General features: G+C 46.9%; 1 protein-coding gene across 1 annotated transcript; it reads right to left on the reverse strand.

Annotated features, from left to right (window-relative positions):
* Positions 1–14,120: 14,120 nt before the first annotated feature.
* On the reverse strand, positions 14,121–104,142 carry IL17RC (interleukin 17 receptor C). The gene is made up of 19 exons (XM_040359012.1): positions 103,386–104,142; positions 65,158–65,179; positions 61,418–61,570; positions 54,880–55,032; positions 53,992–54,110; positions 50,723–50,834; positions 48,293–48,337; positions 45,973–46,109; positions 43,728–43,787; positions 42,955–43,012; positions 38,863–39,047; positions 34,331–34,384; positions 31,117–31,165; positions 27,199–27,281; positions 25,588–25,656; positions 24,110–24,158; positions 21,540–21,635; positions 18,548–18,583; positions 14,121–15,067 (listed from the first exon to the last, which is right to left on the reverse strand). The coding sequence occupies exons 1-19, from the start codon at positions 103,515–103,517 to the stop codon at positions 14,391–14,393; spliced, it is 2,289 nt and encodes a 762-aa protein (XP_040214946.1). The 5' UTR covers positions 103,518–104,142; the 3' UTR covers positions 14,121–14,390.
* Between the last annotated feature and the right edge of the window lie 1,197 nt (positions 104,143–105,339).

Below are 105,339 nucleotides of genomic sequence, written 5' to 3' on the forward strand. Positions count from 1 at the left end.
AGTATATATTAATGAATGAATATCGGCATTGACCGATTTTTGAACATACTGTATATACTATAGTTTGTAGATACTATAACTTTCACACAAACCAATTAGCCACTTGCAGACCACCCTGCGGCAGGGCGGCCACTCTGTGCCAGATCACCTACCTCAGGGGTGTCCAAACTTCTTTCAAAGAGGGCCAGATTTGATGAAGTGAACATGCCTGAGGGCCGACCATTTTTCCTGACATTCCTAAACCATTAAAATTCGGTCTGAGCTTAAAGAGTCAAGTACAGGTACGTGATTGTGCCCAGCCGTGCCATTCTGCCAACGTATATCGGCGTGACGGGGTCCTTCACGCCGATTCAGTGATTAAGAAATTCGATTATTTGACAAAAAAAAATATTGTATATGTTTTTTTTAGCAGAAAGTAAAAAATAATGTTTTTTTTCGTTCCAAACTGTTGGTCCTTCTTTTTTGCTTATAGCGCAAAAAAAAACTGCAGAGGTGATCAAATACCACAAAAAAAAGACACAAATTGTATTTTGCGTACAGCCTTGCACGACCACGCCATTGTCAGTTAAAGCGACGTATTGCAAAAAATGGACTGGTCGGGAAGGGGGCAAATTCTTCCGGGGCTGAAGTGGTTAAAGTAACGCAGTGCCATATCACAAAAACAGGCCTGGTCATATAGGGGGGTACATCTTCCAGAGCTCAAGTGGTTAATATACACTTATTTGGATTTTTTATTTTATTTATTTTTTTATCAAAGACATGTAGCAGAATATATTTTGGCTTAAATTTATGAAGACATTTGATTTTATTGGACATGTTTTCTAACAAAAAGTAGAAAATATTTTATTCAAAATGTTTTGTTAATAGCGGAAAAAATTAAAAACCCAGTGGTGATCAAATACCACCAAAAGAAAGCTTAATTTGTGGTAAAAAAAAAGAAATAAAATGGTATTAAATTTGGGCACAGCTTTGCATGACCGCGCAATTACCAACTTTTTTGTTAAGTTGGCTTCACTTGACTATGTTAAAAAATATACTTTGGTGTCTTAAATTTACTTTTAACATCTCATTATGGCCTGAAGTCATTAAAGCCCAGAATTCAGCCCAGTTTGGCTGTAATGCACCAGCAGCCCACTAAGGGGCGCTACCAGATAAGGAATACATTTGTTCTTTGATCTAAACCCAAGGCTTGATCTGCTTGATTGGCTTTCTCTCAGTGTACTATTACACAGTCATTTTCTTACTGCTGTTTATTATCCAAAACATATTCCAAGCCTTGCAGAGGTCCCAGATATAACCTGGTGCATTTTCATCCATAACCATTTTTTGAGATTTGGTGTTTGCAAGTTAAAAACTGTTTTTTGTTGTTTTTTTTGCTAGAAAATGACGTAGAATCCCCAAACATTATATATCTTTTTTTCTAACACCTTAATGAATAAAATTGCAATACTTTCTGTCACACTGTATTTGCGCAGTGGTCTTACAAGCGCACCTTTTTTGGAAAAAATACACTTTTTTTGAATGAAAAAATAAGACAACAGTAAAGTTAGCCCAATTTTTTTTATATTGTGAAAGATAATGTTACGCCGAGTAAATTGATACCCAACATGTCACGCTTCAAAATTTCGCCCGCTTGTAGAATGGTGACAAACTTTTACCCTTAAATCTTCATAGGCGATGTTTATAATAATTCTACAGATTGCATGTTTTGAGTTACAGAGGAGGTCTGGTGCTAGAATTATTGCTTCCACTCTAACGATCGCGGCGATGCCTCACATGTGTGGCTCACGTATGCGCTCGCTTCTGCACGCAAGCTCGGCGGGACAGGGCGCGTTTACATTTTTTTTATTTTTTTTTGTATTTTTACACAAAAATTGTGTCGCTTTTATTTCTATTACAAGGAATATAAACATCCCTTGTAATAGAAAAAAAATAATGACAGTGATTTCCTCTTACCTCCTGTTTGGCTATGGGACAGGAAGTGAAATCTCAATCAGGACACAGAAGACGAAAAAAAAAAAACATCTGTTATGTATTATAATCCCCCCTTCCTCCATCCAAAATGAATTTTTTTTTTAGGGGGCGTGGCCTGGACATGGCGGTGTGAAGACATGTCTTCTGTGAGCTCCGGGCTTCCCCTGCCTATCCCGACACATTGCCAACATCAATCATCTGCTACACCGGCATGCCAATGTCGAGAAAAAGTACAGGACCAGATCATGAGCCCGAGCAGCCCGTTCCCGCACCTCCCAGAGGGAAACACCGCATTATTTCCCGTGTGCACACCGCACCTCTCCAGGCACCATAGTGGCGGCACCTCGTGGCTCTGGCCTGTGCACCCAGAACATGCCAGATCCGTCTGCATCTTGTACCACCTCCTCCTCCATCTCGGACTGAGACCTCTGCACTCTTCCGTCCAGACTTATCGGAGATGGCCAACTCCTCACTAAAGGGGGACACGATCCGCCTGGATGAGGATGAAGCCTCGATCCTCCCAGCGGAGGAGACACACTGCCTGGACATCCAGGCGGTAAGAGCGGACATCCACTTGCTCTGAGAGGGTGGATACAGGGGAGACATCGTTATCCTCCCTAGAACATCATGTAGCGACCCTGGAGTACTCCCACATTTCTCAGGCAGACACAGACTCAACTCCACCTGGATGACCTTGAAGATGGAAGCTGCAGAAATAACTTGCGGTTGCGGGGGTCTACCACATACTAGAGGCACGAGGATCTTCCAGCCACGGTGAGTGCCATCTTTCAAATGGTCCTCAAACACCCTCAGCTCACAGTGAAGTTGGATAGAGTCCATAGGGCCCCCAGGCCCCAGATCTAATGACCCGAGAGGCCTCGGGATGTGGTGTGCCACCTCCATCACTACCCACAGAAAGAACTGATCCTCTGTTCCATTTTAACCAGATGGTATAGAACAAGGATCCTCAAACTATGGCCCTCCAGCTGTTGCGGAACTGCACATCCCATGAGGCATTGTAAAAGTCAGACATGACTAGGCATGATGGGAATTGTAGTTCCTGAACAAATGGAGGGCCACAGTTTGAAGACCCCTGGTATAGAACACCGGTGAGGTTACAAAAAAAAATTCCTGTAACTTCTGATTATTTCTGGAGATGACAGAAAGAACGGGGCACCATTCTCAATATTTTTTGGACCTGTCCCAAACTAAAACACTATTGGGAGGAGTTCAAACGCAATGCCCAAAAATTCACGGAGCGCCCAATACCGGACGATCCAGCCTTTTTCCTTCTCCATACCTCTAGTGCCCCTGGGGGACTCTACACAAAAGCAATCATTCGCCATCTCCTTGATGCCGTCAAGGCATGCATTCCTCTTAAATGGAAATCACCACAGCCTCTGACCATCGGGATGTGGTTTAAGTAAAGGAAATAAATAACCTAGAAGACCTCATTCTCTCGGCACGCCACCAACAAGAACGCTCCTCCAAGACTTGGTCGCTCTGAAACATGCTTGTCTTCTCTGATGAAGGAAGAACCCTCCTTGACTGTGACCCTGCCGACTAAATCTACCTTACTAGGACCCTGACTACACTTAGTATTTTAGAAATACCAAACCTGAATCCCGTCTGCCGTCTATGTGGCTCACAACCTCACATTTCATATCTCTCCATCCCTTCTCCAATCCCTCCGCCGCTCTTCTCCTTCCCCCACTTCCTACTCTTCTTTCTGCTACGCTCTATTTTTTTCTCTTTTTATATTTCAATATTTCTTCTTCATGGCTCCATGTTACCTTTTTTCTATACAAAATTGAAAACAATGATTTGGGCTGGTTCCGTGGCCCCAACCTATTAGAACACTTTAGCGTTTTGGCTATGACTTTCCTTAACCATGCCCGGCCCCGAGGTTCTATCTTCCTTACATCTAGCCTGGCATATACAAGATACCTTGGGTAGTCAGCAGACATCATTTCATCCTGGGTTTACAACTTTTGTAATGAAAAACTGTTATGCTGTATTATATACCAAGGCCCAGATTCTCGTCCAGCGGCGTAATTTTGTGTGGGCGTAACGTATCCGCTTTACGTTACACCTCCGCAACTTAGACGGGCAAGTGCTGTATTCTCAAAGCACTTGCTCCGTAAGTTGCGGCGGCGTAGCGTGAATCGGCCGGCGTAAGCCCGCCTAATTCAAATTTGGATCAGGGTGGCGTGTTTTGTGTAAAACTACTGTGACCCGACATGATTGACATTTTTGCAGAACATCGAATGCGCTGTCCGTGGAATTTCCCAGTGTGCATTGCTCCAAAGTACGCCACAAGGACGTCATTGGTTTTTGACGTGAACGTAAATGACGTCCAGCCCCATTCACGGATGACTTACGCAAACGACGTAACTTTTTCAATTTCGACGTGGGAACGACGGCTATACTTAAAGTGGAGGTTCACCCGGAAATGACAATTTTTAAGATTAGATTCATGCTCATTTTGTCAAGGGGAATCGGGTAGTTTTTTTTAAATCAAAGCCGTACTTACCGTTTTAGAGATACATCTTCTCCGCCGCTTCCGGGTATGGGCTGCGGGACTGGGCGTTCCTTCTTGATTGACAGTCTTCCGACAGGCTTCCGATGGTCGCATCGATCGCATCACGATTTTCCGAAAGTAGCCGAACGTCGGTGCGCAGGCGCCGTATAGAGCCGCACCGACGTTCGGCTTCTTTCGGCTACTCGTGACGCGATAGATGCGACCGTCGGAAGCCTGTCGGAAGACTGTTAATCAAGAAGGAACGCCCAGTCCCAAAGACCATACCCAAAAGCGGCGGAGAAGATCGCTCTCTAAAACGGTAAGTACTGCTTTGTTTTTAAAAAAAACTACCCGATTCCCCTTGACAAAATGAGCATGAATCTAATCTTAAATTATTTTTTTAGGGTGAACTCCCGCTTTAACATTGGTACGCCGCACTTATGCCTCATATAGCAGGGGCAACTATACGCCGGGAAAAGCCTAACGTAAACGTTGTAACTTTACTGCATCGGCCGCGCGTACGTTCGAGAATTCGCGTATCTAGCTAATTTGCATACTCAACGCGGAATTCGACGGAAGCGCCACCTAGCGGTCAACAAAAATATGCAGTTAAGATCCGACGAGACTTACGCCTGTCGGATCTAATGGATATCTATGCGTAACTGATTCTAAGAATCAGGCGCATAGATACGACGGGTCGGATTAGGGCTTACGACGGTGTACATGGCGCTGCGCCGTCGTAAGTCCTTTCAGAATCTGGGCCCAAAACTTCATATTATGTTATATGCCTTTGACTAAATAAAATATTTGAGATTTATTTTATTTTTTTTGCCTATAGTTCCACTTTAATCCCACATAAAAACCGTAATTATTTTGGCCTTACCCCATTTTGGAACTCAATACCAATTTAGTTCACCGTGGGTAATTTTGGATACCAGGAAAATATACACTTCCATTGACAGCAGTAGGAAAAGCAGATTAAGTTGAGTCACACTAGCGACCTGGCTCCCGGCCCTGCTAAAGCCTCCGTGGGTCATGTACTTCAGTGGTATGGTTTTTGATGCCAGAGCTGCTTTTAGTTCCAACTTGCCACTGTACGTGACAAGGGGACCATAAACAACCATTGCGTCATTTTTCTCCGTGCTGATAACAGAACTGTCCTATCTAATCTTGTGTAAATGATATGGGTTGGGTTTATTCGCTTAGTTTGGCTGGAACTAAAAAATGTCTTTCAATATTTGTCATGCATGTCACTGTACGAAACCGGGTAGATTTCCACAGGCTTCATTGAGCACATATCAAATGTTTGCACATCTTATCACAAACCACAGCTATAAATACACAGAACTTCTACAACACTTTTAAGTTTAAATATCTACACCAAACAGCTGCAAGCCGAAGGTCCTCCAGGTTTGGGCAAAGCCCCAGCTTGCCTCTACAGTAAACTTGGCCAGACATACTGTAGCTGAGTCTTGTAGGAAGGACTGTCTGGATCTCTATAATGTCCAATTGGATTGAAACAGAAATGAAGAATCGGATTGGTTGTATTGGGCAGTGCAGATCTTTTTTAAGGCGCTATTAAAATTTTGGTTGGTCAGCTTAGCTTATGACTGGCTGGACATTTGGGGCCAGATTCACATACATTTGCGGCGGCGTAACGTATGTCATTTACGTTACACTGCCGCAAGTTTTACGGGCAAGTGCTTGATTCACAAAGCACTTGCCTGTAAACTTGCGGCGGCGTAGCGTAAATCCGTCCAGCGCAAGCCCGCCTAATTCAAATGGGGCGTGTGTCATTTAAATTAGGCGCGTTCACGCACCGAACCGACTGCGCATGCTCCGTTTTGAAAGTTCCCGCCGTGCTTTGCGCGAAATTACGGCGCCCCGACGTGTTTTTGTGAACGGCGACGTGCGTTACGTCCTTTCGGACGACTTACGCAAAAAAAAAAAAAAAAATTGAAATTCGACGTGGGAACGACGGCCATACTTTAACATGGATGGTATAATTTTACACCACTTAAATAGCACTCGTAACTTTACGACGGGAAAAGCCGACTAGCGACGACGTAAGAGAATAAGACGAACGCGCGTACCTTCGTGGATCGCCGTAAACAGCTAATTAGCATACCCAACGCGGAAAACGACGAGAACTCCACCCAGAGGGCGCCGAATAATTACACCTACGATCCGAAGCCGTACGCCTGTCGGATCGAAGCCAGAAGCCGTCGTATCTTGGTTTGAGAATTTCAAATTAAGATATGACGTGGCAAATTTGAAAGTACGCTGGAGTATCAGTAGATATTCCGGCGTACTTTTTCTGTGAATCTGGCCCTTACAGCCCAAGATATTCAAGGAACTTTTTTGGAATTGGGGTTATGTTTCAATGGTTTTTATTTGAAGTTTTCAAATTTTCATAATAGAAAAGAATACAAAACATATAAACAATTTTGTGGCAGTAATTACCGCTCCTCTCATTGAAGTGGATGTAAACCCAAAACATTTATTTTTTTATGTCACAATGTAGAGTATAAGATTTCCTATCATCTGTGCCCAGTCTTGCCACACAGAGTTAATCCATCTCTGAGCAATCCTCTTTTATTGTTCAGTGAAAATTAACAGACTTCCAGATAAAAACCTGTCTAAATAAAAAGTCCATTCCTCTCTCCTTGCGTTGAGTGACAGGTTATTTACATATCTAGCTTGGATATGTTTATCATATGTTATGTTTATCATAATATGAGGTTATCCACAGTATAAAAAGTGAGAAATCCACCCCTCCCCCACATAACACATCCTGGTAATATACAATGAACTGTGGATCACCTCATATTGTGAGAGATTGGTCAGGCCCAGGCATCATCTGTGAAGGAATGGTTAGACCTGGGTGTCAAATATGAGGGATTGATGGTCATAAGTAGGGTTGTCCCGATACCACTTTTTTAGGACCGAGTACAAGTACCGATACTTTTTTTCAAGTAGTCGCCGATACCGAATACCGATACTTTTTTTAAATGTGTCCCCAAATGCAGCCATGTCCCCCACATATGCAGCCATGTCCCCCACATATGCAGCCATGTCCCTCTAGCCATGTCCCTCACATATGCAGCCATGTCCCTCTAGCCATGTCCCTCACATATGCAGCCATGTCCCTCTAGCCATGTCCCTCACATATGCAGCCATGTCCCTCTAGCCATGTCCCTCACATATGCAGCCATGTCCCTCCAGCCATTTCCCCCATACCTTTGCCGCCGAAAGCCGCCGCATGGAGAAAATCACAGCATTCATTTGAATAGCTGTTTTGCCCGCACGTATAGACACTCCCCCTTGCTCGGCATTGGACAGATCACGATCACCCATCCAATCCCGAGCAAGGGGGAGTGTCTATACGCGCGGGAACACTACAGCTATTCAAATGAAAGTTGTGATGTTCCCGCACGCCGTTTAACCAATGCGGCGGTGCGATGCGGCGGCAGCGGCGGGGAGGGGGGGGAAGAATTCTATTTAGGTATCGGGGGTATTTGCGCGAGTACGAGTACTCCCGCAAATACTCGGTATCGGTCCCGATACCGATACTGGTATCGGTATCTGGACAACCCTAGTCATAAGTATGTTAGGCCTAGTTGAAAAACGGTTTATCATACCTGAAGTCAGGGACGGCCTTAGGTGTTCAGGCTCCCTGTGCGAGCTAATCCTCCATCTTCACCCCTCGCCCCCTGGTCACCTAAACATACACAAAGAGGAAAAAAATGCCACGCGGGTGTAATACAATCGCGGAGGGGGGTGCCGGTCTGACACCCCCCCAGTGTGTGGTACCCGGGGGTGGCTTGCCCCCCCTTAGTACGCCTCTGGGTGGCCGCACAGCGCCCCTGTTGCCCATGGCGCCCTGTGCGGCCGCACAGCTCGCACACCCCAAAGGCCGGCCCTGCCTGAAGTCTACTATATCAGCTTACATAACACATCCAACAGGTTAGATTCAAAGACAGTAGACAGTATTAGTGGATTTCCTTCATTTGTTTTAGAGCAACGATAAAAAATTTAAATAATCCGTTAATTTTCAACAACAGTTACAAGACGGTTGATTCAAGTCAATCAGCAAATCAATAATTTGACGGTAATACTAACATTCATAGTTTTTTACATGTCCAGAAAATAAAGGTCAGTTTTATCAATAAAAATTATATTTTGGATGTAGTTGCCCTTTATTTTCTGGGTATTCAGTTTTTCATGGTTGTTGGCAAGGTCGCGCTTTTCCTGGCTTCTTATACCTCAGAGGGACTAGGATGGTGAGACCAATTTATCAGATTTTCCAGTTCTGTACAACTGTCAAGGCCACATGATGATGTCATAATGTTCTCCACCATGTGTAATGAAAGTCTAGTTCAGTGGTCTCCAAACTCCGGCCTTTGCTTGCTTCTCCCAGTGAAGGGCATAATTCTTCCCAATGACACCAACAATGGGGCAAATTCCTACCAATGACGCAGATGATGGGGAATTGTTTACTCCCACTGATGCTGGGACATTTTGTACTCCTGATGGCCACAGTCCTGCCCCCCCTAAAGTAATCTAATCTGGCCCTTTGTTTAGAACAGTGGTACTCAACCTTTCTAGTGCCATGACCCCTTGATAAAATTTCCCAAGTTGTGGGGACCCTCAACAGTAAAATTAATTTTGTAGCGTGGGTTGTCAGCACCCAAGGCAAGACAAGTAATTTGCGCTCCCTGAGTCCCTTCCACTCGTACAGTATTAAACCCCCTTGTGACACATTTTAGGGTGTACGGCTTTCTCTTTGTTCTCCTTTCTTTCCCCTTTATCTCTCTCTATCCTAATTTCTTATTTTTTCCCCCTAATCCCTCTCTCTAGCCGTCTTTCTTGTTCTTTCTCATATTCTTTCTCCCCCTTTTACTTAGTTTCTCCCCCTTTTTACTCTCCCTTCCATATATTCTCTATTTTTATTCCTTCTCTTACGCCTTGGTGGGGGGAATGGGATGAGCCGCAGTGATGGCGAGGAGTTGGGATGAGTGGAAATGCTGGGGGGAGTTCTGATCGGCCAACTTAGGTGCTCTTGATGAAGGTCATCTACTGATCTGAGAACTGTAGTGGGGACTTTTAATGGCAACTATAATCACAAGTAGTGTTACTCACTATGGCCCGGATTCACAAAGCACTTACGCCGACGTATCTCGAGATACGCCGCGTAAGTGTAACTATGCGCCGTCGTATCTATGCGCCGTGCCCATAAACAGAGAAAGTCCTAAAAATAGGCTTCATCCGACCGACTTAACTTTCCTACGCCTGCGAATCGTGGGCGCATAGTTACGCTGGTCGCAAGTGGCGCTCCCATTGATTTCCTATTCAAATATGGAAATGAGGGAGATACGTCAATTCACCAACGTACTTGCGCCCGGCGCATAATATACGCGGTTTGCGTAAGTCGTACATCCGGCGTAAAGTTATTCCCCATATATGAGGCGCAACTCATGCTAAGGTATGGACCAGGGAACACAGCCGTCGTATTTTACGTTGTTTACGTAGTACGTGAATAGGGCTGGGCGTAGGTTACGTTCACGTTGTAGGCAGTGATCCGTCGTATCTTAGAGAGTAGTTCCGACGTGATTCTGAGCATGCGCACTGGGATATGTCCACGGGACGGCGCATGCGCCGTTCGTTTTAAGTACTTGTATGGCACTCGGCCCATCATTTGCATGGGGCCACGCCTCATTAGCATGGCTCACGCCCACTTCCACCTACGCTGGCTTACGTTGAGGGAACCCAGCGCAGTTTGGGAGGCAAGTGCTTTGTGAATTCGGTGCTTGCCTCTCTGCGCTACGTCGGCGTAGCGTATATTAGATACGCTACGCCGGCATAAATATCCGCCAATGTATGTGAATCAGGGCCTATGTCTCCAGCTTCACTGTGTCTCCGACTTTATGGTGTCTCGTAGCAGTGACACCTATGTGGAAGTCAGGAGATAGGGTCTCCTCCAGCCCCTCCCACTTCACATTTCTCACCAGTCAGCTGACCTCTCGTCTCTGCCCCCCAGCCATGCTGTGAACTGAATGGGCAACTGTGAAGAGGTGAGGGGGCAGCCGCGGGCTCCAGGGACAGCCCTGCTGGGCATCCGCAAAGATGCTGGAAGAGCCAGGAACAGCCCAGCATTCGGTGACCCCTGGCAATCATCATTTGACCCCCAGGTTGAGAACCACTGGTTTAGAAAGTTTGGAGACCCCTGGTCTAGTTCCACCATTGTTGTGGAGACAATGTTGTCAAGGTTGCCAAAGCAGTTTACACATAAACATGCCCCCTTGGTTTTTCAGGAATGCTGGCAACTATAAAAAAAAGGTATAAGAAGCCAACGGCACCCACCCTAAACTGAAATTTCAAACCATTGTCTAGTTTCACAGAAACTGATATAACAAAACTGTACATAACATTTGCACTGAATATCAGTGTAACAAAACAGGCCTTAAAGGCATTTACTGCCTTCAGGAGAAAATTTGTAAGAATGCAACCAATGCCAAGACAAGGCATAAATGCCCAACTGTAGATTATGGAGGGTGAGCAGCTCTTCCAGTGTAATCAGAGGAGCTCTACTGTCACTTTATCAGCTATGTGCCATGCTCTGAGAATGGGGTTGCTCCTGATACAGAACAGGTGTTTGTTACACTGGGGTAGATTCACATACCTTTTGCGGCGGCGTATCTCCAGATACGCCGCCGTAATTTGAATTCCGCGCCCGCGTAGCTTTACGCCGATTCACAAAGGCAGTTACGCCGAAAAAATAGGCTTCCTCCGCCGACGTAACTTGATTGCGGCGGCGTAGAATTGTGATAGGCTTCCTCCACCGACGTAACTTGATTGCGGCGGCGTAGAATTGTGTGCAATATAACTTTGGCCGCTAGGGGCGATTCCGTTGTTGTCGGCATAGAATATGCTAATTTCCTAGATACGCCGATTCACAAACGTACGTGCGCCCGGCGTTCATTTTTCGTTAAGGCTTTTTCGGCGTAAGGCTGCTCCTGCTATTAGGAGGCGCAGCCAATGTTAAGTATGGACGTCGTTCCTGCTTTGAAATTTGAATTATTTACGTTGTTTGCGTAAGTCGTTCGCGAATAGGGCTGGACGTAATTTACGTTCACGTCGAAACCAATACATTGTTACGCCGTACTTGGAAGCAATGCACACTGGGATATGTACACGGACGGCGCATGCGCCGTTCGTAAATCACGTCAGGTCATCACATATTACCATAAAACACGCCCCCCTTCCCCATTTGAATTACGCGCGCTTACGCCGGCCCCATTTACGCTACGCCACCGCGACTTACGGAGCAAGTGCTTTGTGAATACTGCACTTGCTCCTGTAAGTTGCGAAGGCGTAGCGTAAATACACTACGCTGCGCCGCCGTAACTTATAGCGTAGCTATCTGAATCTACCCCACTGACAACAGAGCTTTGCTAATTACACAGGGGGAGCTGCTAGTGCAATCTTGCTCCAAGTGCAATCTTCAGGACTGGGCTATCAGTTTGACAGTTCGGTCCTGATCAGTGCAGGGCACAGGAGGGCAATGCCGAGGAACGAAGGCGGTTGGTTGCCTATCTGGCATCTGTCTCAGCCCGGCCCGGCATGCAGCCACTTACATATTATCATCGATTGATACATTTGTATTGTAAAAATAATTCTAAAAGTAAACAGTCCCTTTTTCCCAGCCCAACCAATCAGTCCCCAGTTGTCGTTGGTCTAACTCCGGTTGCAAAATGAAAGAACAAACTTGACAATCCCATTTCTGAAAGCAGCTACTCCGATTTTCTCCTTGTGTTTCCCAATATTCATAAGGCAGATTAAACCTGGAAGGTGATTGGTTGCCGAAGATTAGACTACAGTCTAATCAGGCAAAATGTAGGTGGGTGAAGAAAGTGTCTCTTGCTTAATTTTGGAAGGAAATGGAAAGTCAATCAAAACACTAACTTTGGGTAGCTTGGGGAAGGTTTAGTACATGTGCTGGGTTTTTAATAATGTTGGTGTCCCCCATGTTTAGCCTTGTCCTCACTTCCTGTCCTGGTGACACCTGGGACATTCATATAAGCTTTTTTTTATTTTTATTCCCTTTTCACAGTGTATTCTTTATTTATTCCTATAGAAACCCACCAAGAGCAGTGTACCAGAAACTCTGATTCTTTAGTGCAATGGTCTCTGTGGCCCTCCCGCTTATATGAAGCAGAATTCCTGCCACTGATATTATTCCTTCCATTGACACCAACAATGGGGCAAAATATCTCCTACTGTCACCAACGACCAGGCACTATTCCTTCCACTACCAACAATAGGACACTATTTCTTCCACTGAAACCAACAATAGGACACTATTCCTTCCACTGACACCAACAATAGGACACTATTCATCCCACTGACACCAACAATGGGGCAAAATATCTCCTACTGTCACCAACGACCATGCACTATTCCTTCCACTGACACCAACAATAGGACACTATTCTTCCACTGACACCAACAATAGGACACTATTCATCCCACTGACACCAACAATAGGACACTATTCATCCCACTGACACCAACAATAGGACACTATTCCTTCCACTGACACCAACAATAGGACACTATTCCTTCCGCTGACACCAACAATAGGACACTATTCCTTCCACTGACACCAACAATAGGACACTATTCCTTCCACTGACACCAACAATAGGACACTATTCTTCCACTGACACCAACAATAGGACACTATTCCTCCAACTCACACCAACAATGGGGCAAAATATCTCCTACTGTCACCAACGACCATGCACTATTTCTTTCACTGACACCAACAATAGGACACTATTCATCCCACTGACACCAACAATGGGGCAAAATATCTCCTACTGTCACCAACGACCATGCACTATTTCTTCCACTGACACCAACAATAGGACACTATTCCTCCAACTCACACCAACAATGGGGCACAATTTCTCCCACTGATACAGGGAACTATTCCTTCCACTGACACCAACAAAGGATACACTACTCATCCCACTGATGGGGCATTATTCTTCTCACTGACACCAACAATGGGGAACTATTCCTCCCTCCCACTGACATCAATGACGAGGCATTATTCCTCCCACTGACACCAATAATGGAGCACTATTCCTTCCACTGACACCGACAACAGGGCACTATTCTTTCTACTGACACCAACAATGGGGCACTATCCCACTGAAACCAATGATGTGGCATTATTACTCCCACTGACGCCAACAAAGGGACAACATTGCTCCCACATTCACATCAGTACCTACCCTCATGGAGCTTTCAATCTAAGGTCCCTAACTAACATTCATACATACACATATTGGGGGCAATTCAGACAGGGTCCAATTAAACGACCTACATGTCTTTGGAGTGTTGGAGGAAACCCACGCAGGCACAGTGAGAATGTGCAAACTCCAGGAAGGCCCTAGTGCTTCTTGGCAGAAGTGCTAACCACTTAGCCACAGTGCTGCCCATATGGTTTTGGCCAATCTAAAGGTACAGTAAATTGTACATGAAAATTGTATAATTATAGACACAACAGTTCATCTCAGATCAGGTGATATAAGATAAGAGCTCACAGACTTTCCTATTGAAGGTATTGAGATGAGGACATAGTATATTAAAAAATGTTAGTTCTTTCTTCTGAAATTACTTTTTTTTAAAGTCACAGGGATGCTGAAAACCCCTTTAAAAATTCTTCACTTTACCCTTGAAAATAAATTACAAAATGCCCATTAATGCGCTTTGTCCATCTCTACAATCCTTCTGTTGCATTTGGAAATAGGTCCTTTGGTCTGGCCAATAGTCCTGCAGAGTGTCCTCCACATAGTGCGCTACCATTCCAAATTGTGTCCAAGTCTTACACGAGCGGCTCTAATTCCATAGCAACTTTTTCATCGAACCTTGGTGATTCGGATAACTCACTGCCATCCTGGCTAATGACTGTTTGCCTGTTCATCGTTTTCTGGCAGGCCTTCAAAGGTTCTTGTAGACTGTTGCTGATTTTTACAGACAGGCGCTTGGCATGTTTCCTCCGCAGTATTTTTCTGTTATCTCCTGCCAGCTCCGGTAATAATTTTATCAAATTCAAGGGTAGCGTGTAGATCGGGAGTAAACCAAACGGATCTGGCACAACATCATTATTGGAGCCGAAGCTGGCGACCAGATATCGCCCTTTGGCCCGCCCTTTTAGGAAGTCCGGGTAAACACAGTTTAGTATGGCCCCAAACGATCCATAAGGGTCAGATTCCACAACCTGCTCAGCTCTTTGTCCTTTCCACGCTGTATACCTATCCCGGGCTCCCTCTGAGAACAGCAGGATGATGAGCCCTCCTTTTTCAAAAACATCCGATTTTTGTTTCTGGTACCAAGGCAGAGGGCCCACTCTAGCCATTTCCGTCCGGTCCCACTGATCCAGAATCACATCAAGCTTAAGTTCAACTTTCAGTGAGAAAGAAAAAACCCTCACTAGTTCCTCATAGGCTGGGTCATCCGGAGAGTAGAGGATCAGCACTCTTCTATTTTTGAAAATCTCATCTGGAGAAAAAAAAAAAACATTGTAACATGCAGAAAACATTAAAGCGGAGGTTCACCCTCAAAATTAACTTTTTGGCTAACCTATCTCTAGCCTTAAGAGCCCTTTCACACTGGTGCGTTTTTGCCGCGTTTTTGCGGTAAAAATAGCGCTATTAAAACGCTCATAAAATGCTCCAAAAACGCCCCTCCATTGAAATGAATTGAAGACACTGTAAAAACGTGGTAAAAACGCTGTAAAATCGCGGTAAAATAGCGATGTTTTACCGCTATTTTAACGCTCCGCTATAGGCGTTTTCAGTGTGAAAGGGCTCCAATAAAGGCTTGTAGCCTTGTCATTTTTTTTAATGTGTACACTTACCTGTCTTCAGCCGCACTTCCGGGTCTTCTTCCTTGCGGGGAGTGGGCGTGTCGCTCCTTTTCCCCGACAGGGAGCTCTGCATAGATGATTGACGTGCGCGTCATCGCCTTCCGAAAATATCCGATGGGGACTCGGCTCTTTACGGCACTATACGGCACCTGCGCATGCCGTGTAGAGCTGACTGCGCAGTCGCCGTAAAGTGCGGACGAGTCCCCCTCGGATATTTTCGGAAGGCGATGACGCGCACGTCAATCACTATGCGTCGTCTCAGGCCTCGTACACACCAGCGGATCTGTCCGCTAAAAACGGTCCGCCGGACCGTTTCCAGCGGACATGTTCGCTGCGTCCGCTGCCGGATTTTTGTCTGATGGTTGTACACACCATCAGACAGAAATCCGCGCGGACACGATACGCGGTGACGTGGCCGCGCCGTCGCGGCGACGATGACGCGGCGACGTGCGCGGCCCAGGAAGGTCAATGCTTCCACGCATGCGTCGAATCACTTCGACGCATGCGAGGGCTTTCGGCCGATCGGACATGTCCGGTGATTCTGTACAGACGACCGAACATGTCCGACGGACAGGCTCCCAGCGGACATGTTTCTTAGCATGCTAAGAAACATTTGTCCGCTGGAAACTGTCCGATCCGCCAGACAGTTGTCCGGTCGGCCGTACACACGACCGAACGTGTCTGCTGAAACTGGTCCGTCGGACCAGTTTCAGCGGACATGTTCGGTCGTGTGTACGGGGCCTTAGGAACGCCTACTCCCCGGGGGAGCGAGAACCCGGAAGCTGAGTGAAAACGACGGAAAAACGTAAGTACAGACCAAAAAAAAATAATCCAGCATACTGTTGATGTCAGCAGTATACTGGATATAACAGTCTATAGATATTTTAGGGTGAACCCCCCGCTTTAACCACAATTACAGCGCCGGTTCCCGCATCGCTCCTCTCCCGCAGGCAGTTCACACTACCTTCCGCGAACCGCTGCGGTTGTCATTACATCGTTAATGACACCCACAGATCGGTTCACAGATCGCAGTGCGAACTCGCACAGGAATCGGATCGCATAGGTGAGAACACCCATGCAATCCGATTCTAGTGCAGGGGGAAAAAACAAGTCCCTGCACTTTTTTTCCATTGATTGGTGAGCTTTTTTTTATTCTCAAAATGCGAGTTGCCCCTTGCCTTCTATTTATTATAAAATGTTATAGTTGTCTCTACTCAGAAGCACTTTTTCTTTTTTCCCCCTGCTTCTGCTCCTAGGGCTCTTTCACACGGAGCGGATCCGTATTGATCCGCCCCGTGTGTGTCCGTCGGCTCAGCGGGGATCATCCGTAAATCCCCACTGAGTTGTCGGCGGATAGGGCGGTCCCCGCACACTGCAGAGACCACCCTGTCTTTCCTCCGCTCTCCCCTATGGGGAATCGGATGAATACGGACCGTGTGTCCGTATTCATCCGATCCGTTCCGCCAGACGGAAGAAAAATAGGGTTTTCTTCCGTCTGAAAAAGCGGATCTTTGCGGAGGCGGATGTTTGCGGACGTTAGCGGATGCTCAATCCGCCAACGTCTGCAATCCCATAGGGAAGCATTACAAGTCCGTAAACGGACTTGTAATAAAGGGACAGTTTGTCCGCCCGTGTGAAAGGGCCCTTAGTTACATAGTAGGCAAGGTTGAAAAAAGACACTAGTCCATCAAGTCCAACCTCTGTGTGTGATTATATGTCAGTATTACATTGTATATCCTTGAACAGGGGGTCCCCGACTTACGAACGCCCGAGTTATGAACTTCTCCTACTTACGTACCGGGCGCTGCGGGGACCCTCTGCCATTTTCCGCGGACCGTCTGCTGTTCTGCAAATGCGCGGCCAGAAGGAGCCCCGGGAAATGACGGAAATGTTCGTAATTGGGTGCACATGCACAGAACGGCATTCGACGGAACATCGGAAAACATCGGAAATGTCGCATGCGCGACCGACTTACGAACATTTCCGGTCTACAAACAGGAGGAAAGTCCCTAATGGGTTCGTAACCCGGGGGGCCCCTGTATGTTGTTATTGTTCAGGTGCTTATCTTATAGTTTTTTCATCAATGCTCCCCCGCTGAGACCACCGCCTGTGGAAGGGAATACCACATCCTAACCGCTCTTACAGTAAAGAACCCTCTAAGCAGTTTAAGGTTAAACCTCTTTTCTTCAAATTTTTGTGAGTGGTCACGTGTCTTTAAGTTAAACTCCCTTCCGCGAAAATGTTTTATCCCTATTGTGGGGTCACCAGTACGGTATTTGTAAATTGAAATCATGTCCCCTCTCAAGCGTCTCTTCTCCAGAGAGAATAAGTTCAGTGCTCGCAACATTTCCTCATAACTAATATCCTCCAGATCCTTTATTCGTTTTGTGGCCCTTTTTTGTACCCGCTCCATTTCCAGTACATCCTTCTTGAGGACTGGTGCCCAGAACTGGACAGCATACTCCAGGTACGGCCGGACCAGAGTCTTGTAGAGCGGAACAATTATTGTTTTATCTCTGGAGTTAATCCCCTTTTTAATGCTAATATTCGATTTGCTTTGCTTTCAGCAGCTTGCCATTGCTGAGCCTGTCATCTACTAGGACCCCCAGGTGCTTCTCCATCCTAGATTCCCTCATAGGTTCACCCCCCAGTGAGCAGCTTGCCCTAGTGCTTGGGCCCCCACCCCTTTTTAGGATCTTCTTATAGGCTGATGGAACCACACATCATTTTGTATGGATAATAATTCCCATGGACTTTTAATTAACTTTAGAGACTGCCTATATATGTAGGGTCTTAGTCACGTTGAGGCACATATTTCCTTTTGCTCTATTCATAAGCATTAAGGAATCTTACTTTTATCTCCATTTCACATCTTTCTAGATATCTTGTGGCAACAACTACTTTTGCGCATACAGACGCGAACATCCTAAGCTGTGATTCATGATGATGACAAGATAAGACCTGTGTGGTGTGAGGTGTGACCCCCCAAGCAGAAGAGAACTGGCCCTCTATAATCATTATGTAAAATGCCATGGCTGTTTGGGTTGTCATTGGAATTTGGCTGTTTTAGCCAAGTCAATTTATTTTACAAGATATTTCCTGTTGGTACTTACCCAGAGGTTTTTCTGCCGTCACCGACTTCAACCACTCTGTATACAGAAAAGGTGTACAGGTTACGTGCGTGAATTTTTATGGTTCACTATTTTCTACATTTTCCAAAGTATATTTATAGTTTGTTTACCCTTTTCCATATTTCTTCACTTTGTTGCCAATATTATCAATTTTATTTTGGTCGTAAGATTTTACACTTATAGATAGATTCACAAAGAGTTAGGCCGGCTTATCAGTAGATAAGCCGACCTAACTCCGAATCTACGCCGCCGTATGTTTAAGCGTATGCTCAAACAGAGATACGCTTAAACAAAGCTAAGATAGGACGGCTTGCGCCGTTCTATCTTAGCTTGCAATTTTTCGGACGGCCGCTAGGTGGCGCTTCCATTGCGGCCGGCGTAGATTATGTAAATGAGCTTTTACGCCGATTCCCGAACGTACGCCAGCCCGCTGCAGTCGAATTACGTTGTTTCCGTAATGCCTTAGGCGGCCTAAAGTTATTCCACCTATGAGGTGGAATAACAATGTTAAAGTATGGCCGCCGTTCCCGCCGCGAGGTTCGAATTTTTTACGTCGTTTGCGTAAGTCGTCCGCAAATCGGGAGTTACGTCGTTTACGTCCACGTCGAAATCAATAGGCCCGTACGGCGTACTTAGCCGCAATGCGCCCTGGGAAATGTAGGCGCCCGGTGCATGCGCAGTGTAAAAAAACGTCAAAAAACGTGAGGTTAAGCCTCATTTCCATACAACACGCCCCCCTCCAAGTCATTTGAATTAGGCGCCCTTACGCCCGCTTGTTTGAGGCTACGCCGCCGTAGATTAGCAGGTAAGAAGATTGAAAATCATTACTAGCCTAGCTAATTTACGGCGGCGTAGCCTAAACAGGCTAGGCTACGCCGCCCTAAAGATATTCCTGTGTACCTGAATCTACCTATCTAAGTCTAATGCCCTGTACACACGATCGGTTCGTCTGATGAAAACGGTCTGTTGGACCATTTTTATCGGACGAAACGATCGTGTGTGGGCCCCATCGCTTTTTTTCCCATCGGTGACAAGTCGACACATGCTCGGAAGCATTGAACTTCATTTTTCTCTGCACGTCGTTGTGTTTTACGTCACTACGTTGGACGCGATCGTATTTTTAACTGATGGTGTGTAGGCAAGACTGATGAAAGTCAGCTTCATCGGATATCTTCCTATGGGAAAAACTGCGATGGAGCATACACACGGCCGGTTTTCCCGGCCAAAAGCTCTAATGGCAGTTTTCCTGTCTGGAAAACCGGTCGTGTGTAGGGGGAAATAGTTACCGAGCAGGTTCTCGGTTTTCCCGGCAGACTTTTTACCGCCGGGAATCCCATACGTATGTATGAGGCTTAACTCTTTATACCTCCCCACAGAACTCTCCCAGGAATGCCCTTCCTTAGCACTATTCCCAGACTGGCTTAAATCCATTCCTAAACCAGCCATCGACGGTTCAAATCTCAGCCAGTTCAGCAGGGACCAGCTGAGATTCGATCCATGTATGGGCAGGCTGAATGTACAAAAGTTGATCAATTGATCAACGTGGGTACAACCAGCCTGTTGTATTTTACTTGCGATTATTGCTAGTGCCTATTCTAGCTGCTAGCAGTAATCACACAAGGGATTCCCCCATCGTTGACTGTATCGATTGGAGGTTGCAGGGCAACCTTGGGCAACCTTGAACCCTTATAAGGCTACACTTTCTCAACGCTTCTCCTGTTGACTGCCAACACAAACTGCTAATAATCTTGGGTCTTTTGTAGTCCCACCTGGGAGCTCTATTTGAAGTTTATGCAAATGCTGTTTTATAATCACACCTCTGCAAACTACTAAATTATTCAGGAAAACAGCCTTGTGCAGGTTTGACATCCACAATTCCACAGACTAGTTCCAAGGCAAATGACACACCTGAGAAAGTGTCAATGCCAAAAGAATAATGCCGCGTACACACGATCGGAATCTCCGTCAAGAAATGTTCGATGTGAGCCTTTAGTCGGAAATTTCGACCATGTGTAGGCCCCATCGGACATTTTCTGTCGGAATACAACAGCGAAGGAACTGGCACAGGCAACAATATATCAAAAATGATGGTGCTCCAATTCAAAGATCCTTCAGATAGGCCTCACATACATACAGTATGTGAGCATATATGAGGCGTAGCCAATGTTAAGTATGGACGTCGGGCCAGCGTCGAATTTTACGTTATGTACGTTGTTTGCGTAAAACGTTCGCGAATAGGGCTTTGCGTAGAATTACGTTCACGTCGAAAGCATTGGCTTGTTGCGGGTTAATTTGGAGCATGCGCACTGGGATACCCCCACGGACGGCGCATGCGCCGTTCACAAAAAACATCATTTACGTTGGGTCAAGACGTATTCACATAAAACACGCCCACAACTTAGTGATTTGAATTGCGCACCATTACGCAGACACATTTACACTACGCCCCTCTAACTTACGGCGCAACTTGTTTGTGGATACGGAAAATACGCTGTAAGTTACGGCGGGGTAGTGTATCTGAGATACGCTATGCCTGACGTAAAAATGTGCGGCGCAACGTGGATCTGGCCCATAGTAGTATTTGGCCCTGTTGTCCACTAAACACACCTTTTAATGATGGCTAGAGCTCCACCCTCTTCTGAAGCCCAAATTATGGGCGTTCTTGTGGAGGGAGGTACAGCCAACACAGAGCCATGCCTCCACTCCCTTCTCCTTGATTCCCTTGGGAAGTAAATAACATATGATAGTTCTTCTTTAAGCACCACTGAGATTTTAAATTCTCTCAAAGTTCAAATGTGTTCATGAATACAATAATTATTTCACCATTGATACCATAAAAATATATGGAGAACATGGCCCAGTAGTGGCCACACTATCTGGTGTGGGTAACTCCTATATAATCTATAAGTTATGTAACATTTGTTGTATGTCCAGTGCCCACATGTCCTCTCTTGGCAACACCCAAGAAACTTACTTTTAAGATCTTCTACCTTCAGTAATATAATCAGTAAGACGCAGGCGACTACGAGCAGACACAAAACCCGGGACCAAGTCCACCTGGACCTCATAACTACAAAGAGAGAAAGAAGAGGCATTTAGACATCCCTGTGTACACCGAGCCAACAATTTATCCTAAGAAAAAAACTTTTAGCTACAGACAAGGGTGGTTACCGATTGATTACTATCCCACAGCCAGCCATATCTTCAGACAATGAACATTCATGTTTATAAGGAATAGAATCTAAACTCAAGAACAAATATCTTCTGAATTGCAGCTTGCCAGTATTTAGATAGGATGATTGTATTTATTTTCTCTTTTTTCAAGCTAAGTACATTTTCTGAGATGTGTACAATAGAAAAATGTGTTTCATTTTGGATTTGTTCGTTAAGTTAATAATTTAATTTGGTCATATTCGTTATGTAAGAATAATTTGTTTTCGGAATTAATTTGATATATATGCCCCAGAAGACGTCCTTCCTGTGACGAAACCGGTTGGGTGGAGGTACAGATCCATGTCACCGCATCTATCTGGATTAACCAAAAATCGTTTTTTACACATTGGAAATGGATTGAAGCTGTTTTTTTTATTCTGGATTGAGTAAGTGCATTAGTTTTAATAAGGTTGAATTTTAAATGGTTTTACATTATTAGCGTTTATCTCTACTTTGGTATATATCATCGGCTCTGATGGTTTGAGACAAGAGGGATGTCGGTACGTCTGTGGGCTGATATGAAGTGTCTCCCATCGGCTTTTCTTTGCCGGAACAGCAGAAGGGTTTATGAGAGACATGAGTCTTCTTTGACCTCCTGTAATAGGAGGTCTGATACGAGCACATCTATATGTAGTGGTGGTGAATTCACAAAGTGGTGTGTGGAATTTTGGAATTTAAGACTCAGCTCACCCGTTACACTGAATTTGAGGACTTTTTTTTACTAGCATCAGGAAACTGATTCTTGGACTCGCCTAATTGTATTTTTGATTTAGCGCAACACAGTTTATTTGTTTTTTTTAATGATTTTTTTTGTGATAATATCTCACATTGGTGGTGCAGCTTAATTTTTTATTGTATTTAATTTTTCACAAGCGTGGTTTATTTGTGTTATTATATGTATGGATTTGTTTTGTATATTTATTATTTTAAAATCAATTCAAAATTAGAATATATTTGTATTCTTTTCAAATTGATTTAAAATTAGAATTTCAGAAGACAGCTATATTAGTTTATTCTGTTCTATTCTATTGTAATATATTTAAAAAAAAAAATCAATTCTTAACTGTTTTCTTATTTTCTATTCTGTTCTCTTCTATTTTATTCTATTATTTTCTGTTTTATTCTATTTAATATTATATTCTGTTTTTATTCTATTGTATTCATTTTCTATTCTAGTCTGGACTATTATATTCTTTCCTGTTCTATTTTATTATATTCTATTTCTTTATTTTCTATTATATTCTGTTTTATTCTATTCCTTTCTATTCTATTGTATTTTATTCTGCTCTTTTCTATTCTAATATATTCCGTTTTTTATTTCTATTCTATTATGTGATATGATTTAATATTATATTCTGTTTTTATTCTATTGTATTCATTTTCTATTCTAGTCTGTTCTATTATATTCTTTCCTGTTCTTTTTTATGATATTCTATTGCTTTATTTTCTATTATATTCAGTTTTATTCTACTCCTTTCTATTCTATTGTATTTTATTCTGCTCTTTTCTATTCTAATATATTCCGTTTTTTATTTCTATTCTATTATATGATTTGATTTAATATTATATTCTGTTTTTATTCTATTGTATTTATTTTCTATTCTAGTCTGTTCTATTATATTATTTCCTGTTCTTTTTTATGATATTCTATTGCTTTATTTTCTATTATATTCAGTTTTATTCTACTCCTTTCTATTCTATTGTATTTTATTCTGCTCTTTTCTGTTCTAATATATTCAGGTTTTTTTTTCTATTCTATTCAGCCGCCTAAGTAGGAATCATCATCTTGTTTCACTTGTATACCTTACTCTACTTATTGCAATATGAATTTTTTTTTGGAATTGGGTTTGTATATTCTAATTCCTATTCATTTTAAAATTAGAATTTCAAAATCGTTTTTAAAAATGTAAAACAATTGGTGAAAATCAAATAAAGTGCACGTGAAGAAGTTCAACACAGTTTGTGAAATTGCTGTTTCTGCTATTATGGTTTTGATGGAAAACTCCAGGCATATTGAAAAGCTGAACTTTTTTTTTGCAGAAAGCAGTATTTCTAGCCATAGCATAGTGGTGCCAGTGACCTGTAGCACGCTAATACTTTAAATGCGTTATATACAATTAAAAATTACCTTAAAAATTTCACAATTTAAAATGACCGTATTTGTTTCTTAAAAGGTTATATTTTATCAGTTTAAACATTTGATATGTTTTCTATTATAAATAAAATACAGACTTATGAGATTTTCAAATTATTGCATTCTGTTTTTATGTAGATTTTACACAGCGTCACAATTTTTTGGGAATTGGGGTTGTATATTATAAATGCACTTACATTTATCAATAGAGCAGACAGAGATGTTTTGTTTTGCACTAGATAAGACCTGAACAGAAAAAAAAACAAAAAAAACATTTGTTAAATACCCCTTGAAATTTTCCACATTTTGTCACGTTACAACCAAAAACGTAAATGTATTTTATTGAGATTTTATGTGATAGACCAACACAAAGTGGCCCATAATTGTGAAGTGGAAGGAAAATGATAAATGGTTTTCATTTTTTTTTTACAAATAAATATGTGAAAAGTGTACTTTGTAGAACCTCCTTTCTCTTCAATTAAAGCTTTTTTGGGGATGTCTCTACCAGCTTTGTACATCTAGAGCAGGGGTCTCCAACGGGTGGCCCTCCAGCTTGTTTACACAGGCATCCCCCTGTCCTGCAGCTCCGTGATATGATCTCGAGATACGCCGCCGTAAGTACAAATGTGCGCCGTCGTATCTATGCGCCGAACCAGAAACCAAGATACGCCTGAAAATAGGCTGCATCCGACCGACGTAACTTTCCTACGCCGGCGTATCGTGGGCGCATATTTACGCTGGTGCTCCCATTGATTTTCGATTCAAATATGCAAATGAGTGAAATATACGGCGTAGTTGCGCCCGGCGCATAATATACGCAGTTTGCGTAAGACTTACGTCCGGCGTAAATTTATTCCCCATATAGGAGGCGCAACTCATGCAAAGGTATGGACCAGGGAACACAAGCCGTCATATTTTACGTTGTTTACGTAGTTCGTGAATATGGCTAGGCGTAGGTTACGTTCACGTCGTAGGCAGTGATTCGACGTATCTTAGGCAGTTGTTTCGACGTAATTCTGAGCATGCGCACTGGGATGCGTCCACGGGACGGCGCATGCGCCGTACATTATTCGTATCTTTATGACGCTTAATCCATCATTTACATGGGGTCACGCCTCATTTGCATGGCTCACGCCCACTTCCACTTATGACCAGTTACGACTAAGAAACCCAGCGTAGATTTGGAGGCAAGTGCTTTGTGAATCCAGTGCTTGCCTCTGTGCGCTGCGTCGGCGTAGCGTATATTAGATACGCTATGCCCGCATAAATATGCGCCGATGTATGTGAATCCGGGCCTGAGTTTGCAGGTCCCACGCCCGCACGGCAGGAATTCCTAATACCTGTACATTGCTTTACCCAGAGGAGCCATTCTGCCGACGTATATCTACTGGCGGTGGTCGGCAAGTGGTTAAAGAAGTTGTATGCAAGCCGTGCTGAAGTCATGCTGGAGGGCCGACTTCAAAGTCACATGCGGAAGTTGCGCGACTTTGAAGGCACTGTGAACCTGGCCTAACAGTACCCTGGGAACACCTGAACTCAATAATTTGGAAGAGTTTCCACATACTTTGTCAACATAAATTGTGGCAGCTAATCAGATTCAGGCAGGGTACACAAAGTAATACATCTGATTGGTTGCAATAGCTTACAGCAACTCTCTTTATTGCCTCAGGCTCACCTTTATACAATGATCTGACAACGCGTCTCCCACCAACTTTTCTTCTAAAAATGCGAGGTCTATTTTTGGCTGCACAAAAACAAAAATATACAAGATTTTCACATTCTAAAACTTTATGCAAGTATATAGTTTTACAATACAGTACTTTTATAACTTTTATAAATTTCATTCCTTACATATTTCTGTACAGATACTCCTCGTTTAACGACTTACCTGTTTAACGACCATTAAGACCAGCTCTCCCCACCCGAACGACGCGCTATACATCATTGTATTGTGCAGTACAGAATTTTTGTTGTTTATATTTTTGTGTTCTGTACTTATGCAAATTAAAACAGTATTGAGCTGGAGTTTTGTGTTTAGACCTTTTTTTCACTATACAGTACAGTACAGTAGTCAAGAATGCTTAAAAAATTTGATAACTTGTGACTCCTCGTTAAACGACCAATTCGTTTAACGACCTGGGGCCAGATTCATAAAAGAGATACAACGGTGTATCTCCTGATACGCCGTCGTATCTCTGAGATACGATTGTCGTATCTATGCGCCTGATTCATAGAATCAGGTTACGCATAGATAGCCCTAAGATCCGACAGGTGTAAGTGACTTACACCGTCGGATCTTAGGCTGCAATTCTAGGCCGGCCGCTAGGTGGCGATTCCATTGTGGTCGGCGTAGAATATGCAAATGACTAGTTACGACGATTCACGAACGTACGCTTTGCCCGTCGCTGTAAATTTACGTCGTTTCCGTAGAGATACGCAGCGTAAAACTAAACCTGCCCTCTAGGTGGTCTAGCCAATGTAAAGTATGGCCGTCGTTCCCGCGTCGAAATTAGAAATTTCACGTCGTTTGCGTAAGTCGTCCGTGAATGGCGCTGGACGCCATTTACGTTAACGTCGAAACCAATGACGTCCTTGCGACATCATTTAGCGCAATGCACATCGGGAAATTTTAGGGACGGAGCATGCGCAGTACGTTCGGCGTGGGAACGCGCCTAATTTAAATGTCCCCGTCCCATTTGAATTAGGCGGGCTTGCGCCGTGCGGATTTACGCTACGCCGCCGCAAGTTTACAGGCAAATGCTTTGTGAATCAAGCACTTACGCTGAAAACTTGCGGCGGTGTAACGTAAATGGGATATGTTACGCCGCCGCAGCGTAGGCCAATTCTATGTGAATCTGGCCCCTGGTCGCTGGAACGGAACATGGTCGTTAAATGAGCAGTACCTGTGTTTTCTTTTAATCCAGTGAAAACGGAAATACAGTAAAAATACAGTAAACACGGCCCGTAAAGGGATGATTGGCCATGGCTTTAGTTGGAAAGATCCCACCAATCAGCGTAGGGCAAATGGATACGTTTTCTATGTTGAGTCTAAAACAGAAAAACCTCTTGAAATATAGAGAAAAGCAATGGAAAATGTAAAGCAGATATGTAACAGGTAGAAAATTCACAAGGTGTGGAAAAAAAAGGGGCGTGCTTCTTTTCATTCAGGCTTCTTTTAGCCTACAGCCATCACTGTTTTAATTTGAGGAGGAAAAGCTCTTCCCCCAGAACCACCCCCAAGGATCTCAGAAAACAGTTCCACAGAGAGCTGGTATTCATGCAGTACCTGGTGTGTCATGTTGAATAGTGTTTTGCATCTTCCACGTTCTATGAGGCATAGTAAAGCTTCATTCTGAAACTCACGTCTCACTGAAAGAGAAGACAGAGAAAAGGTCATAATGGAAATATTTTTATTTACAATAGTTCATGATCTAACATGAGCTGTTGCTGATTTATCTCCTTTTTGATATTGTCTGCATAATTTTGGGGCTAACACGTCTTGGCAGAATCAGCAGCATGACACCAATGATCTTTTAAGATGTCTGTATAGGTGGTATTCTGACCATCAATGTAATGGGACATTTTTCAAACTAACGTTGAATTTGGTTTTAACAGGGGGTTCCTTGAGACCTGTAACAGGAGTCACTTTTGGGCACAGATTGAGCCAGGAAATGGGGTACACATGTTGGATTGTTTTGGCGTGGACAGTGATTTACAGTATATTCCTTAATGCCTGCAAAGAATATTCTATGACTCATTTCTATGCTTAGCCCTGACTAATGACATGCTAATTGAGTCAGGGCCCGGAAGACATTCCATTGTCATTGTGTAAAGGTGTTAACCAAGGTCTGCTCCCAGAACTCTAATTATGCATGCTAAATACTGTTTATGTGTGATAACACTGTCTAAAGCCTAGTGATGCTCAGAGGTGTGAATAGGTGTCAAGCTGTATGCGGAGACGAAACGTCTGCCTAGGGAACTCAGTGTGTGAAGGTGTTTTGTTTGTTATGCTGTTAATTAAGGAATGTGCAATGATTAGACATGATAATTATAGGCCGGCGCCGACCTGTCTAGAATGTTTAAGTAATTAGCCTTAGTGTGTGATTAGGGGGGTGGAGATCTCATTGTCCCTTTGAATACTGTCACATGGTTGTACTGTATATAAGATTGAGAAGAAACCATTAAAATTATATTACATTTGGAACAAGTACAGAGCTGTGTCTCGTGTTGATTCTGGGAAAATGGGATGCCTGCTGATTTGTCTGTGTGTCAGATGAGCTGTCGTGGATGGGATGGAAGGTCGTAAACGGTGTTGACCGTTACAAGACCTAAAAATTATTTGATGCCGCGTACACACGATCGGAAATTCCGACAAGAAAAGTCCGATGTGAGCTTTTGGTTGGAAATTCCGACCATGTGTATGCTCCATCGGACTTTTGCTGTCGGAATTTCCGCCAACAAAAGATTGAAAGCAGGTTCTCTATTTTCCCGGCGGAAAAAGTTCCTATCGGAAAATCCGCTCGTCATGTATGCATTTCCGACGCGCAAAAAAACACGCATGCTCAGAATCAAGCAGAAGAGTCGAACTGCCTATTGAACTTCATTGATCTCGGCTCGTCGTACGTCTTGTACGTCACCGCGTTCTTGACGGTCGGAATTTCCGACAAGATTTGTGTGACTGTGTGTATGCAACACGAATTTGAGCCAACATTCCATCAGAAAAAAATCCACGGTTTTCTTGTTGGAATTTCTGATCATGTGTACGCGGCATTAGGGTTCCTCTGGGGTAGAAAGGTTGAGAAAGGCTGCGCTAATACTTAGTTTATCTATTTTACTTATAGATACAGTATACTGTATTGCACATTCAAAGCACTGGCACCGGTCTAATCAAAAGCGTGGAAGGTGGAACTTGGTTCTTGTGGAACCAAACATGTGTAAGGGGTTAGCTCGGTAGCGGGGTGTATGATGGATGGGTTCACTACACACTGAATTTATACAGACAGGCAGTCGAAAACAAAGATTTTGGTTTATTCTTCCATCTGGCTGGAAACAAGTGCAAGCATCCAAACAGCATAAACAAAATCAAACATAAAATAAACCCTGGCCACTTGGGGCGTCTACCTTCACCACACAGAAACCTATCTATGGAGTCTGGCACAGCCTAGTGCTGGGCAGACACTGCTGGTCATACAGCAGAAAAACAATAGTCTTTTGATTTTTATCACACAGAAAAATCAATCACCTTCTCACCTCCTCAGAAGACTTTCAGTACACTGCTCTCCTTACTCACAAAGCCTCAGGATGCAGCAAATCAGTGGTAATCCTCTGGATTACTTATAGAGGCCTTAATTGCCTCATTCTGAACAGCTGAAGTTTTTTAACGCCCTTAGACCTTTTCTGGCTACTTTTGCAGCCGACGCCTAATAACAATTGGTGTATTGTCTAAACAAGGCAGAAATGTATGTCCCGTCTGTGACAACACCCACAGATTTACCTGACTTCCTGTCACACATGATACAAACACCATAGGTAGCCTAGACCCCACTTCAGCCTTGCTGCCAACTTCAGAAAAAAGCCAAACTGAAACAAAAGCAAAAAGAAGGCAGCACACCTACCTAGTGCATTACCGCAAGACCTGTAATTAGTAAAACTAATTCCAATGTACTCAGGTCTCAGCGCTTTAAATGTTTAAGCTGTGCCCCTGTGGATGGGACTGGACTGGATAATGATACATGCACTTTATCTTGTACTTTTGTGATTACACTTGAACTTATTTTACTAATTAAAGGTCTTATGGTAATCTACTAGGCCGGTGCGCCTTCTTCTTTTTGCTTTCCTTATCGTTAGTCACCAAATCTTCCAAGCCTTAGGCCTCGTACACACGACAGAGAAACTCGTCGTAAAAGAAACATCGTTTTTCTCGACAAGTTCCTTATCAGGCTTGTCGAGAATCTTGACAAGCTTTCTTTGCGTACACACTGTCAAGACAAAATCTCGTCGTTCTCAAACGCGGTTACGTACAACACGTACAATGGCACTATAAAGGGGAAGTTTTATTCCAATGGCGCCACTCTTGGGGCTGCTTTTGCTAATCTCATGTTACTGCGTGTTAAGTAAAAGTTTGATGAGAGACGATTCGCGCTTTTCAGTCTGTTACAGCGTGACGAATGTGCTATCTCCATTACGAACGATACTTTTACCGAAGGTGCGCTCCCGTCTCATACTTTATTCTGAGCATGCGCGCATTTCTAAGCATACACGCGAACGTGTTTCTTGTCGTAAACCAGCCCGACGAGAAACACGACGAGGAAATTGAGACTCCCGACGAGAAAAAAGAGAACTTGTTCTCTTTTTTTCTCGTCGAGATCCACAACAGTTTTCTCGACAAAAAACATATACACGGCCGTTTTCCTCGGCAAAAAAGCTCTGCCACCAAGTTTCTTGATGGATTTTGTCGAGGAAACTGATCGTGTGTACGAGGCTTCACTCAATACCTGGCCATCAGCAGAAGCATTGTTTGTCTGATGAGTTCCTAGGGTGCAGGAATCTCCAGAACCAATGGCAGGGAACTAGGCCCCCGTCAGGCTTTCTCTGCATGGCAGGTGACTTTGCATGGTACCACTTGATAGCATTACCATGGTGTGCTCTATGGAGGTGTTGTGCAGGGTCAGATATGATAAGTATAACTACTCAATAACACCAGCCTATAGCCAATATGCTTGACAATCTGGTGTCTCATGCAGTGCCAAATTCAGCCAACAGATATGGGGAAAAAAATAACTATTGTGGGTGCTGGAAGGATTTGTTACTATTTCCCTTGATATAGGTCAGCACAGGAGTTGCTAGAGCAGTTGCTTCCCCTATACCAGTGATGGCGAACCTTGGCACTCCAGATGTTTTTGAACTACATTTCCCATGATGCTACACTACACTGCAGAGTACATGAGCATCATGGGAAATGTAGTTCCAAAACATCTGGGGTGCCAAGGTTCGCCCTCACTGCCCTATACCTTCATTCTATAACATACACATTCAGAAAATTACAATCCATAAACAATGGGCATTCAAGACAATGCTTGTTAGGCAAAGCAAGAACAGCCTATGACAACATACTGAAACCCAACCTTTCCAACGAGTTAAATAAAATAAAGGAAATAGAATAGTCATTTGGCAGACGCAATACAAGGCTAGAAAAACAACTTACCGCTGGCATTTAAGCATTCTGTGTGCAAGACTTTCCCTTTTACTGACACCTGTGAATTAATAAATATGAAGAGGTTAAAATATACAGCAGAATTATAAAAAAAGTGGGGGTAGAAAAGAACCAGTTGGTCCAAGTCTGTCTCCTTTTTTTAATTTATTTCTTCTTATCTATTGAACTATACACAGGATATTTTTTATAACCACACAGGGGTTAAGACAGGCATGACATCTCTTAGCAGATCAGATGTAACCTCTTTAGCTGGCCATACCTAGACTCTTCCTAAATATATTTACACAGCTTTGTCCAACCAGTAAAGAACCATACCATTTAAAACACTCACTGGAACCAAGGAAGCCAGTTGGAAGAGTGGTGGATCATCTTCAATATTACAGAACAAGTCCAGTTGGATGTGACACTACTACCTGATATTTGTTAATCAAAGATTCTCCTAATTTACCTATCACTTATATTTCTAAATTATAATAACCTAACTTAAAATAAAAACCGTTATCCTTGTGTAAAGCTCAATGAATTAAGCCTAACTCCTCATGAAACATAGCAAACTCCCCAAATTAATCAAACACATTACTCCTATGGATAAGCTTGGGTTCTTTCTGAACCAGGGTTGGTCCAAACCTAGACAATAACTGTCGTTGTAAGGCCAATGAGGTATAGATAAGCGTGGGTTCTATCTGAACCAGGTTTGGTCCAAATCAGGGCATTAGCTGTCATCCCAGGGACAATGAGGTATGGATAAGCTTGGGTTCTATCTGAACCAGGTTTGGTCCAAACCTGAACATTAGCTGTCAACTTAGGGCCAATGAGGTATGGATAAGCTTGGGTTCTACCTGAACCAGGTTTGGTCCAAACCTGGACATTAGCTGTCATCTTAGGGCCAAGGAGGTATGGATAAGCTTTGGTTCTTTCCGAACCAGGGTTGGTCCAAACCTGGACAATAACTGTCGTTGTAAGGCCAATGAGGTATAGATAAACTTGGGTTCTATCTGAACCAGTTTTGGTCCAAATCAGGGCATTAGCTGTCATCCTAGGGACAATGAGGTATGGATAAGCTTGGGTTCTATCCCAACCAGGTTTGATCCAAACCTAAACATTAGCTGTCATTGTAGGGCTAATGAGGTATGGATAAGCTTGGGTTCTATCTGAACCAGTTTTGGTCCAAATCTGGACTTTAGCTGTCATCTTAGGTCCAAGGAGGTATGGATAAGCTTGGGTTCTATCTGAACCAGGTTTGGTCCAAACCTAAACATTAGCTGTCATCTTAGGGCCAAGGAGGTATGGATAAGCTTGGGTTCTATCTGAACCAGGTTTGATCCAATCCTGGGCATTAGCTGTCATCGTAAGGCCAATGAGGTATTGATAAGCTTGGGTTATATCTGAACCAGGTTTGGTCCAAATCTGGACATTAGCTGTCATCTTAGAGCCAAGGGGGTATGTAGAATCTTGGGTTCTATCTGAACCAGGTTTGGTCAAAACCTGAACATTAGCTGTCATCGTAGGGCCAATGAGGTATGGAAAAGTTTGGGTTCTATCCCAATCAGGTTTGGTCCAAACCTGAACATTAGCTGTCATCGTAAGGCCATATACGGTCAATGATATCGCGCAAATCATTTGTGTATATCAGCTGCAAGGCCAGAAATCACCAGCCCACTGCTCATTGGCCCAGCATTGACTGCTAACTTCTAGGTTTGGACCAGTCTGAACCCAAACTCATCACTCGTTACCATCTGAAACAGTGATGGTAATACGTCTATTTATGCAATGAAGGGACAAGACATAAACATTCTTGGGGACCCATTCTTGGGAACCATGGGTCAATAGCTGCGTCTACATCTGAGAATCATTTTGCTATACCACTTCTTTACTTGAACTCATAACTATCCTATTCATCATGTGCATTCAATCGGAGCCACCAAGTTATTACAAGCTGCGGCACATCTGCCAACATGTTCACAAAGTACAATGCATGCTTGCAATGCCATACACTGGTCACAGATGAGTAAGTTTGCAATGCAGGTGCTGAACACACAGTACAAAGATCACATTGGGTATGTTTTATGATATGATTTTATCATTGTAGTCCCCGTACTTAACAGCAGATATCGTTCCTCTGAAAGGAAAACCAGAAACACAGTGGGCCCGGGCCCCCTATCAAGATAGTGTAGTCAAAATAGAAAAACATTCAGATTTCAAAGGCTTTATCCTTACTTATCCTTACAGATGATGGGCTCTGAGCCCATCATCTGAGCCCTTCTGGCTGGGGGTTAGTCAGTGTGCTCGCCCCCTCCCTTGGGACTACATCCCTGCGGGGAGACGCTGTGAACATGCAGACAGTGTGGCTCAGGAGCCAGCCCACAATGGTGCCCCCATGGAAAGTGGCTTTCATTTGTGGGCATTTGCTAAAGAGGAGGAACCAAGAGCGCCAGTGGGGGACCCTAGAAGAAGAGGATTGGAGCTGCTCTGTGCAAAACCATTGCACAGAGCAGGTAAGTATAACATGTTTTTTTATTTTAATAATAATAATAATAATAATAATAAAAAAAAGAAGCATTAATATCACTTTAATATCAGCCTCTTGCAGTCCCTGTACAGAAGAACTCTGTTGGTAGAAGCAGCATAAGGAGTGCTGTAGTTGGGCTGCAGTGGATTTATAATTCTGTCCTGGAGCACATAATGCAATAAATACAGTGGAACCTTGGATTACAAGCATAATCAGTTCCAGGAGAATGCTTGCAATCGAAAGCACTCACATATCAAAGCGAGTTTCCCCATAGAAGTCAATGGAAACAAAGATCATTTTTTTCCCGCATTGACGTCTATGGCATGTAATACCGTATGTGACCAGAGGTGGGGGGGGGGGGCACCGGAGAGCCTCGGAAATCCTCAGGGACAGCTCGGCTGATCTCGTAAATCCTCGGAAAGGTTTCGGAAACACTCGGGAACTGAGTATTTGAGTGATTCTGAGTATTTCGGAATGGCTCCGAACCGTTCCGAGTGTCACCGGCGCGCCCGCACCTCTGGTCAAATGCGGTACTGCACACCCCATTAGCTTGCAAGCCAACACTCACAAACCAAGTTTTGTTTTTAAAAAAAGTTGCTTGTTATTCAAAAAACGCTTGTTAACCACGTTACTCGTAAACCAAGGTTCCACTGTACAATCAATACATACAGATAATATAACAAGGATGGTTCATACCTGGACACAGAGCGATGGGTGCGGCACCTCCAGATCCTTAATCCTATATGGTATCTGTTATATAAAACAAGTAGAGACATTTTAAGGATACTTTCTGGAAAATAAACCTTACTACAATTACTGTACTTATTATATGTGGTGATCTTATTATAATACATATCTAAAGCTAAATCTTTTTGTTTCCTTTATTTCTATTCTGGTGACAACGGTGCAATTTTAGATTTCCCATCACTTCCTACCTGATGCAATGAATTTCAAGACAAACATTTTCTCCTGTAAAATCATCACATCAAAATTTCTTGTGATTGAGCCATACAGTAATAGATCAGATTTAATGAGCGTTCTTTATTGTTTTCCTTCACAGACTCAACCCTCCCAAAGCATGAATTTCATTTTTGGTAGATGCTGGTGTCATGGATATGCAATAAAGTCTGGCATCTTACCTGATCTCCATGTGTTCATTAGAGGCCTGACCCTCCTTCTGACTGTCTTTTATCACCTTCCTCCCTGTATTGCTCCACCCAAGGCCATCCCAGGAAGCTTATATTAACCACTGCACTGCTAGTCTGCTTTGCTGTTCAACAGTGTTGTTTGCTCAAGTTCCTGTCTGCAGTGTGCTACGATTACCTTCCTGTGTACCGTTTTTGGCTCGTCCCTGACTTCTCCGGTTTGCCTGTGCCCTTGACCTTTTACCTGTCCCTCGGTTACCCTAGTCTTCCTGTTGCCCTGACCTTGGCTTACCCATCACTACCGTTTGTCCTGCTTGCTGCTTCCCCTCTCTCTCTGCGGAGCGTGACCTAGGGGATCCCAGGGGTCGCGACCTGGATCCAGCTGCGGCGAAGGCCATCCTCACCACTAGAGGCTCTGGTGAACACAAAGCTGGGTCTTAGACTCCGCGCCCTGGGCGATCTTGGGTTCGCTTCCTCTCTGATCGCAGCAGTCGGCTATAGGGTTCACTACCCTGTGGTGCATCCCTGACCCCCACGGGGTGCACTTGTCACCTGGCTACAGGTGACCTGACAGCTGGACAGCTTGAGAGAAAGAGGGATTACTGCTCCAGGTGGGTCAACTATGTAGTAATAGACTAACTCAGGATACCGTGGGTGCTGGCAGTGCACTAGACATGCATAGGATATGAAGAGAAGAATGGATAGCCGCACTCCGATGACCATTAAGGTTGTCTTTTATTCCAACGAAAAGAAGGTAGATCACATCACAGGGTTACAGCAATGGAACAGGGGAACAGCCGACACGTTTCGCACTGAACTAGTGCTTATTCATGAAGCCATGAATAAGCACTAGTTCAGTGCGAAACGTGTCGGCTGTTCCCCTGTTTCATTGCTGTAACCCTGTGATGTGATCTACCTTCTTTTCGTTTGAATAAAAGACAACCTTAATGATCATCGGAGTGCGGCTATCCATTCTTCTCTTCATATCCTAAGCTGGACAGCTTGGTTCTTGTAGTGGCAAGACTTCCACTGGCCATGGCTCTACTCATCCACACTATGACAGGAGTCTCATTCCTCCTGCAGCAAAGGGAGCTCTCACTACTTCTGCTGCGTTTTCCAAGGTATATAAGAAAGTCCAACAGGAAGTGACAAATAACATTGTACATCAGTCATTCTCCACCAGGGTTCCTCCGGAGTTTTCTAGGAGTTCCTTGAAATTTTATTGATTCACTCCTTTTATTGGTGCCATGGCCAACGCCACTTGAAAGAACCAGCAGAGTGGCATGAATCTTTTTTAACACAATGGACATCAGTGATCTGTTAGCAGTTTGGAAGGGTGGCATTCTGTATGTTAAGCCTCATACAAACGATCGGACTTCCATCTGACATTTCGTGGATTTTGCTCTGAATAGGTGTTGGCCGTGAACTTGTTCTGCATACACACGGCAGGACTTTTTCAGCCAACTTTCACCAAATCACTTAGTTTTTCAGCTTTGTACCGCCACCCTTTGGCAACTTCTGCTATTGTTGTCTGATCTTTAGCATTGGTTCTGAGCATGCGTATTTGTACTTTGAACTTTAGTCCAATGGAGTTGTGTAAACGTGATCGGATTAGCCGACGTAGGACATTTGTTGCTGGAAAATTTGCCTGTTTGCACAGCGAACATTTGTCCGATGAAAAACACATAGGCCCGGATTCAGAAAGGAGATACGACGGCGTATCTCCGGATACCCCGTTGTATCTCTGAGTGTGCGGCGTCGTATCTATGCGACTGTTTCATAGAATCAATTACACATAGATTTCCCTAAGATCCGACCGGCGTAAGTGTCTTACACCGTCGTATCTTAGGCTGCATATTTACGCTGGCCGCTAGGTGGCGCTTCCGTATATTTACGTGAAGGAATATGCTAATTAGGTAGATACGGCGATTCAGAAATGTACGTCCGGCCAGCGCATTTTTTTACGTCGTTTACATTAGGCTTTTTCCAGCGTAAAGTTACCCCTGCTATATGAGGCGTAGCCAATGTTAAGTATGGACGTCGTTCCCGCGTCAAGTTTTGAAAATTTTACGTCGTTTGTGTAAGTCGTTCGCGAATAGGGCTGTACGTAAGTTACGTTCACGTCTAAAGCATTGACGATTTGCAGCGTAATTTCGAGCATGCGCACTGGGATTCTTTCACGAACGACGCATGCCGCTGTCATCTTAGCCTTCAAGGCTGCATCTCATACAGCTCAGATCGGCAAATCAGAATGCAATGTATCCGCCTATTCATCAAAGCAGATTAATAAAGACGACACATGTTCATCATGCCCAATGCGATAAGGTTATGGGCGAGCAGAATTACGTTACAACTCCCATCTTCCCATCTTATTTTGGAAACTTCTAAAAATACTATGCAAATGGAGCGCGCCAACACTTCCTGGAATGGAGCTTCCCTGTTGTGTAACGCCATTTAACATTTTCCTATCTTGCAGCAGTGGCAAACCTCCAGTGTAATTACCACAGAAAGGCAGAGAATTTTTTTTTATTAATGTAGATGTAAACCTTGAAGAGACCCTGTCCGAGGCCATTCATTTGAACAACCATCTTCCTACAAGATTATATGTGTATTTATCATATTTTATGCATGATATTAACCTGTAAAATCCTCCATCCAAATACCCAGGGACTGCTGCTGGATGACACCATCTTGGATGTGATGTCTGCAACCCCAGCAGGTTCAAAGATGTCCCTCAGATCAAATTCTTTACCAGCCTTTCTTAACAATTTTACCCCAGAGGTCTCAGGGAACCCTTACTAAAACCAATTCATATGGGGTCATTGGGAAGAATGCTGCCCTTACATTGGTGGCCATTGGAAAGAATGCTCCCCTTACATTGGTGGCCATTGGAAAGAATGCTGCCCTTACATTGGTGGCCATTGGGAAGAATGTTCCCCTTATATTGGTGGCCATTGGGAAGAATGCTCCCCTTACATTGATGGCCATTGGGAAGAATGCTCCCCTTGCATTGATGGCCATTGGGTAGAATGCTCCCCTTGCATTGGTGGCCATTGGGAAGAATGCTCCCCTTGCATTGGTGGCCATTGGGAAGAATGCTCCCCTTACATTGGTTGCCATTGGAAAGAATGCTGCCCTTACATTGGTGGCCATTGGGAAGAATGTTCCCCTTATATTGGTGGCCATTGGGAAGAATGCTGCCCTTACATTGGTGGCCATTGGGAAGAATGCTCCCCTTATATTGGTGGCCATTGGAAAGAATGCTCCCCTTATATTGGTGGCCATTGGGAAGAATGCTCCCCTTATATTGGTGGCCATTGGGAAGAATGCTCCCCTTACATTGGTGGCCATTGGGAAGAATGCTCCCCTTACATTGATGGCCGTTGGGAAGAATGCTCCCCTTACATTGATGGCCGTTGGGAAGAATGCTCCCCTTACATTGGTGGCCATTGGGAAGAATGCTCCCCTTACATTGATGGCTGTTGGGAAGAATTCTCCCCTTACATTGGTGGCCATTGGGAAGAATGCTCCCCTTACATTGTCGGCCGTTGGGAAGAATGCTCCCCTTACATTGGTGGCCATTGGGAAGAATGCTCCCCTTACATTGGTGGCCATTGGGAAGAATGCTGCCCTTACATTGGTGGCCATTGGGAAGAATGCTCCACTTACATTGGTGGCCATTGGAAAGAATGCTCCCCTTACATTGGTGGTGATTGGGAAGAATGCTCCCCTTACATTGGTGGCCATTGGGAAGAATGCTCCCCTTACATTTGTGGCCATTGGGAAGAATTCTCCCCTTACACTGGCAACCATTGGGAAGAATGCTCCCCTTATATTGATAGCCATTGGGAAGAATGCTCCCCTTATATTGATAGCCATTGGGAAGAATGCTCCCCTTACATTGGTGGCCGTTGGGAAGAATGCTCTTCCTACATTGGTGGCCGTTGGGAAGAATGCTCCTCTTACATTAGTGCCTTTACATTGACATGTGCACAAGTGTGGAGGAGCCTCATAGTAAATGGACAGATAGCAGAAAATGGACATTCTTTCATCTTGCACAGTAAATCTTGCTGATCATTTTACCTGGCTGACCACTTTACTCCTCGTATTGGGGATCTCTCTACATCTCGGAGGGTTCCCAGATTTCCAACACAAGGAAGCTTCCGCCGTAACTTCGCAAGGTGCATTTAATGTGTAATGAGTGTAAGAAGTCAATTTATCGATCTTCACCTCCAGTTTACTTTTATCCAGAATTAAATCTTTAGGGTCTGAAAGAAAAAGAAACAGAAGTGACATTTATTTTTTACCAAGGAGGACATTTCTGAAAGAACGAGCCAGCTCTATGAAAATAAAAGATAAATTTTGATTTTGCTCCTCATACCTGGCTGATTCATGATGTCATGAGTTTTTGTATACAGCACATGTAGGGTTGCCACCTGTCCGGGATTCACCTGGCCAGTCCGGGTTTTGAATCATGTGTTCGGGTTTCAGGTGGACTGAAACCCGGACACATTATTCAGACTGGGCTGTGGCTCCCCAAGTAACCAAGATAAAAACACACAAATCTGTTGCCATCGAGGAGCTGCGGGTGGCAGGTTCGGCACCACTAGCGATTATGTCAGTAAGAGTGATTTGGCCACACCCACTGTTCTCTGCGGAACGCTATGCGCACCGCATCACCACTCTCCCGAGGTGTCTCAGGATGCTAAAGTGTTTGGGTTTGGCTTGAATAAAAGGTGGCAACCCTAAGCACATGCCTTAGGCAGTGGCGTACTAAGGGGGGGGGGGGCGGGCCGCACCTGGGTGCCACACACTGGGGGGTGTCAGGCTGGCACCCCCCCCCCCCTCTGTGACTGAAGCGGTGATATCGCCGCGGAGTGACTTTAGGTAGCTGCAGGGAGACTCGAGGCAGCTATTGTGATACCGCTATACAAAGGAGGGGGGTGCATGGTGACATCCCCTCCTCTCACGGTCGCCGGCTGTCTTAGTGTCCCGGATAGCGGTGTTCGGCACTTCTCATAGAACAGTTGATGTGAGTGTGACACAGTCACAGGCACATCCGAGTGAAGCCCCTCCCCTCCTGACTTTTTATGTGTACAGAGGGGGACCTTCTGTGCATGTGCCATCACCGCGCTGATCTGCAGCATCTGAGCCTGATGTACTGAATTGGGGAGGGGGGTCTCTGCACTGGGGGAGTCTCTGCACTGGGGGTGTCTGTCTCTGCACTGGGGGGGTCTCTGCACTTGGGGGGTCTCTGCACTGAGGGGGGTCTCTGCACTGAGGGGGGTCTCTGGGGGGGTTTTCACTGGGGGGGGTCTCTGCACTGGGGGGTGTCTCTGCACTGGGGGGGCTGTGCACTGAGGGGGGTTTGCACTGAAGGGGGTCTCTGCACTGGGGGGGTTTGCACTGAAGGGGGTCTTTGCACTGAGGGGGGGGGGTCTCTGCACTGGGGGGGTTTGCACTGAAGGGGGTCTTTGCACTGAGGGGGGGGTCTCTGCACTGGGGGGGGTTGCACCGAGGGGGGTCTCTGCACTGGGGGGGTTAGCACTGAAGGGGGGTCTGCACTGAAAATAGTCTGTTTAACATGCAGAGGGTCCAGAGCTATGGGGGGCTGTGTAATGTAAATGGGTCCAGAGGTACAGGGTGCTGTGTAATGTAAAAGGGCCCAGAGGTGCAGGGTGCTGTGTAATGTAAAGGGGTCCAGAAGTGCTGGGTGCTGTGTAATGTAAAGGGGTCCAGTGATGCAGGGTGCTGTGTAATGTAAAGGGATCCAGAAGTGCTGGGTGCTGTGTAATGTAAAGGGGTCCAGAAGTGCAGTTGTGGAGAGAGGGTACACAGTAGTAACAAAGAGATATTGAAGGATGCAGGGGGCACAGTGGGGTGTTTTTACATTTTAACGTGGGGGGGGGGGATGCCAGATATTGGATCCACCCCGGGTGCCACCCCCTCATCCATGCGACCGCCCCCTTAATCTGCATGCAGGATGCCAGAAACATGGTTTCTCGTGTTTTTTATTTTTTTTGAAGCACATGATAAGAGCATGATGGACCTGTCATGGCTCTATACATGTATATAGAGGACCTGTCATGACTCTTTACATGTAAAGGAATATAAAGAGGACCTGTCATGGCTCTATACATGTATATAGAGGACCTGTCATGACTCTTTACATGTAAAGGAATATAAAGAGGACCTGTCATGGCTCTATAGATGTATAAAGAGGACCTGTCATGGCTCTATACATGCATATAGGCGTATAAAAGGACCTGCCATGGGTTCTATACATGTATCCAGGAGTATAAAGGGACCTGTGAATTGCCTGCGGCCACAATGTCTTTTGCGCAAACTAATCAATGTACGTTAATTGTGTTTTTTTTTGGTACCACAAATATGTAGAAGAACACATATCGGCCTAAACTGAAGAAAATAGTCTATTTTTCAAAATTTTGGGGATATTTATTATAGCAAAAAGTAAAAAATATATATATATTTTTTTTTTCAATTGTCTTTTTTTTGTTGTTTATAGCACAAAAAATAAAAACCGCAGAGGTGATCAAATATCACCAAAAGAAAGCTCTATTTGTAGGGGGAAAAAGGACATCAATTTTATTTGGGTACAATGTCGCACGACCGCGCAATAGTCAGTTTAGGCGGCACAGTGCCGTATCGCAAAAAATGGCCTGGTCATTAAGAGGGCAAATCTTTCCAGTCCTGAAGGGGTTAATTGGGGCTGGGCAAGGCAAGTCCCTCTCAGGCTCTCATGTTTTATACAACTTGTGATGTGTGTTTGTACTTACAGTTTTGCTTCAGACTCCACCACACGTTGCGGATTGTCACCTGCCACACAGTGCGGATTGTCACTTACGTCACCTGTCGATCACTCGCTGACTGCTAAAGAACCCCCCCTTTCAGTGTCCCCCCCCCCCGCTCTTGTCACTAGTAACAGCAGTGGCGCCGGGCTCGCTCCTCAAGGCAGTGGTGCCGCTCACTGGCTGACTGCTAAAGAACCCCCCCCTTCTTTCATTATCCTGCCCGCCCGCTTCTCTCACCAGTTATAGCAGCGGCGCCGGGCTCCTCAAGGCAGCGGCGCTCACTGGCTGACTGCTCCCCAACCCCCCCCCCCCCGCTTTCAGTGTCCTGATCGCCCGCCCGCTCCTGTCACCAGTAACAGCGCGGCTCCTCACAGGCAGTGGAGCAGGCGGAATAGGCTGGCGAGCGTCAGTATGCCGCCCCCCAAAAAGTACCACCCGGGCCCATCATAGGGCTGGCCCTGGCTGGATGGCAGTCTTGGCAGGACCAGGCAACAGCGGCTATGACAGGTCCCTATTAAGAACAAGGGGCCAGATCCTCAAAAGGGATACGCCGGCGTAACTGCTGTTACGCCGTCGTATCCCTGTTTCTATCTTTGGAACTGATCCACAGAATCAGTTTCCCATAGATAGGTAGAAGATCCGACATGTGTAAGGGACTTACACTGCCGGATCTTAGGATGCAGTACCGCATCCGCCACTGGGGGCATTTCGTGTCAAAATGCCGCCTCGGGTATGCAAATTAGCACTTACGGAGATCCACAAAGCTTTTCAGCTTCGTTTTTTCTCCGTAAGTTTTAGTTTGCAAACGCAAAATTAGGGCTGCTTTTACAAAGTTTAAACTGTTTACCCCATGTAAAAGCAGACCCTTCTGTCCAGCGACGCGATCTTTTTTTTGTTTTGAATTTTTTTTTTCGCGCCGTATCTTTTTTTTTTCCTGACGCAACTTTATTGACCCGTCGCAATCCACAAAGCTCGGCGTAACGTAATTTCGCGCTATGCACGTCGGGAAAATGACGTCACGAGCATGCGCAGTACGGCCGGCGCGGGAGCGCGCCTAATTTAAATGGGAATCGCCCCCATGAAAAGAGGAACGCCTTGCGCCGGCGGAATTTAAGTTACACAGCCAAAAATTTCTAGGTAAGTGCTTTGTGGATCGGGCACTTAGGTAGAAATTTTAAGGCAGTGTAACTTAAATGGGAAAAATTAAGTTACGCCGGGTCTTTGTGGATTACCCCCAAGCATCTTCCAAAAATATAAAGGACGTCTGTATGCTGTATACACCTATAACACAGATATCTTATGCAATGACTTATGTATGGACAGTGTAGCATGTACACTCGGAGGAAGGGATAACACAACTTACAATTCCTAAATGGACACAGCATGTATCTCATGGCGTCCACCAGATCAATGTACCAGGCCTGCCAAAGACGGGAAAAAATAAAACCCGTCAGAAACATTTGTCAGATAAGTGCATTGTACAAAGTGCAAAAGCTCCATAGTGGCATCAGCAGTGCCGGACATGGTCATCTAAGGCCCAGGGCAAACATGCCAAATTGCATCCCACCCCCAAGATTAATAAGGATTATGTGTCAGTAAAAATCCCCCCCCCCAAAAAAAATCTGCATGCTTACCCCTAAGCATAAATTCCCCCTCCTCCCAATACAAATTTTCCCCTCAAAATCCCCTTCCCAGCACAAATTTTTGCCTTCACCACTCTATCCTCTCATTCTCCATATGCCCCCAGCACAAATTCCCCCCCCCCCCAAAAAAAATTCCCCCTCTCCTAGTACAAATCATCTACCCCTCAAATTTCCCTTCTAAACACAAATCCTCCCCCCACTCCAAATCCCCCCTTCCAACATAAATTCTCCCCAATCCCCCATCTTGGCACAAATCGCCCAAATGTCCCCTTCTAACACAAACCCCCCCCCCCAAAAAAAAAAAACCCTAGCACATATCCCCTTCCCCCTACCAAATTACCTTTTCTAGCACAAGTTCCCCCTCCCAACACAAATCCCCTCCCCCCCAACTTCCTCGTACTCCCCCCCCCCACTTCACATGATACCACAGCACTTCACCTCCTGCCCACCCCTTGTCCCGGCCGTGGGCATCAGGTTTAGGTCAGCGACTTACCTGAATACACATGCAGGGGACAATATCCGACTGTGGAATATAGTATCGCTTCTCTCCAATCTGGACAAAAGAGAAATAATAAATTGTCTACTGGCGGGATCAACAGGTCACATAACATTATGTTATAGGGAGAACCAGGAATAAAACAGACTGCTGTGTTAAATGTCTTGTACACTTTTAAACATTTATATTGTTTTAAATAGGATAGGGTGACCAGACATCCCCAGTTTCAGGGGACAGTCCCCAGATTGAGGACATTGTCCCTGGGCCAAGTCTGTCCCCAGTTTTGTCCCCAGATTGGATTTGAACAGGGGCTGGGGCAATATCAAAGACAATCAGTGCAGAATAAAAAAATAAATATCTGAATTACACACCCCCACTCCGCCGCTCCTAGTAGCCTGGGGGGAGGGGGTGGTATTTTTTCCATTATCTGTGCCCCTTTCTGATGATCATGTGCTGGTCGGAGCGGAGGGAATGTCTTCAGTTTCGGGGACATGCCCATTCAGCTCCGCTCGTGTGTTCTGCCTTGGCTCAAGTCCCGGCCAGCCACCTGCCTATCTCCTTGCCTTCCCTGGCAGAGTGATCTTCTTCCGCTCCCCACCCAGTAGTAGCCCAGGGCCTGGAGAGTGAGACTTGACAGGCTGTGAGGCGGGCAGCGGTGGCGACGGGCAGAGAGTCGCTGATTGCCACCATTACTAGTGAAAAAAAATCTGTCCCCGGGATTTCATTTTAAAAATCTGGTCACCTTAAAATAAGAGTCAGTGGAGTTACATTCCTTGTAATAATGGCTCACAGTTTGTAGTGTCATGGCTGATCGATTTCCCTATACCCATGTATTCATTCACCTAGCTTGTCTCTATTCACCAAAAGGACAGACAGCTGCTTGTTGAGAATCACACATCATCCAGTCTATGCCTCACCCTTACCTCTGTGTTGCATCCCAAACATGGGAGTGCCAATGTGCTGAAAACACATCTATTCCCTTTATTGCTCTGCCTGCTTGCGTCTGCGTCAGATCCAATTACTGTTTAGCTCTCACCTGCAGAGCATTAGACAGAGAGACCCAGGGGAAATCCAAAATGTTAGCGTTATCCTCAGAACATGAAGAAAGGGATTTTTCTCCAATGGGGGACACCTATTAAGGTGTATGTCTAGGAGAGGAATTCCCATTACTTTAGGAGGTTTCCTCTAGCTTCCTGGTGCTTCTATGGGGGGTGAAGTGAAGGGATATTGGTGGTATACAGACAACAAACAATAATCTGGCAGGTGTTTTAATGTAAGGAGCTTTCTTCCCACTGGCCACCAATGTAAGGAGCATTCTTCTCACTGACACCCAATGTGAGGGGCATTCCTCCCACTGACCACCAATGTAAGGGGCATTCTGACCACTGACCACCAATGTAAGGAGCATTCTTCCCAATGACCACCAATGTAAGGGGCATTCTTCTCACTGACCACCGATGTAAGGGGCTATCTTCCCACTGGCCACCAATGTAGGGGCTAACTTCCCACTGATCACCAATGTAAGGGGCATTCTTCTCACTGACCACCGATGTAAGGGGCATCCTTCCCAATGACCACCAATGTAGGGGCTAACTTCCCACTGATCACTTCCTATGGACCACCAATGTAAGGGGCATTCTTTCCACTGACCACTGATGTAAGGGTCTATCTTCCCACTAAATCACTTCCTATGGACCACCAATGTAAGGAGCATTCTTCCCACTGACACCCAATGTAAGGGGCATTCTTCCCACTGACCACCAATGTAAGGGGCATTCTTCCCACTGACCACCAATGTAAGGAACATTCTTTCGATGGACCACCAATGTAAATAGCATTTTTCCCATTGACCAGCAATGTAAGGAATGTCCTACTCACTCAATTAATTTGTTTACCAGAGGTTCCCCTAGACCTGAATATTATTTCAAGGGTTCCTTGTGAGTAAAACGGCTGTTTTAAAGCCAACCTATAAGCCTGACTACGGTGCCAATGTAAGCCAACTCATTGCCCAATTATTCCATGAGATTGGCTCAGTAGCCACTTTGCTCTTGTTGGATACCACAAAGTGGATGGGCGGGGCTTGGTGCAGGAGGTGGCTCTAGATAGAATATGGCTGCATTGACAGCGATATATACATGGGATTGTAATGCTGTGAACGGTTCCTTGTACTGTGCCATAGGACAAAATGAAATACATGCAGGAACTTTAAACAAGCAATACGTAATATTGGAGCAGTACTTACTAAAGTGTTGTTGCTGTGGGTAATGTTCTTCTTGTAATTGTAGTAGAAAACCCTAACGAATGCTTTCCGTCTGTTTGACCCATTAACTATTCCCACCGAGGTCTCGTTGGATTCATTGACAAAGTCCAGGACTGGGGCTGAAAATGAAGATAAGGAGTAAAGGAAAACACATAAAGGGGTTGTAAATGTCAGATCTGATCTTTGAACAAAGCATATCCCTCTATAGTGTGTACTTGTCTCAGTCCAGAGCAATAAGTGTCATTTCTCTCTATAGCTTCCTTCCTCTGCTATCAGCCTGAGTCAATGACACAGGGACAGGTTGTCCTGACACTAAGGCCTTGTACACACGACCAGACATGTCTGCTGAAACTGGTCCGCGGACCAGTTTCCGCAGACATGTCCGACCGTGTGTAGGGCCTACCGGACAGTTTTCCGGCCTAGCGGACAGGTTTCCAGCGGACAAAAGCTTCTTAGCATGCTAAGAAACTCGTCCGGTGGAAACCTGTCCGTCGGACATGTCCGATGGTTAGTACACCTAACCATCGGACCGAAATCCCCTGCATGCGTCAAAGTGATTCGACGCATGCGTGGAAGCATTGAACTTCCTGGTTCGCGCATTTCGCCGCCACGTCGCCGCCACGTCACCGCGTTTTCTGTCCGCAGGGATTTTGGTCTGATGGTGTGTACACACATCAGACCAAAATCTCCCAGCAGACATGTCCGATGAAAACGGTCCGCGGACCATTTTCATCGGACATGTCTGGTCGTGTGTACAAGGCCTAAGGACCAGTTCACACCATAGAAATGCAGCCTGGATGTGTTCCAGATGCTTTTCTGCATGCACGTTTTTGGTGTGTTTTCGATGCAGTCAAAGTGCATTCCCCCCCCTCTTTTTTCTTAACCTTAACCCCTTTAGCCCCGGAAGAATTTACCCCCTTCCTGACCAGAGCACTTTTTGCGATTCGGCACTGCGTCGCTTTAACTGACAATTGCGCGGTTTGAGCGACGTGGCTCCCAAACAAAATTGGCGTCCTTTTTTCCCCACAAATAGAGCTTTATTTTGGTGGTATTTGATCACCTCTGCGCTTTTTATTTTTTGCGCTATAAATGAAAAAAGAGCGACAACTTTGAAAAAAAAAAAAAAAGCAATATTTTTTACTTTTTTCTATAATAAATATCCCCCAAAAATATTTTTTTTCCTCGGTTTAGGCCGATACATATTCTTCTACATATTTTTGATTAAAAAAAAACGCAATAAGCGTTTGTGCAAAAGTTATAGCTTCTACAAAATAGGGAATAGTTTTATGGCATTCTAATTAATAATTATTTTTTTTACTAGTAATGGCGGCGATCTGTGATTTTTATCGTAACTGCGACATTATGGCGGACACATCGGACACTTTTGACGCTATTTTGGGACCATTGTCATTTATACAGCGATCAGTGCTATAAAAATGCACTGGTTACTGTGTAAATGACACTGGCAGGGAAGGGGTTAACCAGTAGGGGGCGAGGAAGGGGTTAAGTGTGTCCTAGGGAGTGATTCTAACTGTGAGGGGACTGAGCTACCAGTGATCACTGCTCCCGATGAAAGGGGGCAGTAGATCAGTGTCCTGTCACTAGGCAGAACAGGGAAATGCTTTGTTTACAAAGGCATCTCCCTGTTCTGCCATTCCGTGACACGATCGCGGGACACCGGCGAACATCAAGTCCAAGGGTCATGCGGGCACGGTCACGGAGCTCACGGCACGGCAGGCTTTTTAAAGCAATGTTGTGCTGACGTATAAGTGCGTGAAGCGGTCGGCAAGTGGTTAAATAAGGACATGTGTGTTCCAGTGCGTTCCGGTACGTTCTGGTGCATTTTATATGCCTTTTACCGCATTCCAGTACAGTCCAATGCAGAAAAAGAGCAGCATTTGGCTTTTGGCATGAGGCTTTTGGAAGGTTTTTTACCTTAATGCAGAGACTATATTAAGTTAAAAAAACATTTTACTATTACTACCAGTTTAAAGCTCCATTCACATCTCCGCGACAAGCAACGCCGCGTACGCGGCGTATTTTGCCGCGGATAGTGTATCTTTTTTTTTTTTTTTTTTTCAAATTCTTCCCATTGCTGTCAATGGGCGAACGCCAATGTCGCCTGAAAAAAAGGGTCCGGGACTTTTTTTCAGGCAACAGGCGTACGGCGTCTATGAGATGTGAACCATCTCCATAGACAGCAATGGGAATTTCCCCCTCTAGCGGCACAAGCGTCCGGCGTCGGGCGTTTTGTCGCCTAGATGTGAATGGAAACTAACACTGTAAAGAAGCGCAGACTTACCATCACACACCCATATATTGTCCAGCGGGTCCAGCTTAGTACAGCCTGTTGAAATAAGTATTTCAAATAGTTAGTGCAATGCCAAAAAAAAAGAGATGAAAGGAAAGGAAACAAGGGCCAGATTCACAGAGCAGATACGACGGCGTTTCTCCTGATACGCCGTCGTATCTCTGTTTCTATCTATGCGACTGATTCATAGAATCAGTTACGCATAGATAGCCAGAAGATCCGACAGGTGTAATTGTTTTACACTGTTGGATCTTAGGATGCAGTACCGCGGCCGCCACTGGGGGGAGTTTGCGTCGTAATACAGCGTCGGGTATGCAAATTAGGAGTTACGGCGATCCACGAAGATTTTTCCCGTCGTTACGTCGTTGCGAGTGTTAGATTTCCGTCGCAAAGATAGGGCACATTTAACATGGTGGAAAAGTACTCCACCATGTTAAAGTATGCCGTCTTTCTCGCGTCGCTTTTGAATTTTTTTTTTTTTTCTTTTTCCCGCGCAAGTCTTTTTTTCACGTCGGCGCGTCGCAATTTCGCGCAAAGCACGTCGGGAAATTTGTGACGGGAGCATGCGCAGTACGTCCGGCGTGGGAGCGCGCCTAATTTAAATGGTACCCGTCCCATTTGAATTGGGCCACCTTGCGCCGGACCTGTTTACGATACACCGCCGCAAATTTCCAGGTAAGTGCTTTGTGGATCGGGCACTAAATTGGAAAGTTTGCGGCGGTGTAACGTAAAGGGGTTACGTTACGCTGCGCCGCCTGACTGTGAATCTAGCCCCAAAATCTTAATGATCTATAGGCCCCATTTACACAGTCTCCTTGGTGGATCACTTTTCAGAGGACAGTAGAGCACAACCTTCCAGACATACACCTGTTTTTTTTACTTTTTCATCATAGGATTTTGCATTTAAATGCGGCACCATAAGTGGGAGCCAAGTGTTTGACTACATGTGCTCCTCAGTCCCTTTGATTTCTATGGATGAGTTTGGTAGACGCCGCCATCCAACTCCACATGCTGAGTTCAATTTCACACAACAGCGAGGCAAAACTTCACATCCATAGCATGTGTAAGAACCCCTCTGGGTCCCATGATAGAGCTTAGGTAGGTGGGTGGCTGGGGCAGGGGAGGGGGTTAAAAAAAAAATCAACTGCTTCTTTTTTTACACATTTGCCACTCATGTAAATTAAACGCATCGATATCTCTTCATCTCCATTACATGGTGGGGCAGGGCAATTGGTATTTTACAGAAGGTAGCTAGGAAGGAAGGCATTCTTCTCTGCCGTTCACAGTAAGTGACAAGGGCACAACCATAGGGGTGCGCATTGTACAGAGTGCAGGGTTCAAGGGTGCGCTATGTACAGAGTGAAGGGTTCAGGGGTGCGCTATGTACAGAGTGAAGGGTTCAGGGGTGCTCTATGTACAAAGTGCAGGGTTCAGAGGTGCGCTATGTACAGAGTGCATGGTTCAGGTGTGCGCTATGTACAAAGTGCAGGGTTCAGGGGCGCGCTATGTACAAAGTGCAGGGTTCAGGGGTGCGCTATGTACAGAGTGCATGGTTCAGGGGTGCGCTATGTACAGAGTGAATGGTTCAGGGGTGCGCTATGTACAAAGTGCAGTGTTCAGGTGTGCGCTATGTACAGAGTGCAGAGTTCAAGTGTGTGCTATGTACAGAGTAAAGGGTTCAGGGGTACGCTATGTACAGAGTGCAGGGTTCAGGAGTGCACTATGTACAGAGTGCAGGGTTCAGGGGTGCGCTATGTACAGTGTGCATGGTTTAAGGGTGCGCTTTGTACAAAGTGCAGGGTTCAGGGGTGCACTATGTACAGAGTGCAGGGTTCAGGAGTGCACTATGTACAGAGTGCAGGATTCAGGGGTGCACTATGTACAGAGTGCAGGGTTCAGGAGTGCGCTATGTACAGAGTGCAGTTCCAGGGGTGCCCTTTGCACAGACTGCAGAGTTCAGAGGTGTGCCATGTACAGAGTGCAGGGTTTTGGTGTACGTTACGTTATGTACAGACCTGCTCCCGCAGTGCCCCGATGTGAGTGTGCACAGGGATCTGTTAGTTCCGGGAGCCACTCAGAGCAAAGCTGTCCCTTGTAAACTCAGTACGCTTCTGTGTTTAAAAGTGACAGCGGGAGTGAAGGGTGAGAGCCGGAGGGGGAAGAACGGGAGATCCTCCACATTCCGGCTAAAAAACTGAGTGTGAGGGCCACATGACAAGACCTGGCATGCCGGATTCAGCACCTGGGCCTTGTGTTTGATATATATGTGTTCTAGAAGATCCCATGAAATTGACTGTACTCCGGGATTCGACATTAGTGATGTCCCTGGATCCGAGTGGGACGGACTAAGAGCGCCCTTCTATTTTAAACCCCGCCCTTGCCTAAGATCCATACATATATTCATACAAAAGATTCACCTACCTGGCACTTCATGACTTATGCTGAGGATTTTGGTGTACCTCGGATAAGAATACGATGTGATATTCATCTCAGCGCCTGGTGATACTTTAATACAGTTATACGCAACAGAACCCTAAAAAGAAATAATGAAATAACTATATACATATTATAACAAATGAAAATAAAAAAAATTGAATAGAAATACTAAATAGAAAGAGGAATTTCAAGCATAGTCTAGACCACAGGTGTCAAACACAAGGCCCGCGGGCCGAATCCGGCCCTCCAGGCCATTTAAAGTGGGCCTCACAACTCTGCAGCAGCTGCAGGAGAGTTCCAGTCCTCCTCTGGTCCTCCACCAGACCGTTACTTTCTGCTTTCAAGCAATGCATCCAGCTTCTTCCCATCAGCAGCATAAGGTAAGGTGGGTGCACTGCAGTGGCGGCTGGTGCTCAACATTTTTAGGGGGGCGCAAACAAACGGAAAAAACATCAATTGCAGCCTCACTGTTCCCATCAATTGCCGCCACTGTGCCCATCAATTGTCACCACTGTGCCATGTCATCAAACGCAACTACTGTGCCATCAATTGTCGCCACCGTGTCCATCAATTTTCACCACTGTGCCATGCCATTCTCGCCACTTTGCCCATCAATTGCCACCACTGTGCCATGTCATCAAACGCAACTACTGTGCCATCAATTGTCGCCACTGTGTCCATCAATTTTCACCACTGTGCCATGCCATTATCGCCACAGTGCCCATCAATTGTCGCCACTGTGCCATGTCATCAAACGCAACTACTGTGTCATCAATTGTCGCCACTGTGCCCATCAATTGCCGCCACTGTGCCCATCAATTGCCGCCACTGTGCCCATCAATTGCCGCCACTGTGCCCATCAATTTCCGCCACTGTGCCCATCAAACGCAGCCAGTGTGCCATAAAATTGTCAACACTGTGCCATAAAATTGTCGCCACTATGCCATCAAACGCAGCCACTGTGCCCATCAATTGTCGCCACTGTGCCATGCCATTCTCGCCACTTTGCCCATCATTTGCCACCACTGTGCCATGTCATCAAACGCAACTACTGTGCCATCAATTGTCGCCACTGTGTCCATCAATTTTCACCACTGTGCCATGCCACTGTCGCCACTGTGCCCATCAATTGTCGCCACTGTGCCATGCCAAACGCAGCCACTGTGTCCATCAATTTTCACCACTGTGCCATGCCATTGTCGCCACTGTGCCCATCAATTGTCGCCAGTTTGCCCCTAAAATGCGGCCAGATTGCCCCTCCCCGCCTGGCACTTACCTTTCTCGGTCAGCCATCCTCGGACCCTCCTCCACGATCCCTCGATGTAGTCCCGCCCTCGATGTCACTTCAGCCAATCAGGTTACCGGTAACCAGATCCGGTGAACCTGATTGGCTGAGATGCGTGTCAGTGTGAACCAGGGAACGCCCCCCCCCCCCCCCGTGCTTCCCCTGGTTAACTATTTGGAAGCCGGTTACAGCCCTCAGGCCGCTGGCTCTGATAGACACTTCCACAGCCAACCAGCTGCTGTTATTCAGATGGCCGGCCCTTTTGAGGCTGATGCGGCCCGCGAGGAAATTGAGTTTGACACCCCTGGTCTAGACTAAGCATTGGAAACAATCAGATTCAAGTATTCGCTGGAAAATGACAGTTGGGTGTGGCTTACGAGGGGGGGGAGGGGTCTAGAGCCCGGAGTTGGGGAATAAATTATTATAATTATGTAAGGTAATCTATAAAATATTTGTATTGCCCTCTCCTAAACCTTGTGGACGGCCTTCCCAGAAGAGTTGAAGCTGTTATAGCTGCAAAGGGCGGGGCCAACTCAATATTGGACCCTACAGACTAATAGGTAGATTCAGGTAGAGTTAGGCCGGCTTATCAGTAGATAAGCCGACCTAACTCTGAATCTACGCCGACTTATGTTTAAAGCGGGGGTTCACCCTTAGAGGGCACTTTTCCCCCTTAGATTCCTGCTCGTTATTACTAGGGGAAACGGCTATTTATTTTAAAATAGGTGCAGTACTTACCCGTTTACGAGACGCATCCTCTCCGTCGCTTCCGGGTATGGGCTTCGGGAATGGGCGTTCCTTCTTGATTGACAGGTTTCCGAGAGGCTTCCGACGGTCGCATCCATCGCGTCACGATTTTCCGAAAGAAGCCGAACGTCGGTGCGCAGGCGCAGTATAGAGCCGCACCGACGTTCGGCTTCTTTCGGCTACGAGTGACGCGATGGATGCGACCGTCGGAAGCCTCTCGGAAGACTGTCAATCAAGAAGGAACGCCCGCTCCCGAAGACCCATACCCGGAAGCGACGGAAGAAGATGCAGCTCGAAAACGGGTAAGTACTGCACCTATTTTAATACAAATAGCCGATTCCCCTAGACCGAACGAGCAGGAATCTAGGGGAAGAAAAAAAAAAATTTTAGAAATGGGTGAACTCCCGCTTTAAGTGTATGCTCAAACAGAGATACGCTTAAACATATCTAAGATACGACGGCTTGCACCGTCCTATCTTAGATTGCAATATTTTGGATGGCCGCTATGTGGCGCTTCCATTGCGGTCGGCGTAGAATATGTAAATGAGGGGATACGCCGATTCACGTACGTACGCCCGTCCGCCGCAGTCGATTTACGCCGTTTCCGTAAGGCATTAGCAGGCCTAAAGATATTCCACCTATTAGGTGGAATAACAATGTTAAAGTATGGCCGCCGTTCCCGCCGCGAGATTTAAATTTTTTACGTTGTTTGCGTAAGTCGTCCGCGAATCGGGATTTACGTAGTTTACGTCCACGTCGATATCAATAGGCCCGTGCGGCGTACGTAGCCGCAATGCACACTGGGAAATGTAGGCGCCCGGCACATGCGCAGTTATAAAAAACGTAAAAAACGTGAGGTCAAGCCTCATTACCATCAAACACGCCCCCCTCCAACACATTTGAATTCGGCGCCCTTACGCCCGCCCGATTTAGGCTACGCCGCCGTATATTAGCAGGCAAGTACATTGAGAATCATTACTAGCCTAGCTAATTTACGGCGGCGTAGCCTAAACAGGCTAAGCTACGCCGCCGCAAGTTTAAGCACTCGTACCTGAATCTACCTACAAGACTGGGATGCCATTAAAGTTCATGTGTGTGTAAAGGCAGGCGTCCCAATACTTTTGGTAATATCGTGTATATTCAATACTCAAACACAAAGATTGGCTGCCATGCACAATAGCACAGGTGTCCCCTGGCAGGATACAGAGAAGGTGATACTTACCACCACCGTACTGCTGGAGCTGTTGGTCGGCGGCACGGCAGACAAGGGCAGAGACACCTTCATTGCGTAACAGCTAAGAGTGGGAGGAGCGATGATCAGGTTGGCGCAGAGAAGGGAACCTGCAGATAAATAAGGTGATCAAAGCCCAGGAACCAGTATGGCAGACAGAGCAGGCATGATAATCAACCCCAGAGCTGAAGGGAAGCCAAAGGGATAGTAAAACACGTGACATCTAATTGATTTATGATTATTATGTACAATGGATTCGCCGCAATCTAATAACTGAAACTATTTAAGGAGCGCCAGCAAACAAATAATTAAAATCTATTTTTACATTGAAATATACGGAATACGCCGCGTGCCGCAACATGTCTGCAAATCAGCGTTCCCGTGCAGCTGGACCCAGATATAGAACATCGATGGCGGCTTTCCACCTACAGGTCGCAGAAACGCCCGTACTGCAGAGCAATGCATTATGGGGCCATTCATTTTAAAAGGCTCCCCGCTATAGCAGTGCGCTCAACTGATGCGTTTCAGAAAATACAACACGCAGAAACGCACAGCCATGCATTGCATTGAAAATGGTGCACAGGGGCGGACTGAAAACTCATGGGGCCCCCGGGCAATAGGAGATTATGGGGCCCCCAGGCAATAGGAGATTATGGGGCCCCCAGGCAATAGATTATGGGGCCACACGGTATACATACAGTATACATACACAGTATACACACACAGACACACAATATACACACACAGTATTTGTTTGTGTACAACGTCGCAAGACCGCGCAATTGTCAGTTAAAACAACGCAGTGCCGTATCACGAAAAATTGCCTGGCCATTAAGGGGGTAAAGTGGTTAAATAACTTACAAAACGGCGCCCCCCTACCGTTGTTGGAGTTATTGAGTTTTAAATACACATTGACAGCTGTTATTTCTGCGTTTTCCTCGTCTTCATCATGTTCACGGTCGTAATCATCGAAATCATCGTATTCAGGACCATAGTCATCACAGTCACCGGACCCCAGCTCTTCATTATGTTCTGGAAGAGAAAAAGTACAATTCAATGCAGTGGAATTTTTAACTGGAATTAAAGCACACTATTCATTAAAATAATGGCCCAGATTCAGGTAGCAATTGCGCCTGCGTAACCATAGTTACGCAGCGCAATCGCTGACTTGCGCAACGAGTTCTCCTGATTCAGAGAACTCGTTACGCCGACTGCAGCCTAAAATCTGCGTGGCATAAGGCTCTTATGCCACGCAGATTTTAGGCTGCATTCTTGCGTTGACCGCTAGGGGGCGTTCCCATTGTGGTCAACGTATAGTATGCAAATTGCATACTTACGCCGATTCACAATGTTGCGCTCCCCCTGCGTACGCAAGTTACGTCGGTTGCGTACGGCATCTTTAGCGTAAGGCTGCCCATGCTAAAAGCAGGGGCAGCCAATGCTAAAGGATACCCGGCGTTCCCGCGTCGCGACGTTCGAATTTTACGTTGTTTGCGTAAGTGAATCGTGAATGGCGCTGGACGCCATTCACGTTCACTTTGAAGCAAATGACGTCCTTGCAACGTCATTTGCCGCAATGCACGTCGGGAAAGTTTCCCGACGGAGCATGCGATGTACGCTCGGCGCGGGAGCACGCCTAATTTAAATGATTCCCGCCCCCTGGCGGGATCATTTACATTGCGCGCGCTTATGCCGGGCAATTTTGCCGGCGCGCCCTCTCAATTTACGGAGCTACTGCTCCGTGAATCGAGGGCAGCGCAAATTATTTGCGGGGGCGCAGGGCAAAATCGTTGCCCTGTGCCTCCGCAAATAATGCGCAAGTGGTACCTGAATCTGGGCCAATGTCATTTCAAAAGTCATTTTCATCATTGTTGCCCTCTGAAAATTGAATAGAACTCATCCACCAGATCCTGGGCTTTCCTGTACAACTACGGAGAGGTTCATCGCTACAACTCCCCCCTATCTCAGCAGTCAACAGCAGAGAAGAGGACAGAACTCCTCCACCAGATCCTGGGCTTTTCTGTACAAGCGTGGAGAGGTTTGTCAATGCCACCCCCTAACCCCACCCCCCCCCCCCCCCCCAATCTCAGAATTCACATGTACAGTGTAGATCGGTTGATTTAGCTCACCTCTCCATGGCCTCCATGATCATCCTTTGGAGCACCACTCCCCCTCCACCATCCTCACACACAGGCCGCCCGCACCAGAGGGATCATGTGGGACAGGCTGGACCACAGGAGTCCATGGGTGGGGGGAAGGTGCTGCACAGGGGAGGGCTGGCAGGGGGGGCAGGGTGGAAATCTCCCCCCGGGCTGGTGACCCGGGGGGAGCCTGCCTGCGCCTCAGCCTCCATCCTGGTAAGCTCTCTAGTCTCTCCTGCCTCCCAGTGTATAAAAAGGGGTGCTCTGCAGACTTTGTTAAAGGGGAGGGGGGCAGGCTTTGGTGAGCAGAGACCCTCTTTACACAATAGTCCACAGCATGCACCCTTAAATCAAGTTTCCCAGAACACCCCTTACATTAGACCTGATGTATATGGGCTCTGTGCGGACTCTGATGTAAGGGGAGGCCCCTGTGCGGACTCTGATGTAAGGGGAGGCCCCTGTGCGGACTCTGATGTAAGGGGAGGCCCCTGTGCGGACTCTGATTTAAGGGGAGGCCTCTGTGCGGACTCTGATGTAAAGGGAGGCCTCTGTGCGGACTCTGATGTAAGGGGAGGCCTCTGTGCGGACTCTGATGTAAGGGGAGGCCCCTGTGCGGACTCTGATGTAAGGGGAGGCCCCTGTGCGGACTCTGATTTAAGGGGAGGCCTCTGTGCGGACTCTGATGTAAAGGGAGGCCTCTGTGCGGACTCTGATGTAAGGGGAGGCCTCTGTGCGGACTCTGATGTAAGGCGAGGCCTCTGTGCGGACTCTGATGTAAGGGGACGCCTCTGTGCGGACTCTGATGTAAGGCGAGGCCTCTGTGCGGACTCTGATGTAAGGGGAGCCTCTGTGCGGACTCTGATGTAAGGCGAGGCCTCTGTGCGGACTCTGATGTAAGGCGAGGCCTCTGTGCGGACTCTGATATAAGGCGAGGCCTCTGTGCGGACTCTGATGTAAGCGGAGGCCTCTGTGCGGACTCTGATGTAAGCGGAGGCCTCTGTGCGGACTCTGATGTAAGGGGGGCCTCTGTGCGGACTCTGATGTAAGGCGAGGCCTCTGTGCGGACTCTGATGTAAGGGGACGCCTCTGTGCGGACTCTGATGTAAGGCGAGGCCTCTGTGCGGACTCTGATGTAAGGGGAGCCTCTGTGCGGACTCTGATGTAAGGCGAGGCCTCTGTGCGGACTCTGATGTAAGGGGAGCCTCTGTGCGGACTCTGATGTAAGGGGAGGCCCCTGTGCGGACTCTGATTTAAGAGTCCGCACAGGGCCCAGTTGTGCCCAGGGCAAGAGTACTGGCTACCCCCCCTCATACTACACCACTGCAATCCAGGGACAAAACCGGGGACAGACTTGGTCCAGGGACAGTGTCTTTGTTCCGGGGACTGTCCCCGGAACAGGGGACATCTGATCAACCTATCCTACATATATTGCCCCTCTCTGTGTAAACTCTAGCGGTCGACTCCTGCCCTCCTCTGATCCTCCTTCAGACCCTGCACTTTCTGCTTCCCAGCTTCACCCCCAGCTTCTTTCCGGGAGCAGCACAAGGTAAGGGAGATGCACCGCGATGTTAGGGAGGGTGGGGGGCTCTTGACTCCTGGTGGTGGACTCTTGACATATGATGTAAGGGGGGGTGCTCAGGACATCTAGTCTTACAGATACCACCTTTGAGGGCAACCATAATGCTAATGAGGCCCAACAATGAACTTGGGTTTGACATAGGGTTACCACATTTCCAAACTGCCATTCAGGGACACCCCCCCCCCTTTCTTATTTTTGACCCCATAGATTTCACTGGTTCATCCTGGGACCTGTAGTTCTTCACTGGTTGGGGGTCCACATCTTCAGCTCTGAGGGGTTCATGGTGGCACCTGTAGTCCTTCACTTTTGGGGGTCACACACCCCCAAAAGTGAAGGACTAAAAGTCCCAGCATGAACTCCTAATATCGAAAGATGTGAAACCCCCCCCCCCACCCCACTACAACACCCAGCATGAACCCTTGAGATCTAATTGTGTGACCCCATAGATTTCACAGGTTCATGCTGGGACCTGTAGTTCTTCACTAGTTGGGGTGGTGTCTAGGGTGACCACATTTCCAAACTGCCATTCAGGGACACCCCCCCCCCCCCCCCCAAAAAAAATACGTTTTTTTACATATTTTTTTGCCAGTTTTGGGGGCAGGGGCGTATCATGAAATCAGCGGGCCCGTGACAGGGGACTGGGTGACAGGGGACTGGGTGACAGAGGGCTGGGTGACAGAGGGCTGGGTGACAGAGGGACAGGGTGACAGAGGGACTGGGTGACAGAGGGACTGGGTGACAGAGGGACTGGGTGACGGAGAGCTGGGTGACGGAGAGCTGGGTGACGGAGAGCTGGGTGACAGAGGGACAGGGTGACAGAGGGACTGGGTGACAGAGTGACTGGGTGACAGAGTGACAGAGTGACTGGGTGACAGAGTGACTGGGTGACAGAGTGACAGGGTGACAGAGTGACTGGGTGACAGAGTGACTGGGTGACAGAGTGACTGGGTGACTGGGTGACAGAGTGACTGGGTGACAGAGTGACTGGGTGACAGAGTGACAGAGGGACTGGGTGACAGAGGGACTGGGTGACAGAGTGACTGGGTGACAGAGTGACTGGGTGACAGAGGGACTGGGTGACAGAGGGGCTGGGTGACAGAGGAGCTGGGTGACAGAGGAGCTGGGTGACGGAGAGCTGGGTGACGGAGAGCTGGGTGACGGAGAGCTGGGTGACAGAGGGATTGGGTGACAGAGGGACTGGGTGACAGAGGAGCTGGGTGACGGAGAGCTGGGTGACGGAGAGCTGGGTGACGGAGAGCTGGGTGACGGAGGACAGGGTGACAGAGGGACTGGGTGACAGAGTGACTGGGTGACAGAGTGACTGGGTGACAGAGTGACAGAGTGACTGGGTGACAGAGTGACTGGGTGACAGAGGGACTGGGTGACAGAGAGCTGGGTGACAGAGTGACTGGGTGACAGAGGGACTGGGTGACAGAGGAGCTGGGTGACAGAGGACTGGGTGACGGAGAGCTGGGTGACAGAGGGACAGGGTGACAGAGGGACTGGGTGACGGAGAGCTGGGTGACAGAGGAGCTGGGTGACAGAGGGACTGGGTGACAGAGGAGCTGGGTGACAGAGGAGCTGGGTGACGGAGAGCTGGGTGACAGAGGGACTGGGTGACGGAGAGCTGGGTGACAGAGGGACAGGGTGACAGAGGGACTGGGTGACAGAGGGACTGGGTGACAGAGTGACAGAGGGACTGGGTGACAGAGGGACTGGGTGACAGAGTGACTGGGTGACAGAGGGACTGGGTGACAGAGGGGCTGGGTGACGGAGAGCTGGGTGACGGAGAGCTGGGTGACGGAGAGCTGGGTGACGGAGAGCTGGGTGACGGAGAGCTGGGTGACGGAGAGCTGGGTGACGGAGAGCTGGGTGACAGAGGGACTGGGTGACAGAGTGACAGAGGGACTGGGTGACAGAGGGACTGGGTGACGGAGAGCTGGGTGACAGAGGGACAGGGTGACAGAGGGACTGGGTGACAGAGGGACTGGGTGACAGAGGGACTGGGTGACAGAGGAGCTGGGTGACGGAGAGCTGGGTGACGGAGAGCTGGGTGACGGAGAGCTGGGTGACGGAGAGCTGGGTGACAGAGGGACTGGGTGACAGAGGGACAGGGTGACAGAGTGACTGGGTGACAGAGTGACAGAGTGACTGGGTGACAGAGGGACTGGGTGACAGAGGGACAGGGTGACAGAGTGACTGGGTGACAGAGGGACAGGGTGACAGAGTGACTGGGTGACAGAGTGACTGGGTGACAGAGTGACTGGGTGACAGAGGGACTGGGTGACAGAGGGACAGGGTGACAGAGTGACTGGGTGACAGAGGGACTGGGTGACAGAGGGACAGGGTGACAGAGTGACTGGGTGACAGAGGGACAGGGTGACAGAGTGACTGGGTGACAGAGTGACTGGGTGACAGAGTGACTGGGTGACAGAGGGACTGGGTGACAGAGGGACTGGGTGACAGAGGGACAGGGTGACAGAGTGACTGGGTGACAGAGTGACTGGGTGACAGAGGGCTGGGTGACAGAGGGACAGGGTGACAGAGTGACTGGGTGACAGAGTGACTGGGTGACAGAGGGCTGGGTGACAGAGGGACAGGGTGACAGAGTGACTGGGTGACACTGACAGAGTGACTGGGTGACAGAGTGACTGGGTGACAGAGTGACTGGGTGACAGAGGGACTGGGTGACAGAGGGACTGGGTAGAGAGAGATTATACAGTCCAGATTACAATTTGCAGGGGCAGCAAAGGTGACAGAGAAAGGGGGGTGCACCATGCAACCAACCCCCCCCCCCCCTCTCTCACTGTCACCTCTGCTGCCCCTGCAAATTGTAATCTGGACTGTATAATATCTCCCCCCATTGCATGGTCAACCCCCCCCCCCTCCCCTGCACCTACCTTTTCTGCCCCTGCTCCAAGGATGGCCGGCGCCGCGGCGCAGCGGAAGTCGGGACTCGCGGGAGGTCGGGACTCAGGACGGGCGGCGGATCGAGTCCAGCTGTGCAACCGATGCCTGGAGGGGAGGAGGAGGAGGTCTTGGTCTGTGCCGCTAACGGTGAGTGACTCACTGCCTGTTACGCTGCTGCTCTCTCTGCAGCAAGAACCGCGGCTGGCCGCTGGAGGAGGAGGAGGTGGGGGTGGAGTCGGAGCCGCAGAGAGAGCGGGACACTGCGGTGACGTCACTGGTTGCTACAAGCCAAGCGGGGCTTCCCTAGCAACCAGTGATTTAGAATCATTTAATTACAGCTGCAGCAGCGGCAGTGAGTGTGGCAGGCAGTTGATTCCGGGACTCTCCATTGTCCCGGTTTGAAGGCTCCCGGGACACGGGACAAAAGTGTATATTACGGGACGATCCCGGGCAAACCGGGACACGTGGTCACCCTAGTGGTGTCACATCTTAATCTCTGAGGGGTTCATGCTGGGACCTGTAGTTCTTCACTAGTTGGGGTGGTGTCACATCTTAATCTCTGAGGGGTTCATGCTGGGACCTGTGTCAGTTTCATTCCGGGACACTGTATTGTCCCAGAGTGAAGGTGCCCGGGACAGACCTGCAGAATGCGGGACTGTCCCGGGACACGTAGTCACCCTAGTTTGACACCCCTGATCCAAAGGCAGGAAACTTCTGCTCCTCACAAAGCCCTGGAGGAACCTGGAAGCAAAGTTACTCAAATACCGAACCATCGGAGAATGTTCACCTGTTAGGAAAGCTGCCGAAATCTCCACCGTCACCCGGACACAGAGAGAGCAGTTATCATTGTGACATTTCTTCACCGTTTCCGCTCTGAGGTCACTCGGCACCAGGACCGGGGTCATCGCCGTCTCCATGTTTCCGGGAAGGCACAACATTTCTGTATTGGAGAAGAAAGAAACGCAGATAAGTCCCCCTGCCAAGGACAATGGGCCGCGCATGAAAGTCCTTTTGTCCCTTATATTGTTCTGATGATTAGACCTCTATAAAAATGTAGGGCCAGATTCACAGTTGTAATACGCCGGCGTATCTACTGATACTCCGGCGTATTTTCAAATTTGCCGCGTCGTATCTTTAGTTTGAATCCTCAAAACAAGTTACGACGGCTTTAGGCTTCGATCCGACAGGCGTACGGCTTCGTACGCCTTCGGATCGTAGGTGTAACACTCCGGCGCCCGCTGGGTGGAGTTTGCGTCGTTTTCCAGCGTCGGGTATGCAAATTAGCTGTTTACGGCGATCCACGAAGGTACGCACGTTTGTCGCATTCTCTTACGTCGTCGCTAGTCGGCTTTTCCCGTCGCAAACTTACGCCTGCTATTTCATGGCTTAGATTTAGACCAGCCATGTTAAAGTATGGCCGTCGTTCCCGCGTCGAATTTGTAATTTTTTTCTTTTTTTGCGTAAGACGTCCGGGAATACGAAAGGACGTAACGCACGTCGTCGTTCAAAAAACACGTCGGGGGGCGCCGTCATTTCGTGCAAAGCAAGGCGGGAAAAAACGGAGCATGCGCAGAACGACGAAATTTTTGAAAAAAAAAAAGTTTTCATTTTTTTCTGTTAATTTTTTTTGTAAATAAGTAAGTTTTCTTCTTCAATTATGGGCACTGATATGGCGGCGCTGATGGGCACCGATGAGGTGGCGCTGATGGGCACCGATGAGGCGGCACTGATGGGCACTGATAGGCGGCGCTGGTATGCTGCACTGATGGGCATTCATAGGCGGCACTGATGGGCACTCATAGGCGGCACTGATGGGCACTCATAGGTGGCACTGGGCACTCTTTATGGGTGGCACTGGTGGGTACTTATGGGTGGCACAGATGGGCACTGGGCATAGATGGGCACTAAGAGGTGGCACTGATGGACACTGGGCGGCACTGATGGACACTGAGGGGTGGCACTGATGGCATTGCTGGGCATCATTTCAGCCAGCGCCCATGTTGCCAGTCAGTGCCCATTTGTGGGCACTGATTGGCATCGATTGTGTTAATTTTTTTTTATTGGTATTTTTTTTTTTTTTTGCTCTATTGAGCACCGGGGGGCACTCCCTGGTGGTCCAGTGTTGGCATCCGAGGGGGGGCTGCGCTGATAAACAATCAGCGCGAACCCCCCCTGTCAGGAGAGCCGCCTATCGTCTCTCCTCTATTCGCGTCTGTCAGACGCGAGTGAGGAAGAGCCGATCAACGGCTCTTCCTGTTTACATCGTGATCAGCCGTGATTGGACATGGCTGATCACGTGGTAAAGAGCCTCCGCCGGAGGCTCTTTACCGAGATCCGAGATGCGGGAAGTCAGACTGACACCCCACATCACCGATCGGCGCGCGCCAGCATGAAATCCTGCAGGACGTCAATAGACGTCCAGTCAGGATTTCACAACCACTTCCCGGACGTCAATTGACTATTTACCGGGCGGAAGTGGTTAATCATCAACCATGTGAGTTGCTAAATGTTGTACCTTCATTAAATGTAACCAAATTGCTACACTTAGAGGCGCCTCTCTTCTCTTTTATACTCTGGAGCTCCTGCTGGATTTTGCTTCCAATCCCCTTGTGGAGGCTTCCATTTGTGGATGGACATTTTATGATTACACAACTTATCACATTGCTATAATCTTTTTATATGGACTATAGACTGAAGGACCTAGGAATAAATGGTTGTTGAACGAATTATCTGAGTTTGCATTATTTCTTATGGGGAAATTTTCTTTGATTTAAGAGTGCTTTGGATTACAAGCATGTTTCCGGAACGAATTATGCTCGCAATCCAAGGTTTTACTGTATTTCCGGTCTTGAATGTGTCTCGTGAATAGGGTTGCCACCTGTACGGGATTCACCCGGACAGTCCGGGTTCTGAATCAGCTGTCCAGTTTTCAGACTGCCTGAAACCCGGACAGACCAATCTGGCAAAGGGGGGAGCTTTGTTAGCATATACTTGCCACTGTGGAGACAGTCACAGCAGCAGTGTCATTTCTTCTTACTAAATGCACACACTGTGCTGGTGTGTGTGTTATCAATCTGAAGCTCCTGCCCCCATCATACTCTTCGCACTCAATACATACTGCCCCATCATACTCTCCGCACTCCTCTCCCGTCCATACTGCCCCCATCATACCCCCCACACTCCTCTCCCATACATACTACCCCATCATACCCTCCGCACTCCTCTCCCGTCCATACTCCCCCCCCATCATACCCTCCACACTCCTCTCCCATACATACTACCCCCATCATACCCTCCTCACTCCTCTCCCATCCATACTGCCCCCATCATACCATCCACACTCCTCTCCCATACATACTACCCCCATCATACCCTCCGCACTCCTCTCCTGTACATACTGCCCCCATTATACCCTCAGCACTCCTCTCCTGTACATACTGACCCGATCATGCCCTCCGCACTTCTCTCCTGTACATACTGCGCCCAACATACCCTCCACACTCCTGTCCTGTACATACTACGCCCATCATACCTGCCGTACCCCTCTCCCGTACATACTGCCCCCATCATACCCTCCGCATCTGTATATACAGCCCCCATCATACCCTCCGCACTCCTCTCCTGTACATACTATGCCCATCATACCCTCGGCACTCCTCTCCTGTACATACTGCCCCCATCATGCCCTCCACACTCCTCTGCCATATATACTGCCCCCATCATACTCTCCGCATCTGTACATACAACCCCCATTATACCCTCCCCACTCCTCTCCTGTACATACTATGCCCATCATACCCTCGGCACTCCTCTCCTGTACATACTGCCCCCATCATGCCCTCCACACTCCTCTGCCATACATACTGCCCCCATCATGCCCTCCACACTCCTCTCCCATACATACTGCCCCCATCATACTCTCCGCATCTGTATATACAGCCCCCATCATACCCTCCGCACTCCTCTCCTGTACATACTATGCCCATCATACCCTCGGCACTCCTCTCCTGTACATACTGCCCCCATCATGCCCTCCACACTCCTCTGCCATACATACTGCCCCCATCATACCCTCTGCACCTGTACATACAACCCCCATCATACCCTCCCCACTCCTCTCCTGTACATACTGCCCCATCATACACTCCTCTCCCGCACATATTGCCCCCATTATACCCTCCACACTCTTCTCCCGCACATATTGCCCCCATCATACCCTCCGCACTCCTCTCCTGTACATACTGCCCCATCATACCCTCCACACTCCTCTACTGTACATAATAGATTTAATGTACTACAAAAAATATATATATTTGCCGTGCACTGCTAAAGTGTTCGGGTTTGGCTTGAAGAAAAGGTGGCAACCCTACTCGTGAAATCCCCTTTTTAACTTCTAATAACAAGAAAAGATAAGGGCGCCAGAAAGCTAATCCCTGAGAATGGAGACGTTACCTTCCCTTCCCGCATGCTTGTCTCACCAACAGAAACAACAACAGAAGTGTAGGAGGAGCTCCAAGCAGTACATACCTGATTGTTCACATACCAGATCCTGCAACAGAAAGCAAACATTATATGAGTAAACATGGTCAGTTTCTGTATGGAGAAATCTTCACTCACTTAACCGCCCCTTATTTCCAGGAATTGTCCCTCTTTTGAACCCAAATCAAAAAAGTCTTCTTAGTTTTCCCTGTTTTTTTATCTAATATATACAGTAGTAAACCACTATAACAATGGTGCTATATATCAACTGAAAGTATTATCCACTTCCTGACTAAGCCTTATCTGGCACTTTTTGTTTACAAGTTTAACCAATTCAGCCCCGGACCAATATGCAGGTAAAGGACCTGGCCCCTTTTTGCGATTCGGCACTGCGTCGCTTTAACTGACAATTGCGCGGTCGTGCGACGCGGCTCCCAAACAAAATTGGCGTCCTTTTTTCCCTGCGAATAAAGCTTTCTTTTGTTGGTATTTGATCACCTCTGCGGTTTTTATTTTTTGCGCTATAAACAAAAATAGAGCGACAATTTAAAAAAAAATTCAATATTTTTTACTTTTTGCTGTAATAAATATCCCCAAAAATATATATATATATTAAAAAAAAATTTCCTCAGTTTAGGCCGATACGTATTCTTCTACCTATTTTTGGTAAAAAAAAAACGCAATAAGCGTTTATTAATTGGTTTGGGCAAAATGTATAGCGTTTACAAAATAGGGGATAGTTTATTGCATTTTTATTAATTTTTTTTTTTACCACTAATGGCGGCGATCAGCGATTTTTTTCGTGACTGCGACATTATGGCGGACACATCGGACACTTTTGACACAGTTTTTGGGACGATTGTCATTTTCACAGCGAAAAGTGCTATAAAAATGCACTGATTACTGTGAAAATGACAATGGCAGTGTCGGGGTTAACCAGGAGGGGGCGCTGTAGGGGTTAAGTGTGTCCTAAGGGAGTGTTCCTACTGTGGGGGCGTGGCTGTGCATTAGGGTGACCACGTGTCCTGGATTGCCCGTCTGTCCCGCATTTTGCAGGTCTGTCTCGGGCACCTTCTTACCAGGACAATACGGTGTCCCGGAATGAAACTGGCACAGCCACCCCCCCGGGGCCAATCTGATGCCCCCAAAAAAGGCCGCCACATCACCGCTTTACTCACCGACAGTACTTGTCCTGGCCGGGTAATGCCTGGAGGAGCACAATCCCCGCCCCCTGCTTGTGATTGGAGAAATCATAAATCCCGCCTCTTGTGTCCAATCACTGTGCTGTGATTCGTTACAACACAAGCTGATTTTTGGGAAAGGAGGTGTCCCTGAATGGTAGTTTGGAAATGTGGTCACCCTACTGTGCATGTGAAGTCACTGATCATCGTTCCCTAACACAGGGAACAGACGATCAGTGACAGCCACACTAGGAAGAACGGGGAAGGTTTGTTTACACTCACCTCTCCTCGTTCTTCCTCTCTGTGACCCGATCGCTGGACACCCGCGGCGATCGGGTTTCTGGCCTAGGCAACTAATATCATGCATCCCAGGAGTCTTCTGGAGGGGAGGGGATTTCTCAGCTAAGCACGCCCTCTTGTGTGCATGCCTGAGCTAAGGGCAGATGGATTCCAGGAAGTAAATGCTACATGAATCATCTGCCCTTACTCAAGATGGCCACGGTCAGAAATGCTAGGAGGAGTGTTTTTCAAAGTGATTTCTCAGCGAAATAAAGCATGGAGACAGAGATGGATGGGGGAGTCTGAATATTAAAAAATGAATTAAATAGTATTTTTGGTTTGTGGTGATTAGATGCAGTGTAGTTCCGTTTTAATTTTGCTTCTTCTTTATGACCACAGACTTTGTTGTTGTTTTTGCACGTAGACGGCATGATGTATGGCGCTCTATTGCAGATTAGTCCATGTGGTGTAATTTTTCCAAACCATCAAATGGATTCAGTGGCGGTTCGTCTATAGAGGGCGCTGGAGCGCCGCCCCCTCTGGCTCTCACACAACAAATAACATAGATTCATGCATTGTACAAATCTATGTTATTCTTGCCGGCCGCTGGTCTAATCAGATGGACGGACCTTGAGCGTCAGCCACCTGAATAACGGCAGCTGGTTGGCTGTGCGGAAGTGCCTATCAGAGCCAGCAGCTCCGATAGGCTTTCCGAGTACAGCCCCCAGCCTTCCGGATGCTTATCCAGGAGACGTACGGGGGGTGCGTTCCTTGGATAAGACTGACAGGCGTCTCAGCCAATCAGGTTCACCGGTTCTGGTTATCGGTAACCTGATTGGCTGAAGCCTCATCGTGGGCGGGAGAAGACATCGAGGGACGTGGAAGGACTAGGAGGATGGCTGACTTCCAGAAAGGTAAGTGCCGGGCGGGGGAGGGGCATTTTACAGGGCACAGCGGCGACAATGGCACAGTGGGGACAATGAGCACAGTGGTGACAATGGGCACAGTGGGACAATGGGCACAGTGGCGGCAATTAAAGGGCACAGTGACATCAATGGGCACAGTGGCGACAATGAGCACAGTGTCAACAATTAAAGGGCACAGTGGTGACAATTGGCACAGTGGCGACAATTGATGGGAACAGTGGCTGCGTTTGATGGCATGGCACAGTGGTGACAATTGATGGCACAGTGGCTGCGTTTGATGGCATGGCACAGTGGTGACAATTGATGGCACAGTGGCTGCGTTTGATGGCATGGCATAGTGACTGCATTTGATGGCATGGAACAGTGGTGACAATTGATGCCACAGTGGCTGCATTTGATGGCGTGGCACAGTGGCTGCGTTTGATGGCATGGCACAGTGGTGCGAATTGATGGCACAGTGGCTGCGTTTGATGGCATGGCATAGTGACTGCATTTGATGGCATGGAACAGTGGTGACAATTGATGGCACAGTGGCTGCATTTGATGGCATGGAACAGTGGTGACAATTGATGGCACAGTGGCTGCGTTTGATGGCATGGCACAGTGGCTGCGTTTGATGGCATGGCACAGTGGTGCGAATTGATGGCACAGTGGCTGCGTTTGATGGCATGGCACAGTGGTGCGAATTGATGGTACAGTGGCTGCGTTTGATGGCATGGCACAGTGGTGCGAATTGATGGTACAGTGGCTGCGTTTGATGGCATGAAACAGTGGCTGCGTTTGATGGCATGGCACAGTGGTGCGAATTGATGGCACAGTGGCTGCGTTTGATGGCATGGCACAGTGGTGCGAATTGATGGCACAGTGGCTGCGTTTGATGGCATGGCACAGTGGTGCGAATTGATGGTACAGTGGCTGCGTTTGATGGAATGGCACATTGGTGTCAATTGATGGCACAGTGGCTGCATTTGATGGGCACAGTGAGGCTGCAATTTTTTTTTTTTTTCCGTTTGCGCCCCCCCCCCAAAAAAACTTTGAGCACCAGCCGCCACTGAATGGATTTATGAATAAGTGACATCTGGTGTTTATTATAAGTGCAATGGGAAGGATCTTGTTAGCGTCTGTGTTTGCTTCGGTCTGGGCGCTCACCCCCTATTAAGCTTTACAGCTATGATGATTTGCGGTGACAGTTGCAGGGAGGATGAATAGGTGAAGCAATGGAGCAGATGATGGAGAAATAAATGACACGTTTCCTAATTTCTCAGCCTGCGGTCAATGAGTTCTGCAATACCGGACCAGAGCTGTGAATAATAAAATGACTCCTCTCTGGCATCTCAGTTTTTTTTTTCATATGGTCTGGATTTTTTATCATTCTCAGATTTATTATTTTTATTTTTTAGGCCAGCTACCTTGTACCCTGTGTTCATATTGGCAGCAAATTTCGATTTAGTTTTAGTCTTATGCCGCGTATACACGATCGTTTTACAACGTTTTTAAAAAATGTCATTTAAAACGATCGCGTGTGGGCTTCACAGCATTTTTCGGGTTCTGAAAAACGACCAAAAAAAAAATCCAACATGCGCCATTTTTTAACAACGTTTTTAACGTTGTAGTTTTTCGGTCGTGTGTGGGCTTTAACGACGTAAAAACCTGCGCATGCTCAGAAGCAAGTTATGAGACGGGAGCGCTCGTTCTGGTAAAACTACCGTTCGTAATGGAGTAAGCACATTCATCACGCTGTAACAGACAGAAAAGCGCAAATTGTCTTTTACTAACACTAAATCAGCTAAAGCAGCCCCAAGGGTGGCGTCATCCGCATGGAACTTCCCCTTTATAGTGCCGTCGTACATGTTGTACGTCACCGCGCTTTGCTAGAGCATTTTTTTTTTTGCACGATCGTGTGTAGGCAAGGCCGTTTTAAAGATCAAGTTGAAAAAAACTTTGTTTTTTCTAGAGCCTGAAAATTTTTATTTTTTTAGAACCCGAAAAATTATCGGCATTAGTCTTAGGACAACATTTTAAAAACAAATCTATGGGCCAGATTCACAGAGCAGATACGACGGCATATCTCCTGATACGCCGTCGTATCTGTTGTTCTAACTATGCGGCTGATTCATAGAATCAGTTACGCATAGATAGCCATAAGATCCGACAGGTGTAATTGTTTTACACTGTCGGATCTTAGGATGCAGTACCGCGGCCGCCGCTGGGGTGAGTTTGCGTCGTAAACCACCGTCGGGTATGCAAATTAGGAGTTACGGCGATCCACGATGGTTTTTCACATTCGATACGTCGCCGCTAGTCTAGTTTCCCGTCGCAAAGTTAGTCGTTTTTTTTGGTGCCTTAACTTTACACAGCAATCGTATTGCTGTATAAAGTATGGCCGTCGTTCCCGCGTCGAAATTTAAAAAATAACGTCGTTTGCGTAAACCCGCCCGGGAATACGGAATTACGCTACGCGCGTCGCCGTTCTAAAAAAGGACGTCACTTTGCGCAAAGCACGGCGGGAGTTCGGAAACGGAGCATGCGCGGTAGGTCCGGCGCAGGAGCGCGCCTAATTTAAATGGCACGCGCCCATTTGAATTGGCCCGCCGGCGTAGGTTTTCATCACAAGTGCTTGGTGAATCAGGCACTTGCGATGAAAAATTGCGGCGGTGTAACGTATCTACGATACGTTACGCCGCCGCTCATCTACGTGAATCTGGCCCTATATTTTTAACTTTTTGCTATAATTGATATCCCCCAAAAATATATATATATATAAAAAAATGTTTTTCCTCAGTTTAGACCGATAGATATTCTTCTTCTACATATTTTTGGTAAAAAAGAAAATCGCAATAAGCGTTTATTGATCGGTTTGCGCAAAAGTTATAGCGTCTACAAATTTTTTTTACTAGTAATGGCGGCGATCAGCAATTTTTATCGTGACTGCGACATTATGGCGGACACATCAGACACTTTTGACACCATTGTCATTTTTACAGCGATCGGTGCTATAAAAAAATGCACTGATTACTATAAAAATGACACTGGCAGTGAATGGGGTTAACCCGTAGGGGTCGCTGAAGGGGTTAAGTGTGACCTAAGGAGTGATTCTAACTGTTAGGGGGCGTGGCTTGCCGTGACACATCACTGATCGCTGTTCCCAATGACAGGGAACAGACGATCAGTGACAGTGTCAGCTAGGCAGAACGGGGAGATGTTGTGTTTACACTGACATCTCCCCGTTCTTCAGCTCTGTGACCCGATCGCGGGACACCGGCGGCGATCGAGTCCCGCGGGCGTGGTCACGGACATTGTGACGGGTTCGCGAGCGCGCCGGCGGTGGTGCGCGCGTGACCACATGGCTCGCATTTTAAAGGGGATGTATATATACACCCATATGCGCTGCCATGCCATTCTGTCAACGTAAATAGTCGCGCGCCGGTCGGGAACCGGTTAAATAACTGTTTCATGTGAAGATATAAATACTGCGCACCTAAGCAACACTTGTGTATGTGAATGGAACATTTGGAAGCGATAGTTATGTAATAAATCGCAGAGCATAGATAAAATTACTCGCCCGACGCCCAGCAATGAATTGACTCTGTTGTCTTGGTATAGATAATTATGGTAAGTTATGTGCCGTACATTGGAATTCTCCATGGTGCCACCCTTGATCCTACAGATAATTAACAGGCACGGGGAGTGTGAACAACTATTTTCTATCTCTACATTATCTATATGATGGGTCAGGGTCAATTTTTAAACCTGATTTATGACTTTGCTTTCATCACCTGCCACCACACCTACAAACTGTCAGCAACTAAAACCGAGAGTCCGGATATCTAATGCCGCGTACACACGATCGGAAATTCCGACAAGAAATCTGTGGATTTTTTTCCCGACAGAATTTTGGCTCAAACTTGTCTTGGATACACACGGTCACACAAAATTCCGACCGTCAAGAACTCGGTGACGTTCACCACGAGGAGCCTAGAAAAACGAATTACAATGATTCCGAGCATGCGTCGACGTGTTTTTTTGTGCGTCGGAAATTGCATACAGACGATCGGAATTTCCAAAAATAACTTTTCCCGGTCGGAAAATATGAGAACCAGCTCTCAATTTTTTGCTGAAAACGTCCTACACACAGTCGGAATTTCCGACCAAAAGTTCACATCGGACTTTTCTTGTCGGAAATTGCGATCGTGTGTACGCAGCATAATTCCAACTTAGGGCTCTTTCAGACAGGCAGTAATGCTTACCACCCTCTGGAAAGCAATTTGCAGTGAATTTCTTTTCAGCGGCCAGTATAGCAGTGGCCATAGGTGTGCGCAGCCTATTGCATTAGGGTGTGCGCCCCAAAGTTAAAACACACATGTACGCCACCCGCTGTCCCAGGAAGGGGGCTCTGGTGGTGGCAGACTGTTAATTGCGGTACACCCTAAATACAGGTGTAATGTGTTCCTAAAGTTGAACCTATACTTTAATATATTGGGGGCATTTACAATGGCCACTGGCACCCCCGACCGCCCACCAGGTGCTGCTCCTGGATAATGCTAATGCACATGGGGTGACACCCTGTGCGCAGTGGCTGGCAGGCATTTAGGAGATGCTACTGCCTCCACCTTTTTTCTTTTTTTTTTACTTTCCTTTTTGTTAATTGCTGAACAGCAAGATTAAATTGCATGACTGTGAGGCAACCGCCACAACAGGTGCTGTCTGTCAACTCTGCAGCCTGCGGTAAAATTGACACGGCATGTGTGTAATGTTAGAAATCCGGTGGATGGCCAGAGGGTGGTAAAACCATGGCTGAGCCGAGTGTTTCTACTGCCTCCTGGTGGTCATTGTAAAAGAGCCCCAGGGGCCTCATGTTCTGGGATAGCAGTCTTTACTGATAGATGAACACATTGGGGTTGATTTACTAAAACTGGAGAGTGCAAAATCTGGTGCAGCTCTGCATAGAAACCAATCAGCTTCCAGTATTTTTTTATTTTATTTTAATTTTTAAAGCTTAATTGAACACGCTGAAGTTAGAAGCTGATTGGCTACCATGCACAGCTGCACCAGATTTTGCACTCTCCAGTTTTAGTAACTCAACCCCAAGGTTAGGATGAATTCTTCAAGGACAAATGGAAGGTTCACTGCCTTAACAACTTGCCGCCCGCCAGGGTGACCACGTGTCCCGGATTGCCCGGGACAGTCCCGCATTTTGCAATTCTGTCCCGGGCAACTTCATTCCAGGACAATACAGTGTCCCGCAATGAAACTGACACAGCCACCCGATGAGAGAGCGGGGCTGGGAAGCCGTTGTCTCTAACAACTGATGAGCCTTCAGCTGTCAATGGGCTTTTCCGCTCACAGTTAAATAAAAAATAAAGCTGCCAGTAAAAAAAAGTAGAAAAAAAAAAACACGGAGTGGGGTCCCCCTCCCCTAGTCCATTCCAGACCCTTTGGGGGCTTCCAGATTCTGATAACCCCCCTGCCTGCATGCCACCACAACCACCAGCCAGGGTAAGATGGGGACGTGATGCTTTGGGGTGGGGGGTAGAGCCCGTGGGTGCTGGTATGGACACTAGGTTTTTTTTTTTTTCGGTTTTTTTTTAATAGCCGGGTACCAGTGAGTCAATTTATATGTGATATTACACTTTTTTTTTTCTTTAGAAATTTCATTTTTGCTGCAGCATGTTCAATACATGGTACACATTCCCCACTTTACAGGCAGACTAAGGGGACCCCCCCTAGGCACTATATTTAGAGGAATTGTTCATTTTTATTGTTGCACTTTAAGCATAATTAGAATCACTGCTCCTGAAAAACTTTAAAATTGGCAAATTTTGGTGAAGGAGGGGGGTGTCCCTGAATGGCAGTTTGGAAATGTGGTCACCCTACCGCCATATAGCAGAATGACGGTGGCAAAGTGGTTGTGATATCCTAACTGGACGTTCTGTGACATGATCAGGATATCCCTGCCGGTGCTGCGATCGGTGGTGCAACTCCGATCATGGTATGAAGCCCCTGAGGCTTCTTATCATGTGATGAGCTGTGACCAATCACAGCTGATCATCGCGTGAACCAGAAAGTGCCGGTAAACGGCTCTGCCAGCAGTTTTCTTGCTGGTTCTTGACGAGAAAACCGAGCGTGTGTACGAGGCTTGAAGGGAAGGAGAAATAAAATGTTTGCCACGCAGTAGACATAGAAAAGTATTTATTTTACACCTCTTTTTCCTGGAAGAAGTGCCATTAACAACCCCCTGTACAGCCAATGGTGGTCACACCCAATTGTGAAGGATCTAAGGGTCAGGTTATATGGAAAGCGCCCAGCTACACCATAATGTCACTTACACTGGAAATGGAGCGTAAAGCAAAGTCCATTTTCTGTGTTTGCTTTGGCCTAGAAGATATTATTGCAACATGCTTCTTAACAGAGCCATTGTAGTCTCTTCCAAGCCAGTCTCCATGTTCTGCTGGATCATACAATGAACTCACGAATGGGCTTTCCCCGGATTTACCTAAATGGCATTTATTTGACTTATTGCCAAGGGCTCCTCATTGTGCGTCTTCCTACCCCTTCCTACCTGGAGTCTATTTCCAAGGTCAGGTTTCAATTCAGACTTTCGCTACCTTTGTGTCTACCTTATTGATCATGGAACAACTAATACTATACAGAAAAACAATGAGGTAATTTGATCAAGTCAGAAACTCAACTTTATTTACCAGTAATTTGAGTTCGACATAATACAGTTAAAGCCAGGGCCGCCATCAGGGGGGCATTACACCTGTATGGGACCCGATGGTCCCCAGGGACTTGGCTGCCCCCCCCCCCCCCTCCCGTTTTTTTTTTTTTGCATTACACCTGTAAAGCCCTGCACACACGATCGGTCTATCCGATGAAAACGGTCTGATGGACCGTTTTCATCGGTTAACCGATGAAGCTGACTGATGGTCAGTCGCGCCTACACACCATCGGTTAAAAAAACGATCGTGTCAGAACGCGGTGACGTAAAACACGACGTGCTGAAAAAAACGAAGTTCAATGCTTCCAAGCATGCGTCGACTTGATTCTGAGCATGCACAGGTTTTTAACCGATGGACGTGCCTACAAACGATATTTTTTTTTCTATCGGTTAAATTTAAAACAAGATTGTTTTTTTTTTAACCTATGGATAAATAACCGATGGGGCCTACACACGATCGGTTTGGTCCAATGAAAACGGTCCATCAGACCGTTCTCATTGGTTTGACCGATCGTGTGTACGCGGCATAAGGGGCCCGAAGGTTTCCAGGGCCCCTTACAGCAGGCCCAGCTGGCCCCCCTCCCTTTTTGCATTGTTTACTGTGAAAATGACAATTGCAGTTTGGGAGTTAACCACAAGGGGGCGCTGAAGGGGTTATGTATGACCTCATCTGTGTTTCTAACTGTAGGGGGGTGTGGCTGTAGGTGTGACATCATCGATTGTGGTTCCCTATAAAAGGGAACACACGATCGATGACAGCGCCACAGTGAAGAACGGGGAAGCTGTGTTTACACACAGCTCTCCCCGTTCTTCAGCTCCGGGGACCGGTCGCGGGACTCCAGCGGCGATCGGGGCCGCGAGTCCCACGGCCACGGAGCTTCGGACCGGGTCGCGTGCACGTATATCGGCGTGAATGGGTCCTTAAGCGGTTAAAACACAATAAATCTCTTTGCATTCAAGAAGTGTCTGGTGCCCATGAATCTACCTTGCATTACACCCACCATGCCTTGTAACCCACTCTACAAAGAAGGATGTCAGCTGTCCCTAACTCTGGAGGTTCTCATTAGACCAAAGGGGACACGGGACTTGGCTACAAACATATCAATGAAAACGAAGGGCCAGATTCTGGTACATCGTGCGTATCTCTGCGGCGGCGTAACGTATGTCATTTACGTTACACCGCCGAAAGTTTTTCAGGCAAGCGCTTTATTCACAAAGCACTTATCTGTAAAGTTGCGGCGGCGTAGCGTAAAACACCCGGCGGAATTCAAATCAGGCGGGTAGGGGGCGTGTTTCATTTAAATGAAGCGCATCCCCGCGCCGAACGAACTGCGCATGCGCCGTCCCTAAAATATCCCAGTGTGCATTGCTCCAAATGATCTCGCAATGACGTCATTGGTTTCGACCTGAACGTAAATGACGTAGAGCCCCATTCACGGATGACTTACGCAAACGACGTAAGTTTTTACATTTTCGACGGGAACGTCGGCCATACTTAACATTGGCTGCGCCTCATATAGCAGGGGCAACTTTACGCCGGGAAAAGCGGGGGAACAAAATATTGCAGTTACGATCCGACGGCGTAAGAATCAGTCGCATAGATACGACGGCCCAGATTAGGACTTACGACGGCGTACATGGCGCTGCGCCGTCGTAAGTCCTTTGAGAATCTGGGCCAAAGAAAACAAAGCTGTCAGTTGCCATATTTGTAAACTGACTTATGTCAACTTCTTTGTTAGCCGGGAGTTTCCCAGGTAACGATTACCGCATTCCCCAAGTTCTGTTTGCACTTTGTATTAGCAGTTCAGACCAGTTTGTGCTTTGTGAGCATTTGGTGATTAAACGGCACAACGGTTATTGTTTACTCGCAGAACGATTTGGGGAACTCCGCCTTTTAGCAAGAAATCAGGATGGTCCAGTAGAAAACACGCACTGAGGTATTGTGAATGTGAGATGATAGCTGGGGAAATCTTGGGCTAGATATCAGCAACAACATACGGCGGCGTATCTCCAGATACGCCGCCGTAATTTCAAATCTGCGCCGTCGTATCTTTACGCCGATTCTCAAAGGCAGATACGTTGAAAAAATAGGCTTCCTCCGCCGATGTAACTTGAACACGGCGGCGTATAATTGTGTGCAATTTTACGCTGGCCGCTAGGGGCGCTTCCGTAGATTTCAGCGTAGAATATGCAAATGCGCTGGATACGCCGATTTTTGAAACGTACGTGCGCCCGTTGGAATTTTTTACGTCGTTTGCGTAAGGCTTTTTCCGGCGTAACATAAAACACGCCCACCTCTTCTCAATTTGAATTCGGCGGCTGATTTACGCTACGCCGCCGCAACTTACGGAGCAAGTGCTTTGTGAATACTGCACTTGCCCGTCTAAGTTGCCGAGGCATAGCGTAAATGGGATACGCTACGCCCGCACTAAAATACGCCAGGATACGTGAATCTAGCCCCTTCTGTTTACAGGTGTATCTCCCAAACCCACCATCAGTATGTTATATACGAGGGCCCAGATTCACAGAGAACGGGCGCACATTACGCCGCTGTAGCGCATATCAATGTACGCTACGCCGACGCAGCGCAAAGAGACAAGCATGGAATTCAGGAAGCCAGTGCTCCCAAAGCTGCGTCGGCATGGCGTAGGTTTCGAAGGCGCAGGCCGGCGTAGGTGGAAGTGGGCTTGCCCCATGCAAACCCATGCAAATGAGGCGTGACCTCATGAAAATGATGGTTTGAGAGCCAGACAAAGTACGTTTAACGAACTGCGCATGCGTCGTGACGTGGACGCATCCCCGTGCGCATGCTCATAACCACGTGAGAAAAACTGCCTAAGATTCGCCGGATCACTGCCTACGCCATGAACGTAACCTACGCCCATCCAGACACACGTCCAACGTAAAATACGCCGGCTTGTGTTCCCTGATGCAGACCTTTACATGTCTGCTGCTGCGTTACACCTCCTTTATGGGGCTTAACTTTGCGCCGGACGTACAACTTACGCGCACCTCTCGTAGCCTGCGTCTGGGGCGCGCAGGTTCGTGAATCGCCGTATTTTCCTCATTTGCATATTTGAATGGCTAATAAATGGCAGCGCCACCATGCGTCCAGCGTAAATGTGCGCCCACCCTACCCCGGCGTAGGCAAGTTACGTCGGCGGGATGAAGCCTGTTTTTAGGCGTATCTTAGGCCCCGTACACACGAGAGGATCGATCCGCTGAAATTGATCCGCGGATCGGTTTCAGCGGATAGATCCGCTGGTGTGTACGATACAGCGGATATTTATCCGCGGATATTTTTCGGGCCGACCGATTTCCAGCGGATAAAAATTTCTTAGCATGCTAAGAAATCTATCCGCTGGAATCGGCTCCAACGGATCGATCCGGTGGTCTGTACAGACTCACCGGATCGATCCGTCCGAACCCATCCCTCGCATGCGTCGTAATGATTCGACGCATGCGTGGAATTGCTGATATGACAGCGTCGCGCACGTCGCCGCGTCATCATCGCGGCGACGGGCGACACGTCACCACGGTGTAAATTTGGCGTGGATTTCGATCCGATGTTGAGTACAATCCAGCGGATCGAAATCCTCAGAGGATTTATCCGCGGAAACGGTCCGGAGGACCGTATCCGCGGATAAATCCTCTCGTGTGTACCCGGCATTAGTTTGTGGGTCCGGCGCACAGATACGACGGCGCACATTTGCACTTACGTCGGCGTAACTTGATATGCGTAAGTGCTTTGTGAATCCGGGCCAAGGTCTCCAACCAGTGCTCAGTGCATGGCCACTGATAAGGCAGTACAGACAGCCCTCCTGCACTGGGCTCGGGGCCCCATCAGTTCAAAAGGGGGGCCCAGGGCACCTGCTGAGCAGGAGGGCCGACTGTACTGCCTTACTGCAGACACCGATCCTCTTCTGCATCCTTTTTTTATATGATTCCCCTACACATGATCTGTGTTTTAGATGAAAGATTTACGGCACATGAAGAGTAAATGAGAAGGTCAGAGAGTTGTCGGGAAGCTTCTTCAGAATGTTGTCTTTGACTCAGACGACGCTTCACGGAAAACAAAACAATTTGGATCCCAAGCAGTCTGAGAAGTGTGGGAATTGCCTGAAATCTGAGCTCATCCTCTGCCTGGTGAAGTTCTGCGAAAGTCATCAAATTCCAATAAAAAGATGCTGGTAATGGAAAATCTGCGCAACAAACCAATTTCCACTTAAATTCTACTCCGTACAGCCCACAGCGATGTCAAGTATAACGTTCAAAGCGTTTGTTACACTTCATATTCCTGATATGTTCCTGCTGTACCATGTACTTGTATGAGAGAGTATCCTATTCTCGTACGAATAGCTGTGAAAAATGCTCCAAGAAACTCTACAAAAAAACATAGGCCCGGATTCACAAAGCACTTGCGCCGACGTATCTCCAGATACGCTGCGTAAGTGCAAATATGCGCCGTCGTATCTGTGCGCCGGACCCACATACTAAGATACGCCTAAAAACAGGCTTCATCCCACCGACGTAACTTGCCTACGCCGGCGCAGAGCGGGCGCATATTTACGCTGGACGCATTTGGCGCTCCCATTGATTTTCCATTCAAATATGCAAATGAGGGAGATACGGCGATTCACGAACGTACGTGCGCCCGACGCAAGTGCGCGTAAGTTATACGTACGTCGTAAAGTTATGCCCCATAAAGGAGGTGTAACTCAGCAGCATCCATGCAAAGGGCTGCACCAGGGAACACAAGCCCGCGTATTTTACGTAGTTTACGTAGGACGTGAATATGGCTGAGCGTAGGTTACGTGCAGTCATCTGACGTATCTTAGGGAGTAGTTCCGACGTGATTCTGAGCATGCGCACTGGGATGCATCCACGGGACGGCGCATGCGCCATTCGTTATACGTATCTGTCTGGCGCTCAGCCCATCATTTGCATGGGGTCACGCCTCATTTGCATGGCTCACGCCCACTTCCACCTGCGCCGGCTTACGCCTAGGAAACCCAGCGCAGTTTTGGGAGCACTGGCTTTGTGAATTCAGTGCTTGCCTCTCTGCGCTGCGTCGGCGTAGCGTATATGAGATACGCTACGGCGGCATAAATGTGCGCCGCTGTCTGTGAATCCGGGCCATATTTTTTTTCTGCTCCTAGATACTAATGCCGCATACACACATCGGAAATTCCGACAACAAAACTGTGGATTTTTTTCCGATGGAATGTTGGCTCAAACTTGTGTTGCATACACACGGTCACACAGATTTTGTCGGAACGCGGTGACGTACAACAGTTCAATGATTCCGAGCATGCGTCAAGTTGATTCCGAGCATGCGTAGGATTTTGTGCTTTGGAATTGCATACAGATGATCAGAATTTCCGACAAGAACTTTTGTTGTTGGAAAAATTGAGAACCAGCTCTCAAACATTTGTTGTCGGAAATTGCGACAGCAAATGTCCGATGGGGCCTACACACGGTTGAAATATCCGACCAAAAGCTCACATCGAACATTTGTTGTTGGAAATTCCGATAGCGTGCATAAAGCTCAAAAAACCCTGATAGCCTAAAGCAGTGTGCGGATCTTAACTGCATATTTATGCTGGCCGCTAGGGGCGTGTACGCTGATTTACGCGTAGAATATGTAAATCAGCTAGATACGCACATTTAACAAACGTACGCCCGGCCGACGCAGTACATTTACGCCGTTTACGTTAGGCTTTTCCCGGCGTAAAGTTACCCCTGCTATATGAGGCGTATATGCGGCGCACCAATGTTAAGTATGGCCGCCGTTCCCGCAACGAAATTTGAAAATTTTGCGTCGTTTGCGTAAGTCGTTCGCGACTTACGCACGTCGAAACCAATGACGTCCTTGCGGCGTACTTTGGAGCAATGCACACTGGGAAATTCCACGGACGCCGCATGCGCCGTTCGGGAAAAACGTCAATCATGTCGGGTCAAGCCTGATTTCCATAACACACGCCCACCTCTTCACATTTTGAATTAGGCAAGCTTACGCCGGCCTATTTACGCTACGCCGCCGCAACTTTTTTTTGAGAATACGGCACTTGCCTGTAAAAGTTGCGGAGGCGTAACGTAAATAGGATACGTTACGCCCGCACAAAGTTGTGCCATTCTACGTGGATCTACCCCTTTGTTTTTTTTCCTGCCAAGAAAAATGGTCGTGTGTACGAGGCACTAAAAACACTAGTGTGCATGGAGCTTTACCAGCATTTTTCAGCCAGCGTTTTTTTTTCTAGCATTCTTTGAACTTATAAAAACCGCCTAGTGTGCATGGAGCCTTACTGACCAAGAAGACGTCCCAAGTCATGTCTATTTATGAACGTCCCTCCACGCTAGGACCGCGTCCTTGGTTACACCGCGCTAGTCTGACAACTTGTTTTGAAACATACCAGCAGGTCCGACAAGTTTTCAGGCTTTCCTCAAACAGTGAAACTGCTGCCAGTGCACCTTGCTATTTATGGTCAGTAAATCAAACTTGTCAGGTGTTTATTTTGCCTTTTATATGTTTTTACGTTTTATGATAGTGCTGCAGCATTATCGCACCTGCCATCAAAATTCAAGTTAAAGCCAGCTGGGGCCGTGTATCTTCAAATGCACTTATATGAACCAGCTGATTTTAAAGACGCCACCCTATTTAACTTTAGGGTGGTGGTAAAAATAGGCGGTTGAGACAGGGTTTTTTTTTTTAGCTATCCCCTGACAGCTGCTCTCCCCTTCAAGCTACAACAGCGGCCAGATGCCAGAGGGACAGCGCCACCAAATGAGGAATAGTTGGGAGCTATGAGACAATAAAGAACATAGCGCTCTCTGACACTCCCAGAGAAGAGTGTCAAAGTCTGCTGCCTCCTGAAACCTCTGTTAGATAAGTAAGGAGACAAAGACAAACAAGACATAAAACAACATGTTTCTGCTTTTTCCATCTTCTAGGTCAGAGGTGCCCAACTGCTCCTCTTCCATGCCAAGGCACTTTAAGCTGGGGGGGGGGGGGGGGGGCTGACAGTGATTTGTCCTGTTAAAGATTAAAGTTGAGAAGTAGGGGGAGTGGGTGTTCTGCTGTCGGACATCTTACATTAAAGTGAGAAGCGGGGGGTGCTGACTTCTTACCTCTTCTCCCATGCAGCCAGCGAGTTGAGAAGCGGGGTGAGGGGTCGAAAATTACTTCTCACCAGGCAGGGCCTCTAGTAATTTGGGGGGCCCTAAGCGGCTTGCATAGTGAGCCTATAGGGCGAATCGGCCCTGGCTAGGGTGACAACATTTCCAAACTACCATTCAGGGACACCTTTCCTTCCCAAAAATCAGCTTGTGCTGTAACGAATCACAGCACAGTGATTGGACACAAGAGGCGGGATTTATGATTTCTCCAATCACAAGCAGAGGGCAGGATTGTGCTCCTCCAGGCATTCCCGGCCAGGACAAGTACTGTCAGTGAGTAAAGCGGTGATGTGGCGGCCTTTTTTGAGGCATAAGAATGGCCTGGGGGGTGGCTGTGTGAGTTTCATTCCGGGACACTGTATTGTCCTGGAATGAATGTGCCCGGGACAGACCTGCAAAATGCGGGACTGTCCCGGGCAATCCAGGACACGTGGTCACCCTATTCTCAGCCAGGGCCGGCCTTAGGTGTTCAGGCGCCCTGTGCGAGCTAATCCTGTGGCGCCCCCCCATCTTCACCCCTCGCCCCCTGGTCACCTAAACATACACATAGAGGAAAAAAATGCCACCGCTGGTGTAAAACAATCGCGGTGCCGGTCATACACCCCCCCATTGTGTGTGGTACCCGGGGGTGGCTCGCCCCCCCTTAGCACGCCTCTGGGTGGCCGCACGGCGCCCCTGTTGCCCATGGTGCCATGTGCGGCCGCACAGCTCGCACCCCCCAAAGGCCGGCCCTGTTCTCAGCCAAGGTTCCAAAGAACTGGCGATAGTGGGAGCCAACTATGCATCTTTGGTATCAGTGGGAGGAATAGTGTCCCATCATTGGTGTCAGCGGGAGGAATAGTGTCCCATCCTTGGTGTCAGTGAGAGGAATAGTGTCCCATCCTTGGTGTCAGTGGGGGGAATAGTGTCCCGTCACTGGTGTCAGTGGGAGGAATAGTGTCCCATCCTTGGTGTCAGTGAGAGGAATAGTGTCCCATCCTTGGTGTCAGTGGGGGGAATAGTGTCCCGTCACTGGTGTCAGTGGGAGGAATAGTGTCCCATCCTTGGTGTCAGTGGGAGGAATAGTGTCCCATCCTTGGTGTCAGTGGGGGGAATAGTGTCCCATTCTTGGTGTCAGTGGGGGGAATAGTGTCCCATCACTGGTGTCAGTGAGAGGAAAAGTGTCCCATCATTGGTGTCAGTGGTAGAGATAGTGTCCCATCCTTGGTGTCAGTGGAGGGAACAGTGCCCCATCATTGTTATTAGCTTTTTTTATTCTCCTTGCATGTCCCCCTCGGATCTACAGCGACTGCACTACCAAGTGCACTTTCAGTGCAATTTCAAGTGCACTTTGCACTTGTAGCTTGCACTTGTAGTGCAAAGTGGATTTTCCTTTCATAAATAACCCCCATTGTATATTAGTGTTCCACAAAAACAGCTAAAAAAGTAAGAAATATTTATTTAAAAAATATTTTTAGGCGTGTTGTGTGATTGGGAAAACATAACAAACATATAGGGCCAGATTCTTAAACGAGATACAACGGCGTATCTCCAGATACGCCGTCGTATCTCTAAGTTGCGCGGTCGTATCTATGCGCCTGATTCTTAGAATCAGTTACGCGTAGATTTCCCGTAGATCCGACTGGGGTAACTGTGTTACACCATCGGATCGTAACTGCATATTTATGCTGGCTGCTAGGTGGCGCTTCCGTCGAATTCCGCGTTGAGTATGCAAATTAGCTAGATCCGCGAATTCCCGAACGTACCTCCGGCCGACGCAGTAAAGTTACGCCGTTTACGTTAGGCTTTTCCCGGCGTATAGTTACCCCTGCTATATGGTGGCGTAAGTGCAGCGTACCAATGTTAAGTATGGCCATCGTTCCCGCGTCGAAATTTGAAAAAGTTACGTCGTTTGCGTAAGTCGTCCGTGAATGGGGCTGGACGTCATTTACGTTCACGTCGAAACCAATGACGTCCTTGCGGCGTACTTTGGAGCAATGCACACTGGGAAATTCCACGGACGGCGCATGCGCCGTTCGGGAAAAACGTCAATCACGTCGGGTCACAGTACATTCACATAAAACACGCCCCCCTGATCCAAATTTGAATTAGGCGGGATTACGCCAGCCGATTTACGCTACGCCGCCGCAACTTACGGAGCAAGTGCTTTGAGAATACTGCACTTGCCCGTCTAAGTTGCGGAGGCGTAACGTAAATTGGATACGTTACGCCGCCGCAAAGATACGCGGTTCTATGTGAATCTAGCCCATAGAGGGGACTGCAAAGGTGAAAATACACTTTAAGACACATCATTGACCTTTTCCCCTATAATAAACATATTATTTACGGAACTAAAAGTTGAAATCTTCTTGTGTGTGCTTTTCTTTTCTCTAATACAATTATCACAATCTCATTATCACAGTTGCTAATAACAGCCCATTATACAGCCGAGACTCTTTGCTGTTTAATTAAAAGCATATTTATTTAGCGCAGGGTCAGATAAGGCGGCACGCGGCAGCAGAGATGGGGCTAAGAGACAGGAAATCAGCCAGGGCTCTGGTGAAATTGATTGCAAGGAAACAGATTGCATCTAATCCTGAATAACGGGGATCATGCCGGCTTGGCACCTTTGCCTGGAGATATCGGAGTGAGGTACAGTGCAGGAAAAGTAAAGTAAAGAAAGAACCATAAATGTGCTGGCCCAGATTATTATACCATGTGACCAGCATCTGGATGGTCACCTATGGCAAGCAGACCATGAATGAGGGTAGTGTGCTAAATCCTGACCCTTCTCTCCTAGTTCACCTGGCATGGTGTGCCCACTGGGATACCAGCCAGATGCCAACATCACAGAGGGCACACTCCTTGCCTAGGACTAGGACTATCTAAACCTAATCAGCGAAATCTCAGATAAGCTTTACCATGCTTAACATTTTTCTGTCTTCTCAAATCTGCATTTTTATTAAAAGAATGGCGCAGGGCCAGGCCCAGGGGGAAGCAGTACAGGCATTTGCCTTGAGCGCTTCAGCCAGAGGAGGGCACAAAAAGGGCAGAACTTTCAACCTATGCTTATAAGGATTGAACAAGTCAATAATTGGTGGACTTTGTGGGCACATAATGAGAGGGAGAATCAATAAAAAAGTATACATGATATTACAGTATGTTATTACAGCATACTTAAGAAAACCTATAAACAACATACAAACAACACTAATGGGTAGATTCACGTAGGGGCGCCTAACTGTAGGACGGCCTAGCCTAGTCTTTTTAGGCTACACCGCCGTAAATTAGTTAGGCTAGTAGTGATTCTCAAACCACTTACCTGCTAATTTTCGGCGGCGTACCCTAAAACGAGCGGGCGTAAGCGCGCCTAATTCAAATGACTTGGAGGGGGCGTGTTGTATGGAAATGAGGCTTGACCTCACGTTTTTGACGTTTTTTGACACTGCGCATGCGCCGGGCGACTACATTTCCCAGTGCGCATTGCGGCTAAGTAGGCCGTACGGGCCTATTGATTTTGACGCGTACGTAAACGACGTAAATCCCGATTCGCGGACGACTTGCGCAAACTACGTAAAAAATTCGAACCTCGCGGCGGGAACGGCGGCCATACTTTACATTGTTATTCCACCTCATATGTGGAATAACTTTAGGCGGCCTATCGCGTACGGAAACTACGTTAATCGACTGCGGCGGGCTCGCGTTCGTTCGGGAATCGTCGTAAATGCTCATTTACATAATCTACGCTGGCCGCAATGGAAGCGCCACCTAGCGGTAAGCCAAAACATTGCAATCTAAGATAGGACGGCGCCAGCCGTCCTATCTTAGATATGTTTAAGTGTATCTCTGTTAGAGAATACACTTAAACATAGGTCGGCTTAGATTCAGAGTTAGCTCGGCTTATCTGTAGATAAGCCGGCCTAACTCTTTGTGAATCTACCTATAAATACTTACACATGTACTTCTTCGTTTTTAAATATACCAGAACCTACCCAGTATCTGTCCTGAGGAAGCTAATATTTTAGCGCAACGTGTCGACGAGCAAGTTCTTGGAGGCATTACTGGATCAAAAACCTTTTTCTCGCCTTTATATATTACCAAACCAATCCTTGTACCTAAGATCCAGCCCTCTGTAACTGCATTATTGGGTAACTGGTAACTGTATCCATACAGGGTGTTGCTTGTATGTTGTTTATATGTTTTTTAATTATGCTGTAATAAAATGTATACCTTTTTAATGATTCTCTTCAATTTATTTGACTTGTTCAATCCTTACATACATATTTTGGATGTTGGCATGGTGAGGGTTTTCCCTTTCTTCAACCTATGCTGCTAAGGAAGATCAAAGCTCCTTGAGGGGGTGCACTTTGGCATTTTCGCTTGTCCCAGCACTGACATGGAGATCCTGCCATGAAGATTCTTTTTTCAAGTACTTCCTGTTAGAGGGTGACAACTGTCTACCAGTTGCGCTCTTGCATTGTCACCCTGTCACATGAGCTATTGGTGAACACTACAGGCAGCCATGCTGAAACACGTTGAGCAGGCATGCTTCATTGCTATCAGGAATCCAGGCAAAAGCAATGAGGTGCAACCAATGCTGTCTGGAGAAGATCAGCAGCAACACCAAGATGCAAAAAAAGCAAGAAAACTCACATTTTTATAAAAAAAAACAAAAAAACTTGGAAATCGTTTATTTACCTTGGGCTAGATTCAGATAGCCCTGCGTAATTTAGTGCGGGCGTAACGTATCTCCGTAAATTAGGGCACAACTTATGTGGGCCGGTGTAAGCCCGCCTAATTCAAATGGGGATGATGTGGTCGTGTTTTATTTAAATTATTGTTGACCCCGCGTTTTTTTACGCTTTTTACGAACGGCGCATGCGCCGTTCGTGAAAAGAATCACAGTGCTCATGTAAGAAATTCCGCCGCAAATCGTCATTGCTTTCGATGTGAACGTAAATTACGTCCAGCCCTATTCGCGAACGACTTACGCAAACAACGTAAAAAATTCAAAATTCGACGCGGGAACGACGTCCATACTTAACATTGGTTGCTCCTCATATAGCAGGAGCAACATTACGCCGGAAAAAGCCTTACGCAAACGACGTAAAAAATTCCACCGGGCGCACGAACGTTTGTGAATCTAGGTAATTTGCATATTCTACACCGAAAATGACGGAAGCGCCACCTAGCGGCCAGCGTAAATATGCACCCTAAGATACGACGGCGTAAGAAGATACGGGGAAGTTGGGCTGCTTTTGCTGATTTCGTGTTACCGCGTGTTAGTAAAAGTTTTTTGAGAGACGATTCACACTTTTCAATCTTTGTGCTTTTCAGTCTGTTACAGTGTGATGAATGTGCCATCTCCATTACGGACGCTAGTTTTACCAGAACGAGTGCTCCCGTCTCATAACTTGCTTCTGAGCATGAGCCTTTTTTCCCCCCCTCGTTAAAGCGTACACGCAATCGTTTTTCACGATGTGAAATAGAACGACGTGAAAAACGACGAGAAAAAATCGAGCAGGTTCTAAATTTTTAACGCCCATTTTTCTCGTCGAGAAAAATGTTCTGGAGCCTACACCAGGGGCAAACTGACCATTGGGACTTTCGGGTACTGCCCAAGGGCCCCATGCCACTAGAGGGCCCCATCAGGGTTGCCAGGCTCAATAAAACCAGGGACAGTATATAAAAATCTGTGTTTTTTTTACATCTGTCCCTGCTATGTCTTAAACCGACATGCTTTTGATGTGAAAATCCTGAGATTTTAGCTGCCCTGCCTCTGCACTGCCTCCTGGCGTGGTGGCCATCTGTAAGCCCGGGGGCCCCATAATCTTCTATTGCCCGGGGGCCCCATGGGTTGTCAGTCCACCCCTGGCCTACACACAACTATTTTTCACAACCAATTAAAAAAATTGCATTTTTTTCATCATGTGTACGCGGCATTAGACAAATCTGTTGAAAGGGGCTTTAGCAGGCTGTTTGGTATTTTAACTCCCTGAGACTACCAAAAAGTGAAATATCGGCTTTGGGTAGACAAATTTTCTTTAATGATAAATTTCAGGTAAGGTATTCTGTGAAATTTTGAGAAATTGATTTAGCTATAAATTTATTGTTCTCCTATTTATCCTTCCTTTTTCCAATCCAAGGACTCGGACGCACCCGTAATAGATCCAGGTCTGTGACGGGGTCAAGCGATATTAAACGCCAACTGCATTGAAGAACTTCCCCTTTTATGAAAGCAGAGAGTGAATTATTAATGTATGTAAAGACAGGACTTTCCAGCTTTATTGTATACGTTATCAGTGGATGTTGACATGGAAACACCTGGACATTTAAATGGAAGTGCCACAGTGACAGATATGCTAAGGGAGATGAAGGATTTATTGGTACCAAGTTCCTAAAAGCTGCACCTGCTTGGAAACTGTCAACTGGACAGTATACTCAACAGCAGGCCAGAGATAAACAACATACATACTCAGGGTGTGACTGTAGACATTGTAGACCATGTCACTGTAATAGGGACCTGGAAACACAGGGGGCCTAGATCTTTCTGGTCTGACAATGATTTATGCAGGGAGAAAAAACATTTGGCAAATTTATTTAGATAAAAGATTGTATATGAAATTTAGCAACCTCAATATGAGCCAATCTCAACCAAGGTTCTGTGGAATCCTAAGGTTCCTCCAGAGGTTGCTGGGGTTTCCTTGGCCTAAAGTTTCTTCAGAGGTTGCTAGGAGTTCCTTGACCTAAAGTTCCTCCAGAGGTCACTAGGAGTTCCTTTACTTAAGGTTCCTCCAGAGGTTGTTAGTGGTCCATTGACCTAAGGTTCCTCCAGAGGTCACTAGGAGTTCCTTTACTTAAGGTTCCTCCAGAGGTCACTAGGAGTTCCTTTACTTAAGGTTCCTCCAGAGGTTGCTAGTGGTCCCTTGACCTAAGGTTCCTCCAGAGGTTGGAAGTGGTTCATTGGCCTTAGGTTCCTCCAGAGGTTGCCAGGGGTTCCTTGACCTAAGTGTCCTCCAGTGGTTGCTAGTGGTCCCTTGACCTAAGGTTCCTCCAGAGGTTGAAAGTGGTTCATTGGCCTTAGGTTCCTCCAGAGGTTGCCAGGGGTTCCTTGACCTAAGGTTCCTCCAGATTTTGCAAGGAGTTACTTGACCTAAGGTTATTCCAGAGGTTTCTCGTGGTCCCTTGACCTAAGGTTCCTTCAGAGGTTGAAAGTGGTTTATTGGCCTTAGGTTCCTCCAGAGGTTGCCAGGGGTTCCTTGACCTAAGGTTCCTCCAGAGGTTGAAAGGGGTCCCTTGGCTTAAAGTTCCTCCAGAGGTTGCCAGGGGTTCCTTGGCCTAAGATTCCTTCAGAGGTTGCTAGGAGTTCCTAGACCATAGGTTCCTCAAGAGGTTGCCAGGGGTTCCTTGACCTAAGGTTCCTCCAGACGTTAAAAGGGGTCCTTTGGCTTAAAGTTCCTAATTAAATGGTTGCCAGGGGTTCCTTGGCCTAAGGTTCCTTCAGAGGTTGCTAGGGGTTCCTTGACCTAAGGTTCCTCCAGAGGTTGATAGGGGTTCCTTTGAGCTGTGGCTGTCTGACCTCTCAAGTACACGCACAAAATACACTTAAAAAAAAATAAAAAATCCGCGCATGCTCAGAATCAAGTCGACGCATGCTTGGAAGCACTGAAATTAGTTTTTTTCAGCACGTCGTGTGTTTTACGTCACTGCGTTCTGACACAATAGTTTTTTTAACCGATGGAGTGTAGGGGCGACGGACCATCAGTCAGCTTCATCGGTTAACCGATGAAAACGGTCCATCGGTCCGTTCTCATCGGATGGACTGATCGTGTGTACGCGGCATGACCCGTTGCTACCACAATCACCCTTTTACATGCGTCATGCAGGTTAGATAAGGCAAACCAAACACTTTAAATTTCTGCAACCAAACCCATTGTTATTGAAGGTAGGCTAGTCATTCAAAAGGCGCGTTCGATATAAAAAGTGTACACACAGCTGAGTATTTCCTGGTATGGACGTTTTATACACTTGGCCACCGTTGCTTCATTACACCTGACAAGTGATATTTGTAAAGTCACCATTGACTCATGTTACAAAAATATATTCTTACACATAGAGAATGATTCATCATTGTGCAATCAACGTTGAAGGTGGTACAAGGAGAGACAACATTCTAAAGTCCAATTGTACTGTGTATATTCAATGAAAAAACAGATAATAAAAAATAAAAAAAATACATATATATATATATTTATTAATTTACATTATATATATATTAGATACATTATATTGCCAAAAGTATTGGGACACCTGCCTTTACACACACATGAGCTTTAATGGCATCCCAGTCTTAGTCCGTAGGGTTTAATATTGAGTTGGCTCCGCCCTTTGCAGCTATAACAGCTTCAACTCTTCTGGGAAGGCCGTCCACAAGGTTTAGGAGTGTGTCTATGGGAATGTTTGACCATTCTTCCAGAAGCGCATTTGTCAGGTCAGGCACTGATGTGAACGAGATGCTTTGATGAAAGCTTCTTAGCCGAAACGTGTAGCGTATAGCCTGTACCCATGTAACCAATAAAGGACTTCAAGAGCATCCTAGTTGCCAGCCCTTTTTTGATTCAAAAACGTATGTGGACGAGAAGGCCTGGCTTGCAGTCTCCACTCTAATTCATTCCAAAGGCGTTCTATAGGGTTGAGGTCAGGACTCAGTGCAGGCCAGTTAAGTTCCTCCACCCCAAACTCTCTCATCTATGTCTTTATGGACCTTGTTTTGTGCACTGGTGCGCAGTCATGTTGGAACAGGAAGGGGCGATCCACAAACTCTTCCCGCAAAGTTGGGAGTATGAAATTGTCCAAAATGTCTTGGTATGCTGATGTCTTAAAGGAGTTGTAAAGGAAACATTTTTTTTGCCTAAAAGTAATGTCTGCAAGGTAGACAGACAGAAAAGATTAATGATTCTGTTAAAAAACGAGTAAATACCTATTAAATTCCTTCATCTATATCACCTCCGGCGTTCTAGCTTCTGTTCTCTCATTCACTTCCTGGTTTGCATCGCTCGTTCATGTAAGAACTACATTTCCCAGTATGCATTGCGGCACGCTTAGGAATTCACACCTCCTTGAAGTCTCTAACATGTAGAGAGCGTCCTGCCGCACAGATGTAGTTCCCAGGAGGGGGTGAGCACGTTACTGACCACCGCAGTAAAGCCTCCCATCACGGTGGTCAGTAACAATCAGACAAGCAGGAAGTGAACAGAACAGAGAAGAAATAGAGCAACTTCTGAGCAAAAACAAACAATGAGGAAGTGAAAAGAGGAATGTCTGCAGGTAAAGGATGCTTATTATGAAAAAAAAAAATCCTTTACAACCCCTTTATGAGCTCCCTTCACTGTAACTAAGGGGCCAAGCCCAACCCCTGAAAAACAACCCCACACCATAATCCCCCCTCCACCAAATGATTTAGACCAGTGCACAAAGCAAGGTCCATAAAGACATGGATGAGCAATTCTGAGGTGGAGGAACTTGACTGGCCTGCACAAAGCCCTGACCTCAACCAGATAGAACACCTTTGGGATGAATTAGAGCGGAGAATACGAGCCAGGCCTTCTCATCCAACATCAGTGCCTGACCTCACAAATGCACTTCTGGAAGAATGGTCAAACATTCCCATAGACACCCTCCTAAACCTTGTGGACAGCCTTCCCAGAAGAATTGAAGCTTTTATAGCTGCAAAGGGTGGACCAACTCAATATTGAACCCTACGGACTAAGACTGGGATGCCATTAAAGATCATGTGTGTGTAAAGGCAGGTGTCCCAATACTTTTGACAATATAGTGTATTTTTTGTTTGTCCCCATTGTCGGTGTCAGTGGGAGGAATAGATCCAGGAGGTGGTGTTGTTTTTTTCGTGATGATAGTAGAAAACAGTAATGTTTGGGGCCCACTTACATCTGTGCATTGCGGGAATGTACGTGTTAACTATGTTGATGCGTTGGAGTGCCATTCATTTGGAAGAAATAGTGTCCCATTATTAACATCAGTTGGAGAAATAGTGTCCCATCATTGGTATAAGTGGAAGGAATAGTGCCTCATTGTTGGTGTCAGTGAGAGGAATAGTACCCCGTTGTTGGTATCGGGGAAGGAAATAGTGCCCTCATTGCTGGTATCAGTGGAAGGAATAATGCCCCTTTGTTGGTATCAGTGGACGGAATAGTGCTCCTTTGTTGGTGTCGGTGAGAGGAATAGTACCCTATTGTTGGTATTAGTAGGAGGAATAGTACCACAATGTTGGTATCACTGGGAGGAATAGTGCCCCATTGTTGGAGCCAGTGAGCAATAGTGCCCCGTTGTTGGAGCCAGTGAGGAATAGTGCCCCGTTGTTGGAGTTGGTAGGAGGAATAGTGCCAGGTTGCGCGCTCGGATAAAGGTCTGGTATGGATTTTTGAGGGAACTCCATGCCATTTAAAAAAAAAATTGGGGCGCAGGATTCCCCTTAAAATACATACCAGATCTGAAGGGTCTGGTATGGATTTTGAGTGGGACCCTATGCCATTGGCATCAGTGGGAGGAATAGTAACCCATTGTTGGTGTCAGTGGAAGGAATACAGTCTCATATCAGAGAGAAGAAGTCCCTAAGGAATACGAGCGTACACACGGTCGTTCCAAACCGATGAGAATGGTCCGACGGGCCATTTCCATCGGTTCACCGCCGAAGTAGCCTGATGGTCTGATGTGCGTACACACCATCGTTCAAAAAAATGATCGGGTCTGAACGCGGTGACGTCAAACACACGACGTGCTGAATAAAACGAAGTTCAATGCTTCCAATCATGCGTCGACTTGATTCTGAGCATGCGCGGGTTTTGAACCGATGCTTTCTGTACTAACCATTGGTTTGGACCGATCGGGCAGCGGGCCATCGGTTCGATTTTAAAGCATGTTTTAAAATTTTGGACCGAAGGACAACAGACCGATGGGCTATAAACACGGTCGGTTTGGACCGATGAAACTGAACCTCGGTCCATTCTCAACGGGTTTTGTCCGACCGTGTGTACGCGGGCCTAAGTGTCACATTTGACCCATGGCTGATATGATATTATCCCACTTTGGCAGCACAGTTAACATTTTTGCACCCGTGCCTTTCAGCACTCCTTTCATCAGTTCAAATCCCGACTCTGACATCACCTGCATGGAGTTTGTAAGTCCTGTGCTTGCGTGGGTTTCCTCCCAAGAAGTTTGGGTTCAGTCTTGACGTCTGTCTAAATTGGCCCTATTATGTGAATGTATGTATGCGAGGTAGAGGGACCTTAGACTGTAAACCTCTTGAGGGAGTGACATACACATACAATATATTTAAAGCACCATATACATTGTTGGTGCTATAAAAATACCTGTAATAAATACATTTTGAGGTATAAATGACTGTGGTCAGATGGCTGTCTGAACTGAATCTATATAGCATCTTCCAACACTAAGTCATCCAGTGGGTAATAAAATTATATAACTTTGGAACATTCAAATCCCCATAATGCCATAAAAATCCAGTGTGAGCTCGCTATTACATATAGGGTGGACAAAGGTCTCCCTCGTTTCTTGGTGCCAATGATATTTGTCACTGTCGGCGGGCTTTTATCAACAATCCAAAGATCAATACTGCGCCAAAAGCCCGCACTCGGATATTCAATTCTCACCTCCGGTCCAGTACAGCTATGGAGCCCGTCTCTGCCCACAGTCCACCGACAAAATATGGAGCAAACACTGCACACCGGGTTCAGCAAAAACCCCTTTAGTTCACGCGGATAGGTCCAATGATAACCCTACCTGGGATACTCACTCTCTGACATATTTGGTAGGATAGGTGAAACCCATCGAAGAGTGCGGATCCTAGGTGGGGTGATCACCAGTAAAGATGTCAAAGAGTGAGGATCAGGGGCGGACTGGCCATTAAGGCTCTCGGGCACTGCCCGAGGGCCCCATGCCACTAGGGGGCCCCATCAGGGTTGCTAGGCTCAATAAAACCAGGGACAGTATGTAAAATTCTGTGTTTTTTTTTACATCTGTCCCTGATATGTCCGAAACCGACATGCTTTTGATGTGAAAATCCTGAGATTTTAGCTGCCCTGCCTCTGCACTGCCTCCTGGCATGGTGGCCATCTGTAAGCCCGGGGGGCCCCCATAATCTTCTATTGCCCGGGGGCACCATGAGTTGTCAGTCCGCCCCTGGTGAGGATCCTAGGTGGGGTGATCACATTAAAGATGTTAAAGATTGAGGATCCTAGGTGGGGTGATCAGCAGTAAAGATGTCAAAGAGTGAGGATCCTAGGTGGGGTGATCAGCAGTAAAGATGTCAAAGAGTGAGGATCCTAGGTGGGGTGATCAGCAGTAAAGATGTCAAAGAGTGAGGATCCCAAGTGGGGTGATCATCAGTAAAGATGTTGAAGAGTGAGGATCCTAGGTGGGGTGATCACCAGTAAAGATGTCAAAGAGTGAGGATCCTAGGTGGGGTGATCACCAGTAAAGATGTCAAAGAGTGAGGATCCTAGGTGGGGTGATCACCAGTAAAGATGTCAAAGAGTGAGGATCCCAGGTGGGGTGATCACCAGTAAAGATGCCAAAGAGTGTGGATCCTAGGTGGGGTGATCACCAGTAAAGATGTCAAAGAGTGTGGATCCTAGGTGGGGTGATCACCAGTAAAGATGTCAAAGAGTGAGGATCCTAGGTGGGGAGATCACATTAAAGATGTTGAAGATTGAGGATCCTAGGTGGGGTGATCACCAGTAAAGATGTCAAAGAGTGTGGATCCTAGGTGGGGTGATCAGCAGTAAAGATGTCAAAGAGTGAGGATCCCAAGTGGGGTGATTGCCAGTAAAGATGTCAAAGAGTGAGGATCCCAAGTGGGGTGATCATCAGTAAAGATGTTGAAGAGTGAGGATCCTAGGTGGGGTGATCACCAGTAAAGATGTCAAAGAGTGAGGATCCTAGGTGGGGTGATCACCAGTAAATATGTTGAAGACTGAGGATCCTAGGTGGGGTGATCACCAGTAAAGATGTCAAAGAGTGAAGATCCCAGGTGGGGTGATCACCAGTAAAGATGTCAGAGTGAGGATCCCAAGTGGGGTGATCACCAGTAAAGATGTCAAAGAGTGAGGATCCTAGGTGGGGTGATCACATTAAAGATGTTGAAGACTGAGGATCCTAGGTGGGGTGATTACCAGTAAAGATGCCAAAGAGTGAGGATCCCATGTGGGGTGATCACCAGTAAAGATGTCAGAGTGAGGATCCCAAGTGGGGTGATCATCAGTAAAGATGTTGAAGAGTGAGGATCCCAGGTGGGGTGATCACCAGTAAAGATGTCAAAGAGTGAGGATCCTAAGTGGGATGATCACCAGGAAAGATGCCAAAGAGTGAGGATCCCAGGTGGGGTGATCACCAGTAAAGATGTTGAAGAGTGAGGATCCTAAGTGGGGTGATCACATTAAAGATGTTGAAGACTGAGGATCCTAGGTGGGGTGATCAGCAGTAAAGATGTCAAAGAGTGAGGATCCTAGGTTGGGTGATCGCCAGTAAAGATGTCAAAGAGTGATGATCCTAGGTGGGGTGATCAACAGTAAAGATGTCAAAGAGTGAGGATCCTAGGTGGGGTGATCACATTAAAGATGTTGAAGACTGAGGATCCTAGGTGGGGTGATCGCCAGTAAAGATGTCAAAGAGTGAGGATCCTAGGTGGGGGGGATCACCAGTAAAGATTTCAAAGAGTGAGGATCTTAGGTGGGGTGATCACCAGTAAAGATCCCAAAGAGTCAGGATCCTAGGTGGGGGGATCACAAGTAAATATTTCAAAGAGTGAGGATCCCAGGTGGGGTGATCACCAGTAAAGATGTCGAAGATTGAGGATCCTAGGTGGGGTGGGGTGATCACCAGTAAAGATGTCAAAGAGTGAGGATCCTAGGTGGGGTGATCATCAGTAAAGATGTTGAAGAGTGAGGATCCTAGGTGGGGTGATCATCAGTAAAGATGTTGAAGAGTGAGGATCCCAAGTGGGGTGATCACCAGTAAAGATGTTGAAGAGTGAGGATCCCAAGTGGGGTGATCACCAGTAAAGATGTCAAAGAGTGAGGATCCTAGGTGGGGTGATCATCAGTAAAGATGTTGAAGAGTGAAGATCCCAAGTGGGGTGATCACCAGTAAAGATGTCAGAGTGAGGATCCTAAGTGGGGTGATCATCAGTAAAGATGTTGAAGAGTGAGGATCCCAAGTGGGGTGATCACCAGTAAAGATGTTGAAGAGTGAGGATCCCAGGTGGGGTGATCACCAGTAAAGATTTTATTGAAACATTGGTTCAGATTAATAATGAACAAAACAACCCTACTTACCCCTAGGCCCTAGGGGAACTAACTGTACACGGGGCGCCATTTGAAAGGAAAGGAAGCAGATAAGGTAATGAATGAAGCTATAGATGATCTACTATACAAATTCTTAATAGCAGAGAAAAAGATTGCACTAATTAAGAGTGGAGATACAGTTGATAGATTGTATTTGCAATCAATACTGTATGTGTTGAAACAAATGGTACTTTGATCGATGATGAATTGCTGGATTGCGATTGTCTGTACATAACAAACTGGTACCTATAATTCTTCAGCCATCAAACTTACATATCACCCAATACATTACAGACAATCTATTATTTCACGGCATTACTACAATGAAAGTGAAATGAAATGTAATGATTCAAGGAAACCCATAATTCTGACTCATATGAATGCCTAAAGTAATCGACCTTCTAATTTATTAATAACAGACCTTCCGGTGACGGCACATAAAGATATTTGCATGTAGAAGCATGAACTGAGGAACCAGTTGTGTAATGTGTTCTGTATACAAGTCATGTACTGCTCTGGTGTCTCCAGTATGCAAATACTAATCATTTCTTTTTTCATGCTTGATGCATTTCTGTTCCGATTTAATACAACATACATATAGATCAGAGTTCTCCAAGATTTCCAGCACGAGAGCCACATCATACATTTTATAAATATTGTCAGGCCAACAAAATCCCTATTAGAGTCCCTCCTCATATCATAGGCCCCATCAGAATTCCCACCTTACATCACTGTCCTTGCTTACATCAGAATCCCCATCAGAGTTCTCCCTTTACATCAGGTTGCCCATCACAGTTCCCCCTTACTTTAGGTTGCCCATCAGAGTTACCCTTGCATCAGGTTGCCCATCAGAGTCCCCCCTTATATCAGGTTGCCCATCAGAGTCCCCCCTTACCTCAGATTGCCCATCAGAGTCCCCCCTTACATCAGGTTGCCCATCAGAGTTCCCCTTTACATCAGGTTGCCCATCAGAGACCCCCCTTATATCAGATTGCCCATCAGATTTCCCCCTTACATCAGGTAACCCACCAGAGATCCCCTTTACAACAGGTTGTCCATCAGAGTTCTCCCCCTTGCATCTAGGTCCCCATCAGATTTCACAATTAAATCAGAATTCCAATCAGAGTTTCCCCTTAGATCAAGTTGCCCATCAGGGTCCCCCCTTGCATCAGGTTGCCCATCAGGGTCCCCCCTTGCATCAGGTTGCCCATCAGAGTCCCCCCTTACATCAGATTGCCCATCAGAGTCCCCCTTACATCAGATTGCCCATCAGAGTCCCCCCTTACATCAGATTGCCCATCAGAGTCCCCCCTTACATCAGGTTGCCCATCAGAGTTCCCATTTACATCAGGTTGGCCATCAGAGTTCCCCCTTACATCAGGTAGCCCATCAGAGTCCCCCTTATATCAGATTGCCCATCAGAGTTCCCCCTTACACCTGGTAGCCCATCAGAGTTCCCCTTTACACCGGGTTGTTCATCAGAGCCCCCCCCCCCCTCTTGCATCTAGGTCCCCATCAGATTCCCCAATTACATCAGAATTACTATCAGAGTTCCCCCTTACATTAGGTTGCCCATCAGGGTTCCTCCTTGCATCAGGTCGTCCATCAGAGCCCCCCCCCCTTATATCAGGTAGCCCATCAGAGTTACCCTTTACACCAGGTTATCCATCAGAGTCCCCCCCCCCTTTGCATCTAGGTCCCTATCAGATTCCCAAATTGCATCAGAATCCCCATCAGAGTTCCCCCTTACATGAGGTTGCCCATCAGCATTCCCCCTTGCATCAGATTGCCCATCAGAGTTACAGGAACTCTCTAAAGACATGCTGGTTGGTTAATTGGATCCTGTCTAAATTGGCCCTAGTATATGTATGAATGTGTGTCAGGGACCTTAGATTGTAAGCTCCCTGAGGATAGGGACAGATGTGAAAGAACAATGTATATGTAAAGCGCTGTGTAAATTGACGGCGCAATATAAGTGCCTGAAATAAATATAAGGCAATCTTATCAACTAATATGACCTTCACCCTTGTCCCGACATGCAGAGGAACGAGCTGTACTTTGGCTGGCAGAGGAGCAACAATTAATTCTTATTGGCACCCCCCACGCATTTGCCAACGTGCGCATTTTGTAACGTGCCGCAGCACCTTGCAGTTCAGGGAGCACAAGGGTCATTGACTTCTTTTGCGCATTTCTTGCACATAGAACAACCCATGGACAAGAATGGATTGCCCTACACAAGACACTCATGGAACACGCACACTCGCCCACACTCCATCCATCGCACCTGGATGGCCAAGTCCTGTAGAATTTTCTTAAACATTTTTCAAATTCTGAACTCTTGTTTGATTTTCGAATGGTTAGTGGAGTAAAATCAACGTTCGTTTTCGACCATAGCGACAGCACATTTAAAGGAGCAGAATAATTTTTGTTTTTTCTCAAACAAAAATCTAACTGTGAATTAGGATTGCACCGATACTAGTATCCGTATCGAGTATTTGCACAAGTATCGGTACTCGTGCAAATGCACCGATGACTGAAACTGATACTTTCAGGATCGGTTCTTTGAGCTGTCAGTGGGTCTCCCCTGTTGACAGCTGAAGTGTAAAGCCTCGTACACACGATAGGTTAACCAGAGGACAACGGTTTGATGGACCGTTTTCATCGGTCAAAACCGATTCTCATCTGATGGACTGATCGTGTGTACGAGGCTTTAAAGCGGGAGTTCACCCAATTCGTTTTTTTTTTCTATTTTCCCCTTAGATGGATGCTCGTTTTGTCTAGGGGAATCAGCTATTTGTTTTAAAATATGATCCGTACTTACCCGTTTTCGAGATGCATCTTCTTCCGTCGCTTCCGGGTATGGGTCTTCGGGAGCGGGCGTTCCTTCTTGATTGACAGTCTTCCGAGAGGCTTCCGACGGTCGCATCCATCGCGTCACTCGTAGCCGTAAGAAGCCGAACGTCGGTGCGGCTCTATACTGCGCCTGCGCACCGACGTTCGGCTTCTTTCGGAAAATCGTGACGCGATGGATGCGACCATCGGAAGCCTCTCGGAAGACTGTCAATCAAGAAGGAACGCCCGCTCCCGAAGACCCATACCCGGAAGCGGCGGAGAAGATGTATCTCGTAAACGGTAAGTACGGATCATATTTTAAAACAACTAGCCGATTCCCCTAGACAAAACGAGCCTCCATCTAAGGGGAAAATGTGTTCTCTATGGGTGAACCTCCGCTTTAAAGAAGTCCTGTTATTGGAGCTATAAAAAAAACAAACAGCTGGCAATGTTTATTAACAAAACTAATATAAAAAGAAACATTGTTTATTTTTGTATCCTTCTGTTTCTTCATCTGCAGATGAAAGTGATAAACAAATGTTCCTCTGTTTAATTCCTTATTAACTCTTAAAGGGGTTGTAAAGGTTCCTGTTTTTTCACCTTAACGCATCCTATGCATTAAGGTGAAAAAACATCTGACGATTAACGTCCTGCGTCGCGAACGCGCGGGATCTTTGCCCGGGGGTTCTCGGCTCTTCATTGGATAGATTGATAGCAGCGGAGTCATTGGCTTGCGCTGCTGTCAATCAAATCCAATGGCGTGGACGCAGGGGGGGGCACTAGGCGGCTATGGACGCCAAATGCAGGATTCAGGAATGCGCCTGCAAGGTAACCCCCTTGGGAGAGCGCTTCCCATAGGGGGTTATCTGATTCGGGGAGGAGCCGGCAGAGCTGCCAGGGGACCCCAGAAAATGCCATTCGAGGGCCACTCTGTGCAAAATGAGCTGCACAGTGGAGGTAAGTATGACATGTTTGTTATTTAATTTTTTTTTTTTTAAATCTTACCTATAGTATCACTTTAATTAACTCTGATCAGCCTTTAAAGGGGTTGTAAAGGTTCGTTTTTTATTTTCTAAATGGGTTCCTTTAACCGCTTCCATACTGCGCCATAGGATATGACGGTGGCAGGAACCCCTCGCCGATCCGGGTGGACGTCATATGACGTCCTGTGTTCCCGGCGATCTAGGGCGCCCAGCGCGGGTGCCCGGAGGCATCTCGTGACGCGATGTATGCGTCGGTCAGATGCCTGTCCCTCAATTAGGAACGCCCAGCCCCACCATCATACCCGGAAGCGGCAATGAGAACACATATAGCAAACGGTACGTACGGACGTTTTTTTTTTATAAAACCAGCCGATTCTAATTGACATTAATGTGGTAAATGCAATGTTAAAAGTTTATTTTTAGGGGAACCTCCACTTTAAGGGCTGAAAATACCCCCCTCGGCTTATACTCCAGTCAGTGTACCTTGGGCGTCCATTTTTTAAAACTCGCGGCTTCCTCCTGGTCCGTGATAGGCGTTTGACAAATCGACACTGTGTTCCGCTACGGCCTATCACGGAGGTCGTCTCATCCTCTGACTTTTCCAGCAGACACTGTGTTCAGTGTTCCGCCTATCATGGACGTCCTCTTGTCTGAGGATGAAAGAATGTCTGTGATTGGCGGAACACTGAACACAGTGTCTTCTGGGAAACTGAGTCCGAAGATGAGAGGACCTCCGGTAAGGGCGGTAGCGGAACACAGTGTCAAACGCCTATCATGGACCAGGAGGAAGCCGCGAGTTTTGAAAAATGGACGCCCACGACCCGACGGGTACACTGACTATCATGGAAGAAACAGGCACAGTGAGAATGGGCACAGTAAGGCTACAATGGGCACAGTAAGGCTACAATGGGCACAGTCAGAATGGGCACAGTAAGGCTGCAATGGGCATAGTAAGGCTGCAATGGGCACAGTAAGACTACAATGGGTACAGTGAGAATGGGCACAGTAAGGCTGCAATGGGCACAGTGAGAATGGGCACAGTAAGGCTGCAATAGGCACAGTGAGAATGGGCACAGTAAGGCTACAATGGGCACAGTGAGAATGGGCACAGTAAGGCTGCAATAGGCACAGTGAGAATGGGCACAGTAAGGCTACAATGGGCACAGTTAGGCTACAATGGGCACAGTTAGAATGGACACAGTAAGGCTGCAATGGACACAGTAAGAATGGGCACAGTAAGCCTGTAATGGGTACAGTGAGAATGGGCACAGTAAGGCTGCAATGGGCACAGTGAGAATGGGCACAGTAAGGCTGCAATGGGCACAGTATGGCTACAATAGGCACAGTAATGCTACAATGGGTACAGTGAGAATGGGCACAGTAAGGCTGCAATGGGCACAGTAAGGCTGCAATGGGCACAGTCAGAATGGGCACAGTAAGCCTGTAATGGGCACAGTAAGGCTGCAATGGGCACAGCAAGGCTACAATGTGCACAGTCAGAATGGGCACAGTAAGCCTGCAATGGGCACAGTAAGCCTGCAATAGGCACAGTGAGACTGGGCACAGTAAGGTTGCAAATGTGCACAGTGAGACTAGGCACAGTAAGGCTGCAATGGGCACAGTGAGAATGGGCACAGTAAGCCTGCAATGGGTACAGTGAGAATGGGCACAGTAAGGCTGCAATGGGCACAGTGAGAATGGGCACAGTAAGGCTGCAATAGGCACAGTGAGAATGGGCACAGTAAGGCTGCAATGGGCACAGTGAGAATAGGCACAGTAAGGCTGCAATGGGCACAGTAAGCCTGCAATGGGCACAGTAGGGCTGCGATGGGCACAGTGAGACTGGGCACAGTAAGGTTGCAAATGTGCAATACTCGGGTCGGCTTATACTCGAGTATATACAGTTTTTTATTTGTAAATAACGTTTTAATGCTTTGTACTACTGCTGACAGCTGAAGTGAAAAGAAAACAGTTGCGGTAGGTATCGGTAATCGATATCGACGAGTACTAAAAAAAAAAAAAAGTATCAGTACTCGTATCGGTGAATCCCGACTGGGAGTGGAATCTTCCCTCAGGAAAATTGTACATTACAATAAAACCTGTTTCCATAGCAGGTGTGGCTGAAATCTCTAAGAATGAAATGAGCCGACTCCATGATCAGATGGAATGTACTAAACAAATGTTTATGAAAATCGAGCTATGTATGGCCACCATCATTCTCCGTTCACATGTATGCTGTGCGAATCCTGTGCGTTTCCCGCACCGCATTGAAATCGCAGGGTGGTCACGCAATCTGCTGCAGCTGTCAATGTTAACTTAACGGCACCCCGAAAAACAGCTGAGACAACGCAATGCGATTGTCTGAATCGGATTGCATGGATGTGATCTCCCACGCGTTCAGATTCTGGTACAGCAAAATAAAAATTAAGTTTTTTTGGTGCGATTTCAGCATACAAGATGAATGTCTCAAATGGCACCGCACAGACATCGCATGTACATTGTACGGGAATGTGGTGCGATTCCTGTGCGAATCACATGTCATGTGCCGCATCGTGGCAGTGAGAACCTAGGCTTAAGCAGTATTAAACCTGAAAGGAAAACCTGATATCGTAGCACTATCCCTCCCACTGACACCAACAATGGGTTACTATTCCTCCCACTGACACCAACAATGGGGCACTATTCCTCCCACTGACACTAATGATAGGGCACTATTTCTCCCACTGACACCAATGATGGGGCACTATTCCCTCCACTGACACCAACGATGGGGTAATTATTTCTGCACTGACATCAACAGTGGAGCAATTTTTCTCCTACTGACACCAATGATGGGGCACTAATAGTTCCCCTAATACCAAAGATGGAATGTCTACTCGCACTGATATCAGGACATTTTCCATGGTGCGGCACATTAAGCCGGCCCTTTGTTTAGGACGTTTGGAGACGCCTAATGTGGATGTAGCATTTACAGGGATGAGACAAAGGGGTAGATTCACGTACCTCGGCGCATTAATACGCTGGGCGCAGCGTATCTAAGATACACTACGCCGCCGCAATTTTTTTTTTTTTTCGAATCCTCAAAGAATTTGCGCCGTAAGTTACGGCGCCGTAGTGTATCTTTGGCGGCGTAAGGGCACCGGGATTCAAATGGATGTAATGGGGGCGTGTTTTATGTAAATACGGCGTGACCCAACGTAAACAACGTTTTTTTTTAACTGCGCATGCGCCGTTCCGTGGGGGTATCCCAGTGCGCATGCTCGATATTAACCCGGAACAAGCCAAAGCTCACGACGGTGACGTCATTCTACGCAAATCCCTATTCGCGAACGACTTACGCAAACTACGTAAAAAATCAAAAATTGGCCGCGGGAACGACGGCCATACTTAACTTTGAGTACGCCACCCTATAGCAGGTTTAACTATACGCCGGAAAAAGCTGAACGCAAACGACGTAAACAAAATGCGCCGGCCGGACGTACGTTTGTGGATCGCCGTAACTAGCTAATTTGCATACTCGACGCAGAATTCGACGGAAACGCCACCTAGCGGCCGCCAAAAAATTGCAGCTTAGATCCGACGGCGTACGAAGGCGTACCCCTGTCGGATCTAGCCGAGATGCCGTCGTATCTTGTTTTGAGGATACAAAACAAAGATACGACACAAAAAAATTTAAATTACGCGGCGTATCAAGAGATACGCCGGCGTAATACCTTTGTGGATCTGCCCCAAATGTGCCTCCTGTGCCCCACATTTTTTTTTCTTCGGATTAATACCCCTTTTATGATCCTCCTAGTCTTCCATTCCTAGGTATGACTTACCCCGCTGCAGCTGATGGCACCCCCATCATGGGGTAGAGTGCGGAGTGCCCCCCTGTCCTGGGTGCTGAGTCCATACAGTAAGACGTGAACCAGAAGGACGCCGAAGGACGTCACCCGTGTCACCCGTGTCATTGTCACCTTCCTGGCGGTTCCGAGGAAAACCCCAATGAAAACTTTGTATCCAAGTAGGAAAGAATTGTCTATAAAAGGATTCAATGTAATAAAGTCCAGCGGACAATGAAGGGGAGATGTGGGGGGGCCCCACTATGTGGGCTATAAGGGGCCCCAGTGTTTTGGCGTCCGATGTGTTAATCCCGATCACATCCCAACACCCGTGTCCTTGTCACCCGGCCAGGGAGATCAGAGTACAGGCAGGAAAATCCCACTAAAAACTTTGTATCCACTGATTGGAATGACTTCAGTGCCTCCAAGTTCCCACCACTAGGGGGCCACTAGGTGGGCTACAAGGGGTCCCACTGGAGGTGTCCAATGTCCTAAACAATCCCAATCAGATCTTTATCCCTCTTTTCTTTTTTTTTTAGGCTAAGGACAAGTTGTCAGTCCAGCAGATCCCAGGTGTCTTGTTGGCTGGAGAGGTGTTGTGGCCCCTGAGGGACTTAGGGGCCCCTTCTGCATGCTGTTCAGGGTTCACCGGCAGATCTGTTCTCCGTCCTGTGCTGATCAGTTCCCTATTGCTGGGACCCGCCTCTCCCTCCCCCACACCCTCCTGGAGGGAGAAACACCTCCAACTGCTGGGACGCAGTACAACACACTGACTCACTGACACATGGGAGGTGCAGCACTGCGCTGCATGCCAACTGTCACTATTACCAGCCTCTTACTGTCATTCTCCTGCAGGGACAGTCCCTGTGCTGGATCCTGGATGAGTCCCTTGTTTAGGGCTGCTAGAGAGATCTGTATAAAGCTGGCCATACACCATACAATCTAATTGTACAATCTCTTTCCACTCGTGACTTTTTAAAGTCAGCAGCTACAAACATTGTTAATAACACTTTTAATAAGGACACTTACCTGTCCTAGCAGTGGCGGCTGGTGCTCAAAATTTTTGGGGGGGCGCAAATGAAAAAAAAAAACAAAAAAAAAACAATTGCAGCCTCACTGTGCCCATCAAATGCAGCCAGTGTGCCATTAATTGTCACCACTATGCCATGCCATCAATTGTCACCACTGTGCCATCAATTGTCACCACTGTGCCATCAATTGTCACCACTGTGCCATGCCATCAAACACAGCCACTGTGCCATGCCATCAAACACAGCCACTGTGCCATGCCATCAAACACAGCCACTGTGCCATGCCATCAAATGCAGCCACTGTGCCATCAATTGTCACCACTGTGCCATGCCATCAAACACAGCCACTGTGCCATCAATTGTCACCACTGTGCCATGCCATCAAACACAGCCACTGTGCCATGCCATCAAACACAGCCACTGTGCCATGCCATCAAATGCAGCCACTGTGCCATCAATTGTCACCACTGTGCCATGCCATCAAACACAGCCACTGTGCCATCAATTGTCACCACTGTGCCATGCCATCAAACACAGCCACTGTGCCATCAATTGTCACCACTGTGCCATCAATTGTCACCACTGTGCCATCAATTGTCACCACTGTGCCCACCAATTGTCGCCACTGTGCCATCAATTGTTACCACTGTGCCATCAATTGTCACCACTGTGCCCATCAATTGTCGCCACTGTGCCATCAATTGTCACCACTGTGCCATGCCATCAAACACAGCCACTGTGCCATCAATTGTCACCACTATGCCATGCCATCAATTGTCACCACTGTGACATCAATTTTCACCACTGTGCCCATCAATTGTCGCCAATGTGCCATCAATTGTTACCACTGTGCCCACCAATTGTTACCACTGTGCCATCAATTGTCACCACTGTGCCATGCCATCAAATGCAGCCACTGT

This window comes from Rana temporaria, chromosome 7 (genome assembly GCF_905171775.1).
Source record: "Rana temporaria chromosome 7, aRanTem1.1, whole genome shotgun sequence".
In the NCBI taxonomy this organism is placed as follows: Eukaryota; Metazoa; Chordata; class Amphibia; order Anura; family Ranidae; genus Rana; species Rana temporaria.

Bases quoted from the DNA above. Each gene is read 5' to 3' on its own strand.
- IL17RC (XM_040359012.1), bottom strand. From the start codon at position 103,517: ATGACACGGGTGACACGGGTGACGTCCTTCGGCGTCCTTCTGGTTCAC. The intron at 39,048-42,954 runs GTAAGTTGTGTT...TTTTTCTTTCAG, and splicing joins GCTGTGTCCATTTAGGAATT to ACCCTAAAGATTTAATTCTG. The intron at 34,385-38,862 runs GTAAAATGATCA...TTTATATAACAG, and splicing joins GGAGTAAAGTGGTCAGCCAG to ATACCATATAGGATTAAGGA.